This window comes from Sparus aurata, chromosome 24 (genome assembly GCF_900880675.1).
Source record: "Sparus aurata chromosome 24, fSpaAur1.1, whole genome shotgun sequence".
NCBI lineage: Eukaryota > Metazoa > Chordata > Actinopteri > Spariformes > Sparidae > Sparus > Sparus aurata.
Genome location: NC_044210.1, coordinates 21,053,253 through 21,194,312, shown reverse-complemented (window position 1 = coordinate 21,194,312; position 141,060 = coordinate 21,053,253). Strand labels below are relative to the sequence as shown.

Genomic DNA, 141,060 nt, shown 5'->3' with positions numbered 1-141,060 from the left:
GTCTGAGCCATTGGATTCTCTGATTGGTTGTGTGCCAGCTGAATGGCTGTTCTGATTGGCGGTGTGCTAGCAAATCAGCGCGGTGTGTGGGAGGGGCGGAATACTGTGTGCGCTTTGTTTTTCTATGCACTCCGTTCCATCATTCCCCGTTTTCATGTTTTGCTGTACTGGCACAAGACTATATATTATTATTAATTTGTGTTAGTTTGGTAATGCCTCGCTGCATGTTTAGTATGCAGCTGTTTTTATCTGAAATAGTTAAGTTTCGTTTTGGTCGAAAGTAAAGAGAGTTGCGTGCATAAGCCTCTCGTTTACAACTCACAACACTAGAGCCACCCGCTTATTGCATCTCGTGCAAGCGCAGAATGTACACGCTACTGTGGAGCAGGCAGCACGTCGAAGCGGATTCATTCAATGCAACTTTTCTGCCGAACGGGTCAGACAAGAGGCAACGGAGTGGTCGGAAAGTGGTCGGGTAAGGCAGTTGGACGTCTGGGCGGTGTGTGGGGGCCTTAAGGGTTCAATTCTTCAAGGACCCTTGGAACCCCAGGAACCTCTTGGAACCTCATCAGGGACCTCTGTAGACCCCCTAATGACTGATGGAAGTTCCTCAGACAATCATGATTTGAAGCTTATTTCTCTTGTTGTTGTTGTTTCCCTTGTTAGCTTCAGGAAAACGTTTCAGGACCTCAAAGACGAACTTGTGATCATGACTGAAGCTCCAACGTTGTTCAAATTGCTCCTGCTGTGGAGTAAAGTTTAGATTCATACAAACAGCAGCTTAAAACAAGTATATTCTGAATGGGATTCGGTGTGGAGGAGCCGTGACCTCTGACCCTCAACAGCTCTCTGTGAAGAAGCAGCTCTCTGGTGACCTTTGATCCTGCGTGAGGTCATGTTTACTGTCAGCACATTCCTCACATCCTGTCTCCATGGTTACCTGGAGTCCACATGTCTGATTGGCTGAGAGCAGAGTTCAGAGAAGAAGATATTTCTCCTTCCTGTTTTCAAAATAAGAGTATTATTGGATTATTTAGAGGCAAACAAAATACTTTCATCTGTAATGGATTACTTTTGTATTGTGTGCTATTAGTACTTCTAGAACATAATCAAGAACTCCTGGATCTCCTCGAGGATTCAGGAGTGGACCCACAAAACCTTCTGACTCCTACAACATCTTTAAAACACCCTTGAATACCCCTGGAAACAGTCCTGGAACATCCTCAAGGATCCATAGAGTGAATGTATCTGCTGAACTTTCTTCAAGGACTCCAGGCTGAGAGCAGGTGAAGTGTGACACCTGGTGGCTGAAGAGTGAAACATCGTTCCTCAGTCATGTGGTCACATCTCCAATTCAGAACTTCATCCATAAAAAGGCCGATTTATTGAGGCAACAGCAGTGGTCATGATCTCAAACGAAACAAAACAAAGAAGAAGAAGAAAGAAACTTCTGACAATCAGAAAGAAATGTTTTATTCACTTTGTGTTTATTGATTTAAACGACTCAGAGCCGTCAGAGTCTGTGTGAACTTTTTATTTAAGCTAAAAGAAAAGAAAAGAAAAAACATCTGTTTCTTCACACAAGCGTAAAGTGTGTTTGAGTCTCTGAGGGTCTGTCAGAGTTTGACTTTACGATGTTGTTGCTCCCGTCAGTCACGTGTGTGTGTGTGTGTGTGTGTGTGTGTGAGGCATGTTCTGGTTGAAGTGGTGTAAAAGCTGAAACCTGAAGCTGTGAACTTCCTGTCCATTAAAAACAAAGATTTTAAGCCAGAGTCTGGTGGAGAGCCTGTGAGGAGGCTGAGAGCAAATCAACCGAGATGTCATGAAGAATTTATTCTATGAAAATATGACAACAATAAATAACAGCATGAAACAATATGTAAACAATATCAAATAACAATAAACAACATGAAATAAGATAAAACATTGAACAAAATGCTTAATATTGTTTAATATTAACATTTGATTGTTTCATTGTTGCTCAGATGTTGTTGTCGTGTTGCTCAGATGTTTTGTTCCATGATGCTGCAGCTGTTTGTTGCACAAGCTGCTGCTGCTGCTCTCCACATGACCGACTGTTTACTGGACAGTGTGTTGTGTTAGTGTGTGGTCACACACACACACACACACACACACACACACACACACACAGAGGTCATGTTGTGTGTTTCTGTCTTGTATTTCTCAGTTGTGTTTGTGTTTGTCTGTAATATTTGTGTTGTTGTTGTGTTTGTTCTGATCGGAGGTTGTTGTCGGCAGTGTCGGGCTATGTGTGTGTGTGTGTGTGTGTGTGTGTGTGTGTGTGTGTGTGGGGGGGGGGGGGGGGGGGGGGGCATGAGGCATGTGCAGCAGCAGGAGGGGCTGCTGGGAGTCTATTTTCTCTGAATCAGTGTGACAAACAGCCGGCGGGGGGTCGGGTGTCCGTCCGCCGGGGGTATAAAGGCCGGAGGCTTCTGACGACAGCAGACTGAAATAAACCACAGCAGAACAGACACAACGTGAGTCAGAGACACTACAGGACAAGAAGAAGAAGAAGAAGAAGAAGATGGACATCCAGACGGGTCAGCTCGTGCGTCCTGTCAGCGCCATGGAGAGTCTGGAGAAGCAGCTCAGCTGCCCCATCTGCCTCGACATGTTCACCAAGCCGGTGGTGATCCTGCCCTGCCAACACAACCTTTGCCGCGGCTGCGCCAACGACCTCTACGAGTCCAAGAACCGATACCACTATTCCGGGGGAACCTTCCGCTGCCCCACCTGCCGCTTCGAGGTGGTTCTGGATCGGCACGGCGTGTACGGGCTGCAGAGGAACCTGCTGGTGGAGAACATCATCGACATCTACAAGCAGCAGCAGGAGAGCCAGGGGGGTGACGGCGAGGATGTGCCCCTGAAGGACAAAGACACCAAGGAGCCGAAGTGCAAGGAGCACGAGGACGAACGCATCAACATCTACTGCGTGAGCTGCCAGACGCCCACCTGCTCCATGTGCAAAGTGTTCGGGCAGCACAAAGACTGCGAGGTGACGCCGCTGCACGCCGTCTACCAGAGCCAGAAGAACGAGCTGCGCTCGGCCGTGGAGCTGCTCGCCACAGGAAACAGCTGCATCCAGGCCGTCATGGCGCAGATGGACGACACGTGCAAACTGATCCAGGAGAACGGAGAGCAGAAGAGGAGGCGGCTGGGCGAGAGCTTCGACCTGCTGTACGCCATCCTGGAGGAGCGTAAAGGTGAGCTGCTGGAGCAGATCAGCAGGGTGGAGCAGGACAAAGTGTCCACGCTCAGGAAGCTGGTGGAGCGCTACAAGCAGCAGCAGCAGCTCAGCAACCAGCTCCAGGAGAAACTGTCGCAGAGCATGCAATCCTGCAGCACCGCGCAGTTCCTCGTCACCGCCAAGCAGCTGCAGGACGAGGCCCAGCAGGCGGCCCGGTCAGCCCAGCTGGAGAGGCTTGAGCCGGGCTACGAGAGCATGGAGCACCTGAGGCTGGACACCCAGGAGGCCGAGGCTCTGCTCGTACGCCTCGACTTCAGACAGGCGGGCGAGGAGGAAGACCAAGGAGCTGAATGAGAGCAACAAGTAGGAAGAGACGGTTTGACTGTGTGATGATAGAGGACGAGCTGAAGCATCAGCAGGAGGACGAGCTGCTGTTTGAAACCTTCAGGGACGGAAAACGGAGGCGTGCAATTGTTTGGAAAAGTTTTTTACTTGTACAAAATGAAACATTTTGTGTTTGACTTTTTATACTTTTGTATTTTTGAACTCTTCTCGTTCGTCGTCCGAGTCGAGACGAAGTATATCTGTTGTGTTCAGGACATGTTTGTAAAACTGAAAACTTGAACTGCACTCGTTTTAAGACTGTAATTGTTGAAAGTGTGAATAAAGTTTTATTTCGGTGTGTGTGTTGTCCTCGTCGTCTGTCAGGGACTCTCCCAGCCTCACGCAGGCTGGATTTAGCGACACACGTTTTCCTATATTTACCAGAGTCAGTGAACGCCTCCGGGCCTTACTTAGTCGTCTGTAAACGGAGACTATTTTTACTGAGCGGTGAGAGGACGAGAATAACCGTCGGTGGTGTGACGGCTCGTGTTTCTGAGGGTGACCCAGCTGGACTGATGCATGCTGGGAAACAGACTGAGACACATCACACTCACAGTCTGATAAGAGAAGGAGGTGTGAACGTGGGTCAGCAGCACGACACCTTCAATCATCTGAACTTTATTCATAACAGAGTTCATTAACAGACAAGATGAGCTGATCCGAGTCTCATCACAACAATATTTATGATTTTATTCAGATAATCAACACGTGAGTTAAAACACGACTGAGTGGGATTCAGAGTGTGACAGCTGGACGTGAAGGTGCTGATCCAGAATCCTGTCTGAACAGAATCAACAGGTTCTGTCATGAGCAAACCTGCAGTGACTGAGAACAACCTGCCTGAGTGCTGAGTCACCTTCAGACGGATCTGAGATCACAGCCTTAAAGTGGATCAGTGAGCCGGGCCAGACCGAAACAGTCTTTAATTAGACTGAAACGAGACTGAGTGACAAAAGAAGACGAAACTGGATCCTGATGGAGAGAACGACCGCTGTGACCTGCAGAACAGCTGAAGTGTGTGTGTGTGTGTGTGTGTGTGTGTACATATGTGTGTGTACACATATACAGTTGAAACCAGAAGTTTACATACACTGTATAAAAAGACACATATGCTTTTTTTTCTCACTGTCTGACATGAAATCAGACAATCACTTTTCCTGTTTTAGGTCCGTTAGGATTACCAAAATTATTTCTATTTGCAAAATGCCAGAATAATGAAAGAAGGATTTTTTTAGACAATTTTTTATTACTTTCTTCAAAGTCAGAACTTTACATACAGTAAGATTACTATGCCTTTAAACAATTTGGGAAAGCCCAGATGATGATGTCATGTCTTTGGAAGATTCTGATTTTACTGTTTATTGACAACATTTGAGTTAATTAGAGACACACCTGTGGATTTTAAGGCACACCTGAAACACACTGCTTCTTTGTGTAACATCATGGGAAAGTCAAAAGAATCAGGCAGGTCCATCAGACCGGTCCATCAGACCGGTCCATCAGCCCGGTCCATCAAGCCAGCAGGTCCATCAGGCCGGTCCATCAGGCCAGCAGGTCCATCAGGCCAGCAGGTCCATCAGTTAGGTCCATCAGGCCAGCAGGTCCATCAGGCCGGTCCATCAGGCAGGTCCATTATGCCAGCAGGTCCATCAGGCAGGTCCATCAGGCCAGCAGGTCCATCAGGCAGGTCCATCAGGCCAGCAGGTCCATCAGGCCAGCAGGTCCATCAGGCCAGCAGGTCCATCAGGCCGGTCCATCAGGCAGGTCCATTAGGCTAGCAGGTCCATCAGGCCGGTCCATCAGGCCGGTCCATCAGGCCAGCAGGTCCATCAGGCAGGTCCATCAGGCAGGTCCATCAGGCCGGTCCATCAGGCCAGCAGGTCCATCAGGCAGGTCCATCAGGCCGGTCCATCAGGCCAGCAGGTCCATCAGGCCAGCAGGTCCATCAGTTAGGTCCATCAGGCCAGCAGGTCCATCAGGCCGGTCCATCAGGCAGGTCCATTATGCCAGCAGGTCCATCAGGCAGGTCCATCAGGCCAGCAGGTCCATCAGGCAGGTCCATCAGGCCAGCAGGTCCATCAGGCCAGCAGGTCCATCAGGCCGGTCCATCAGGCCAGCAGGTCCATCAGGCCGGTCCATCAGGCCAGCAGGTCCATCAGGCCAGCAGGTCCATCAGGCCAGCAGGTCCATCAGGCCGGTCCATCAGGCCAGCAGGTCCATCAGGCCAGCAGGTCCATCAGGCCGGTCCATCAGGCCAGCAGGTCCATCAGGCCAGCAGGTCCATCAGGCCGGTCCATCAGGCAGGTCCATCAGGCAGGTCCATCAGGCCAGCAGGTCCATCAGGCAGGTCCATCAGGCCAGCAGGTCCATCAGGCCAGCAGGTCCATCAGGCCAGCAGGTCCATCAGGCCGGTCCATCAGGCAGGTCCATCAGGCAGGTCCATCAGGCCAGCAGGTCCATCAGGCAGGTCCATCAGGCCGGTCCATCAGGCCAGCAGGTCCATCAGGCCGGTCCATCAGGCCAGCAGGTCCATCAGGCCGGTCCATCAGGCCAGCAGGTCCATCAGGCCAGCAGGTCCATCAGGCCGGTCCATCAGGCAGGTCCATCAGGCAGGTCCATCAGGCCGGTCCATCAGGTTTCCATCTTCATGTTATCTAACATCAGCTGCTGAGGCTCGGAGGCTCACTCCAACTGGACTCTGGCAGGACAGAACTAACAACTTTAAACTGTTGTTGTTTCAGGCGGAACATGAAGTTGACGGGCTGGACTTTTATCTCTCTGTGACCCACTTTCATTTCATGTCAGCTGCTTTTCTAATCAGGTCTATCTGACACCCTGACTTGTTGTTTCCTCTGGTTCTGATCTCATCATCAGAACCAAAACAATCTGTGTCATGGATCTAATGTAGATAAATATGAAAAAGGAATCCTATATTTAGGGCCCGAGCAGGTCTCGACCTGCCCTATTGTTTTTCAAATGACGATTTTTTTGTCCCAAATGATCTCATTTTTCACTGCCTGAACATGCCCCACAACTCACCAAACTTAGAATATAAGTCACACCTGCTGAAAAATGTATGGTTGTCCTCGATTTCCACCACTAGGTGGGGCTATAATCAAGGAAAGTGTGTTTTGGGTTATAACTCACATATACTTTGTCGCACATTCAAAAACCTTATATCCACACGTTCACTGGATTGTGCTAAATCTCGTCATATAGGCCACACCCATTTTCGCCTACCGGTTTTTCCGTAAATTCGTGAAATGTCGCAAACCTACTTTTTCAAATTCCTCCCTGGCAATTTCACCGATTTGCACCAAACTTTGCACACAGCATTGGTGAACCCTCCTGACAAAAAGTTATTAAAATAATTTTGATATTCCAAACAATACTCAAGTTATTAAATAGTAACTTCCTGTCAATTTTGCGCATATCTCCACATTGGTCTGTCCGAATGACATGAAACTCAGGTGACTACTTCCCCATGAGCCACTAAGGCTCTGTGAAAAAATGATAAACTTACTTATTCAAACTCCTCCGAGGACATTTGACTGATTTGCAACAAACTTTGCAAGTAGTATCTGTGGACAAAACTTATCAAAAGCTTTCACCTACGTCACACCTGGTGGCACGGTCTATTTTGATGCTTTGCCATAAAACCATCAACTCATCATAACTTCCACAGACAATTTGCCATCTACTCCTAATTGCTCAAACATGTAGAGGGTCTTGCCCTGAATACGTCTATGGCAGCATGCCGTTACACGCGTGGACTGCGAAGGCCCATTCATCGCTGCTTGCAGCTTTAATTTCTTTTAATATGTGATACATATAAAAGGTTTGCTGGTGAACGTATATCACAAACTTATATCTCGACATTATATATAATTAACACATATTATTAACATGATACGTTGTTAAAATTCAACATAGATGTCTTATATACGTACATCTGCACATTTGACTGTTTTATAAATCTTCATGTCCATAAACTCAGACAACACATGTTTGTAATAATCATAATTTGCCTTTAAATTAACAGATGACGTCATCACTCATGATTTACTGACTGTATAATTATAGATACATAAAACATGTATAAATGTTTAAATGTTACAAACCGCACGTTTGCACAAACATACTGTAAATATGAAACATTCATCAGAAATGTTTTTTTCAATACTTTTATTTGACTACAATTCTGAGGTACTTTTACCTACGATCTGTTGATCAGCTGACTCAGTTTATACATGTAGATCTATGGATCAGTTACTTTACGGATACTTTGCTACTCAAGTACATTTAACATCAGAGACTTTAAGACTTTTACTCAAGTACTTTTTACAACACTGTCAGTTTGTCACAAACACTCAGCAGGAAGGTAATCTGAAGAGTAACTAGTAACTAAAGCTGACAGACACAAGTAATGGAGTAGAAGGTGTTTAAAATGTAAAGACTCAGTAAATCACCATGAATGTGTTCATGCACTGTACTTGAGTAAATTAATTAGTTACTTTCCAGGTTTCCAGTGATACATGATGATAATATAGTGGAGTGTTTAGTAATCGTCTCGGTTACACAAAGAACTGTTTCCACTGATTTAACTGAGTACATTTACTCAAGTACTGTTCTTAATACAATTTTAAGGTACTGGTACTTGTCTTGAGTTGATGTTTAAGTTACTTTATACTTCCAGAGAGAAATGTGATGAACACTCAGAGACGGTCACAGATTACTTAAGTAAAGTACAACACTGTGAAAATACTCCACGGCAGGTAAAAGTACTGCATTCAACACGTGACTACAGCTGAGTGGGTAACGACCAGATTACAAAAGTCACAGCTCCCTCTGCTGGCAGCAACAGGAACTACAGCTGCTGAGAGAATCAACGAGAACCAGGAGACACACAGCTTCAGGTTCTGATGTAATGCTGAGTTTAGAAGAAGGAGACAGTGATTCAGAATCTGTCAGAGACAGAGTTTCACAACCTTACAAACTTTGTTTTAACTCAACCACTCTGAAAATCACTACATTTATTAAGAAGCATATAAAACAATCCATCAACATACAGGCGACATTTAGTTCACACACACACACACACACACACACACACACACACACACCTGTTCCCTTCCTCTTCTCTCCTGTTCTCTCTACTTCTTTTCTGTTCTCTCTAACTTCTCTCCTGTTCTCTCCCTCATCTTCTCCATGTTCTCCTTTGTCCTGACTCCTGGGGTCCGTTTCACAAAGCAGGTTCAACAAACTCTGAGTCTAACCCTGAACTCTGAGTTGATCTACTCTGAGATAGGAAACTCTGAGTTTTCGGTTCCAGAACAGCTGATTTGAGTTAGTTTGATCAACTCGGAGTAGTTTAACCTGGAGTTAAGCACGTGCACCACAAGTATAAAAGACAGCATCAATGGAGCTCCGATTTGACGAGTCACCATGGCAACAGGGAAGAGGAGGGCTACGTTTTTCACCCCACTGGAATTAGAAATATGAATGCGCTCATACGGTGAGTTTGAACACGTTTTTAGAAGGAAGTGTAACACCGCTGCAGCAGCAAAAGAGAGGGAGACGGCGTGAGAGAACATTGCTGCTCTGGTCAATGCGTAAGTTTAAATGTAGTCCTTTGCAATCACAATAATATTACAGGGGGAAATTTGAGTGGTAGCCTATTAATTTATTTAATTTAGATGCAACCCCGGCTGAGAAGTGCACCTGGCTGCAGTTTAAGATGAAACATAAAAACATTAGACCTCGGCATAATCTCATGGGGGTACCTCATTTTGATCATGTTTTACATTGTAAAGTAAATATTAAGTGGCTGTTTGACTGTACAGTTGTTTTATCCCCAACATAATGCTGTTTTCACACACATAAATGTCTTCTCATCTATATCATGTTCTGTTAAACAATTAAGCCTATTTAAACTAACACAGACTTCTACTCAGCCAACAGAAAGAAAGCAGATGCCCGTAAAACGGGTGGTGGCCCAGCACCGCCACCTCTAACGGAGGCAGAGGAGCTGAAAATGATAAAGATGGTAGTAGCCGTTTCAGGGCGAGGCACACTTTTCTGACCGCTCTGTATACAGTTGCCTTGCTCAAGTGCTCTGCATCTCCGACGTTGTATAAAAAACTCCCATTTGCAAAAAAAAAAAAACGCAGCGCAACACACAATATCTGCTGGGATGTGAGAGCATGACTTCGGTTGGTAATGTTAGAAATGTAAGGACGGATTAGGTTGTGTATGTAAATGATGGACTGTGACGTGAAACGGTACCACTCAAAAAGATAATTCTCTGGAAATGCAAGAACATCTATGTACGGTCTGATAATCATCTCCCGACGAATATTTAATTCTCTGCGCAGTAATGCTGCACCTTCATCCACGGGATCATTATCAAAAGGACATGTCATGGTAGGGAAAACAGTCGCCACCTAATATAACTTTTAATGTAGCCCTACTGACTGATTTTTGCAATGATTTTCTCAAAAAACAGACGGCAGAACTAGACTACGCCAAAACTCGCCTGCAGACTGAATGAATGAGGAAATCAAATACCGTGTGTGGCTGAAAGAGGGCGGAGACAGAGAGAAACTCAAGGTTTGTTGAGAAAAACCTGGTCCCGACCAGGTTATGTTCAGAGAGTATGCTACCATGGTAACTGACCGAGAGCTTAAGTTACCTCTCTCTGTGAAACAGGCTGGAGTTACCCCTCTTTCTCTGGTTTGAGTTACCTCCCTTTGTGAAACGGAAAACTCAGAGTTTCCCTCATTTCAGGGTTAACAGACTCAGAGTTTTCACTGAACCTGCTTTGTGAAACGGACCCCTGGACTTCCATTCCTCATAAACATCCTACATAAAGAACTCAGTGTTACAGTTTTTCTCAATTGCTAAAACACTAAAACCCCATTGGCTGAACAAAGTTTGCAGTTTCCTGAACTCATTTAGCTAATTGTGCAGTCTGTTGTCAATACCTTAAACCATTTCACATGGTTAAACACAATTTGCAGATCTCACTTCGACTTTTCAGCAGAACTCTAAACACATTCTCATTCTCAAAACACATTCTGCACTCTAATGCACATGTCATCCATACTGATAAACACAAGTGGCAACAATCAAATACAAATAGAGAACACATGTCATTGATTAAATACAAACACTCAAAACTGATTTCACTTGTTTCAAATCATGTGACACAACCAATATAAGCCAGTTCAGATTCCCTGTTGCCTCAGGAGGGAAAATATTGGTTGTGATGTGGACAAAGTGCTGTGGCCTGACCCAGCCCAAAGACAAGAAGAAGCACATTGATCACATGTTTACTCCTTTGATTTTTGTATTCTATACTGTAGTACAGTGCATTGTAGGCTGAATACTGTAAACTAACACATTGTATGGCCCTGAACATTGTGCTTTCCATTTGCTTACAGTACTGACTGCTCAATAGATTTTGACTGGTTGCAGGTGCATATCAACAAAGAACAAGTATTACAGTATCACAGAAACAAAGGACAAGTTTGTGAGATGCAGGATACAGTGCTGTAAAAATACGGGTACAAGGAGGAGGAGGAACAAAAAAACTTGCAAAGAGCAAAGCAGAGTATAATTTCTGATCAGTTTTGAGCTACTATGATAGAACATGTTGTCATTCATCAAAAGACAATGACGGAAAAATATGAAATTTGTTTTGAGATTAGAAATGTGCTTTCTTTCTGTGTTTTCTATATTTTGGTGTATTGTTTACTGACTGCTTGATAGTGTATATCATTTTGATCGCTTTGTTTATGATGTGAGAGCAGTGTTTGGTTTTGAGCACAGGTAAATCTGTTTTGAGGCGAAAGCTTCATTTTGCATGAGGAGTCAGACGTTTTGTAAATAGTGCTTGAAGCTGAGGTTTTGTGTTTAATGTTTTCAGAAAATGGAGCAAGGTTTCAGAAATTGTGTTTTAGCAATTGAGAAAAACTGTAATATTCCTGAACATGGAAGTTTTGAAATATTTAATGTAAACTTAGAACAAACCTCTGCAGCCTTGATTTTGATTAGGAAATATTCCTTTCCTTTGTTGCTCTTTTATCTGCTTTTTATCAATTAGTTTACATATATTTTGTTGTTCTAATTGGTTTTAACTAATCTTTCATCCTAGCCTTTACTGTACCCTATATTATCGTATTCCTCTTATTATTTAAGATTTTGATAGTTTTATTGCATTTCATTGTCTTCATTTCTATTCTGGAAGGGGATCTGGTTCGGGAGCCCCTGGATCTCATCTTTGCAGACGATGTTGTCTTGTTGGCTCCTTTGGGCCAGGACCTCTCCAGCATGTCCTGGGGCGGTTTGCAGCCGAGTGTGAAGCAGGTGGGATGAGAATCAGCACCTCCAAGTCTGAGGCCATGGTTCTCGATCAGAAAAAGGTGGCTTGCTCCCTCCGGGTTGGGGGAGAGTTCCTGCCTCAAGTGGAGGAGTTCAAGTATCTTGGGGTCTTGTTCACGAGTGAGGGAAGGATGGAGCGTGAGATTGACAGGCGGATCGGTGTAGCGGCATCAGTAATGCGGTCTTTGTATCGGTCTGTCGTGGTGAAGAGAGATTACCGGTCAATCTACGTTCCTACCCGCACATATGGTCATGAACTTTGAGTCGTGACCGAAAGTATAAGATCCCGGATACAAGCGGCCGAAAAGAGTTGACTTGAAAACGAAGTCAGTCTTCTGCTGCCTCTTCCTTTTTGGCATTCCTAACAAAAAGAATAATGATAATGTTGAATAATATCAAAATCTGCTCTGTTGTACTTTTTTCTGCGCTACATCTCAGAGGAGAGATTTGACTTTTTCCTGCATTTAGTTTAAAATAAATGAAATGTGAGTGTTGAACATTGAAGGAGCTCAGAGTGAAGAAACACTTCAGCTGACTCCAGATCAGTCGTACAGTCGTAGCACAGACAGAGAGGAGACGTTATCAACATGTTGCTGCCTCATCAGTTTGTCTCAAGTTAAAGTTTAACAGCCACGCAGCACTTAGCTCCTTATCAAGACTCAATGTTCAGCTTTATTGTCTTTATAAAATCGACAGAGTTTCAATTAACTGTTGCAACATGTCTGTGTAGCAGTTTTGGTGCAGTACATGTGGAAGACTCTAGAGGCACCAGAGAGCAGATAACCTACACACACCAATTTTTCCTAATTTTTTCTCATATTGCTACTTTTCTTAGGACCTCTCTGAAACTTTGACAGAAACATAAAAACAGCTTCTGGAGGCCATTACAGGCCATTTAATTAAAACAGAATAAAATAAAATAAAATACTGAAGTAGAAGACAAAAGGTAAGTGGAACATAAGTTGCAAGAAGACAAAGTGCAGTTTCGTCAGTAATGTTAATTTAAAGAGCATTATGTGTGTGTTGTTGTGTGAGCGTTGTAAAGTCTGATGACAGCAGTTTGAATGAGTCTGCTGCTGAAGCTGCTCTTTAGCTCGTCCACAGTTTTGTGGAGGCTGAGAGACTTTGTTCATGATCGTTTATCAAAGGAGTAAACATGTGATCAATGTGCTTCTTCTTGTCTTTGGGCTGGGTCAGGCCAGAGCACTTTGTCCACATCACAAGCAATATTTTCCCTCCTGAGGCAACGGGGGGAAGAAGCCTCTTGTGTGCCGTATCCAGCCCTGACATGGTTCCTCACCTGTATTACTACAGGCTAAATCCATGGCTTGCAGGAGGTTTGCTCTCTGAACTGGCTTATATTGGTTGTGTCACATGATTTCCATCCATCCATCCATTTTCATCCGCTTATCCGGGGCCGGGTCGCGGGGGCAGCTGCCTGAGCAGGGACACCCAGACTTCCCTCTCCCCGGATACTGCCTCCAGCTCTTCCGGGAGGACCCCAAGGCGTTCCCAGGCCAGCTGGGCGACATAGTCACACCAGCGTGTCCTGGGTCTTCCTCGGGGTCTCCTCCCGGAGGGACATGCCAGGAACACCTCCCGAGGGAGGCGTCCCGGGGGCATCCGAAACAGATGCCCGAGCCACCTCAGCTGGCTCCTCTCGATGTGGAGGAGCAGCGGCTCTACTCTGAGCTCCTCCCGGGTGACAGAGCTCTTCACCCTATCTCTAAGGGAGCGCCCTGCCACCCTGCGGAGGAAACTCATTTCGGCCGCTTGTATCCGGGATCTTATTCTTTCGGCCACATCATCCGCGAAAAGCAGAGATGAGATCCATTGGCTCCCGAACCAGATCCCCTCCGGCCCGTGGCTGCGCCTAGAAATTCTGTCCATAAAAGTAATGAACAGAACAGAGCCCTGCCGGAGTCCAACATGCACTGGGAACAGGTCTGACTTACTGCCGGCAATGCGAACCAAGCTCCTGCTCCGGTAGTACAGGGACCGTACGGCCCTTAACAGAGGGCCCCCGACCCCGTACTCCCGGAGCACCCCCCACAGTATGCCACGAGGGACACGGTCGAATGCCTTCTCCAAGTCCACAAAACACATGTGGACTGGTTGGGCAAACTCCCATGAACCCTCAAGCACCCTGCGGAGGGTATAGAGCTGGTCCAGTGTTCCACGGCCAGGACGAAAACCGCATTGTTCCTCCTGGATCCGAGGTTCGACTATCGGCCGAATTCTCCTCTCCAGTACCCTGGAATAGACTTTCCCGGGGAGGCTGAGGAGTGTGATCCCCTGATAGTTGGAACACACCCTCCGGTCCCCCTTTTTAAATGGGGGACCACCACCCCGGTCTGCTAGTCCAGAGGCACTGTCCCCGACTGCCACGCGATGCTGCAGAGACGTGTCAGCCAAGACAGCCCCACAACATCCAGAGACTTGAGGTACTCAGGGCGGATCTCACCCACCCCCGGTGCTTTGCCACTGAGGAGCTTACGGACTACCTCAGTGACTTCGGCTTGGGTGATGGATGGGTCAACCTCTGAGTCCCCAGCCTCTGCTTCCTCTATGGAAGGCGTGTCAGTGGGATTGAGGAGATCCTCGAAGTATTCCTTCCACCGCCCGACGATGTCCCCAGTTGAGGTCAACAGCTCCCCACCTCCACTGTAAACAGTGTTGGTGGAGGACTGCTTCCCCCTCCTGAGGCGCCGGATGGTTTGCCAGAATTTCTTCGAGGCCGACCGGTAGTCCTCCTCCATGGCCTCCCCGAACTCTTCCCAGACCCGAGTTTTTGCTTCCGAGACTGCCCGCGCTGCCGCACGCTTGGCCTGCCGGTACCCGTCAGCTGCCTCAGGAGTCCCCCGGGCCAGCCAGGCTCGGTAGGACTCCTTCTTCAGCTTGACAGCAACCCTTACTTCCGGGGTCCACCACCGGGTTCGGGGATTGCCGCCGCGACAGGCACCGGAGACCTTACGGCCACAGCTCCGGACAGCCGCGTCAACAATGGAAGTGGAGAACATGGTCCATTCGGACTCAATGTCCCCAGCCTCCCTCGGGATCTGGTCAAAGCTCTCCCGGAGGTGGGAGTTAAAGATCTCCCTGGCAGAGGGTTCTGCCAGACGTTCCCAGCAGACCCTCACGATACGTTTGGGTCTGCCAGGTCTGTCCAGCTTCCTCCCCCGCCAGCGGATCCAACTCACCACCAGGGTCACATGATTTGAAACAAGTGAAATCAGTGAGTGGTTGTGTTTAATCAATGACATGTGTTCTCTATTTGTATTTGATTGTTGCCACTTGTGTTTATCAGTATGGATGACATGTGCATTAGAGTGCAGAATGTGTTTTGAGAATGAGAATGTGTTTTGAGAATGAGAATGTGTTTAGAGTTCTGCTGAAAAGTCGAAGTGAGATCTGCAAATTGTGTTTAACCATGTGAAATGGTTTAAGGTATTGACAACAGACTGCACAATTAGCTAAATGAGTTCAGGAAACTGCAAACTTTGTTCAGCCAATGGGTTTTAGTGTTTTAGCAATTGAGAAAAACTGTAAATACCTTCAAATTGTTAAATAAACACTCAGGGGCGGTTCTGGGGGGGGCCAACTGGGGCCAGTGCCCCCGTAACTCTGAGGGCCGTCCACACGGGTGAAAACGATCTTTTTTTCTCCGTCTTCCTCGGCATCGTTTTGAGAATATTTGCTTCCACACGTCTCCACTGAAAACGACCGAAAACGCTGTAGTTCATATTCCAGGCCTCTAGGTGGCGCTTGACATTAACCACAAACGGAGAAGAAGACACGGAGCATGCGCATTAAGCTTGCGCGCTGTAAACAAACAGACAGTAGATGTAGAAACCGAACACAGCAAGAAGAAGATGAAAATGGCTAGTGCAAGGAAACCAGAATCGTTTGTGTGGACCGGTAATGAGGTCGAACTGCTGCTGCAACTCACACTCAACTACAAGGCATGTAAGTTGCAAGAAAGTCTCAATATCTTCTGCAGCACGAACACGAGCATGTAGGCTGCCATTTTTGTTGTTGTTGTTATGGGACGACGCGGGGTGGGGTGACGGCGTCATCGTTTTGGAAAGTATGCAGATTCGCCGTCTACATGAAAACGTGAGGGCTGCGTTTTCGGATTTCTCCACCCTGAGACCCGTTTTCAAAAAAGTGTGTTTTCAGGCGCTGCGTTTTCAGGATCCGTATGGACGGTCGGTTTTATAACACAAGTTGTTACCTGAATGTTTCTTCATGACAACTTGTGAGTTGTGTGTGAGCTGTTGTGTAGTGACCTCATAGAAACTAACATTTAGTTAAAGTGATGTTGCTCTTTAAAAGTCACTAAAGCTGCTTTGTTGAACCAAAGTAAAAACAACTGAACATGTATTTGACCTTCACACTCTCATTAAAAAAACAAGTCATCAAATTTCACTGATATGATTCATACGATGTGATTAATGTGTAACTCTTACAGCCTCTTCGGGCGGCGCCGGTCCAAAGTCTCATTCACTGTGATGGTTGTGGTGCAGACAGTCGTGTCCGTGTGAACCTCCAGCTGAAGGTAATGTAACACATTTAAAATGTCTGACTGGTTAACAAACATCATCCTCCATGTTGAGAGGAGAACGGTGGAGGAAGAGCAGAGGTGGAGTTAATTGATGGTCAGTAGTTGATGTGGAGACAGCAGGAAGCAGCATTCAGAGGACGGTGAGCAGATGAAAGCTTTTATTTTGTAATGAAAGAATCAAAATTTAAGTGTGTCACTAAATGAGCTGTCAGAGCTGTGAACACTCCTCCAACAGGAAGTGTCGCCTCTTTCTGTCTCTGTCCACTGAAATGTGATCAATAATCAGATCAAACACATTTCTACATCACTTTTACATCAAGTGACACACTTTGATTTTGAAAGTAACTAAGTACATTTACTCCAGTACTGTAGTTGAAGTATTTCTGCTCCGTTGTACTTTTCCTGCGCTTCATCTCAGAGGGGAGATTTGACTTTTTCCTGCATTTAGTTTAAAATAAATGAAATGTGAGTGTTGAACATTGAAGGAGCTCAGAGTGAAGAAACACTTCAGCTGACTCCAGATCAGTCGTACAGTCGTAGCACAGACAGAGAGGAGACGTTATCAACATTTTGCTGCCTCATCAGTTTGTCTCAAGTTAAAGTTTGACAGCCAAACTGCATTTAGCTTCTTATCAAGACTCAATGTTCAGCTTTATTGTCTTTATAAAATCGACAGAGTTTCAATTAACTGTTGCAACATGTCTGTGTAGCAGTTTTGGTGCAGTACATGTGGAAGACTCTAGAGGCACCAGAGAGCAGATAACCTACACACACCAATTTTTCCTAATTTTTTCTCATATTGCTACTTTTCTTAGGACCTCTCTGAAACTTTGACAGAAACATAAAAACAGCTTCTGGAGGCCATTACAGGCCATTTTAATAAAACAGAATAAAATAAAATAAAATACTGAAGTAGAAGACAAAAGGTAAGTGGAACATAAGTTGCAAGAAGACAAAGTGCAGTTTCGTCAGTAATGTTAATTTAAAGAGCATTATGTGTGTGTTGTTGTGTGAGCGTTGTAATGTCTGATGACAGCAGGTTGAATGAGTCTGCTGCTGAAGCTGCTCTTTAGCTCGTCCACAGTTTTGTGGAGGCTGAGAGACTTTGTTCATGATCGTCAGCAGTTTCACCAGCATCCTGTCCTCCACCAACTCCTCCACCTCCTCCACTTCCTCCAGGGCGACACACTCAGAGCCAACAACAGACTCGGCCAACTTGATGAGTTTATTCAGTCTGTTGCATACTTCACCTTGATGCCAGCACCCAAGGACACCACAGAAGAAGAAGATTGAGCTTGCAACAACAGACTGATAGAACATCTGGAGCATCTGTTTGCAGATATTAAAGGACTTGAGCCTCCTCAGGAAGTAAAGCCAGGTCAGGCCCTTCTTGTAGACTGCCTCCATGTATGTAGTCCACTCTAGTTTATTGTCCAGCACCACACCCAGGTATTTGTATGAATACACAATGTCAACGTCTGTCCCACCTATGCAGACTGGAGACTTGTTCCTCCTGAAGTCCACCACCATCTCTTTCTTCTTTGCCATGAATTTGCAGATGACCCGACTCAGTGCGGTAAATCTGCAGTGTAGCTGGTGAAGAGGAGACGGCACAGTTCCCTGGGGGGCGCCAGTGTTGCCAATGAGACGGTCAGACACACAGTTCTGTAATCTCACATACTGAGGTCTGCCTGTCATATAGTCATCGACCCATGTGACGAGGGGAGAGTCCACCTGCATGTTCTCCAGTTTGGCCTTCAGCAGCCTGGACTGGATGGTGCTGAAGGTGCTGGAGAAGTGGAAAGTGGTGTTGGGTCTATCAGGGAGGAGTAGGCCTCCTGCAGCAGGTAGATGATTGCATCATCGACCTCAACATGGGGCTGATATGTGAACTGTAGGTGTCCTGTGATGGACACACTGAGGTGTAATACGGAGCCCATATAAAGTTTTCAGCCTCTTGGAAGTTTTCCACTTTTATTTCTTTTATAAATGGAATGATGATCAATATACAAAAATATACAAAACATAATAAATGTTTAAATCTATAATGTAGAATAAGTGATTGCATAAGTTTTCTCCCTTCAAGTCTTTGGCCCGGATCACAGCACTGAGTCTGTGTGGATTCTCAATCAGGCTTCAACATCTGGACGCTGCAGTTTTACTCTTTCTTCTTTGTAAAACTGCTGCTGCTCTGTCAGGTAGATGGGGACCAGGTGTGAACAGCCCTTTTCGAGTCCAGCCACAAGTTCTCTATTGAACTGAGTTCTGGGCTTTGACTTGACTAGTCCAAAACATTCACCTTGTTGAAAACAACAAACTGAATCAGGTTGTCCTCCAGGATTAGGGTTAATCAGTTGAACCCTCTACCTTTACAAGCCTTCTGTGTTATGGTTTTAGGTTGTAATGGAGGACCCAAATGCAGATCAGACTCAGGAGGCAGGAAATGGTGGAACAAAAACTGAGTGGACAAATGAAAATGGGACCAAGGACCAAAAAACAAAGTAGCAAATAAAACAGTCAAACAAAGTGCAAACAAATAAGGCAAAGTACAAATCAACAGCAAAGTTTAAAACAGACATAGAAAAAAAACAGAAATCAAAATCCAAAACCGGAGACTGGAGACACAAGCGGAAACACAAGGAACTCGAGGGGGACACAAACACACAATCACACAAACACCAATAACGAACTGACAAGGAGTACATGGGGAACAAAGGCTTAAATACACAGAACACACTGACGAGGGGACGAGGAGCAAGTGAGGAGAGAGAGGAAGGCACAGAGCAGAGATAACACTGGCAGACAGAGGGAGACAAACATTCAACAAGGGGAAAACAGGAAGAGCACAAGGAAACACTGAAAGGACACAAGAGGGCATGGAAATCAAAACATAAGACAAAACAAGACACAGAACAAAGAAACCGAATCATGAACCATGACATTCTAAACCTGCTGCTGAGAAGTATCAATCAAGCCCTCAGGAGGCCGACGGTGAGGGCGACACAGGCTAGGACCCCCTGGAAGCCGGCGGCGAAGACGAAGGCTGGGACCCTCTGGAAGCTGGCGGCGAAGGCGGAAGCTCTCTGGAGGCCGGGGTGTATGCTGGGACCCACTGGGAGCCGGTAGCACAGACGAAGGCTGAGACCCTCTGGAAGCCGGCGGCGAAGACGGAAGCTCTCTTGAGGCCGGGGGTGTCGGCCTGGACCCACTAGGATCCAGCAGCGAAGACAAAGGCTGAGACCCTCTGGAAGCCGACAGCAAAGGCGGAAGCTCTCTCTTGACCAGGCCGAAGACTGAGAGACACTGGCAGGTGTCGGCCTAGGTGTCCACTGCTGGCATGGACGCCACCCAGCAAGCACCGGGTCGGCCACCAACCCTAGAGCTAGGTCTCCACAGCCAGACTTCAGGGAGCCAAGACGCAGCTGGGAACGTCGGTTTCTTGCTGGGGGCACTTTGTAGGCAAGGCGGGTTCCCCAAAAAGGGGAATCCCCTCCATTCCGAAACCCCCCCCACTCCGAACTAACCCTTACCTTAACCCACTTCAGAAATGTGTGGGCGGCTGGAAGTGGGGATGTCAGCACCATGGATAGCGGGGTTTAATTTCGGAACAGCTGTGTTTTGGGGGGAGGGTCGGAACAGCGGTGTGTCGGAGTGGGGGGGTTTCGGAATGGAGGGGTGTCGCAATGGAGGTGTGTCGGAATGTCACGGCGTCCCCGCTGAGAAGCACCAGTCAGCATCCCATGACAGGACAGACGGATCAGGAGCTGCAGTGTCTGGCTTAGCAGGATCGACTGACGAGAGAGTAGCTGCAGACTGAAACATGAACTAATGTTTAGGTTTTCCAATAAAACCTTTCTGACTCCGCAGGAACTTATGGCTGACGCGTGCTCTTCAAAAAGTGTGTCCTCCACAGTAGTTTCTATTTTATATTTATTCGACAAAAATGCAAAAGAAAAGACATACATATTCCACACGATCCGAACTCGTTTCCTACACTCGCCGAACACGGTCAGAAAAACCATGAGCTCCTCCGGCCTGTCCTGTCATCAACACAGCTTAGCTCCTAAAAAAAACCCACCATGCCTCACAACCACATGGCTAGCTCCTTAAAGCTACAGGCTCTTGTTTTTATCTGCCACAGAAATAAACAATGACATTCCAAAATAAAATAACAACATTTATCTGCAACAATCATAGTGCAAATATTAATAGCATAATAATCATAACTTAAATTAACATTTCTAAATGCAATTAAATCATGAAACTATTATCAAATCCAAAATGTACTAAACCATCAACTGAAATTACCATGAAATACTTAGTTACTCATATGGCACCTACATAATGTTTACTGCTCACTGTCATGGTGCTTCTTCCTCTTCTGGTGACCAGATGTTCCTAATGAGATCAGAGGACGAAGCAAAACCTCCATCAGAGTTTGAAACAGTCACACCTGCATTCACACGAGGGGAAGACGTGTTGCGTCATTTCTGGGGCCAATGCAACTTGAATAGTCAGAATGCAGCGTCGTTATATGATCCAAGATGTTTTCAGCACAGTACTGACTCGTGTCCTCCTCCATGGAACATTGGGCGCTTTATTGGTTAACATCTAAGAACAAGTTTTCTTCACTTTTACTTGTGTTAAAGTTAAAGTTGTGGTTTCATGTTTTCATCTTTCTTGTTCAGTGTTGTTTGCTGTCCTGAGACGACAGCTTCATTTCAAGAAGTAATAGCTGGTGGAACAGAAGCTGATGGAAAATGGAACAGACTGTCAGCTGTTCACATCTGGAGACAGAAGGACGTGTAAGCAGAGCATCACTTCAGTTACTTTCAGTCTGGCCCACGCAGCAGCAGCAGGAGTTCTAACTGGCCAGACTCTACTGCTGTGTCGACCAATCAGAACTCCTGCTGATGCTTTGATATGTTCCTGTCACAGTTTTCTGTCAGGTTGATAATACTGACTTTTATTAGCAGGGAGCCACACTGAAGAAAGTGGACCTCTTGAAAATTCTGGAAAAGTTAAAAAAAGATGAATTTGAGAAGTTCAAATTTTATCTGGAGGATCGTGACATCGCAGCTGCCGACCTGGAGGATGCAAATAGGTTGAAAACAGTGAACCTGATGGTGAAAAGCTTTACACTTCATGGAGCTGTGAAGGTGACCAAGGAGGTTCTGGAGGAGATACCCAGGATGGACCTGCTGCAGAACCTGTCAGCCAGCAGCTCAGAATCAGAAGGTCAGTCAGGTTTATATCTCTGTATTTCCAGAGAAAAGACAGCCGGTGGAAACTGGTGACACAATACTTGTGACGGAGCAGAGTCTCAGTAGAGAAGCTCATTGAATTCAACAGAGAATGAAATTAAAGGCCACAACTTGTTTTTATGAGAAAAGGTTGAAGTGATCAATCATTGTTGTTTACTAAGAGGACAGAGACATGATGGAGCTCCCTGATTTATTCTCTTTACGTTACTCTTTGGTTTAAGACTCTTCTGTCACTGACTCATGTGGATGGTTTTATTATTAGTGTGGTATTTTATCAATTCCTTAAACAACCAATGAGATGTTGTGATTTTAATCTGTTTGTTCAGGAGCAGTTAAACCAGTATGAGATGCTTCATGGACACAAAATAATCAAGCCGGTAAAGGTTAAGGTCAGTTGGGTCAGCACCAGGTTTTTTCAGGATGGGTCAGAGATGTTCACAAGTCTTTTTTTGCAAGTCCAAGTTAAGTCTGAAGTCTTCGGTCACGAGTCCAAGTCAAGTCTTAAGTCTCTAAAAAATAAAAATCTTTCGTCTCTTCTGGTTGTAAGGACTCAGCTTACATAGAGTAACTGTAGCTTACTAGTGGGAATGCAGTCAGGATGGGAATTTCGTCATTTTAGGGGCAAGTCCATTTGGCCTTCACTTTTGTTTTCAGGGGCACAAAGACCACTGAGTAAAATGTGTTGATTTACCTTTCAGACTGATACCATAACATCCTAATTTATAATAAGACATGGATTATGTATCAAAACATTTTCTAATACCAAAATCAAGTTAAATTTACATTAGAAAGTCGTTTTTGTTATTTAGGGTTAGGGAGAGGTGAGTTTTGTGACACCACACTGAATATTAGTGTTATTGAATATTTCTCCCAAATAGAAATTCCCCAAAATTATGGCAAAGCACATTTTTTCCAAACAAAAAAATTGTAGAAAAACCAGCAGGAGACCACTGATGTGTGGAGTGATTTTGGTGGCACTACACTCTGAATAATACTGAAGTTATTGAATTTTTTGTAGTTTCTCTTTTCAGTGTAGCACTTTGCAGACGGTCCCTGCGCCCTCGTCTCACAGACGGCTGATCATACAGACCAGAGTTAATGTCCAGACGCTCGTTTTGATGAAAATACGGTTGTAGCTCGTTGTCTGCCTTACTACGGTAGGAAAGAGCCGTCGTTTGTGTTTTAACAAGGTTTGTTTGTTTGTTTAGTGTGTTTATTTCGGTCTTATGAGTTATTGATCCGGGAAGTTTGAATCTGTGAATATATTTCCAACTTTACCGAACTAAATCCTACCACATAAGTCAGTTACGTATCATGTCAAAACCGGCTGCGCTCGCTCGCTGTGCTGTAAATTTCGTTCTTCAGTTTTGAGACGCTGCTGCTGTGTGAGAGGCTTTCACGTGAGATCATCGTGATGATGAGACTCCACCTGCACGAACCGCGGACTCACTGAAGTTACTGTGAGTGACTACTGTGCACTCAGGTGGCTGTAATTAAAGGCAAGCCCGCTACGCTGACCAGGCCAGGGGCACAGAGGCCACTGTAGCCTACGATTAGTTTTTTTTTCACGCTGCATCAAGGCCGCCGTGAAATTCCCACCCTGCATGCAGTCAATGCACTGTCTCTATATTGAAACTTCATCTAATCGGCCTGATTTGATCTATTTTGAGAACTCCGATCAAAACCCATAGGGGCATTATCGGCCGATTTCGATCGGTTGCCAATCGATCGGTGCATCTCTACATTAAAATACTGGTAATTCATGCAAGTGGCTGGTACTGTATGCTGCACTCACCAGCCAAAATAACTATGGTAATCTATTGAGTGGCTGGTAAAATTTCAACATTCACTTGTCTAGCCAAGTTTGCACTTTGCAACTGTATTGTTTAATTACACTGGGTCTCTAATGACTCATTCCTCTATACGCAAACACAGTGTAATGTTAACCTGGTAAACCTGTAACAGTAACGTTACGTGGTCAACAATTAACCTGTAACCTGCCTGTAAGCCGACAGTATAACTATGTATTTTTTTACGGTTAACGTTAGCCAGTAGATAGTGGCAGTGGAACATAGATGATTAACGTTATCCGGCCTTTTTTTTTAACGTCATGTCAACGCCACTCAATGCAAACAAGTGCGTTGAGTGCAAAATTCACTCATCTATTCAAATATTCGGTTACAAAGCTAGTAGCAAGCGTTACATAGCTGATGCTGAGCTAACTGTTCATATGCGCTAATGTGACTGACCTATCCGGGTGAGTTTTCAGGTGCCCGATAATATCTGATGTGGTGGATCCAGTATCCTTGATTCGGGTGCTTCAGACTTTGCAGTCAATGCTCCTTTTGTTGGTGCCGTTCTGTTATAAGTTTTTATAACCAAATGTAATCACAAATGGTACAGCAGCAGCTGCAGGTGTGCCACTGGTCGCCATAGTCGTCATCCGAGGTACTAGTGAGTGAAGCCGCAAGGCGCGCACCTGATGCGTAATATGGTTACCATGGTTACCATGAAAAAAAGGAAGGAATCACATTAAGCTCGTCAGACGTTTTAGAGTGTCCTCAATATTAATACACCTAAAAAAGAAAACATAATGATTGTTCACAAGTCCCAAAACAGGAGTCTAAGTCAAGTCTTAAAGTCTCTGTGTGTGCGACTTAAGTGTGACTCGAGTCTGAGTCACAGACTTGAGTCCCCATCTCTGGGATGGGTGTGATAGCAGCCAGTTTGAGAGTGGGGGGGGTACAGTGCCAGTGGTTAGGGAGGAATTAATTATGTTGGTGATCATCGGTGAAATGGATGGCAGACAGGATTTGACAAGGGAGGTGGGACGAGGATGAAGCTGACAGGTGGTGGTTTTGGCTTTGCGGATGAGTTCAGAGATGGTGTGTTCTGATACTGGGGTGAAGTCGGAGAGGGAGCTGATGAGAGGTTGGCTGGTGGTGATCATCCAGGTTGGTTCGTTTGAGGAGGTGCAGGATGAGGCCAGTTGTTGGTGAATGGTATTGATTTTACAGCTGAAGAAGTCCAGGAAAGCAGTGCACTGATCGGTGCATATATGTCTGAGGGTTTTAGGAGTCTGAATTAGGTGGCTGACCACTGCAAAGAGGACTCTGTTGTTGCCTGTACCAGTGTTGATGAGGTTGAAGTAGTAAGAAGATTTGTCAGTAATAAGGGTGTTCTTGTAGTGATGCAGGTGGTCCGAGTACATTTGGCTGCGTATGGTGAGTTTTTTTTGTACAGTCACTCCAGTCGACGGCCTGTGGCTTTGAGCTGGCGTAAGTCAAGGGTGAACCAGGGAGCAGTATGGGTAAATGAGACTGAGCGGGTTCTCAGAGAAGCCAGGGTCTTGAGGGCAGAGGAGAGACAGTTATTATAATGAGTCACCAGGTCAGCATGGGAGGATGCTCGGGGAGGGCTGGGGTAGGAGGTGATCAGGGTGGAGAGATCTGTGGTTATCTAATCTTATATGACTGTTATGAATTACATTCACCAAGAGATAGTGACAGTTTACCTCCATAAAAATAGCCCGAAATTTTTATTGCTAGCATAGATTGATTGATATGCTATAAACCTGAGCCAACTTATGAACACCAACTGGTCAATTAACCACAGAATCGAATGTATATGCAGTTAACAAGACATGCTAGATTACTCGTCTCTTTTTTTTTTCTCTCCTGCCTCGGGCTGACTTGGTGCTCTATGCGTGCCTCACGGCAGCGATGTGCATCCTTTGCACATTTGCAGAGAATGCGTCCCCTTGCGCAAAATGGGGCCCCCCATGGATCATGGGGCCCTACGCACCGCGCGTGTTCTGCTTGTAGGGAGGGGTGGCACTGAATAACATGATGGAATTAAGCCAAATTGAGCAGGGTTGTCCAGGCTTTGTCTGAGGGGAGGCCCAGAAACTGACACTGTAAAAACCTCTGAGTTACAGTTATTTAAAGGATCTACAGGTCGAAAATGTTCAGTAAAATAAACTGTAGTGTCTTTAAATGAATGAACTAATAATATAATGAGAGTAGAGATGCTCAACTCTTTGTTTACCTCACACTGTGATCCCAAACATACTAGTCAAGTTATAACAACTGATGACATCATACATTCTTTACAGTTGAGATGTGGAATTGTCACGTTTTTTACGGTAGTGAATAAAGACATGACTGCAGTGAGCTGAAGTTAACGTACTTTTCTGGTTGCTCAGTCAAAACATACTCCAACTCCCAATATACATTGCAGCCCAGGTAATCCTTATCTTAGAGCCCACTCTAGTGTTTAACATAAACAACTGTATATCCAGGTCACAGCACAGAATAGCCAAATGCTCAAACTAAAAGTCGTGAAAACAGAAAAAAGGATATTGGGGGAGTAGAACCCTTAGAGAAGAAATCATAAAACATTACCAATGAAACTTCACTACTATAACAATTAATGTATAATGTAAAGTTTATATAATTAATATAACACATAATCTCTTTGTTGATTGGTTGATAGTCTACAAACTCACAGTGCATTCAGTTGCATGTCTTAAACTCTGAAATTTGCAGCGCTTTGTATGGCAAAGATAATGTCATAAAAATATAAATAACAGCTGTCTGGGCAGACAAGTCTAAATCTGACAATATCATAGCCGTGAGTCCTGATAAAACGTTTAAATGGAAAATTGAAGTGTGGATTTTGGGAATGGTGACATCTTTTAAATTTTAATGCTGATAATATTTTTGGCTATATTGCCCAGCTCCATGGAGGTCAAGTCAATGCTTTTTGTAAGTCCCAGCTTATTCTGTATTTGATGCCTGCAACATGTTTCCTGTCGGGACAGGATCAACAAAACAGTTTGTTTACAAATGATTAAATACTGTTTTTATTTACACTTTTATCAGCATCCCAACCTTATAAATTATCTGATATTCTAAAGGTCTTAATTTGTGTTTTGTAATGAACGCTGCAGATACTCTGAGTATGTGTAGAATCAGAGGCAGCAGCCTTATCTGCTGTCACAAGTTTGTTCGGATAAAACAAAAATAAATACAAAACTGGCTCATCCCGACACAAACTGCCAACCCTGACGATCTTTGTTGTGTGTTCATTTAGGAAGTCATTCTGCAGTTTGTCAGCATAAACTTAAATCTAACCTTCAGAAGAAGTTCCAGAATGTGTTTGAAGGGATCGCTAAAGCAGGAAAACCAACCCTTCTGAATCAGATCTACACAGAGCTCTACATCACAGAGGGAGCGACTGCAGAGGTCAATGATGAACATGAGGTTAGACAGATTGAAGCAGCATCCAGGAAACCAGACAGACCAGAAACAACAATCAGACAAGTAGACATCTTTAAAGCCTCACCTGAAAGAGATGAACCAATTAGAACACTGATGACACAGGGAGTGGCTGGCATCGGGAAAACAGTCTTAACACAGAAGTTCACTCTGGACTGGGCTGAAGACAAAGCCAACCTGGACATACAGTTCACATTTCCATTCACTTTCAGGGAGCTGAATTTGGTGAAAGAGAAAAAGTTCAGCTTGGTGGAACTTGTTCATTACTTCTTCACTGAAACCAAAGAAATCTGCAGGTTTGAAGAGTTCCAGGTTGTGTTCATCTTTGACGGTCTGGATGAGTGTCGACCTCCTCTGGACTTCCACAACACTGAGATCCTGACTGATGTTACAGAGTCTACCTCAGTGGATGTGCTGCTGACAAACCTCATCAGGGGGAAACTGCTTCCCTCTGCTCGCCTCTGGATAACCACACGACCTGCAGCAGCCAATCAGATCCCTCCTGAGTGTGTTGACATGGTGACAGAGGTCAGAGGGTTCACTGACCCACAGAAGGAGGAGTACTTCAGAAAGAGATTCAGAGATGAGGAGCAGGCCAGCAGAATCATCTCCCACATCAAGACATCACAAAGCCTCCACATCATGTGCCACATCCCAGTCTTCTGCTGGATCACTGCTACAGTTCTGGAGGTTGCGTTGAAGACCAGAAAGAAGGGAGAGCTGCCCAAGACACTGACTGAGATGTACATCCACTTCCTGGTGGTTCAGGCCAAAGTAAAGAAGGTCAAGTATGATAGAGGAGCTGAGACAGATCCACACTGGAGTCCAGAGAGCAGGGAGATGATTGAGTCTCTGGGAAAACTGGCTTTTGATCAGCTGCAGAAAGGAAACCTGATCTTCTATCAATCAGACCTGACAGAGTGTGGCATCGATATCACAGCAGCTTCAAAGTACTCAGGAGTGTTCACAGAGATCTTTAAAGAGGAGAGTGGACTGTACCAGGACAAGGTGTTCTGCTTCATCCATCTGAGTGTTCAGGAGTTTCTGGCTGCTCTTCATGTCCATCTGACGTTCATCAACTCTGGAGTCAATCTGCTGGCAGACGAAAAAACCACAGACCATCAATCTGCAGAGACACATCTCTACCAGAGTGCTGTAGACCAGGCCTTACAGAGTCCAAATGGACACCTGGACTTGTTCCTCCGCTTCCTCCTGGGTCTTTCACTGCAGACTAATCAAAATCTCCTACGAGGTCTGCAGACACAGAGAGGAAGTAGCTCACAGACCAATCAGGAAACAGTCGAGTACATAAAAAAGAAGTTCAGTGAGAATCTGTCTCCAGAGAGAAGCATCAATCAGTTCCACTGTCTGAATGAACTGAACCATCGTTCTCTAGTTAAGGAGATCCAGTGGTACCTGACATCAGGACGTCTCTCCACAGAGAAACTGTCTCCTGCTCAGTGGTCAGCTCTTGTCTTCATCTTACTATCATCTGATAAAAATCTGAATGTGTTTGACCTGAAGAAATACTCTGCTTCAGAGGAGGCTCTTCTGAGGCTGCTGCCAGTGGTCAAAGCCTCCAACAAAGCTCTGTAAGTACAATTTATTCATCATTGAATACTTTTCTGTCTTTCAACTTGAGAACAGAAATATCTTACTAACTAACCCTCTTGTTGTCTCTCCAGACTGAGTTACTGTGGCATCTCAGAGAGAAGCTGTGAAGCTCTGTCCACAGTTCTCAGCTCCAAGTCCTCCAGTCTGAGAGAGCTGGACCTGAGTAACAACAACCTGCGGGATTCAGGGGTGAAGCTACTGTCTGCTGGACTAGAGAGTCGTCACTGTAAACTCCAAACTCTCAGGTAAGGATTCATTAAACTGGGTAAATTATTATTTTTTAATATAGTCAACCTGTACGTTGATTGTCTAGTGATTTTACTTGTCAAAAGACCTTTAACTAAACTTCAGTTTCTAAGGTAGAATAGATGATACACTAGATCATTTGATTTACATACAGTCAGGTTCCCACAGGTTGGTTTAATAAAGCTCTGGTTGAACGGATGACATCACATCAGCCTCAGCAGGACTCTGTTTACTGTTGATTAGTTAACACTAACATTATTGATTATCTTGCAGACAGATTCCTGTTCATCTGACTGACTCATCAGTCTCCTCAGCGGATCTGTGATGTGTGTTGTTTTGCGTGTCTGCAGGCTGTCAGGCTGTCTGATCACAGAGGAAGGATGTACTTCTCTGGCCTCAGCTCTGAACTCCAACCCCTCCCATCTGAGAGAGCTGGACCTGAGCTACAATCACCCAGGAGACTCAGGAGTGAAGCTGCTGTCTGCTCGACTGGAAAATCTCAGGTATGAACCACGGACCACTGCTGCAACCAAGGACAGTCAGTGTGAGACTCTGTATCTGGATTGTAGATGGATCAATGTCAGTAGGTCTGCTTTGTTTACTCCACCTCCAGTTGTTCAGTGCAGTTCAGGAGAAAAGGCAGCATGGCACTAAGCCAAGAGATACGTGTGAAGAGAGGAAAATAAGAAGAGGAGATTAAGATAAGCGATCGTGAGAGTCTCGTGTTAGGGATAGTTCGTGTTTTTTGAAGTGGGGTCATATAAAGTACATATCTATAGTCGGTCTGTACCCTACCGTAATCACTGATCAGCGCAGCCTCAGTTTGGAGGAGCAGAGAGCTGCTCCAGCCCAGACGCTTATCTTTGTCCTGCAGTGAACAGGTTCCAAAGAAAAAGTGAAATTTAACCACCTAAAACAAGGCTCACCTAAAAAGCCAAACCAAACAGTTCAAGTGTACGTTGTATAGAGAAAATTCACACCGCTTTACATTGCCATCAGACTGGCCTTTCTTTTGGCACTACATTTTCTCAATATCTTTCAATTCATCAATCTTTATTAGTTCATTTTATAATTGATACAAAAGTAATCTCATGTTGCACACACTAAACTGCCCTCTTAGGTGAAAATAAAACACTTAATTGCTCTCTTGGGTGGTTAAAACAAGTTTAAGCGCACTCCCGGTTGGCAAAACATGATAACCTGCCCTTTAGTCTTGGATGGTATAAAGTGTGCTTAAGTGCCCTCGTGGTTGGTAAAACACAAGTGCTCTCTTGGGTGGAAAAACACACTAAACTGCTGCCATTGGATGGAGAATATTGATTCCAATTAAGGCATGCAAGCTTTCCCAGAGTGATTTTATGGTATCAACAAGTTAAACCCTGTTTATGTTTAATACACTTTGTATGGCCATTAGCCCACATTTTCTGTTTTTTAAAATGTATTCATTTATTTATTTTTTGCAAACGGCCGATGGGCTAATAAACTTTCAAGATTTTATTTTTTAATTTACAATTTAGGCTAGGTCAGTTAGATTCATTGTATTTAGTAAATGATGGAATTAATTGATAGCAACTAGACAGATGGTAACTTAAGTTTTAAGAACACATTCCCATTGTTAAAATAAGTTAACATTTAAGTATTCAGTTTTAGACACACTCTCTCTCAAAAGGTCACATGTCAGTGGGGACTTAATACTGACTGAGGTGCAACCCGGCATCCTACTGCTGTGTGAGGTAGGTAGCTAATATAGCAAGCTGTATATTAAGTTACCAATTTTCATTACTAAACACTAGTTTATGCAGCCTGGAAGTGCTATTATTAGGTAGAGATGCCTATCGCATGTTTAAGCCTAGGCTGAGGAGCTAGCCTAGCTAAGTCTTGCGGGAATAGCTTTTTAAAGCTAGCTAGTAAAATTAAAAGTGGGGTTAGCATTGCATATCAGGGTTTCCGCCAGGTTTAAGTTGACCCCCCGTGGTGCCATCCTGTGATGAGGAAACTGCTGCTCCAGCTGAGTTTGGGCTCTTTGGAGTAGTTATCATTAGTTTCAACGTTTTACACTGTGAACAAAATAAAACCACTAAAGAAAAGAAAACACTGGGTGATCAGTCATCTTAACCACTGATGAACATGATTGTGGTGCTTTCTTGGGCCACCGACCTCTGGTTAAACACTACTGTATTTTACTTCAGACTGGCTCGTAGCTGCTCACTCAGTTTCACTTTCAGATGTTCAAGAAATTTCTGCTGGTGAAAAAAAAAGTTTTCTGATGTTGCTGCTTCAATATAAAAGCTTTGAAATATATCTACATAATGGGGAACTTTTATTGTGAATAGGAAGAAAGACAGGCAGGGACTCCTTCCTGTATAGTCTTTTCTCTTCTTACAGCTGGAGTCTTCATGTTAATTGGCAGATTTGTATGTGACAGAAGTTTTATCCAAACTGTCATTATATCTTTTAATTGGACGTGTTTTTCTCCTGACTGAGGTTGGGAACCAACGTCCAATGTTTTCTGATTGATTTATTAGGTATAAATTGTATTTGTTTCTTTGCACAGTAAAACAAAGCAGCAGAAACACAGCAAGAACAAAAAGCAGACTGTGCAGCTGAGATTCAGAAAAGCCCTCCAAGCTTCAAACAGGAATCGGACCTCAAAAGTTCTGACGTCCAAATCCAAAAGTCCTCTAATATAGAAACCTGGTCACAAGTTGACATTGGATCAAACAGCAAGCGTAAGGTGGCCCACAGGAAACAGCAACAACATCCAATAAAATAAAGATGAAGTGATAAATCCAACAAGAGGTTTGTGTGTGTTCTCAGATGTTGTGGTCCTCTTTCACACACACCAACATCCTGTGGCTCACTCTCAGTGTGTGAGGAGAGTGGCAGAGGTGAAGAGGTTCAGGGAGAACAGGGAGAAGCAGCCTGATGGACAGATTGTGTTTCTGTGTATGAGAGTCATGTCATGTCCATGTTTGCATGCTGAAAGAGGATGTGCTGCTCTGACCCCCCTCCTCCTTTCAGGGTGGAGCCTGCTGGAGTCCGATGGTTGACACCAGGTCTGAGGAAGTGTGAGTGTCTTTTTACTGTCATTCATCAAAACACTGTGACATCACTCATTCACATCTGTGATGTCATCATCACACTGATGATGACACATTAATAACTGCAGCTGTGTTGTGTCTTTTTCTCTCCATCAGATTCCTGTGAGCTCACAGTCGACACAAACACAGTCAGCAGAAACATCAAACTGTCCGACAACAACAGGAAGATGACAGGTGTGTTAATGAGTCAGTCATATCCTGATCATCCAGAGAGGTTTGAGTCCTATACTCAGCTGCTGTGTAGAACTGGTCTGACTGGTCGCTGTTACTGGGAGGTCGAGTGGAGAGGAACTGTTTCTATATCAGTGAGTTACAGAAGAATCAGAAGGAAAGGCGACAGTAAAGACTGCGTGTTTGGAAGGAATGATCAGTCCTGGAGTCTGAAGTGCTCTGATGATCCATGTGGTCGTTACTCTGCAAGGCATAATATTGAGGAAACAGACATCTCCTCCTCCTCCTCCTCCTCTTCCTCCTCCTCCTCCTCCTCCTCCTCCTCCTCCTCCTCCTCTTCCTCCTCCTCCTCCTCCTCCTCCTCTGGTAGAGTAGCAGTGTATGTGGACTGTCCTGCTGGCACTCTGTCCTTCTACAGAGTCTCCTCTGACTCACTGATCCACCTCCACACCTTCAACACCACATTCACTGAACCTCTCTATCCTGGATTTGGGTTTGGGTGGTCCAGTTCTGGTTCTGTTCCCTCAGTGAGTCTGTGTGGTGTTTAGTGTGCAGAGTCTCCTCCTGTCACAGAAACATTGTCAGTGCTGAACAGTTGAGTCTGTACAGGATCACAGTCACATCAATCTTTCAGCTTCTTGGAATAAATTCATCAGTCATCTTCGTACAAATCTTTCATCATAAATGATGTTATTTTAGATAACAACCTAGACAGCATTCTCCTTACAGAGAAATGGCTTGGCACTGATGCACCTGTTGTTCTCACTGAGGCTTCCCCACCAAATTTTAACTTTTTATTCTCTACAAGAGGGGGACAAAAAGGAGGTGGGACTGCATCAATCACTAAAGACACCATGTTGTTAACAAATATTTATCATTTGAATACCATGCCTTTGTTTTAGCAGCCACCCCATCCTCTGTATGACAGTCTACAGACCACCCCGCTATTCCACCTCTTTTAACAGTGAATTCTCAGAGCTACTGTCAATAACCCACAGCAATTATAATAGAATATTAATAACTGGTGATTTTAATTTACACATAGATAATTCCTCAGATCCTATGTCGAGGGAATTTTTAAACCTTCTACACTGCCTAGATTTTAACCAACATGTCACGCAGCCGACCCACAGCAGGGGGCGCACCCTGGACCTGGTCATAACCTGTGGCCTGTCCATTGGTGCGCCCTCTGTTGTGGACCTGGCTGTGTCTGACCACTTTTGTGTGTTTTTTACAATCACCAGTTTTAACCTGCAGGAGGCCCCAGTGAGAACAGTGAGGAAACGCTACCTAACTTCTGAAGTGGCTGATTTTACAGAGCACTCCTGCAGAAATTTTACCAGCACTATGGGATGTTATTGTTGACAGCTTTAAACATAAAATGAAATCAGTGCTGGATTCTGTGGCTCCACTTTTAATAAAAACAATTAATACAAGATCGACACCCTCGTGGAGGAATACAGAAATTAAAGAACTCAAGAGAAACTGCAGGAGTGCTGAGAGGAGATGGAGAAAAACAAAATTAACAGTTCACTATGAAATTTTACGTGGACATCTCAAAACATATAATAATGCAGTTAAACAGGCAAGAATCTCCCACTTCCATAAAATCATCAACGAACATAGAAACAGCCAAAAATTCCTCTTCTCCACAATTGACCTTTTAAGTAAGTAAGTAAGTAAGTAAGCTTTATTTGTACAGCGCCTTTCACAGACCAGGGTCACAAAGAGCTTTAACAACAAAACAATACACAGTTAAAAAGTACATACACATTTAAAACTTAAAAGGCTAAGACAACTCAGTGACAATCATAGCAGCCCCAAGACAATAAAGCAAAAGCCTGCACAAATAAATAAGTCTTAAGTTGCCTTTTGAAGGAGTCAGCAGACTCTATCGAACGCAGAGAGAGTGGAAGATCGTTCCAAACCCTGGGAGCAACAGCCTGGAAGGATCGGTCTCCTCTGGTCCGAAAAACGAGTGCGTGGAACCATCAGCAGATTCTGATGCACAGACCTCAGAGCCCGAGCTGGGGTGTAAGGCTGGATCAGATCACTAATGTAAGGTGGAGCCTGACCATGCAAAGCTCTGAAAGTTAAAACCAGAATTTTTAAATTGATCCTCAAGGAAACTGGCGGCCAATGAAGAGCTTTAAGAATAGGGGATATGTGTGTCCTCCTATTAGAGCGGGTCAGAATTCTCGCCGCAGAGTTTTGCACTAACTGCAGGCGAGACAGCTGCTCCTTGTTCAGGCATGAAAACAAACTATTACAATAGTCTAAACGCGAAGACACAAATGCATGAATGATCAGATCCAAATCATTTTGTGACACAATTTTCCTAAGTTTAGAGATTTTCCTCAGTTGAAAAAAAAAAGTTTTTAGTCAGTTGTTTGCAGTGTTGCACTAATGACATGTCTTTGTCCAATACAACACCCAGGTTTCTTAGGCTCGGTTTAACAGACTAGCCTAAGTCACCCAAGTACTGGCTCAACCCTGGAATTGAGTCATCAGGGGCAATAACCAGTGTTTCTGTTTTGTCCACATTTAGCTGCAAGGTGTTATCACTTAGCCATTGTTTAATCTCCATCAAGCAATGAACTAAGGAATTTAGCCTCTGGAGCTCAGTTGGCTTAAAAGAGCAGTAAAGCTGGATATCATCAGCAAATATGTGGTACGAAACATCAGAAAATCTCTGGATGATTTTACCCAAGGGGATCAAATACAACAAAAATAATACAGGACCCAAATCAGCACCTTGAGGAACTCCACACAACAGATCCACTGACTCAGACCTTATTTGATTAGCTGTGAACCTAAAGCTCCGCCCAGATAGGTATGACGAGAACCAATGTAAAACTGACCCTGACAGTCCTACTTCATCCCTCAGTCTTCTCAGCAGGATCTGGTGGTCGACTGTGTCAAATGCTGAGGACAGATCTAAGAGAACTAGAACAGTGCATTTTCCCGAATCAGCAGACATCATAATGTCACTGGACACTTTCAGTAAGGCTGTCTCCGTAGAGTGATGTTTGCGGAAACCAGACTGAAACTTCTCATGGATGTTACTCTGATCCAGGAATAATGACAGCTGTTCAGAGACCACCTTCTCTAAGATTTTGGACAAGAGTGGGAGCTTTGAAATAGGCCTGAAATTATTGAGGTCAGTCAGGTCTAAACCTGTCTTTTTGAGTAAAGGGTCCACTATGGCATGCTTAAATGTATTGGGAAAAACACCTGTAGAAAGAGAGAGGTTAACCATTTGGGTAACCCAGGGGCCAATTACATCAAACACTTTCACAAAGAGCCTACACGGAAGGACGTCGGATGAGCAAGAGGAGGGTTTCATCTTGGTCACCAGTGCCGAGATATCAGCCAGAGTCACAGACTTAAATGAGGACCACAAGCTGGAGACAGGCTCAATGACAGCAGGGGTTCCACACAGGAGGGGAGGGATTTGTTCCTTGATCATCTTAATTTTGTCAGTGAAAAATCTCAACAATGAATTGCTGTCAGCTTCACAAAAGACAGGGGTAATTGGAGCTGCAGAACAAACAAGAGAATTGATTGGTCAAACAACACTTTGGGGTTCTTCTTATTCACTGTTACCAGTTGGCGAATATAGTCAGATCGGGCATTTTCCACCATCTCATTGTATGAGGACACAAGATCCCTGAGATAAAGTCTGTGCACCTCAAGGTTAGTGGATTTCCACAGACGCTCAGCCTTTGGACATAGTCTCTTCAGACTCAGGGTATCTTCATTTGTCCAAGGGCACAGTTTTTTCTGTATTGACGAGTTCGATTTAACAGGTGCCACCTGATCCAGAATTTCAACACAATGACTGGTAAAACAGTGAATAAAATTGTCCACATCAAGGCAATCGATGAACAAAAGAGGGTCAAACATAGCAGAAAAACTGTCTGCAGTATTAGCAGAGATAACACGCCTCTGAGACCTAACTTCTAAGGGCTTAGGCTCAGGGCTGAAGTGCAGATTAAACAAAACAAGACAACGATCACTCAGATGGACGTCCTGCACAGACACAATTGAAATGTGTCTGTGCAGTGGCCTTTTTGGTGTGATGGCTCAGAAACATGTTGCTCAAAATTAAAAGCTTCAGTCAAAGTTAAAAGTTCCTTTGCGGAGCAAGATGAGCTGTCATCAACATGAAGGTTAAAGTCTCCAAGAATTCGAACAGATTCCAACTTTATTATGGAGGATAAAAAGTCTCTAAAATCTTTCAAAAACACAGCAGCAGGACCAGGAGGACGGTAGACTGACACACAATAGAATGGACTTGAAGAACCCACCATGACCATCTGGGACTCAAATGAAGTGAATTCCTGTGTCTGAATCACTTTGCATGTGCAACTGTCCCCCCAGTATCAGTCTGGTTTCAGGATGAACCACAGTACAGAGACAGCCCTTTTAAAAATCTTAACAGACATCAGGTGCAACTTAGATAACCATAAACTCACAGTCTTGGTACTACTGGATCTAACCGCCGCCTTCGATACAGTAGACCATCACAGTTTATTAAATAGACTGAAGAACCTGGTCGGCCTCTCTGGTACTGTTCTTAACTGGTTTGTCTCTTACCTCACAGATCGACATTTCTTTGTAAGTATGGATACATGTTCCTCTGAAACCCACAAAATAAAGTGTGGTGTTCCCCAAGGGTCAATTTTAGGTCCAGCTCTTTTTAATCTTTACATGCTTCCCCTTGGGGACGTCATCAGGAGGCACGGCATCAGCTTTCATAGTTATGCTGACGATACGCAACTGTACATCACCGTGTCTCCTGATGACACAGGGCCTATTGATGTCCTTTTTAACTGCATTTTAGATATCAAGACATGGATGGCAGCGAATTTCCTACAGCTCAACCAGGACAAAACAGAGGTTTTACTCATTGGTCCTGAGGGCCAGAAAGAGAAACTTTTACCAAAGTTAGAGAATCTTAAACCATCACAATCTGTAAAAAATTTGGGTGTGATTTTTGACTCTGAGCTCAGTTTTATTCCACACATCAAAAATATAACAAAGATAAGAATATAGCCAGAGTCCACCTGTTTCTCTCTCAGGCCAGCACGGAGGTGCTGATGCATGCTTTTATCTTTTGTCGTTTAGACTACTGTAATGCCCTGCACTCTGGCCTTCCCAAAAAAAGCATTTTGAATCTACAATTACTACAAAACTCAGCCGCATGAGTGCTGACAAGGACCAGAGAGCGGGAGCACATTACATCAGTTTTAAAGTCGCTGCATTGGCTCCCTGTGCGTTTCAGGATTGATTTTAAGGTTCTTTTACTAGTTTTTTAAGTGTCTTAACGGTCTTGGGCCTTCTTATTTATCTGACCTGCTTTTAGTCTATCAGCCCCCGAGGACCCTGAGGTCCTCCAGCACCGGCCTTTTGACCACAACAGGTTAGTTCAAAAAAGCACGAGGAGGCGGCTTTCATTTATTATGGGCCCCGACTGTGGAACAGCCTGCTGGAGAGCCTCAGGGTTGCAGTGACTGTTCAGGTTTTTTTTTTTTGGCCTTTTATGGCTTTATTGATAGAACAGCTGATATGACAGGAAACAGGGAGAGAGAGGGGGAGTGACACGCAGCAAAGGGACCCAGGCCGGGAGTCGAACCCGGGTCCGCTGCAGAGCCTCAGCACATGGGACGCGCTCTACCAACTGAGCTAAACGGCGCCCTGTTGAGGTTTTTAAAAAGAGGGTCAAGACCCACATTTTTAACCAGGCTTTTACTTAGTTTTTAGCCTCTTTGTTTTTATGTTTTAATGTTTTAGTCTCTCGTGTTTTTAGCCATTATGCTTTTAGGTTTTAGTCCTCTGTGTTGTTTTAGCATCTTTTTTTTTTTAATGTTCTTATGTTTTAGCCTGTTGTGTTTTTAGCTTTTATGCTTTTAGGTTTTGGTCCTCTGTGTTTTTAGCCGTTATGCTTTTTGCTTTATTTTACTGTTTGAGACTGTCAGTTTTAGTCTCCTGTGTTTCCTCATGGGGGCCTGCCGGGCTGGGAGTGGTCTCTGGTCTGGCCGGTGGGGGTGCTGTCTCGGGGGCTGTTTCAGCTCGGGCGGTTAGAGGGCTCCGCACCAGGTGTGGGGCCTCCTGTCTGCCCGGGTTGGGGTGGTCCCTGTGGCGGTTCTCTCTGTGGCCGTGGACCAGGATCGCTCTCAGTGTGGCTGGCCCCACAAAGTTGCTTCCTCCACGCCTTAAGATCTCGCTGCCCAGCCATGTCTCTTTAGTGACAACTAGTGTATGTGTGGGTATGAGTGTGTGAGTCTGTGTGTCTGCGTGCGTATGAGCGATTGTCTGTTTAAGTGTGTATGTCTCTGTGCATGTCTGTGGCGGTGGGAGGGTTGTGTTCTTTTAATTTTCTTCTCTTGATTTTATTTACAGTTTCTCTTTTCTGTTGTTGTTTTTAATCTATGTAAGGCACTTTGAGTTACTCCTCTGTATGAAAAGCTCCATACAAATAAAGATTGATTGATTGATTGATTGACTGATTGTTCAAAATGATTCTCCTGAGTGTGTTTATGTGTCTGTGTGTATTGTTATTTGACTGATGTCATGTTAAATTATCAGTCAGTGCGTTTACATGAAACTCAAGAAAACCGAATTACTGTGTTAGTCCGAATATGATCGGATCTTTAAGATGCATGTATACACCTAAGTCTGACTAAAATCGAACCGGATCAGATTTCTCATAGTCGAATTAAAATGCCTAGATTATTCGACTGATAGTCTTATTACTCCTGCATGTATACGTTTCATCAGATCAGATCGGATTTTGCATTATCCACAGGCGGGAGATTTCTTTCCTGGGGCCGTGAGCCGTAAGTAGAAGGACAGCGGCGGCGTTTTTCCTCCAAAATCACTGCAAAAGCAAGAGCGCCATTGTGCATCTAGTTTGTGTAGTTATCATGTACACCATATACGAAATGTACAAAGATGTAGCTTCGTCTCGCTCTTCGTACGCCATCTTTCTGGAATGCCGAGGCAGTTTGTTGTTGCTGGTGACGTAAAGAGGTCAGCCGGAGGTTAGGGTTAGGGTTACCACTAGTTAAAATGGGTACAGGGTAGTGCTGGGCGGTATGACCAAAAATGTATATCACGGTATCTTTCAAAATTCTACGGTTACGGTATTTTTTTTCATGCATAATCAGGTGTTCACAGCATTTTCTACTGGTTGAGAGAGGAATTACTAGCCCCTTTTAGATAGAAAAGGTGGCACATTAGCTGCAAGGTAAAGGCAGCACTCTATCTATAAGGGAGGTGTCATTTTCCTCTCTCAACCAGTTTCTCATTCCTTCTTCCCAAAAAGCGCCACTGAGGTAGGTGTAAACATGTGACATGATGTGAAGCACGAAATTGGGTGTGAACAGTGACATACAACATATGCATCGTAAGAAAGGTGGCGACACATGATTTACTTAATTATAGACCCGTGGCCCATATTCTCACCTACTCAGTCAAACACACGCCGATGTTAAATCCCCGCTATTACAGGAAGCATGCGGCGGAGCGCCTCGCCCCCTCCATTAGCTGCCTCGAGCAACAGATAGCTAACAGGAAGCAGGTCGAATTTGTCTTCGAAATAAGAGCTTTACATTGCTCCTCACTGAAGTTTAGAATGGGGTTCTTAGCAGTGGGCTTTTAATTTGAAAGTTGCGACCGTAAGTAGCTTGCCACTACAACAACAAGCTAACAGCTACAGAGACTGAGGAGGCGCCAGGATCTCCCGGATCTCAGCGGCTTTCCAGTTGCTCATCTTGACGTCCGTGGATGAAGTGATGAACTGAAATGTCTATCCTGTCCATCTTCACCGTAACATAACACCAGAGCACTACTGTTTAGCCCCACTACGCCTGGCCGTTGCACCATGCCTGTTTAGAAGCGCAACATTGAAAAGCGTCCGGTCTGAAACAGTGTCCCGCGGCGCAGCGTTCCGAACATTGTGTAATCGAATACAGCAGTATGGCGGTATATTGAAAATTCATATTATAACGAAAATATACACCAGTACCTGGTCTGAACCGGTATACGGCCCAGCACTAGTACAGCGCCACCTAGTGTACCGGGGTATGACATGCTTCAGCCAATAATTCTGAAAGTTGCGGTTTATTGTTCTGCTGTGTTGTCAGTGGTGTGTGCGTGTGTATCTGTGTGTGTGTGTGTGTGTGTGTGTGTGTGTGTGTGTGTGTGTCATCATGAAGACAAGTCACCATGTGATCAGCTGACTGTCTCAGTCAGAAGTTTCATCATTCAGCAGCCTGAACACACAGAAACAGGGTGAGTTGATTTTCTCTCTAATCACATTCATCACATCACTTTAAACTTTAATACTTTAATCTCATCTGATTTAATTAAATCTGAGGAATGAAGCTGCTGTACAAGTTTAACTCTGAGAAACACTGAGACGTTTGTTGGTGCTGGTTTATTGAACAGAGCTGCTTTTAAGTCTCATTTTTATTATTTGTTTTCAATAGTTTTATCCCTTAACTGGAGTCAAAATGTCAATGACTAATCAATAAATCAGAGTCTGATCGAACAGTAAATATCTGTTTAAATTAAGGACTGAATCTGAAGAGACAGCAGAAGGAAACTTGTCTGAAACGTCTTCATCTTGTTTTTAGTGTCACTGGATTTATTTGAAAGGTTCTGATCAAAGATGGATTTTATAAAGTTTAATGTAATAAATATCTGAGCACTTCTTTGATTTCTGTGAAATCATCAGTGGTATAACGTGTTTCTGGGTGTGGTGACAAACTTCTCCACCAGATGAGCAACGAGTCACCGCTTTATTTTACATGTAAATCAAATGAAATCAGTTCAACTTCTGAAAGATTGTCAGGTTTTCATGATTTTAAGTCTGAATTAATTTTTTTGTTATTAAAATTCAGTTTCAATAAAGTTTACTGAGTCTTAATCAACTGAAGCTTCTTCAAGTGTTTGAACTAAAGATTTAACAAAGTTTAACAACTTTTAAAAGTAAAAAACAACATTAATCCTTAAAGAGTTGTTGAAGTGAACCAGAGATGACGTCATACATGACATCACCTCAGACTACCTGGTGCAGGTCGACCTGCAGACTTCAAGTCTGCACCTTTAGGAAAAACAATCGAACCCTGAGGAGCTCCACACGTGATGATTAACTCTCAGACTGAGTTTCATCCTGCTTCATGTAAAACTATCACACAAACAAAATGACACAAACTCATTCTGAAACTTATGTTAAGTTAAATCATAAAGGAGGGAAACAACAATTACAGAGACAGTAACTGGCTGATCATGTTGTTGTGTGCAGCTGCATCCTAGTTTTATTATCAGGAACACTGACCCTAACCCACTAAAAAAAAACACAATAAAAGCAGTTTAACTTGAATGTTTTGGGTGTATTCTGTCATTTCAGCACCATGGAGCGTAAACTGGATTTGTCTCGTCTGACGGACGAAGAGGCCAAACACGTCTGGGAAGTGATTCAACGAGACTTCAACCTCCGAAAGAAAGAAGAGGAGAGACTCGGGTCGGTACTGAACATCCAGAACTAACACACTGTTGTTTCTGTTGATTACTTTACATCATTCAAGTTCACACATGTTTCTATATTATATGATGAGAGAAACAATGAGGAGTCAAACTACAGAAAGAGCTTTTGTTGACGTCACATTTACATTTCTGTAGTTGTTATTAAACGGAGCTGTGGATCTTCCTCAGCTCACCTGTGCAGGTGTTCCTCCTCGTCTGTTCAGTGTGACACTAAACTGAGTCTCATTTCTTCATCAGCAGCTTGTCTTTGGCTGTTCATGTGAGTTTTACAGGAATGTGATTGTGAAAGACGCTGTTGTTGTTTCAGTCGATCACGACTCGGTCACACGGACGAGCGTCTGCAGTAGAAAACAGGAAGCTAACAAAGTCGCTCTGTGTTCCCCACAAAAGACTGCGACTCCCATCAGCCCCGGGGGCAGACACGCTCAGACAGGAAACAGGCTTCTCTGGATCTATTTTATTGACTTTTCCTCGTACAGACTTCTTCAAATCCATCTGGACAAGTTTTCCTGTGAGAGAAGTCAGAACAAGTAATCACTAATAACTGATAATCACTAACGTCATGATTCAGGAACAAAAAGTAGCTTCTGTCTTCAGTCAGAGTGGAAGAATAAGTCCTCTGTGACGGCTGCATGCGGTTGATAATCTGATTATAACTGTGACAGTCACAATGAGACTTTTTAATCTAGTTCACACTGAAGTCATGTTTGTCCCACAGTCACTCAGAAAAGGTCAAAGGTTATTGAACCTGTCACCCTGTCACCTGGTCTATGTTTTAATAAGAAATACAGAATCACGGATGTGATCAGAACAGGCTAAGAGTCTGATTACTGCACACTTAAAAAGAGGGTTCAGATTGACCCAGTTTGGGTCCATGGAGCTCCAACATAACAGAACCGTATGGTATGAGTCAGCCCCGGTCTCTGCTGTGTTGTTAGAGTTTGTTTTTTAATTGTTCCTCAAGTTCCACAATGAATCAGGAATACTGTGAATCACAGATCTGCTGATACAAGAGATCACTTTAACTCCATGACTCCATCAGTCCACCTGTGTTTATACTGGACAGATCAATCAAGACAATCAATAACGAGGATAATCAGTCCTACAACGGGCAAGAAAAAGTCATTAAACAACTATTGTTTAACCAATGAGAATATAATAAATTATAATATTACATTAAATAACATTCAGTCACATTAAAGCCCTAAAACTTTTCAGTTGTATCAGATAATTTGATATGATAATTTAAGTAAAATAAAACACAGTTATTTAAAAAAGTAAAAATAGAATAATAATAATAATGATTATATTAATAATAATAATTAAAATAACTGGAGGTTCTGAGGTTTAAGATTACATTTCTGAAAAAGGTTTGTGAGGACTGATTTTAATGAGGTGGTCTGTTTTAAACAATAATGTACATTTTTGTTGAAATTATATGAATTTAGATAGTGTAAAGCATGTGGAGCTGCATGCTTTATGAATCTTATCATTATCATTATTATCACTGACGTGTTTGCACCCAAAGTGTGACTCATCATTCTGATGTTAACTTTATTGATTATTTAGAATCATGAGGATCTATCCTTCTTTAATGTTCTGTTCTTTACACACACAGTTCTGGTTCTTACAGGGAAGCAGTTTGGATCGAAGCCGCCGTCCTCCTGATGAATCCCGAGCTCCATCAGAGCCTGGAGAGTTTTCTCTGTCCTGTCTAGTTTATAACTACAGCTTTTAGTTTCACTGACTAAATGCATCATGTTTTGTGTGACATGTGTGACAGAGCTGCTGAGAGCTGCTCTCTGGTCATTAAAGTTTGTCTGAACCTACTTATCTATAATATATTGTCTGAACTTACAGTATCACAAGTAAACAGAAGTGAATTCACTGAGTGGAAGGTTAATCTCGGAGGAACTCCAGAAACTTTTTTAATGACATTTTGAAGAAAATCTGTTCTGCTCTCCCAGGGTGTGGTGATGTAATGGTGGTGTGGATGTATTTCACAGTCAGTAACAACAGATCCAGTGTGGTTGATGAGGTCACTGCTCCCTCGAGGTGGACCTTTAGGTTGAATGATTCCATCACATGAGACTTAGAGAACAAACTGTTCTTTCACAAGATGTTCAGCTGCTTCACCGTCTGTTCACTGTTAATCAGAGTCTGGATTGAAATACATTATAATGCTGGTCAGCATTGTTTCAACTGAGTCAGACATTCAGAGCTGTCAGCAGCTCCTGTTTGCACTGTAAACATGGATGTACAGACATCTGCATTACTTTGATACTGAAGGAAACTTAAAGACATGAAGATTGTGCTGCAGGTAGAGGACAGAATGATCTCAGTGTTTTTCACTCTGAGGAGAGTTTTAACCTCAATTATCACAATTATCACATCCCCTCGTTCTCTCTGTCCTTTCTTATTTGTGCAGTGAGTTGAAGACTAAAATCGAGAAGGAGGGTTCGAAGCGAGAGCTGCTGGGCTCTCAGAGTCAGCTGTCTGACTCGCTCTGCATCTGCTGCCTGCAGCCCTTCAAGTTCCTGGTCAACAGTAAGCGTCAGTGTCTGGACTGCCACATGTTCACCTGCAAGTCCTGCAGCCGCTACAACAAGAAAGAGCACGGCTGGGTGTGTGACAACTGCCGCATGACCAGGTGAGACACCTATAGGTGGGCGGGGCCTCTGACGGGCAGGTAAGGAACACCGTGGTGAGTAACTGATACAATGATGATGCAGCGTCGTCATCTGGTGTAAAATCTACACAACAAGGAGCCTGTAATCACATTTTTTCAGAGGAGTCAGCAGTCACACAGTCGGTCCTCCAGGAGAAGTTCACATACTAGTGTAAACATAGAAGTTCAGCTTCTGTACTCCAGTAAAGTAATAGATTACAGGCTCTGATATGTACTCAGAGTATCAGAGTAAAAAGTCTCCCTCTGAAGGACATTTGTGGTCAAAGCTAACTGAAGCTCACGTCATATTAATCTAATTCAAGGACTATTAAAGTTAAAGGTAGAATCAGTAGGATTTGTCCTAGCTGTTCCTGAACGCACCACAAAGACAGTTGATTGTTGAGTCTCATTCCCAGGAGTCAAATAGACACATGTTGGGTTGGTAAAGCGTCCCGAGCAGCAACAAAGAGAAAATTAGAAACTCTCTCATATATAAACACCTTTAATGTTAGCTCAAGCCTTCGTAAACACATTTCTGTCATCTGATGTGATGCAGTTTATGCTAAAGTATTAGCTTTGAGCTAACTCTGTTTTAGCTGTAACAGCTATAGATTTAGATTTGGCTATTGTAACGTTGTCTAAGGTGTTAGCTCACAGCCTGCTATGAATTGGCTCTAGTGCTCCACCTGTTCAGGTGAACAGTCCAGTAAAAGTATTTTGCTGGTTGTACATCTGCAGGGTGGTGAAGATCGGGACTGCAGGCTGGTACCACGACAACGTCCGAAACCGCTTCAAACGCTTCGGCAGCGCCAAGGTGATGAGGTCACTGTACAAGAGGCTGAACGGAGATGGTGAGTCTACTCTGACATCACTGTTACATGTGGGCGGGTCCTGACCTCAGCTCTGACATCACTGTTACATGTGGGCGGGTCCTGACCTCAGCTCTGACGTCACTGTTACATGTGGGCGGGTCCTGACCTCAGCTCTGACGTCACTGTTACATGTGGGCGGGTCCTGACCTCAGCTCTGACGTCACTGTTGTGGGCGGGTCCTGACCTCAGCTCTGACGTCACTGTTACATGTGGGCGGGTCCTGACCTCAGCTCTGACGTCACTGTTACATGTGGGAGGGTCCTGACCTCAGCTCTGACGTCACTGTTACATGTGGGCGGGTCCTGGCCTCAGCTCTGACGTCACTGTTGTGGGCGGGTCCTGACCTCAGCTCTGACGTCACTGTTACATGTGGGCGGGTCCTGGCCTCAGCTCTGACGTCACTGTTGTGGGCAGGTCCTGACCTCAGCTCTGACGTCACTGTTACATGTGGGCGGGTCCTGACCTCATCTCTGACATCACTGTTACATGTGGGCGGGTCCTGGCCTCAGCTCTAACGTCACTGTTACATGTAGGCGGGTCCTGACCTCAGCTCTGACGTCACTGTTACATGTGGGCGGGTCCTGGCCTCAGCTCTGACGTCACTGTTACATGTGGGCGGGTCCTGACCTCATCTCTGACATCACTGTTACATGTGGGCGGGTCCTGACCTCAGCTCTGACGTCACTGTTACATGTGGGAGGGTCCTGGCCTCAGCTCTAACGTCACTGTTACATGTAGGCGGGTCCTGGCCTCAGCTCTGACGTCACTGTTACATGTGGGCGGGTCCTGACCTCAGCTCTAACGTCACTGTTACATGTGGGCGGGTCCTGACCTCAGCTCTGACGTCACTGTTACATGTGGGCGGGTCCTGACCTCAGCTCTGACGTCACTGTTGTGGGCGGGTCCTGACCTCAGCTCTGACGTCACTGTTACATGTGGGCGGGTCCTGACCTCAGCTCTGACGTCACTGTTACATGTGGGAGGGTCCTGACCTCAGCTCTGACGTCACTGTTACATGTGGGAGGGTCCTGACCTCAGCTCTGACGTCACTGTTACATGTGGGCGGGTCCTGACCTCAGCTCTGACGTCATTGTTACATGTGGGCGGGTCCTGACCTCAGCTCTGACGTCACTGTTACATGTGGGCGGGTCCTGACCTCAGCTCTGACGTCACTGTTACATGTGGGCGGGTCCTGGCCTCAGCTCTGACGTCACTGTTGTGGGCGGGTCCTGACCTCAGCTCTGACGTCACTGTTACATGTGGGCGGGTCCTGGCCTCAGCTCTGACGTCACTGTTGTGGGCAGGTCCTGACCTCAGCTCTAACGTCACTGTTACATGTGGGCGGGTCCTGACCTCAGCTCTGACGTCACTGTTACATGTGGGCGGGTCCTGACCTCAGCTCTGACATCACTGTTACATGTGGGCGGGTCCTGACCTCAGCTCTGACGTCACTGTTACATGTGGGCGGGTCCTGACCTCAGCTCTGACGTCATTGTTACATGTGGGCGGGTCCTGACCTCAGCTCTGACGTCACTGTTACATGTGGGAGGGTCCTGACCTCAGCTCTGACGTCACTGTTACATGTGGGCGGGTCCTGACCTCAGCTCTGACGTCACTGTTACATGTGGGCGGGTCCTGGCCTCAGCTCTGACGTCACTGTTGTGGGCGGGTCCTGACCTCAGCTCTGACGTCACTGTTACATGTGGGCGGGTCCTGGCCTCAGCTCTGACGTCACTGTTGTGGGCAGGTCCTGACCTCAGCTCTGACGTCACTGTTACATGTGGGCGGGTCCTGACCTCAGCTCTGATGTCACTGTTACATGTGGGCGGGTCCTGACCTCAGCTCTGATGTCACTGTTACATGTGGGCGGGTCCTGACCTCAGCTCTGACGTCACTGTTACATGTGGGCGGGTCCTGACCTCAGCTCTGACGTCACTGTTACATGTGGGCGGGTCCTGGCCTCAGCTCTGACGTCACTGTTGTGGGCGGGTCCTGACCTCAGCTCTGACGTCACTGTTACATGTGGGCGGGTCCTGGCCTCAGCTCTGACGTCACTGTTGTGGGCAGGTCCTGACCTCAGCTCTGACGTCACTGTTACATGTGGGCGGGTCCTGACCTCAGCTCTGACGTCACTGTTACATGTGGGCGGGTCCTGACCTCAGCTCTAACGTCACTGTTACATGTAGGCGGGTCCTGGCCTCAGCTCTGACGTCACTGTTACATGTGGGAGGGTCCTGGCCTCAGCTCTAACGTCACTGTTACATGTAGGCGGGTCCTGGCCTCAGCTCTGACGTCACTGTTACATGTGGGCGGGTCCTGACCTCAGCTCTAACGTCACTGTTACATGTGGGCGGGTCCTGACCTCAGCTCTGACGTCACTGTTACATGTGGGCGGGTCCTGACCTCAGCTCTGACGTCACTGTTGTGGGCGGGTCCTGACCTCAGCTCTGACGTCACTGTTACATGTGGGCGGGTCCTGACCTCAGCTCTGACGTCACTGTTACATGTGGGAGGGTCCTGACCTCAGCTCTGACGTCACTGTTACATGTGGGCGGGTCCTGACCTCAGCTCTGACGTCACTGTTACATGTGGGCGGGTCCTGACCTCAGCTCTGACGTCATTGTTACATGTGGGCGGGTCCTGACCTCAGCTCTGACGTCACTGTTACATGTGGGAGGGTCCTGACCTCAGCTCTGACGTCACTGTTACATGTGGGCGGGTCCTGACCTCAGCTCTGACGTCACTGTTACATGTGGGCGGGTCCTGGCCTCAGCTCTGACGTCACTGTTGTGGGCGGGTCCTGACCTCAGCTCTGACGTCACTGTTACATGTGGGCGGGTCCTGGCCTCAGCTCTGACGTCACTGTTGTGGGCAGGTCCTGACCTCAGCTCTGACGTCACTGTTACATGTGGGCGGGTCCTGACCTCAGCTCTGATGTCACTGTTACATGTGGGCGGGTCCTGACCTCAGCTCTGATGTCACTGTTACATGTGGGCGGGTCCTGACCTCAGCTCTGACGTCACTGTTACATGTGGGCGGGTCCTGACCTCAGCTCTGACGTCACTGTTACATGTAGGCGGGTCCTGACCTCAGCTCTGACGTCACTGTTACATGTAGGCGGGTCCTGACCTCAGCTCTGACATCACTGTTACATGTGGGCGGGTCCTGACCTCAGCTCTGACGTCACTGTTACATGTAGGCGGGTCCTGACCTCAGCTCTGACGTCACTGTTACATGTGGGCGGGTCCTGACCTCAGCTCTGACGTCACTGTTACATGTGGGCGGGTCCTGACCTCAGCTCTAACGTCACTGTTACATGTAGGCGGGTCCTGACCTCAGCTCTGACGTCACTGTTACATGTGGGCGGGTCCTGACCTCAGCTCTGACGTCACTGTTACATGTGGGCGGGTCCTGACCTCAGCTCTGACGTCACTGTTACATGTAGGCGGGTCCTGACCTCAGCTCTGACGTCACTGTTACATGTAGGCGGGTCCTGACCTCAGCTCTGACGTCACTGTTACATGTGGGCGGGTCCTGACCTCAGCTCTGACGTCACTGTTACATGTGGGCGGGTCCTGGCCTCAGCTCTGACGTCACTGTTACATGTGGGAGGGTCCTGACCTCAGCTCTGACGTCACTGTTACATGTGGGCGGGTCCTGACCTCAGCTGTGACGTCACTGTTACATGTAGGCGGGTCCTGACCTCAGCTCTGACATCACTGTTACATGTGGGCGGGTCCTGACCTCAGCTCTGACGTCACTGTTACATGTGGGCGGTTCCTGACCTCAGCTGTGACGTCACTGTTACATGTGGGCGGGTCCTGACCTCAGCTCTGACGTCACTGTTACATGTGGGCGGGTCCTGACCTCAGCTCTGACGTCACTGTTATTAGTGGGTGGGTCCTGAACTCAGTTTTTTCTCAGAAGCTAAATGCTACATGCTAACGAGACTGTCCTGTGTTTCCTCCTCAGGTGGGCGTGACGACGACACTCAGAGTATGCCGGATGTTCACAGCCGTGAGTCACTGCTGACAAACATTTACATCCAGAGGTTTAACATGTAGAATAAACGATTAAAGATTAAATCAAAAATAAAGGTTAGACTTTAAACTTTATCTGAAATGTTTCAACTTTTCATATCTTTTCATATAAAATGCACACAGTCTTAATATTCTGCACATTTAGACCAGATCACTGAGTGTCAGCGTGTTTTAATCCCGCCTGCTGTTCTTTGTCCCTGTAGACGTGTTTAACGGCGGAGAGGACGACTATGGCGAGGGCGACGCTCAGCGCTACAAAACGGTGACGTGAGACTAGAACATGTTCTGAGTGTGAATCATGCGAGAAGCTGCAGCTTTAACTCTCGTTCTGTCTTCTTTTCTTTCAGATGAGAAAGAGCAAACGTCTGCTGTCGGTTCATCCAATGGACTTCGACCCAGAGGAGTATTTCCCTCATTCACGACGTCAATCTGTACAGGTGAGACCACACCTGAGGTCTCCTCCTCCTGATGATATAAAGTCATCAGATGTCTCCATCAGCTCGTCTGCTGTGATCACAGTCTGCAGGAGAGAACACATCATAACTGATCTCAGACCAGATTTACAGCCTTGATGTGCAGTTGAGTTTGAGCTAACACTGTTAGCTCAGCAGCTACTGTGAAGAGTTCAGCTTAAAATAAGGTTTAATATCAGAGAATGATAAACGTATTAATAATGTGTGTGTGTGTTTGTGTATGTGCCTGTGTGTGTGCATGTGTGTGTGTGTGTGTGTGTGTGTGCATGTGTGTGTGTGTGTGTGTGTGTGTGTGTGTGTGGTGCAGCAGCAGATGCAGGAGGATCGAGGATACAGGAACGATGTGGACTACGACATGTACAACCACCGAGCGAACCGCCGGAAGAGTCTGGACCGATACGCCATGAGACCTGGTACTCACACACACAAAGTACACACAGTACACACAGTTCACACCTGTGTATATTCACCTGTGCTGGCTCACCTGTGCGTTGTCAGAGGACTATGGAGAGAGCCGGATGGTTCGGACTCGCTCTCTGTCTAAGATCAGCTCCTCGGTGGCTCGTCAGCAGTACGTGGACACGTCTGACGAGGACGACTACCCCAGATACGCCCCCGTGTACCAGCAGCCGCCGCCGCCGCACCGCCGCCGCAACAGCAAGGCGTCCTCCCAGGAGAACCTGGGACAAGCCCCGCCCGTAAGACCAATCAGCCAATCACAGAGCACGTTTGTGCTCTGATACTAGTGTCCTGTTTGACTTCCAATCATCTGTTCTCATCAATAACAAAACTGGAACTTCATCATCATTCACCCTGATCATCCTGTGATCACACACATTGATCATGTTCTGATCACACACATTGATCATGTTCTGATCACACACATTGATCATGCTCTCCTGCTGTTCTCTCTGCAGATGAACGAGCTGAACAAGCGGATGTTTGCCATCGAGAGTCTTCTGAGCCGCCTGGAGGAGAAGATGACGCCTGCTGACGAGGTGAGACGAGACGAATCGGCCGATTTGATCTCGTCTTCTTTTAAATAAAAGTCAAAGTTTGTATTTCCTGCAGCTGAGCTGGGTTTTGGTGTCATAGCGGTGAAAAGCTGCTGTGACATCATCCATCAATATATTTATTGCCTTCCTGCAGGCGTCGACTCCGTCGGGTCAGAACGAGGAGGAGAAGCTGAGGAGGAAGTTGAGCGAGCTGGCGGGGAACCTGAGTGATAAGGGTCCATCGTCGGATGATGAAGCCGGGAAGAAGTTCTCTGTGGGTAAACGTCCGGCCGGCATCAGGAGCGGCCCGGCCCTCAATCTGGACTCTCTGAAGGACAAAGAACTGAGCTCATCCAGCGACGAGATGCGCAGCGAGGCTCAGAAGGTAGGAAGGAGGTCCGGATGGTAATCTGACTCGACTCGTTCGTGGGTTTAAATTCAGAGTGGAGCGACGGCACATGACAGGTTTCTAAACACCGTCAGGGTTTCTCACCTCAGAGACACAAGATGGACCGACGTCTGGTTCACATGACATCATAGTGTTCAGACGTTGTGGACTTAATAGAAGATCAATCTAATATTATAATATCTTATAATCAGTCAGACCGTTTGTTTGGTTTGTAGGATGTTTAGTGGTGGAAGTGTTAGAGACGATGTTCTGACAGCTCGGCTAAACATCAGATCCTCGTCCGTCACACGATGAAACTATTATTATACATTTACTACATTTTATATTTCACATGTTCTCTTCAGGTTTCTGTTTTTATGATCAGTTCCACTCCAGATTCAGATTCAGCAACACTTTATAATAATGATCAATGATATTAAATGGCACATTCGTAGTAAACAAACAATGAAATGTTTTATGAACCACTTATTAATCGTAAGGTTAATACATCATGAAGGCTGGAGACGGACGATTACATCCTGCTGATGATGCATTTATCCACAGATGTTTGGATTCTTCTGATTCTGTTCATGTAAACAAACAAACAAACAAACAAACAAATCAGTGTCTTCAAACTTTCACCAGCTCACGTATGAAGCGTCTGTGTGTTTCAGTTGAGCATCAAACTCCAACAGAAACTGTCTGCTCTTGTTCCTAAACGTCCTCTGGATCCATTTCAGTCTCATGTTTAGTCCAAACGGAGACAAACTGGACGATGTTTCATTCTCGTATCTGGAGGAATGACTCTCCGCCCGCCCTGGAGCCTACAACAGCCAATGAGTGCTGGTGTAGAGCAGTGAGCCAATCACACACCAGCCTCCAGGTGATTGGTGCATCATGCAGCCAATGAGAGTTCAGATCCAGTCATACCTAGTTTCTCAGTGTTTAAACTTGACGTAGTTTTCTATGTTCTGCTCTTTGAATCGTCAGTTTTTCCAGCTCAGCTCGTTTCTGGTGTTTTATCTGCGCACAGTTAGTGTGAAGAAGGAAATAAAGAACGATAATGAGGTTAATGCTGCTGTTGCTCTCAGGCAGCGACTCTGAGCTCAGGACATCACATTGTTTCTAACTGGACCACAAGATGTGGACCTGATGTGTTTCCAGCCAACAGGTTCAGTTAAAACTCATCTGCAGGATTATTTTGATATTAAAACATTCAGTTTAGATCCTTCCAGAAGAGCCCAAAGCCTTTAGTCTGACCTGACATGGTTCAAAAGCAGCTCTGACTTCACTCTACAATCGTTTTACAGACATTTCTCAGGGGTTGTATTAACATCAGTTTTAACTTTACAAGAAACAACATCTTAATCAATGTTTATAAAACATCTCATTGTTTGTTAACAGTCAAAATGAATATATCATTTAATAATAATGTCTTTTGTCCCCAAGAATATCCAACAATATCAGTGATGATGTCATTGTGACTTCTAATCTCTGAACATTTAAAACATGTAACGATGTTTAACGTCAGTTTAATGATGATCTGAAGCGTAAACTGAAGCTTGAAGGTGTTCTGAAGGTGTTCTGAAGAAGAACTCTTGTCTTGAGTGTTTATGATGTAAAGAAAGCGACTGCATGACGTCCTGCTCACTAACAGACCGACCAGCTGCCTCCTGTCTCAGTTAACAAACTTCACAGGTGTTTGCTGCTCGTACAGCCGGTTGTGTAAATGTGACATTAGCAGCGACCTGCCTGGATCCAGATCAGCCACAAGTCTTCATCAGACATGTATTCATCCACACAACGTCAGAACCCTGACCCAACAGAAAGTCCTGTTCATCAGTTACTTTTATTGGATCTTTGTCTGGAGTCTAATATCTGTAACCAGCAGGAACCAGATGGATCTGAACTCTTCATCCAGCTCAGTTCATGAAGTCAAGTCCATATTTCCTCTGCACGTTTCTGCAAACCACAGATATGTTTCATCTTGTCGTTATGTTTCATGGTGTCACATCTCTGAGCTCATGTTCACATTGAGGTTCGTGTTTGTCTTAAAACATCTGGATCGGTCTCAAAAACAGCTGGTTGTAACGTCTCGTTACAGATGTTGAGACACAGGTGTGAGCAGGTGTGAACAGGTATGAGCAGGTGTGAGCAGGTGTGAACAGGTATGAGCAGGTGCGAACAGGTGCGAGCAGGTGCGAGCAAGCGTGAGCAGGCGTGAACAGGCGTGAGCAGGTGTGAGCAGGTGTGAACAGGTGTGAACAGTTGTGAACAGGTGTGACCTGTGGTTTACAGAAGCGTTACCGTGCTGACACTGAGCTGGATGACTGTGTTCTTGTGAGATGGACCCGACATCTTTAAACCATCTTGTTGAGGCGGATCCATTCGTAGATTTCCAGACTGACGTATTTACAGATGATCTCTGACATTAAGCTCATGCTGTCGGTTCCTCTCATGCTGACATTGAACAGAGATGAAAACAAACACGTCAGACTGACACACAGATAAACCGGTTCAGGTGAACTGAACTGGATGTGGTGAGATCCGGACCTGCAGACCGACTGGTGTTTCTGAGTCCAGGCCGGTGGCTGCTGCACCATTAGATGTTGTTTTCCAGCTGCTAACATCTGTCCCTCTACATGGCTTTCAGAGATCCACCGCCGCCGCCCTCTGTGACCTCACCACTGAGGTCCTGAGAACCATTAATGCCACAGAAAACGCAATGGTCGAGTACGGCCTCTGTGAGCCGGTCGGCAGATCCCACTTAGTAGGGACTGACGTTAAGCAAGCAGATGATGCTTTCAGGGAACTTGAGGAAAATGTAAGCTTCAAACATGAACTGCACGCCTCGTCTCCCCCTAACCTCCCTCTGTGTGAAGGTCCAACTAATCTGAACCCTCCCGCCTCGTCTGAAGCATGACACCAGTCTGGACCGGCTGCTGCCTCCAACAGGGCTGAGTATCAGGACAACAAACTGGTCAGTGTGGCTCCAGCTGGGTCCAGCAGAACCAGACACCAAGGTTAAAAGGTTCAGAGGTTCAGACCCAGTTTATGTCCGGCTCATTAATCCGTCAGAAAAGCTCATGATTACAGAACCAACTGACAGAACCGAGGTCTTCTTTTCTGAAACTTTAATGATGAGAAACAGTCTGATTACTGTTTATTGATTATGAGCTGCACCCCGTCATACAACAGGTCCAATCTCTGTGACTCGGGCCATCAGCACTTCCTTCAGTTCTCACAGTCTTGATATAGGATGACGTCAGCGCTCAGAGAATTATGAGATTATTATATCCAGAGAAACAAACAAGAGTTGCTGTGTGATCAGCTGATGGTTGAACCAGTTTGTGTTTGGTACGCAGCCCTGTTCTCGTTGACTGTCAGCGTTGTGTCGGCGCCCCCCGGGTCACTCAGGTGTGTTTGTCCTGTCACCTGTCCAGGTGTACATCGCTGCCGGGCAGTCGTACGAGCTGGAGTCCAAGCTGCAGCGCCTCGAGCAGAGCGCCAAGAATCGTTTTGGAGGGACGACGGACTCGGAGCTGTCGGAGCTGGAGGACGTGGTGGCGCTGACCGCCGCCAGAGTCCAGAGCGCCGAGAGTGAGGTGGGTCCTGACACATCTGTACCACCTGATGACACGCTGAGTGATGATTGGTTCTTCAGTGATGAGTGATGATAACAAGGCGACGAGGACACTTTCTGTTGGACTAGAAGAGAAGATTCGTCTCTCGTCGTCTCAGGAAAAAAGACAAATCAATGAAATCTGCATGATAAAATTATTATAATTCATATAATCTTATAATTATTATTCGTTTATTTGTCATTATAAGACCCGAGCTCTTTTATCTCTGCAGGTTTCTGATATCGAGAGTAAGATCGCTGCTCTGAATGCTGTCGGCTCAAAGAAGAAGGTCAGAATCACAAGATGAATATTATTATTATTATTATTAAAACCTTTTGTCATAACATTTTAACGAGGTCGCTGTTCATTCCACACGTCTGCAGATGTTACACATTTTACATTCATTTTAAAAGACCTCAGAACTTTCTGGAAGACACGGATCAAAAACATTCTGCTATTGTCTTATAAATATCTTTAATTCTTTGATATGTTTCAAGAAACTTAACTGACAGAAACAACAGAACTGGAACAGAACCCAAGAAATTATCAGAACATTATTAGTGAACTCTGCCGACCTTTAACTGAACAATCACAGTTTTCTCAGAATCAATCGATTGTTATCGTTAGTGATGTTAATGAAGACGCGTTTGTCTCATCAGTCTCTGATTGTTTCACTTCCTGTACTTCTGTTTGGATGAAAACAGGTTTCTGGATCTCATCAGAGGAAAAAACCAACACAAGACTTCTCCAGTAAGAAACCTTTAATGTCACACACACACCAAATATATGTGATGAATATTTACACATTGATTCTCTCTGATGATACAACATGTAAAGTTTTTTAATTCCTCTTCCTGTGAGACGCGTGTAGGAAACATATTGAGCTGGACAACATAAACATATGTATGTTGTTGTTGTTTGTGTCAACAGGAAACACCAACGGCGCTCAGTGGAAGTCAAACAACATGTAGCTGACGAGACGTTGTCTTCTTTCTTCTCTTCCTGTTTCAATCTTCACATTCAACTAAACTCTGCTGTTCTCCAGAGAACCGGTGGAACCACAGCAGCACACTGTAAAAGATATGAAGAACCACAGCAGCACACTGTAAAAGATAAGATAAACTATTTCATTATTATTAGTGATGAATATTTAACATGTCAGTCAAAAGAAATGACAGAAAAAACTGCTGTGGATTTTGTTCCTGTTGACGAACCTGAAACATAACATCCAAATGAAGAATATAAAAATAAAACAGTAAATCTAAATGTTTAAGGATTAAAGATTTGTTGTTATGTAAACAATCGTACACAAACAAACAGAAGTTATCATTGGCAGAATGTGGGAGAGTGCAAAATATTTTTAAAGTAGTAAAAGACAGAAAAATAAAATTCAAAGATGAAAAAGTCGTCAAGAATCTAAAAATGTTTTCAAATTCAAAAATATTCAAAACAGTAACAATTTAATTTTGTGATTAAATAAAGATACAACACTTATGGAGGATTACAGTTACATTTTAGTTACAAAGAGTCACTGAGAAGATTTCCAACGGAAATAACATAAAGGTAAAATAACATAAAGATAAAATAACATAAAGGTAAAATAACATAAAGATAAAATAACATAAAGGTAAAATTACATAAAGATAAAATAACATGAAAGTAAAATAACATAAAGGTAAAATAACATAAAGATAAAATAACATAAAGGTAAAATAACATAAAGGTAAAATTACATAAAGATAAAATAACATAAAGGTAAAATAACATAAAGATAAAATAACATGAAAGTAAAATAACATAAAGGTAAAATAACATAAAGATAAAATAACATAAAGGTAAAATAACATAAAGGTAAAATAACATAAAGATAAAATAACATAAAGGTAAAATAACAAAGAATAAATAATGTTTTGATAAAATAAACAAACAGTGTGATGATGAATTTAGTCAATACTGAGTTAAAGATGGTTTGTTGTAATTAATAAACTCAATCAACATTTCATGATAAAAACAAACAAATATTCTCTTTAACTGTTTGAACCTTTTTGGCCCTGTTGAGCTTCTGTACTATATTTAATCAGCTGTTAGAAAAAAGATTGTGTGGTTTGTTTCATGTTTGCAGCATTTCTGATAACTTCTGATCACATCTGATCAATATTCGGTAGAAACACAAAGTGTCCTCATGTTGTCTGTATGAATGTATTGATTTATTGACTGCTGCTTGTAAACTGGATGTTATTGATCTGTATTGATAATATTTGATGTTTATCGGATTTAAATCTTCAGTTTGATTTATTGATTACTGGTGAAGAAAAATACTGTGTCTCTGATCAATAAAGGAAATGATGAACTTTAGGGTGTCGAGTTATTGATTCTGCCAAAATAAAAGGACCAACTTGGATGCTTTTATTTTTATTTTGAAAGGGCTAATCGGAAACAGTATTCAGCTCTGCGAGTTAAAAAAATAAAAGACTGACAAACTGTAGAAAATCCTTCTCCTGTAGAAACTTTCAGAATAAAAGCATTTCTGATGACCTGTAATTGTTTGTATTCTTTCTTTATTTTTTTTTTTAATGAATTTTATATATTTTAGAAGTGAATTTATATTATTTCATTTATATTTTAATTATATTTTGGAGCTTTCACATAAAACGTTTAATGAATTAATTAATATGTGTTTTTATTTGTAAAGGACAGTGTTCCTGTGTGTGTGTGTGTGTGTGTGTGTGTGTGTGTGTGTGTGTGTGCCTGTGTGTGTGTGTGCGTGTGTATGTTTGTGTGTGTGTGCCTGTGTGTGTGCCTGGTATGTTGTGTGTGTGTGCCTGTGTATGTTTGTGTGTGTGTGCGTGTGTGTGTGTAACTTGACGGAGGGAACATCCGCCCCACCACAATAAAAGTCTTCTCCCTCCGCTGTCACACTGCGGACAATGTTGTCAGGTTGCGTTCACGGTCCGGTTCCAGCCCACCTGCGGCTCACCTGACAGCGTCACCTGTGTGTACTTCAGGGTCCCGGAGGAACCGGAACCCGGCGGATTAACGAGCTCTCCGGCCGCGTTCCCGACGCTGCGGTGACGGGTTGTTCTCAGCGTGATGTCACCGGAGGCAACCAGCAACCACCGCATCCACCGCACCCCCCGCATCCACCGCACCCCCCGCACCCCGCGGTGACTGATCGTCCCTGTCCTTCCTCCGTCGTGTCGGTCGGCGGCCGGCTAACGTTAGCTAGCTGACGGGATGAACGGCAGCCCGGCCCGCAGCCGCTCTGGACCCGGTCCGGCCGCAGAGTAGCGCCAGAACACATCACGTTTTATCTCGGACGGTTTTATTTGGTCTGTTTTCGCTTGTGGACACTCGGAGTTCGGATGTTCCCGACCACAGGAAGTCTCTCTGGACTGTTCGCCCCCCGCTAATAACCTCCAGAACCACGGAGACGTGGGGATCTCGAACCTCATTAGAAAAACCACAGTTTTTAGCCTCAAGCGGGATAGTTGAGTGTTTCTCCTGGTTCTGAGGACCGGGTCTGAATGTTCCGGACTACAGAAGACCTTTGTGGATCTTTCGGCTCCCGGTGAAACCCTCCTGCACCATGGGCACTCATGGACCGGGCAGGAAGAGGATCCCGAACCGGGAGAAGCTGACTGCCGAGGACGATGCTCTCAACCAGATCGCACGGGAGGTGAGGCTGCTCATCGATACTGTTATCGATCAGATTATTGGTTTGACGTGAAGGCGGTGACATGACAGCAGCAGACGGTGAGACAATGCGGAGAGTTCGGCTGCTGCAGGGTTTCACTGGGTCACTAAATCAGCTGAAATGTTAATGCAGTCTGCACCAGAAACACCTGTGAGGAGGGGGGCCAGGTAAACCCGCAGATCAATAGCCTACATGAAATATACAAATCAATTAACAATCAATAATCAGTTAAATGAAATGTGAATATAAAAAATAAATAAAGTTCTGAATGAAATATGGAAGACGATAAAAACTAAGACTAAAATAATGTAGCTGACAGGTGATCAATCACTCAGGTAACAATCAATCACACAGCACCAATTAGCCTATTTCTGCTTACATCATCAGATCTATATTTTGCTCTGCTTGTTTTATTGTTTGAATACTTTTATTTTTTTATATAAAATAAGAAATTATTTTATTTGTTTTGTTTTTATCCATTTTCACTTTGGTTGATTTTAGTGTTTGTTTTCTTAATTGATGAATCAACAGAACCTAATCAGATAATCAATATATTGTATTATGACTCCAGCATTATTCCAGGATGATTCCAGAATTATTCCAGAATTATTCCAGGATGATTCTAGGATGACTCCAGGATTATTCCAGGATGACTCCAGGATGATTCCAGAATTATTCCAGGATGACTCCAGGATGATTCCAGGATGACTCCAGGATGATTCCAGGATGATGTCAGTGTGGTGTGACTCCGCCCTCACAGATCAGCTCACCACTTTGATGACTGATCGATTGTTTCAGGCTCTGTTCTGATTTCTCTGATTGAGTTCTGCTGATCAAACATCTAATCACTAGATGAATGAGTTTTAATGAAAGTTCTGAAGACATCGACCTTCTCCAGCTCTGCTCCTCTAGTTGTATTCATCCTTCAGTTCTCTACACGGAGGGCTGATTCGACTCGTCCCTTTAGTAACTGCTTTCGATCACATCACAAGATCTTCCAGAGTGTGTGTCTTCTGATTGGCCGGCTACTTGGTGGGAGGTTGACTGATCCATATTGATTATTTATTATGTTATTATTATAGAGTACCTTACTGAAGTTCAACTTTGAGGTACTTCAGAACTCTTCTGCTCCGTCATGTAAAAACTTTAGTTCTTTATTCAGATAATCAATAACTATGTTCATCACATTAACCAGCTTGCAGCTCCGATCAGGTTTCAGATGTCTCAGTATTGTTTTTCTACATCAGGATGTCTCTGACAGTTGATTGGTTTTATAACGATGACATGAAACGAGCTGCACACGTCGGGTCAGAACCTGTCGGGTCAGAACCTGTCGGGTCAGAACCTGTCGGGTCACGTGACTGAGCAGGTAAACAGACTGAGAGCTCCGACTGGTTCAGTCACATTCATGCAGACTGTACCACAGAGAACACACACACACACACACACACAAATGACTGAGAGATAAAGTTCAATAACCGGGATCAATAACTCCCTCATCACAAACTGTCTCCGTCCAGCAGTGACAGCCGGTCACACAGGACACACTGGAATGTTGTTGTTGCTTAAATCATCACATTTTTCAATGGAGTCTGGTGTGAGTGACGGGCAGCAGTGACCTACTGGGAGAGCTGGCAACAGGCCAGCGTCTGTGTGTGTGTGTCTGTGTGTGTGTGTGTGTGTCTTTGTGTGTGTGTGTGTGTGTGTGTGTGTGTGTGTGTGTGTCTTTGTGTGTGTGTGTCTGTGACCTCCATCTGTTAATCCTCTGCATTAATCCTCATCTCAGCGTGACGGACTGACACAGATCTGAATCAAAGCATCAGCCTGTCTTTAACTCCTCAGCGTGTTGTTGACCAGCAGATCTTTGTCCGTTTGAATCTAAACTTTATTCATAGACCTCACAGACAAACTTCACAACACGAACACAACCAGAGGAAAGACATGAACACTGTGACACTCTGGAGAACTTGTTCTGTCCTCGTATGGAGGGACGGGCTCAGGTGTGTCGTTGTCATGACAATGGAGGGTGTGTCTCCTGGTATGAAGACAGGTGGACGGTTGACATTCCTCCTGTGCAGACTCAGACAGACAGGTAGACAGACAGGTAGACAGACAGACACCCCCTGGTGGAGGAACAGCAGACTGCATGAAACCATTACTGACGCATATCTGAATTTATATGACTAAATATACCGTATTGACCCGAATATAGGACGACCCCGATTATAAGACGACCCCTCTTTTCAAGACTAATCTTCAGAAAAAGACTCTGATAACCAAAATTCGTTGCTCAGTAACAAACTCACATACCCTCCTGTCAGTCTCTTGGAAGCGGCCGCTTAGAGGACCACGATAAGCTTTTCTCTTACTGTTAGCGTTTTCAGACGGTCTTTTTGGACCCGCCATCTTCGGACGTTACACTCCGTAACTCCATATTTCTTGGCTGGCTGACAGTTGTTTGGCGCCTCCGCTGCATTGATCACCATTATCTTAAAATCAGCATCATAGCTCCGCCTCAGATGTCTGTTAACTTGCCACACTTGATCCACTTTGCTCCGTAAAATCACCGCGTCTCTCCATTTTTCATCTCCTGTCACTTCTTCTCCGCTGTGATTGACAGATAACCGCAGCCACAGTGTCAGTGACGTCACTACAATAAGCTGGCGCCCTCTGCTGTTGAGGTCATGTAGCGACCCAGACAACTATCAGCATGTGTCAACGGTTAGACCCCGATTATAAGACGACCCCACTTTTTTATATAATTTTCATCGAAAAAAACCTCGTCCTATATTCGGGTCAATACAGTATATATATCTATATATATATACATATGACTAAATATATATATATATATATTTAGTCATATGTGTATGTATATATATATATATATATATATATATATATATATATATATATATATATATATATATATATATATTTAGTCATATATATCTTCAGATGGTTGATTTTGTATTGATTTGTGTGTGCTGATGATTATTGATCATCAATAATAATACTGATGTGTGTGACAGGCGGAGGCGAGGCTGGCAGCGAAGCGAGCAGCGAGAGCCGAGGCCCGAGAGATCAGAATGAAGGAGCTGGAGAAGCAACAGAAAGAGGTACGGAGGCTTTTATTCTGAAATCAACACACATCACACCCTGTCACCTGATTGGTCCACGGGGCTGAGCAGGCTTCATGATTGGCTCTTTACATTTCACACAGGGAAGCTGAGGAGTCACATGATGCTGTTGTTTTATTTAAATAGATCTCTGGTTTGTGTTTGTGGAACTAAAGCTCTGATTGGTCCTTTGAACCTGATGAGCTCCAGGTGAGTTCACCTGAGAGGTCAAAGGTCAGGCTGAGAGTGTGAATGTGCTTCAATCATCAGCGGGTCAGTCAGATGGTTGGGTGGTGTCTGGGTGGTGTTGGTCCTCAGCTCTCTCTGGTGAGTAACTTCATTATTGATATCAATACGACAACTGATGTTATTGATCGATGTGTTAGAATATGACGTCACGAGTTAATGAGATAAATCAGTCGACGCCTGCGATCAGAGCAGCTTCACCTCTGAGTTCAATCTCAGCAAACTTCTGTCACTGTAACACAGAGAGAAACCCGACCGAAGCTTTAAACTCTTTAAGCTGCTGTGACAAAGTTTAACAGAATAAAGGTTTAGATACATGTTTGAGTTTAAACTCAGCAGAGAGAGATAGAGAGATATTTGATATTATCGGTTATTATTAAAACTGTGAATCGATACAAACGTGTAAAATAAACAGACGATGTGTTTGAATCTGAGACCAGAGGAGCAGTTTAATGGGCTCTGACACGTCATATGATCACTGAAAGAAGAGAAAAGACGCTGATGGTTCTGATGGCTCTGATGGTTCTAATGGTTGTAGAACAGGCAGATTATTATCATGTGGGTGATTTTTCTGTCAGATTTATAAATGTGTGACTCTGATGTAACTTCTGACACACCATGATTGATGATTGATTACTATTATCTGATTAACAGCCTATAAACAATCAATAATGTGAAGTAATGAGACGACTGTGAGCGATGGCAGTGACGGCAGGACAGAACAGTGTTGACACAAATCGTCTTATTGATTATTGGCCACAGTTCAGCTGCAGTCAGTCTGAGTAGAGACACATCCTGCCTCGTCTCATCAGACGCTCTGTTGTCTCCACAACATGTTAACGAGTCTTCATCCTGACCAGCAATACAACTCTGTGGATGTGTTGATCACTGCTGATGAGGTCTGATGAGGTGTGATGAGGTCTGGGTCACATCTCAGTTCAGTGATTTAATACCTTCACTCTTCTTCTTCCTCCTCAATCAGTCCCGAGAGATTCATTGATCCTAACTGATATGTGAAGCATCCATTCAGTTTACTGTGGTTTCAGTCTGACCTCTGACCTCTGACCTCTGGTTTCTAAAGTCCCGTCTCTCCTCTTGTTTCTCCTCCCGCCTGCTGTAGCTGTTTCACAGCCACAAGGTACGACTGACTCCTCACTCCACCTTCAATCTTCACTGCTGTGTTTGTTTTCCTCCTCTGGGAGCTCCAGCCGGGCGGAGTTTACTGCGCAGAAGTCACGCTGAGCTCGTGGCCACAGGAAATGGTCATCTTACCTCTGCGCAGTACGCTCCGCCCACCTGCCACACCAAGGGGTTTAAAACAAACTCACCTGTTGTTCTCTTTGGTAATGTTTTCATCCTGTTCTAACGTGTCTCCTCCTCCTCCTGCAGAAGTATTATGGTCTGGATAATAAGTGGGGTCACATTGAACAGTGGATGGTAGGACTGCTCTTACACCTGTTAGCACTCTTCTAGACCCTAGAGGACTGTTCTAGACCCTAAAGGACTCTTCTAGACCCTAGAGGACTGTTCTAGACCCTAAATGACTCTTCTAGACCCTAGAGGACTGTTCTAGACCCTAAATGACTCTTCTAGACCCTAGAGGACTGTTCTAGACCCTAAAGGACTCTTCTAGACCCTAGAGGACTGTTCTAGACCCTAAATGACTCTTCTAGACCCTAGAGGACTGTTCTAGACCCTAAATGACTCTTCTAGACCCTAGAGGACTGTTCTAGACCCTAAATGACTCTTCTAGACCCTATAGGACTGTTCTAGACCCTAGAGAACTCTTCTAGACCCTAGAGGCCTCTTCTAGACCCAAGAGAACTCTTTTAGACCCCAGAGGCCTCTTCTAGACCCAAGAGAACTCTTCTAGACCCTAGAGGCCTCTTCTAGACCCTAGAGGACTGTTCTAGACCCAAGAGAACTCTTCTAGACCCTAGAGGCCTCTTCTAGACCCTAGAGAACTCTTCTATACCCTAGAGGACTGTTCTAGACCCAAGAGAACTCTTCTAGACCCAAAAGAACTCTTCTAGACCCTAGAGAACTCTTCTAGACCCTAGAGGACTGTTCTAGACCTTAGAGGCCTCTTCTAGACCCAAGAGAACTCTTCTAGACCCTAGAGAACTCTTCTAGACCCTAGAGGACTGTTCTAGACCCTAGAGGCCTCTTCTAGACCCTAGAGAACTTATCTAGACCCTAGAGAACTTTTCTAGACCCTAGAGGACTGTTCTAGACCCTAGAGAACTCTTCTAGACCCTAGAGGCCTCTTCTAGACCCTAGAGAACTTATCTAGACCCTAGAGAACTCTTCTAGACCCTAGAGGACTCTTTTATGCTCTATAGGACTTTATAAGTCTCTATAGGACTCTCCTGGACTCTTGTGGTCTGTGTACGAGCTGCTCTCTGACTCATGAAGACCTTGTATCTGTTAAATGATTTGATGATTTGTGTGGTCAGCTGTGACCTTTGACCTTCGTGCTTGAGGTCAGAGGTCAGACCAAGTCCTGCTGACCCAGCTCCTCCCTGGGACGGGTCCAGTTCCAGCTGTTGAAGAGGTTTTCATGTGTCGGTCTGCAGACGTGCATGAAGCAGCATGTTGTTGTTGTTGTTGTTGTTGTGTTTCACTGCTGATGTTTGTTTGTTCTGCACGAGCTCAGACAGACTCACACCTGGATTAACTGTGTGTAATCCACGCCTCCCGCTCCTCCTGCTCCTTGTCCTCCTGCTCCTCCACCTGCATGTTTAATGTTGTTTACAGTTAATCTTTATAAATTCATCTTCTCTCTTGTTTTTGTCTGATTATTTAGTTTAATTAAAGCAGATTTTATTGTCATCATTTTCTGATTGAATGAAGAACTTAATTTTTTTTATTGATATTTAATTTAACTTTTGGATTTATTTTGAACACATTTCACGCTGACATCTTTTATTTTGAAGGTGTGTGTTTTGGGGCTCACTGATGACATGATCTGCACCCTTTGCACACACTGACGCCCTCAGTCATGTCTGACAGGAGCGTCAGCTGCATGTGTGTTATGTCCCTGAGCGTGTCTGTCAGGAGTGTGTGTTGATGACAGAGCTGTCAGTCAGCTGCTCTTCTTCTTCTACAGTTTCAGCTCTTTGACTTGTCTGTTGTCTTTCTTCTTCGTGGCCTTTCAGGAGGACAGTGAGCGGTACTCTCGCCACTCACGGAGACACACTTCGGTCTGTATCTGTCACTCTTCACTCTTCTACTTCTTCCTGCGTAGTCTCTGTTACTTCCTGTTCAGTCTCTGTTACTTCCTGCTCAGTCTCTGTTACTTCCTGTCCAGTCTCTGTTACTTCCCGCTCAGTCTTTGTTGCTTCCTGCTCAGTCTCTGTTACTTCCCGCTCAGTCTTTGTTACTTCTTGCTCAGTCTCTGTTACTTCCTGCTCAGTCTTTGTTACTTCCTGTTCAGTCTCTGTTACTTCCTGCTCAGTCTTTGTTACTTCCTGCTCAGTATTTGTTACTTCCTGTTCAGTCTTTGTTACTTCCTGTTCAGTCTCTGTTACTTCCTGCTCAGTCTTTGTTACTTCCTGTTCAGTCTTTGTTACTTCCTGTTCAGTCTCTGTTACTTCCTATCCAGTCTCTGTTACTTCCCGCTCAGTCTTTGTTGCTTCCTGCTCAGTCTCTGTTACTTCCCGCTCAGTCTTTGTTACTTCCTGCTCAGTCTCTGTTACTTCCTGCTCAGTCTTTGTTACTTCCTGTTCAGTCTCTGTTACTTCCTGCTCAGTCTTTGTTACTTCCTGCTCAGTATTTGTTACTTCCTGTTCAGTCTTTGTTACTTCCTGTTCAGTCTCTGTTACTTCCTGCTCAGTCTTTGTTACTTCCTGTTCAGTCTTTGTTACTTCCTGTTCAGTCTCTGTTACTTCCTATCCAGTCTCTGTTACTTCCTGTTCCCGTGCTGATCAGATATAAAAAAATGACTGCGTGCAACATGGTTCAGCATGTGACAGCACACTGATAAAAGTTATGGTGTTGGACCTCAGAGGTTCTGATAAAGAGTTTACAAGTGTTATGAAGTGACAGGAAGAAACTCCTGCAGATCCAGGACCAGGAGCAGAGTGGTGGATGTGGTGTCAGTGTGTGTGTGTGTGTGTGTGTTAAACTGTCTGTGTGTTTGCAGATGTCAGATGACGAGGAGAAGATGTCTGTGGGCAGCCGGGGAAGCTTCAGGGTGAGTCTGAACACCTGACACAGCTTCTCTCTCGTGTCCATCTGTGATCTATAACTCATCAATAACACAAATCAATAAAGTAAAAGAAGACAAAGACTTTCAGCGGGATCAGAGTGACACACACCACCTGATCTATAATCAATAACAGCTGAGTCTGGTCTGTTACTCTCATCTGCAGACCTCAGTGCTGTTTACTGACGCTCCTCGCTTTCTCAGCTACAGGGTCGGTGTCTGACATCACTTCCTGTCTGTAGAATGTGCTGTCAGTAGGTGTCACACAGGTGGAGGTAGATCAGTAGCAGGTGGTGACGTGATGTAGACGTGTAGCTGAAGACAACTTCACTTTTTACTGACCTGTAAGAAAATCAGTCCTAAATCTAAACAATCATTTCAGCTGTAGAATGAAATCATTCAACATGAAACACACAAAATATATTTTGTGTGTTAAATGTTTATCTCTTTAAGAAGTCCCGCCCACAGAGCAGCTCTGATTGGCTGGCTACTATCAGCCTGACCAGTCAGAGCTCTCTCTGTTCCATCTTTAGTTTTAGTGGTTTGGATGAACTGATATAAAAGCTGCAGATGATCATTAATTTCATTATTGATTAACATGACGCGAAAATAAGTTTAACTTTCATCAATAATTTAAACTCACTAACACTAGCCCTTCTGCTCTTGTCCTGTTCTTTTCTCTTTATCTACTCTTTTCCTTCCTCCTTCCTCCTTCCTGCTCCTCCTCCCTCCCCCCTCCTCCTCCCCCAGCCTTCAGACTACAGTGGGTTTTTGGGCTCCAGCTCTCGGGCCTCCTCCAGGGCCAGTTCAGCTCGTGCAAGCCCAGTGGTGAGCTCTTGTCTCTGTGTGTGTGTGTGTGTGTGACCGTGCCCTCCTCTCTCTCCTTGTTCTCCTCTTCCTGTCATGTTTCTATTAACACTTGATGGATCAATAAGTTCCACATTGGCCAAGTGTCTGTTTCAAACTGCAGCATCAGTCAGTCAGTGTGTAAGACGCAGTCTGTGAGTCAGGTGTGTGTGTGTGTGTGTGTGTGTGTGTGACCGTGCCCTCCTCTCTCTCCTTGTTCTCCTCTTCCTGTCATGTTTCTATTAACACTTGATGGATCAATAAGTTCCACATTGGCCAAGTGTCTGTTTCAAACTGCAGCATCAGTCAGTCAGTGTGTAAGACGCAGTTTGTGAGTCAGGTGTGTGTGTGTGTGTGACCGTGCCCTCCTCTCTCTCCTTGTTCTCCTCTTCCTGTCATGTTTCTATTAACACTTGATGGATCAATAAGTTCCACATTGGCCAAGTGTCTGTTTCAAACTGCAGCATCAGTCAGTCAGTGTGTAAGACGCAGTCTGTGAGTCAGGTGTGTGTGTGTGTGTGTGTGTGTGTGACCGTGCCCTCCTCTCTCTCCTTGTTCTCCTCTTCCTGTCATGTTTCTATTAACACTTGATGGATCAATAAGTTCCACATTGGCCAAGTGTCTGTTTCAAACTGCAGCATCAGTCAGTCAGTGTGTAAGACGCAGTTTGTGAGTCAGGTGTGTGTGTGTGTGTGTGTGTGTGTGTGTGTGTGTGTGTGTGTGCAGGTGGAGGAGCGGCCTGACAGAGACTTCCTGGATAAAGTGAGTAACCTTCTTCTCTTTGTTCTCTGCTTCCAGGTCAAAAACATCAAAGCTCTTTATGCTGTTGTAATAAAGTTACGTAGGTTTGAACAAGTGTGCTGAGGAACATTAGATGAAGATGTTTCTGCTCCTCCTCTTCCTCCTCCTCAGGGTTCGAGGACGGCCTCCACTCTCTCCGCCGCCACACTTGCTTCTCTGGGCGGAGCTTCGTCTCGCAGAGGCAGCTGTGACACGTCGTTCTCCGTGGAGACGGAGGCATCAATCAGAGACATGAAGGTAATCTATTACTTTACAGAAAAAGAATACAGTTGTTATTCTCATGATTCCGTCAGAATAACGACATCGGTTTATTTTTAAGGATGATGATGACGACGATGACGATGGTGTGTGTGTGTGTGTGTGTGTGTGTGTGTGTTGAGGACTCTCTGGCCGAGGTGGAGGAGAAGTACCGTAAGTCGATGGTTTCTAACGCTCAGCTGCACAACGAGAAGTCGACTCTGATGTATCAGGTGGAAACTCTGAGGGAGGAGCTGAGTGACATGGAGGAGCTGCTGTGGGAGTCACGGCGACACTGTGACAACACCAGCAAGGTCAGAGGTCACACAGAAAACACCACTGGTGGGAGTCAAAGACAGCCGGTGCTGAGAAGTTCTGGTTGTGGGTTCGCTTTGTAGCAGAATCTGGTGTGAAGAAGTTTGGTGGGGTTATGTGTAGAAGATATCTGGTGCTGAGAAAGTTTTGGTTGTGGGTTCTGTTGTAGAAGAAGTCTGGTGCTGAGAAGCTCTGGTTGTGGGTTCTGTTGTAGAGAATCTGGTGCTTGAATTCTGGTGTGGGGTCTGTGAGAAGAATTGGTGTGAGAAGTGGGTTGTGGGGTTCTGTTGTAGAAGAATCTGGTGCTGAGAAGTTCTGGTTGTGGGTTCTGTTGTAGAAGAATCTGGTGCTGAGAAGTTCTGGTTGTGGGTTCTGTTTCAGGAGTTGGAGCGCGAGCGTCAGGCTCACAGTGTTCTTCAGTTCCAGTTCACAGAGATGAGAGAGACTCTGAGACAAACGGACGAGCTTCTGACGGTCAGTTCAGCACTCATCTATTGATCAATTGGTTTATTGATTTAGTTCTGTAGTATCTCACAAAGTGGAAAACGGAAACAATAGAGATGTGAATACACCCGATAAATGTTGGAGTAATGCATATATACATAAATACATATGTTCCATTTTATAAACTTATAAGTGGAAACATTTATGTTCAATATCATTTTGGGGCATTTGATTAGTTAATTAATTAGATTATTAAGTTACTGATCAAACATTTTAATTTTATAAGAATACATAGTTTTTTACATGATGATCTTCACATCTCACATGAAGATCAAAATTAACCCTGTCAGTGTGAATCACAGCTGATGGATCACAGGTAATATTTGATCTATCTCAGCTTACATCTTCTAACAGGCGTTCAGATTACAGGTTGTTGACCAGTGTGTGACTGCAGCAGCTGCTCCATCATCAGACTGCCAGAGACTTGGAGATGAATCATCATCCTCTGAGTGTCCACATGTGAACGTTTCCACCACAGAAGAAGAGGAACACTCTACTCAGTGTCTCTGTCCTTCTCAGTTTAGTTGGTGAACTGAGCCTTTAATGCAGTTTATACTAACCTTCTTCTTCTTCTTCTTCTTCTTCTTCCTTCCTCCTGCTCCCTCTCTGGTTCACCTCCCTCCTCAGGAGGTGTCTGATCTGCGGCTGAAGAGCAGCTCGTACTGTCAGGAGGTCTCTGACCTGCAGGAGGTCCTGCAGTGGAAAGAGAAGAAGATGGCGGTATGACCAGAGTCAGAGAGAGTCAGAGAGAGTCACAGAGAGTCACAGAGAGTCACAGAGAGTCACAGAGAGAGTCAGAGAGAGTCACAGAGAGAGTCAGAGAGAGTCACAGAGAGTCACAGAGAGTCACAGAGAGTCACAGAGAGAGTCAGAGAGAGTCACAGAGAGTCAGAGAGAGTCACAGAGAGAGTCAGAGAGAGTCAGAGAGAGTCACAGAGAGAGTCACAGAGAGAGTCACAGAGAGTCACAGAGAGAGTCACAGAGAGTCAGAGAGAGTCAGAGAGAGTCAGAGAGAGTCAGAGAGAGAGTCAGAGAGAGTCACAGAGAGTCACAGAGAGAGTCACAGAGAGTCACAGAGAGTCACAGAGAGAGTCACAGAGAGTCACAGAGAGTCAGAGAGAGTCAGAGAGAGTCACAGAGAGAGTCAGAGAGAGTCAGAGAGAGTCACAGAGAGAGTCACAGAGAGTCACAGAGAGTCACAGAGAGTCACAGAGAGAGTCACAGAGAGTCACAGAGAGAGTCACAGAGAGTCACAGAGAGTCACAGAGAGAGTCAGAGAGAGTCAGAGAGAGTCACAGAGAGAGTCACAGAGAGTCACAGAGAGAGTCAGAGAGAGTCACAGAGAGAGTCACAGAGAGAGTCACAGAGAGTCACAGAGAGTCACAGAGAGTCAGAGAGAGTCACAGAGAGAGTCAGAGAGAGTCACAGAGAGAGTCAGAGAGAGTCACAGAGAGTCACAGAGAGAGTCACAGAGAGTCACAGAGAGTCACAGAGAGAGTCACAGAGAGTCACAGAGAGTCACAGAGAGAGTCAGAGAGAGTCACAGAGAGAGTCAGAGAGAGTCACAGAGAGAGTCAGAGAGAGTCACAGAGAGAGTCACAGAGAGAGTCACAGAGAGAGTCAGAGAGAGTCACAGAGAGAGTCACAGAGAGTCAGAGAGAGAGTCACAGAGAGAGTCAGAGAGAGTCACAGAGAGTCACAGAGAGTCAGAGAGAGTCACAGAGAGAGTCAGAGAGAGTCACAGAGAGAGTCAGAGAGAGTCACAGAGAGAGTCACAGAGAGAGTCAGAGAGAGTCACAGAGAGAGTCACAGAGAGTCAGAGAGAGAGTCACAGAGAGAGTCACAGAGAGAGTCTCAGAGAGAGTCACAGAGAGAGTCACAGAGAGAGTCACAGAGAGTCACAGAGAGTCAGAGAGAGTCAGAGAGAGTCACAGAGAGTCAGAGAGAGTCAGAGAGAGTCACAGAGAGAGTCACAGAGAGTCACAGAGAGTCACAGAGAGTCACAGAGACTCAGAGAGACTCAGAGAGTCAGAGAGAGTCACAGAGAGAGTCAGAGAGAGTCAGAGAGAGAGTCACAGAGAGTCAGAGAGAGAGTCAGAGAGAGAGTCACAGAGAGAGTCACAGAGAGAGTCAGAGAGAGTCACAGAGAGAGTCACAGAGAGTCACAGAGAGTCAGAGAGAGTCACAGAGAGAGTCAGAGAGAGTCAGAGAGAGTCACAGAGAGTCACAGAGAGAGTCAGAGAGAGTCACAGAGAGTCACAGAGAGTCACAGAGACTCAGAGAGTCAGACAGTCCAAGTGTCACAGAGTCAGAGTCATATATGAATATAGATGTCTGCTACAGGGTTAGCATTATAACTGTGTCTGTAAATATTTCTATATATTTCACTTTTCTTCTGTATCTGCTCCTCCTCCTCCTCCTCTTCCTCCTGCTCCTCCTCCTGCTGCTCCTCCTGCTCTTCCTGCTGCTCCTCCTGCTCCTCCTCCTGGTCCTTTCAGGCGTTAGAGAGACAGAAAGAAATCTCCGACATGGTTCTGGTCGAGCGTGACGGGCTCAGAGGCGAGGTGGTCCGACTCAGAGATTTATTGAAGGTACTCAGAGGAGGAATTTGTGACGTCACTTCCTGTACCTGTGTGATGTCACAAACATCATCAGCATCACTCACCTGAATACTCATGAACACTCAGGAGAGAAACTTCACCAGAATCATCTGTTAGTTCTGATCCGCAGTTGATAATAAACCTTCTTCTAAAGTTTTAACTAACTTTGACTCAGTGAGGCGAACAAGGTCGCTGCCTCCACCTGTGTGATGTCACCACACGTCAGAACCCACTGACCGGACTTTATTGACCACTGACGGCTTCCTGGTTTTCTTTCAAACAGAAACATGGAGTGGAAGTCCCTCTTGAGGTCTCAACCAATGGGGAGCCGGGACGGGGCGAGGATGATGTCAGCACAGAATCTGTCGCCCGATTGGCTCAGGAGCCAACTCATGGAGGCAGAGAGAGCATGCTTGGTAAGAGCATATCAAAGCTCCTTTAGATTCACTGAATGAATGATCAGAAATCATTGATTAATGTATCATCATATAAAAACTGTGACACCAGATGGAAGCTGACTGTCAGCAGAGGAACACAAAACTTCACACAAGACTTTTTCATCTTTAAATTGTGATTTCTTGTCAAGTTATTGAATTTAATTGATTTGTTTGAGTCAAAGTGATCAAACATCCATCAAACCTGAAATTTAAAATCAACGTGAGGATCAATGTTTATTAGATTAAATCCGGATTATGAGCCAGATGATCAGTTTTCATACATGAATTATGAATTAAAGGAACGTTAAATTGGGATTAAAAATTAAAAGTCGGTCAGTAAAGTAAGTTTACAAGCTGAATCTTTTATTTAGTCGTTTCTATCACGATCTATTTTTTCTTTTTGAATTCAGAAACACTTACAAACGTGTGTGTGTTGCTGTGTGTGTTTGAATGTTTGAGTCTTTGATAATAATAATTTTATTAACGATTCTTAATCAATAAGTTACTTCGATCATCCGAGTGTCTAACACCTGCACGTCCTCCTGCTGAAGCCTCCCAGTGATCAGGATGTTGATTCTTCTCTCCTCCGGTCCGTTCGGGTTCATTCACACCTTCTTTTACGTCTTTAACGAGTCGACTGCTCTTCCACCTTTCAGGGAAAGTTGGCGAGCAGCAGCCAGCAGAGGGCAGCAAACCTCCAGCGGACGACGTGAGGCGCGATCGCTGTTGGATTTATAAACGTCTCCGGTCACCAAACAGAACTTCCAGCAGCAAAACCAAACCGGACACTTTGAGGTCAGAGAAACAGGTCGGAGAGACACGAGACAGAACCCAGAACCGTCCGGGCAGAACCAAGGGCACAAGAAAACTACCAAGAAACAACAGAGGAGAAAAGGAGCCGAACAAGAACTTCCAGATCAGACAGGAAATGAATCCTTCGTTTAGAAATGACGCCATTAAAAAACAGCCAGGAGCTGCGAGAAAAGCTGCCATCGCCCGATCGGCTGCTGGTGATCCGGACTTCGAAGGCAGAACAGAACCTGAAGCCTCGAACCGGGACGAGCTCCTGACTCACGACTCTTCTGACAGCCACATATCTATAACGCAGCTGCATCCAACTGAAAATCAGTTAGTAGATTCAGTTTCAGCTGCTCGCAGAACTTCTGCTGAAAAGGTCAACAGATCCAGACTTGTTCCACCTCGACCCGCAAAAGACATGATCCTGGACAACAAGGCGGTGGTGTCCAGTCTCATGGCTGCTGCCGCGAGCTGCTGCAGGGATGGAGATTCAGCCAGCAGTGTGAGCTGTCAGCAGAGAGAAGCAGCGTCTCCCTCGTCTGTGGACCGTCTGAGAGATCATGAACGTGTTGACACAATCACTGGAGGAACGTCGGATCTACCTGAGAAGATTCAGAACGGGAGGATCGATGAAGCTGACCCAGTTGGAGAAGCTGTTCAGGTTGAAGACAAATCTCCTGAACGTGTCGAACGTTACGACCAGACAGAAACCTCGGTGTCATCGAGTCCGTCCCTGCTTGTCCCGGTGCCGGTGCTGAAGGACTGGAGCGGTTTGGAACAGACGATTCAAAGCCTTCTGAGAGGGTTTGTTGAAAATCAACGTTTTGCTGATGAAATCTTGAGAGTTTTTCCAGCAGTACCAGAATCTCTCAGCCAGTGGATTTCAGAGTTGGAGGAGAAGCTGAAGATCATCACAGAAAACGTGTCAGATCAGCCTGATGCAGTTAACCAAGAACCAACCGGTCCGAGCAGAACACCAGAAGATCCAGAACGTGTTGAACAGAGTCCTGCTGGACCTCCTGCAGCCATCAGAGACCGTCCAGTGTCAGGGAGGAGTGAAGCGGAGGAGGTACCGCCTCAGACTAACCTCTCCACGAACTCAGGAAACGTTTGTGTAGATGTTCAAGATCCTCCAAACGTGGACCAGGGAGCAACAGGAAGTACCTCAGACTCCATGTTTTGTATTTCTGACCTTCAGGTGGAGGTCACCGAATCCTCTGGGGACGGTACAGTTGACGTCAAAGAGGAAAGGCGAAGTGACCCGATGGTGCCGGGCTGCTCTGAGGATTTCATCGTGGTTGAATCTAACTTCTCCGAGTCTGAGTGTGACTTGAAGGGTTTGGTGGACTCGAGGAGTCCGGAGGAAAAGGAGGACAGACAGATTGTTCAAGGCTGCCATGTTGTTTCGGCCGAAGAAGATGTCGAGGAGCAACAAAAAATCCATCGAACGTTATCAACCAACTCTCACGCGGCCCAAATTTCAAAGATCAGACGACTCATAGAAACAACAGCAGATGAAATCAAGGCGATGGCTGTTCCAGAGTTAGTGCTGCTGCGTTTACAACGAGGGAGAACTGTCGACAAGTCCACGTGGTGGACGAGCGAGGACCTGGAGGAGCCGTCGGCTGAAGACGTGGACAGCTGTGAGGAGGTGGACGAGGAGGCAACACAACAACATGGCCGACCTGCAACCGAGGTCGTCGTCGAAGATGTCGAAGTCATTCCGGTGGCGAGCGGCGTCAAATTCCAGAGAGGACGCACGAGAGTCAGTCCAGACGGCAGGAAAGACAAACACGACTCTGACTGCAAGATTTCATGATTCAGCGAGACGTCGTCAGTGACGTTAATGGAACTGAAGTCGTTAACTTATCCTGTCAGAACCTCTGAAGCTCCGGACCAACACTTACAGCTTGTGTGTAAAGGTGAAGTTAAAGTTTTACAGGCTTTTTCCTGTTGAACGTTCAAACAGGACGAACGTGGATTCATGTCAGATCAGCAGAAACTGTTTCTTAGAATCATTTTATAAACATAAAGTCTTTAAACAAACCTGCAGAAGAAGTTCTGAATCCTTCCTGAGCCGACGTCTTCTGTTTGAGCTGAGCCGGGAAATGAAATCATTTTCTATCACTGATGTGTCTGTTTTCTCCTGGCAGCCATGTTGATTCATTCACCGTGTGGTTTATTGTTTCATATCACTGTCAGCATGTGTCCAGTCACTGAGACGTTCTTCAGTGAAATCAGCCTTTACAGACATTAGAAACTGTGTTGAGTTTTACATTTCAACAATAAAATCTTTTATATTGACTCTGTGTGTAATTGACAGTGTGAAGCTGTCCAGCATTGTACAGGTCCAGTCTGTAAGGGACTGAGGAGGTGGTGTTGGTGCTCAGAGGGAGTCGGATGCTTCAGTGGTTCACTTGTTTGTTCTGAGACACATCAGAACTTTTGTTTGGTGTTCAGTGAATAAACACACGTCACAGTCTGTCTGCCTTGTGTTGATCACTGCATCACTGCCGCTCTTCATATTTGAATATTCTCATGTTTCATCAGTTCATACTGTAAACACTGAACATGTCAGAATTTATTTACAATTTCAGAAGAAACCATTTAAAAATAGTAGAACCTGTAATTTTATATTTATCATTTTAATTGTAAGAAACTTGAACCAACAAGAGGAAAGAATCAGTAAAAGCCGTTCAGTGAAGGAACCAGCTGTGAGTCCACATGTGACCCGCTGGTTCGGTTCTGACCAACACTGCAGCCAACAGCTGCTGACGTCACATCCAGACTCAGAACAGCCGGATCGTCACGTTGACAGTCATCACATGTTCTGATCGGTCCAGTTCTTTCATTGTTGATCAATCTGTTGATTACTCTCTTGATTGATCAGTTAGTTGTTCGTACAGAAGAGGATCAGTGCAGCTGTAAAACATTAGGAAAAAAATTCAAACAAGAAATGTTGAGAAAAAAAGTGTAAAGTTAGAGTTATCATACCGTAAAATACCAAATAATAGTCGGGGCGTGTATTGGTTTCAATCACTGAACAGACCAGGCGGCAATTTGGGACAGACGTTAATTCCTTCATCTCAAAAATCCGGGATGAAAATGTCCCAAACTTCTCCAGCTTCTCTGTGAATTCTCCGGCATCCTGCTGGGCAATAGTTGTCTTCTGCAGGTGAAGTTGTTGTGGCGGAGGAAACGATTCAGCCAACCAGCACTCGCTGCAAACTCCTCATCTCTGCTGTCACTCATGGTGGTGTACATTTGTTTCTCCATCGCCCTGATCATTTTGTGGGACACTCTCTCGTGGTGTGTCCGTTTGCTGATAACTCATCCCCGCATGTTTATCTCAGGCTCCTCGCTCGCCGTCTTCCTCCCTCCAGCAGGCAGCCTGGCCCTGTTGCTGTCCTCCTCAGACAGACGCTCAAGCTCCGTTTCTCTCACTCTCTTGTGGTCGACAGAGAAACATCTAGCGGCTGCTTCTCCCGAGTTTTCCTCTGCATATTTTATGACAGAAAGTTTGAATTTCAAGTCATACTTTTTATTGTTTTGCTGCACCGGAGCCATGGCGATCATTAATGTGATACTGACTGACAGAAAGCAGCATAACACGTAAAAAGGCGAAGAAGAAAAACATGCAGTGTCAGTGGTCATGTTTTCTTCCTTGATTAAAAAATATTAAAAATAAAAATCACACCCGGCATTTATTTGGAACCTGGCGATTATTTATCCAAATATACACCTGCACCCGGTGTTTAAAGGGACCCTGCGGTTAATTGAAACCCGGCTATTATTTGGTAATATACGGTACATTTACACCCGCTCTGTACGCCAGATTCATCTGCAGCCTGGACGCGGAGTGCTGTGTGTCTCCTCTCTGCTCTGACTGCAGGCTGGACTGCTGCGCGAGGTACTGAGAGACTGACCGCCTGTCAGTGCTTTTGGACGGGGGAGGGACTCACGGCAGCACCCGCTGCTCGTTGAGCACAGTAACTGCAGAGTGATACGTGCTTTCAAGTCAGAGTCTCCAAACACCACAAAAGTCTCTAGATTCGTCGGTAGTCACTTTTGACAAAAAAAGTCGCAAGAAGGATGATTTGTTTGTGTGGTGTAATAGTCCAACCACTTGCATTTTGACATGGGGGGAATTTTCGTGATTTCTTTTTTTCCCTCCCATCTTGTAGCCTACCCGGCCCCCCAGGGGGGCGGGCCCCACCGGTTGAGAACCACTGCTCTAGAGAAACGTCCTCAGTAAAGTTTAATCAGTATCACGATGATCGATCGGCTCGTCAGATGAAGCTGTGCTGCTGTGTTTCTGTTCCTCATCGATACGTCCTGCTGACAAAGTGATTATTGAATATTGTATTGTATTGTATTGTATTGTGTATCATCATGTTTAACGTTGTGTTTCAGAGCTGCGGCTGAAGAAGCTGTTTGAGGAAAGAGAGAGTTTACAGGATCAGGTGAGTCCAGACTCAAACTGAGGATTCAAACCAGCCGTCTGAACCAAACACTGATTTAACTTTAACCCGTCACATGAACGTTTGTGAGCAGGTGAGGCTGCTCAGGTCTCAGCTGGACCAGAGGCAGAAGACCGGGACAGACGGAGTCCACAATCCAGAGGGGGGCGGGCTGGAGAACGGGATGGACTCTCATCTTCTGGACCTGCAGAGTGAGTTCTGCCTCGTCTTCATCCTCCCTATTTATGATCTCTCTCTTCGTTCTCATCTCGTCTGTTCCTCCTTTTTGTCTTTGACTTGTTGGTTGCCGTCTTCACGTCTTTACGTCTTTGTTTTCTTTGTTTTCATCCTCAGCTTCATTGTTCACTTTTGTAACTTGTCATCCCCTTCGTCTTTTTGCCTTCTTTTTCAACTTTGCTTCCTTTTTCAGCGCTTCCTCTTCCTCGCTGTCGTCTTTTCTTTGTCTGTTCTCCACCTTCGTCTTCTAGTTTTCACCTGACGTCATGTTTGTCTCGTCTACATCGTCATCCTGAATTTGTCCTCATCTCCTCTCACATCGTTTTCTTTTTCTCATCTTGATCTCTGAAACTTTTCTCATGTCGTCTTTTTCCCTCGTGAAATTTGGAATCAACACGTAAACAATAAAGTTCCTCATGACACAGATGTTTCTGTCATATGTAAACAACTTTCATATTTTCAATGTGTTTTATTCCCTCCAGGAGACGCCAACAGACAAATGAGCGAGCTGAAGTTCAAACTGGTGAAGTCTGAACAGGAAGTCACCACTCTGGAACAGAATGTGAGTCACTGCTTCACCTTCACAGAGAAAACAGCGTCATCAGCATATATATTATGTATTTCATCAAACTGTGGGAAGAAATGATGTTAGCAGTAAAAGCAGCTTCATGAAAGTAGTCGTACTTTCAAACTTCATTCAGAGACGGATTTGTTCTTAATGTATCGATGAAACATGATTTTATTTTTTCTTCAACGTTCCACGAAGGTTTTATTTCCTAATGAAACTCTAAAAGTCACATCCTCAATGACCGATTGTGATTGTTGACAGAGTTCAGGGTCGGCGGAGGTAAAGACGCCTCGTCAGTCTCACGGCTGTAATTTAACAGTGAATGTTAGAAAGCACTGTGAGAATAAATGAGACGGTCGAACACAAACAGCCGCTCTGTTGAGCAAACAGGAAGTAGAGCGACAGCACTTTCATGAAGAAGAAGACGCTCTCTGACGCCGCGTCGCTGTTGTGTTTCTACCTCAGGTGATCCGACTGGAAGGTCAGGTGACTCGGTACAAGTCGGCAGCAGAAAATGCCGAGAAGATCGAAGACGAGCTGAAAGTGGAGAAGAGGAAACTTCAGAGAGAGGTTTGAGTTTCACTTCATGTTTTTAAATCTGTGTCTGATTCAATCTAACAGATTTTATTGTTTGGCAAAAATAAGTTTGTCCGCAACCGACAGAATGAAGCAGTTACAGGATCGGACCTCTTCCTCTTTTGTCCTACAGCTCCGCTCGGCTCTGGACCGGATCGACGAGCTGGAGGCGAGTAACAGCCACCTGTCCAAACGTCTGGACAAGATGAAGGCCAACCGCAACGCCCTGCTGGCCCAGCAGTGACGCTGCGTCCTTGGACGACCGACGGACGGACAGACAATCAGCGCTTGTTTTTACTCTGCATGCAGCACCAGACGGGTGGAGCTAGCTGAGCTGGAAACAAACCAAAAACTCAATCAATCAATCAATCAATCACTCACTCATGGACACGTGGAATGTAGCTCTGTGATCCGGTGCCGTGGAGACAGACGGGTGGAGTTTAGCGATCGTCCGTCCTTAACTGAGAAGACAAGACTCTTTACAGACAGACAAAGTGCTCGACGGGCCAAAATAAACAGAATTTAAATCTTCAAGATTTAATGAACTGAATAAATCTGACCCGCCTCCACCTTTAAAGTCCTGATGTGTTAAACTCCACCCGCCGGGCCCTCCTGGTGTCTGAAACAAACTCTACATCTGCAGTCAGCTGCTCCGTTGGTGTGAACTGTGGCACTACCTCTCCTCCAACACACGGGGGCGCCGCCTCCCTCACAGACTCCACTACAGCAGAGAGACCGGACCGGACCGGACCGGACCAGACTGGACCAGACCAGATCAGTCTGGATCAGACTAGCAGCTGATTTTTGAACTTTATTTTTGCCGTTCGTGCGGGTTTTTGTTGACTTGTTTTTATTTTTGAAGTTTGTGTTGGTTCTTATGGTCTTGTTTTGGTTCTCGGGGGTTCTGTCTGTTCTGGTTCTGGGCGTTCAGGTCTGTTTTGGTTCTGAGGTTCTTGTCTGTTTTGGTTCTGGGGTTCAGTTATGTTCTGCGTTCTGGGGTTCAGTCGTTCTGGTTCTGGGTTCAGTCTTGTTTGGTTCTAGGGGTTCAGTCTGTTTTGTTTCTTGAGGTTCTGTCTGTTTTGGTTCTGAGGTTCTGTCTGTTTTGGTTATGGGGTTCTGTCTGTTCTGGTTCTGGGGTTTCAGTCTGTTCTGGTTTCTGGGGTTCGTCTGTTCTGGTTCTGGGTTCAGTCTGTTTTGGTTCTGCGGTTCTGTTCGTTTTTGGTTTGGGTGTGGTGGCTGGATGTTGCCTCCTGTCAACTGTAGATCTGTTTAAATCATTTACAGGCATCAGATCCTTCAGGTGTGACAGTAAAGACCAGAACAGACCAGCGTCCAGCCCGGCCCACCTCGCTCACTGAGGGGGCGTGGCCTCGTGTGCTCATGTACATATAGAGCAGGTGGAGACTCACCGGGTTCACCTGGTTCAGACACTCGGGATGTAAAATCACCAGCTTGTAAATGTCTGTCAGGACTCATCGCTCAGTGAATGAACACATGAGGAGGCTGTTTCCAAGACAACCAGCCCCTCCTTAAAGGCGTCAGTTTGTCTCCATGACAACCGGCTCCTCGCACATTTAAAACATCGATGACACAATAAAACTTCTGTTCCTGAATGTAAGAAGAGCAGTAAACATTCCCAAGTTCTTCACCTGCAGGAGAACAGGACCGGGCCTGGATCGCCATGGATGGTGTCACCATGGTGATGGGGATCTGACCGGTGTCACCATGGTGACGGTGAGTAAGTTTAGGTCAGAGTCATTTGATCAACGCGGTGTAAAATTTGAGCTGTGTGAACTGTGATTTGATTGGAGGAGAACTTTAAATGTATTTAATTGTGTCCTATTGATTAGGATGTGGGTTATCAATACATCAGTCTATCAACATGATCAGGGGTTATTGATCAGTGTGATGGGTGTGAAAGGTGTTTGAGAAGCACGACAATAAAGTGATGCAACATCTCAGTCCGACTGTTTGTGACCACAACTTCCAGCTCACAACCACCTGAACACCGTCAGACAGGTGAGACACCTGAACACTGTCAGACACCTGAACACCGTCAGACAGGTGAGACACCTGAACACCGTCAGACAGGTGAGACACCTGAACACTGTCAGACACCTGAACACCGTCAGACAGGTGAGACACCTGAACACCGTCAGACAGGTGAGACACCTGAACACTGTCAGACACCTGAACACCATCAGACAGGTGAGACACCTGAACACTGTCAGACACCTGAACACTGTCAGACACCTGAACACCATCAGACAGGTGAGACACCTGAACACTGTCAGACACCTGAACACCGTCAGACAGGTGAGACACCTGAACACTGTCAGACACCTGAACACCGTCAGACAGGTGAGACACCTGAACACTGTCAGACACCTGAACACCGTCAGACAGGTGAGACACCTGAACACCGTCAGACAGGTGACACACCTGAACACCGTCAGACACCTGAACACCGTCAGACGGGTGAGAGAGTCGTCATAACGTTCGGTGTGTTCGGTGCACCTGAGCGTGACGTGATTAAAGTGAACAGGAACAGGAAGTGACATAACATAAAGGATCTGAGGCATAAAGTAGTTTCAAGATTAGCACTCTGTGGTTAATATATGCCGGTCAGGTCCGGGTCTCCTCGGGTCCACCATGTGTCAGCCCTCTCTGGTTAATGTATGCCGGTCAGGTCCGGGTCTGGTTTCCCACGAGTCCGCCTGGGATCAGGTCCAACCTTCAGACCCCCAGTTAACCCCTCGCTGGCTGAATGTTCTGTCTCAGCAGCGTCTCTCTTACTCTGATACTCATTTTCACCGTCGGACCTGAACGCAGCATTAATGTGGTCGTCATGGTTACAGGCCTGCCTGTTGTGTCACTGAAAGGGACCGAGGCAGCCAATCAGAGCACTCGTAGCCCCCCAACATCCACAGTGAAACCAGTCCAGCAGAGGATTCTGGGAGACTGATCCCGCGGGACACCGAAGGAAACTCAGCTGGTGTCAGCACGAGCCTGCAGTGTCTCTGCAGGACCTCCTCCTCACCTGACAGGTAACAGGAAGGCAGCTGTCAATCAAACATGACTCAATCTGTCTTTCCTTAAAACAGTAAAATTGTACATGAAGTTTGGTCGAACGATCGAAAAGTCTTTTATTTTAAATAATTCAACTTTTCAACTATTAGATAAATATAATACGTTTTTAACTCTGATGATAGAGGTTGATCCTGCACCTTTTACTATCTTATAACTTTCATTTAAAATGTTACAGAAACAAATCAGCTGGTGTGAAGATCGGATCAGACCTGGAAATATTAAGCTAACATTTCCAGTAGGTGAGTAAGATGTGACATCAAATGTTTATTAATAGGTGTATAATATTTAATAGTGATAATAGTGATAGGGAGGGCTAAACTATCAGTCAGCAGGACATTGATTATAACTTTGATGATAAACGAATAGTCTCAGTCATATCAAACATGTGCCTGTTGTACTAACGATTTGCTTTATAACATCTATTACATTAAATGATTAATCAGCCCTTGTCAGCTCTTTTTGACGAAGTCGCGTCACCTCTCGCGATAGCAGCCTTGCGAACGGATCGCGTGGCTGCTATCGCGAGAAGTGACGAGCACAGTCTCACCTGACTGTCACAAGTTGCAGTCAGTGGAACAAAAACAAGAAACAAACGCAGAGAACGAATATTTATCCAGTCGACACGCCTTCATCATTATTATATTAATTATAGACGCTGCAGAAATGATGGCTGGTGAGTAACTGTAACTTTAACTTTATAAGTCTGCTAGCAGTTTATTCTTCTGTCGCCGAGCTAGCTTGATGGATTTTGTTTTTTTGAAAACTTTATTAGTGAAGAGAAAGGAAACAAACAAACAAAAGCGACAGTTGTAGTTGACATTTCCTGAGAGAACTTGAGGATATTTTGAAAAAGAACAAAACCATTTTGAATATTTGTTAACATCCCCTCTCTATTTCTCAAATCATGGAAACAGTCATTCCTCAATATTTGACTTCATGTTGGTTTAAACATAATAATTTGTAAAGACCTTTTTAAGGAATAAAGTTGTTGATGATTCTCTAAAGCAGTAACATTTTGTACATTAACCAGCGTGAGAACGCATGAAGTTTGACCTCTGACCTCTGACGCAGGATGAAGCCGTACAGGAAGTGGCTGCTAGTCCTCCTGCTGGCCTGGCTCCTCCTCTTCCTGTCCCTGCTCTGTCACTTCCTGGACCTCAGGTCTTCCCGGCTGCCTCGGTCTAGACTCAGCAGGACCGAAACCCGCCTCCTGGCCTCTTCAGAGAAGGACTGGAGGAGGAGGAGGAGGACTGACTTCAGGTCCAGATCTGAGGACTACTACAGGTCCAGGTCTTTGGAAATCCTTCAGAGACTCTGGACCGGGAACCTGACGGTGGAGATGCTAAGTCCTCGTCTGCAGAAGGTCCTGAAGGTCCAGCTGAGCTCCAACAGGCACCAGGTGACGTACCAGGGCCCGCGGGGGGACTGCAGGTCTGGTCTGCAACTGTACTGTGAGCTGAAGAGGAGGACCAGGATCCGGACTGTGGATGGGACTCAGGAGCCGTTCTCCGGTCTGGGCTGGGCCCGGCTGGTGCCTTCACTGCCCCTGCAGCAGCTCCGGACGTCTCAGTATCAGAGCTGTGCCGTGGTGACGTCGGCCGGAGCCGTCCTCAACTCATCACTGGGGAGGGAGATAGGTGAGTCCACATACAGGACCGGGAGGAGAGGTCCGGGACCCCTAGACGGGTCAGATGTTCTCTACAGTCAGAGCCCACAACCTCACTGGTTCTGTCTTTCTTTGTGTTAAAACATCACCTTTTTAAAATATGATCTCTCTGCTGCCCCCTGCTGGTGAATTATTTTGACTCTGTTAATCTTGACTCTTTATTGATTGATCGTGAAACACACCTGTTCTTCTCCTCCTGGACTCAGATTCCCATGATGCAGTTCTTCGCTTCAACGCCGCCCCTACCAAAGGCTTCGAGAGGGACGTGGGAACCAAGACCACAATCCGCATCATCAACTCACAGGTACAGACTCCACCTGTAACTGTGAACTAACGACAGCCTCCTGCTCCACAGGAAGTGTTTTATGTCTTTCTGTGTTTACAGCTGCTAATGTTTGTTACTGTGATGATACATGACAGTTAAATATTGATATCTGTCCACTTGTTTCATTTAATTAGATAATAATTTAATTATCGATCACAGCGTTTTGGTACCCGCAACATGTTTCGTCTTGTTCTCTGACTCTATACAGAACAACAGTTGGGCCAGAGTCCGGTACTGCTGGTTGTTTGTTCTCTCCTCTGTCACCAGGTGCTGCTCATGATCTCTGCAGATGAAGTCAGACCTGCTCAATGATGAGATGACTTTTGTGTCAGTTATAAAATGAACCAATAAAGATTGATGAATTGAAGTGGATATTCTTTAGAATGTAATAAAGCAACATCGATAAACAAACTCTGTCACGTCCTCACGCTGTGATAAAAGTTCAGCTGCTGATGGCTCGGCGCTCGATAACCCCCTGCTTCCACCTCTGAGAAACCTCGGGAGGGGACACGGCCCCCTCCGTCGGCTCCGGGTCTGGACGGGCCGGCCGGAGTCGAACCTGTGGTAGCATCTTTGCAAGCCAGGATGACAACCCACCGCACTGCCGAGCCCCCGGGCGCAGGAAGCTTTTCTCTGGGCGCTTTTCATTCCATACTTCAAACTTCACAGAGTTTTATAAGAATCAAACCCAAACAAGACTTGAACCCACAACCTCAGGACTGCTGACCGGGCCTCTATCAGCCTGAGCTAACAGATCTGACTGCTGCTCTTTGTTTCTGTCACATTTCACTGTTTTAAACCTCAACGCTCAAAAATCAATCAGGAATCAAACCCTCGACCTCCAAACTTCCAGCGCTGGTTTCTCCTGCTGAGCTAACAGGAGGATGAGAGCAAAGAGTCTCTCAGAGGTTTTCACTCCTTCTTCTGAGCAGCAGCTTTATAAAGAGTCAGGATTCAAACCCACAACCTCCAGAGCAGCTCATCAGAGAGCTGAACGTCCTGCTTTGAGCTTCTGCCTCTTTTATTTGAAGAGCTGTGTTCAAAGCTCAGACTGACTCCAGGACTGAAGTCACAGTGTCACAACTTCCTGCCAGTCCTCCAGCACACTGAGCTACCTGCTGCAGGTGTGTCAAGCTCAACTTTAGTTTGTGTTCAGGCCGTCTCAGTTTGTCCGTCTGTGTCTCCATCAGATCGTTGCCCGGCCCAAACACCAGTTCAACAGCAGCTCGTTGTATCAGGACGTCACCCTGCTGCTCTGGGATCCGGCTCCGTACTCCTCCAACCTCACCGAGGTCTGAACGCAACCACAAGACTTTACTGTTTCTCTAACGTGTGCTAACTCATCGTGTCCTGGTTTCTCTGCAGTGGTTCGAGAAGCCGGACTTTGATCTGTTCTCGGCGTACGTTGAACGCCGTCGCCTCCGACCTGAGCAGCCATTTTACATCCTCCATCCGGAGTTCATCTGGAGCCTGTGGGACCTGATCCAGGACAACACCGGGGTCCAGATCCAGCCCAACCCGCCCTCGTCAGGCTTCACAGGTACCAGGACTACAGAACTACTGATTCACACTATACTATACAAATCATTTAATGAAAGTGTCAATATTATTAAATCACATGAATTTATGAATATTCACTTGTTGTGAAATAAACAGTTTGAATAGTTAAAGTGCAAAACGTACTTAAAATGTTAGGAACATGTTAATTTAACTCCAACATCTGATGTCTTTGATTTTTATCATAAGATTAAATTTGAATGGAAATTTAAGAAACTGATTAAATTAAATAACATTTGATTGACTTGTTTGAAGTGACGGTAGTAATAATAATAATAATAATAATAATAACTTAATTGATGTGGCACATTTTAAAAACAAGCAACATAAAAGTCAACAGTAAATATGATACACAGTGTTTTGTGTGATGACCGTCGCGGCCTGAAGGGGGCGACAACGTCTCACTGCAGCATTCAGTCAGCACGTGATCATAATCTTCAACAAGATGATTGTTTTATATTAGAATAAATATATAAACGGCGATTTAAAGATGAGCTCAACAAGAGGAAACACATTCACAACATAAATACACACAAAAGACGACGAGTGAGTTTACAGAACTTTATTCCAAACTTTCCTCAACAACATTTTTACAGCACAGACATTCAACAGACCAGCATCATGACGCCCACACAGGAAATACTCACTTTAATGTTCATCCTCTTTTATTATTCGATTAGCCGCCGTCACAGTCGTTTGATTCTGTGATAAGTGACCAACGATCTCACACTGTCAGACACTTGAGTCATCAGAACCATCAGAACCATGTTGTTGTGACTCGTTACTGTTAATAACGCGTTTCAAAGATTTAGTAATCTCATTAAAGACGTGACGGTCTGTCAGTGAGAAGAACTGATGACATCATGGAGTGAACAAACAGACAACATGACTCACAGTGGAAGTTTACATCAGTTCTGATTAATAAATATCTTGATGAAGTCGCCTGATGAAGACCATGATGTGAGACTGAAAGCTCCTCCATTAAAGCTCCTTTGAGTTCAGGATCAATAATTATAATAACGTTTGTTATTATTTGTTTGATTTTTGTTGTTTGCCTCCAAATGGTTTTAATGTTCTAATGCTTCTAATACAAACGTCAGAAGGACTCGATGTTTATTGTAAATCTAAATTTAATGGAACATAATAATAACAATAATAATAATAATAATAATTTAGTTTAAATTCTTCTCTTTGATAAAGAAGAGAAATGAACCTGGCGCTCGATACATTAGTCTTTACAGGTGTGAACAGGTGATGAACGCTGTGATCACAGCAGATTTATTGATTGATGATCTGTAAAAAACGGAAAAATGTTAATTTAATTCTCTAAGTTTCATAAACGTCTCCAGACGTGTTCCTGTGACTCTGATGTACATGTCCACATCACGTCGTTACGGCCACACACACCTCTGTCATCGATTGCTGACCTCCAGACCTCCAGTCAGCTGATTGAGGTTTCAGGTGAAGGGTCAGAGGTCAGAAGTTTCACGAGGAGACCTCCCGTGGCCCAACAGCATCGGCTCTGTCGGACACGGCGCTGCTTATTTCCATGTCTGCAGTATCAGGTCTGGTCAGCAGCGTGGAGCCGGCAGCAGCGGTGTGTTCGGTGGCGGCCGGGCTGATGTGGCACACTCGGCGGTTCAGATGGACCACGGTGGTCTTTGAGGGCATGGAGGAGTGAACATCCTCTGTCAGCTGGTGTTCACAGTGGAACAGGATCAGGAAGCAGCGGTAGAACTGAGGAACAGACATTAATAATCAATCACAGACATTCATAATCAATCACAGACATTCATAATCAATCACAGACATTCATAATCAAATCAGACGGATGATCAATCACAGACTGATAATCAATCACAGACATTCATAATCAATCACAGACATTCATAATCAAATCAGACGGATGATCAATCACAGACTGATAATCAATCACAGACATTCATAATCAATCACAGACATTCATAATCAAATCAGACTGATGATCAATCACAGACATTCATAATCAATCACAGACATTCATAATCAAATCAGACTGATGATCAATCACAGACTGATAATCAATCACAGACATTCATAATCAATCACAGACATTCATAATCAAATCAGACTGATGATCAATCACAGACTGATAATCAATCACAGACATTAATAATCAATCACAGACTGATAATCAGTAAACAGTCAGCTGGAGACGTGACACTTCATATTCCGTGTTGACACATGGGGCTCTATCTTGCACTAAGCGCTTGTATAATTCCAATTTTGCATTCGGCGCACATTGGAATTTTCCCTCCGCAGACGCACGTCCTTAAATCAGGGAATGAATTTGCGCTCCCGGGGCGGTTCAGCAGAAAGAGGAGGTGTGTTCCGGCGCAAACGTTCACTGGTGCTATTTTGCTGTTTCAGAAAACAATTCCGCAACAGAGCAGGAAAAACCTGGTCTAAAGTCAGTGGCGCTTATTCAGATGCCATTTTAAGGGCGCATGCTTGGCCATAATGTAGCGTGTGCTCAACGTGCATACACTTTGCTTCTCTCAGCAGTTCCCGTTTTTGCAAACCATACAAAAAAAAGGTGAAAAGATTTAAACAGAAGAACTAATTCTTTTTCCCTCTGATATGCGAAGCGCCCGCCGTAGCCGCGAGGGTCCGGGAGTGGCAATGCGCGATGTGCTCCTAGTGGAGCGGGTGGACGGAGATAAGTGGGAGGAGGAGGAGGAAGAAGGAGGAAGGGGCACAACAGGAGCAGGTGGTGCGTTTGGAGACTTGAGGCGATGCGCCTGAGAGGCAGCAGCAACATCGCCACCCGGTCAAGACGGGCATTAATACCTTGCCGCATCCCGGACAGTGCGGTCCGGTCTGACAATGCTGCCACGGCGTGTAGTGGGTCTGGATCCTCTGCACCTTGGTGTTTGCGCTGCTCCCTCATGAGCTGGCCGTTGCGCGCTGCTCGGCCCGTGCGCACTGCTCCCGAGGCCCGGTGCGATGTCCTGGGGATGCCAGCCGTAGAAACAAATGTGGCAATTTCCTCCCACGCCCGTTTAACCAAAGCTAATTTGGATGGATTCCTCCCATCCCCATACAAGGCCACTTCTCTGTCTTTTACAGCCCTGACGAGAACATTGGTCTCCTCGGCTGTGAACCGCTCCTGGCGTGCGCCTGGCAAATTCGCCATTATAATAGCAATCTGCCATGGAACAAGCGCACCTGCTTTTAAAGGGAATGTGAGATGACACTCTGATTGGTTTATTTCACGTTACGCCCAAACCACACCTATGAGTAATGTAGCTACTTCAGACCAACACATTTTAGATTTGCGTCGGGCGCACGAGTCATTTATCCCACCAGCATCAAAGCAACAGCGCCTGAGATCCGCCCACAAAGCTACTTGCGTTTTGCGTTTGATACTTGCGTTTCAGATCGTTAAGATAGAGCCCATGATGTCATTAAATCTTTGTTTTGTTCGATTGTGACTCAAACTGGATTTAGATTGTTTTTATTGTGAAGATTATTTTTGTCATTGCATGATAGGTTGATGATGTCACGTGTTTCAGGGATCCTGTTGATGATGTCACTGTGTGGTGAGGTCAGCGTGTACGAGTTCATCCCGTCAGTCCGTCGGACCGACCGCTGTCATTACTACGAGCGGTACCACGACGCCGCCTGCACGCTGGGAGCGTACCACCCTCTGCTGTACGAGAAGCTGCTGATCCAGAGGATCAATGTGGGCCCCCAGGACCAGCTGAGGACCAAGGGCAAGGTCACTCTGAGGGGGTTCAGCACGGTCCGGTGCGGGTCGTGATCCAGGCTTAAGACTCTGAGGGGTTCAGGATAATGAAGACACCTTTTTTCAGTTTCCTTAAAAAATGTTAAATGTTTTTTAGATTATTTTAATATATTTTTGTAATAAATGTTAGTTTTGTTTTGTTTTTAACGCTCATGTGAGCTAGTTTAGATTTTGATGTCATGATTCTGACGTTTCATTATTTTCACTGTTAATCAAAAATAATTTTAATGCGAGAAAGTTTTACTGGTTCATCAGTTTTGAGTTTAGATTTATTCTGTTGTTATTCTAATTTGTTGATCCAGAAACGTCAGCAGAGTTTTGATAAATGAAGTCGATGAAATGATGTCTTTATTTTTTTGTAGTTTTAATAAACACACTTTTTCAAAACACGCTTTTGAAACAACAGTTTATGAGATCATGTTTCCAAGTTCTGTATCGTGGTCAACTGGACCGGTTTCAGTTTGTTGAACACGGCTCACCTCTGATCCAAGAAAGTCCAGTGGACCACGATACAGAACTTTCTTTGACCCGGATGACTGAGAACCTTCAGCAACATATTTATGTCATAACTTTTTGCAGAACTTTTCCCTGAAGACTTATTTTTAATGTTTGGTCTGTTGGTAAGTCGTCATGTGATCGTTATAATAATAATAATCTGAACGCTGTTTTAGAGAAAGTGTCTCAAAATTTGATTGTCGACAGAACCACCGGGTCGTCACTCAGGTAACTTTCATGTAGTTTGAAAATCAAGTCAAACTTTTCGCCTCCTGAATCATTTGTTTCTTCAGATTTAGATCTGCTGGAAACTCAAAGTCATAAAACATCTCAGACTTTGTTCTTCAGATTCAAACTGTGATAAAAGTATAGTAGTAACAGATGATGCGTTCACTGTCCTCAGCTGCTCTCGGAGGAAACAACAGAATTCTGCTTCTTATGTCTTTGTGAAAGCGCTCAGCTGTGACAGAGCCCGGCTGCAGACCGACCCGCGGGCCACCTTGACGCTGCTGTGTGTTCTGGACGAGAAGACAAAAGGTTTCAGGTTTGAGACTCTGCAAAGCTCGAAGGCGTCAAAATGACTCTGGGCCAAACGTTCGTGTAGCCCGAAGCAGACGCACCGGTTCTGACAGATCAGCAACAACAGAGATGTTACAGTCGGCTGTCTGCATCACATCATGGTTAGCTGTTGCCGTGGTGATTCAGAACCGACACGCAGAACCTGGACCTGTCGCTGCCGGTTGGATAAAAAATAAAACTCAATAAAATGATTTGGTTGGAAAATCTGTGTCTGATTTCATCCGTCTGAAATGTGTTGATGTTAGCCTCTATGTTAGCTAGCCAGGCTAATTCATTAGCTTAGCACCAGAACCTGAGACAATCTGACAAATGAGTTTAATTTATTTTTCTCTCTTTATCAAAAAAAGACAAAAAAATAAATATAAAAAATAAAATGAAAACTTAAATAATAAAAAACATTTAATCAAAATGTTCTCATTCAGTTTATTTTATATTCTTTTATTTGTTTGTCTTTAGATGTTCTAGTTTTTATATTTCTAAATTATATGAGAAGGTAAAACGTAGCACAGTTCTGATTTATTGAAACGTTCTGCGTAGAATTTAAATCAACCAAACAAACGCGTCGGCCAGCTGACGTCACTGTGAAGACTCACCTGTTTGTTCATGAGGATGTAGATGACCGGGTTGATGACGGTGCTGCTCTTGGCGAGGATCGATGGGACAACGCTGGCGACCGGGCTGACGACTCCCGGCCGACCGAAGGTGGCCATCATGGCGACGACGCCGTACGGCATCCAGCAGAGCAGGTAGCAAACCACCGTGGTCACCACCATGAACAGGATGTGGAACTCTCTGCGACGGGCCGCCGTCCGCCTGATACGACCCACCTGACAGAACCAAACACAGGCGATACACCGTCAGAACCACCTGACAGAACCAAACACAGGCGATACACCGTCAGAACCACCTGACAGAACCAAACACAGGCGATACACCGTCAGAACCACCTGACAGAACCAAACACAGGCGATACACCGTCAGAACCACCTGACAGAACCAAACACAGGCGATACACCGTCAGAACCACCTGACAGAACCAAACCACAGGCGATACACCGTCAGAACCACCTGACAGAACCAAACACAGACGATACACCGTCAGAACCACCTGACAGAACCAAACACAGACGATACACCGTCAGAACCACCTGACAGAACCAAACACAGGCGATACACCGTCAGAACCACCTGACAGAACCAACACAGACGATACACCGTCAGAACCACCTGACAGAACCAAACACAGGCGATACACCGTCAGAACCACCTGACAGAACCAAACACAGGCGATACACCGTCAGAACCACCTGACAGAACCAAACACAGACGATACACCGTCAGAACCACATGACAGTACCAAACACAGACGATACACCGTCAGAACCACCTGACAGAACCAAACAGGCAATACACCGTCAGAACCACCTGACAGAACCAAACACAGGCGTTACACCGTCAGAACCACCTGACAGTACCAAACACAGGCGATACACCGTCAGAACCACCTGACAGTACCAAACACAGGCGATACACCGTCAGAACCACCTGACAGAACCAAACACAGGCGATACACCGTCAGAACCACCTGACAGTACCAAACACAGGCGTTACACCGTCAGAACCACCTGACAGAACCAAACAGGCAATACACCGTCAGAACCACTTGACAGAACCAAACACAGACGATACACCGTCAGAACCAAACAGGCAATACACCGTCAGAACCACTTGACAGAACCAAACACAGACGATACACCAGTCACCGTCAGAACCACCTGACAGAACCAAACAGGCAATACACCGTCAGAACCACTTGACAGAACCAAACACAGACGATACACCAGTCACCGTCAGAACCACCTGACGTACAGAAAACAGGTGATAAACTCTCACCTTTCAACTGCTGTGTGGTTCTGATTGGTTGTGGCGACCCACCTGTTTGACGGCATACAGCAGGCGTCCATAGCAGTAGACCATGACCAGGACCGGGATCCCGAGACAGAAGATGAACAGACAGATGATGTACGAGTGAGAACTGGACGAGTTCTCGGTCCAGCTGACCGAGCAGCTGGTCCCGGCCCCCTCCAGACCGTAGCTGCTCCAGCCCAGCAGGGGGGGTACCGTCCAGAACAGGGAGTACAGCCAGGACCCCCCCACGGCCAGCAGGGGCTTCCTGAAGTCCGGGGACCGCTTGTTGCACACCATCAGGGTGCTGTAGCGGTCGTAGGACAGGACGGCCAGTGAGACAAGAGACACGATCCCTGACGGAGACAGAAACAGGGAGAGGTTCAGATCCACAGAACCACCTGGAACCTGGATTTAGTCAAAGCTTCAGATAAGGTCCAAAACTGAATGTTTTAAATGGGATGATCAGAACACGTATCTGGATCTGAACTGATCTGTGAAATGTCAGAACTTTAATGTTCGTCTGGATCTGTTCAGTCACTTTAGGGTCGAAGGTTAATGTAACATTTAAAACGTAAAATATGAATATAGACTCTGACATGTATAAGAAGCCCGGAGTGACGTCACTCAGTATAAATATAAAGTTTAACATGTGAATGTAAATATAAAGTTTAACATGTGAATATAAATATAAAGTTTAACATGTGAATATAACTGTAAAGTTTAACATGTGAATATAACTGTAAAGTTTAACATGTGAATATAACTGTAAAGTTTAACATGTGAATATAAATGTAAAGTTTAACATGTGAATGTAACTGTAAAGTTTAACATGTGAATGTAACTGTAAAGTTTAACATGTGAATGGAAATATAAAGTTTAACATGTGAATGGAAATATAAAGTTTAACATGTGAATATAAATATAAAGTTTAACATGTGAATATAACTGTAAAGTTTAACATGTGAATGTAAATCTAAAGTTTAACATGTGAATATAAATATAAAGTTTAACATGTGAATATAACTGTAAAGTTTAACATGTGAATGTAAATCTAAAGTTTAACATGTGAATATAAATATAAAGTTTAACATGTGAATATAACTGTAAAGTTTAACATGTGAATGTAAATCTAAAGTTTAACATGTGAATGGAAATATAAAGTTTAACATGTGAATATAAATATAAAGTTTAACATGTGAATGGAAATATAAAGTTTAACATGTGAATATAAATATAAAGTTTAACATGTGAATATAACTGTAAAGTTTAACATGTGAATGTAAATCTAAAGTTTAACATGTGAATATAAATATAAAGTTTAACATGTGAATGTAAATCTAAAGTTTAACATGTGAATATAACAATAAAGTTTAACATGTGAATATAACAATAAAGTTTAACATGTGAATATAACAATAAAGTTTAACATGTGAATATAAATATAAAGTTTAACATGTGAATATAAATATAAAGTTTAACATGTGAATATAACTATATTCACTCCAGCATGTACTCTGCGCCCCGCGGCAGCGGCAGCAGCAGCAGCAGCAGCAGCAGCAGAACCGGCACCACTGACCGAAGCAGGAGTTGATGAAGCCGTACCACATGCAGCCGTGGCGGCCGTACAACCAGCGGCTCCGCAGGCTGGAGGCGAAGCTGAGCGTGGTGCCGCACGCGCAGACCAGCATGTCGCTGACGCTGATGTTGAGCAGCAGCATGTTGACGGGGGTCCGCAGCGTCTTGAAGCGGCAGAACAGCACCAGAACCAGCAGGTTGTTGAGGAGGCCGAGCACCATGATGGAGCCCAGGAACACCGACACCACGCGGTGCCCGCCGCGCGACAGCCGCGCGTGCGGCGTGTCGCTCCAGTCCTGCTCCAGCGGAGCGCTCGCGTTGGACGTCAGGTTGACGTCGCTCACCTCCGAGAACATGACGTGCTGCCGCTCACGCAGACGTGCCCTATGTAGAGAGTAAACCTCCGCCGCTGCACCAGGCATCACATGATGAAAAGTGATGAAGAATCAGGCAGCCACCGCGCCGCCGCATCTTCCGCACGAGCGGCACCGCGTCGCGCCGCGCGCACACAAGTGAACAATACTGTGAGCCAATACAGGATCGATAATCCGGCTCGTGCCTCTGACGCTCCTCACACTGCAGGAAGTGTCTGCTGTCGGTGCAGCTCAGTGAAGCTCTGCCCCGCGCGCACTCTTTAAATACACTGGATACGTGACGTCACCGCAGAGCACGTGACTTTATCCACACGCGGGACACACTGCACATACACACTGCATATATACACTATATACACACTGCATATACACACTGATACATAGTATTTGTACACAGTGATACACAGTATTTGTACACTGTACTGGTACTTTGGCTCTGGTGCAGCATGTAATCTGCAAAGTAACTAGTAACTAAAGTAATCAAATGAAAAGTAGTGAAGTGAACTAAAGTACATCAATCTGCAGTTCTACAGAACATGAAGAGGTTCTAACTAGAACTACATGGTTCTGGTGCCTGAACCCGACCAGGCCACGAGCACAGCTCATCTATCATCTGAAGTTTCAGCGAACACACAACATTTTTCTGCCGACTGGGTTGAAGGTAAAAAAACTGTGAACTCCCAGCATGCATCCTGTTGGTGAGCAGCAGTGAGGCTGCAGGCGAGCGTGACTCCTGCTGCAGCTCATCGCCTGCAAGGCATCATGGGAGGCGGAGGGAGGGAGGGAGGCGACAGGCAGCTGGCCTCAGCCACAGGAGGACGTGATGTGTGAGGAAACTGTCCGTGTTTCAGTGATTATTAATAAAGAAAGCTGATTATTGATTATTGACAGGCTGTAAACTGCTCAAGACTTCACACCAAACTCCACCTGACAAACACTCGATTTCCACGGCACATTTCATCTGGATCCAAACTCTGGACTCTTGTTGATCCTGTTTCAAGAACTATTCTGCTATAAACTGTCTTCCAACACAAACAAACCTCCTTAAATCTAACGTTTTCTCTGTGGGTTTGGTCTGGAGTGGAGATCTGTGTTCTTTGTGAGTTATTACAATATGTTTATGTTTATAAGTGCTCCATGAATCACCTGTTTAATGTCCTGAAACATTTACACAATTAATATGATACCTGAGATCTCCCACCTGTCCACTGGAGGCGGAGTCAGTCACCAGGTGACCACACCTGTGTGAGTCTGAGAGGACACCTGATCTGTGTGAGCTCAGAAACATTATCGGATTCGACTCAACTCCGCGGGGCTTTTACTCTGATAGGTTACAGGAAGCGTTGATTTCTCACCTGGGGACAGAGAGACACACCTGTTGGCTTCCTGATGACCTCACTGACTCCTGCTCACACACTCAGTTAACACAGAGGCTGTTCAGACCCGTATCAGCGACCATCCACTGAACCTCAACCTCACCAGACTCCATTAGCAAATGTAGTGATTCTAAGAGTTGCTTCTGTGTCTAAAGTGCTAAAGTCTTACCTGCCAACATTGATCAGCTGTTTGAACACACTGTTTACACTGATTTCACCATTTACACTCCATTTATGAAAGAAGTAACATGTTATTGATCTAAACATGTCACATGTTACAAAGACACTAAACAGGAACAATATAGGCTCCTTCTTTGTCCCCGTGGAGAAAGTCCCCAGACTCCCTTAACAAATGTGTCAGTTTAGTGAGTTGTTGAGTTGGAGACACTTTATAAACTCTGTGAAACTCTGTCTCTGACTCATTCTGCATTATTTGGACCTTCTTGTTCATTCAGCAAATGTTCTACATGAACTTATTTCTGGCTCTGAGTAGAAACATGGAGTCTGTTTGTCTCAGTGATGGACGAGTTTGTTTCATATAGAGCAGGAAGTGACATCACAGGAGGTCACTCAGACGTTAATGTAGCTGTGAACTGACTGATGATGTCTGACTTGTTTCTTACTTTAAATAATATCCCATGTTTGAGTGCAGGATATGTTGCGTTCATTAATGTGGGAATATGTTTCAGAACAGAATCCCGTCGATGTGGGTTTGTAAGATGGAGGTTGGTCCCCTTCAGACCCGACTTCAGGCCCGGCTGAAGGAAACATGAAGTTTTCTGGGGCACGTTGAGAAAGAAGCTCAACACTATGAAGACAACGCTGAGACGTCCGACCCTGCGTGTGTTCCCTGAAGTGTCCGTGGACTCAGTGAAGGAGAAGACAGTCAACATGGAGCTGCATCTGGAGCGCACAGCTGTCAGCACCTCCAGCCTCAGACCTGGAGCCAGCTGACCCCCCTCAGTCCTCAGACCTGGAGCCAGCTGACCCCCCTCAGTCCTCAGACCTGGAGTCAGCTGACCCCCCTCAGTCCTCAGACCTGGAGTCAGCTGACCCCCCTCAGTCTTCAGACCTGGAGTCAGCTGACCCCCCTCAGTCTTCAGACCTGGAGCCAGCTGACCCCCCTCAGTCCTCAGACCTTCAGTCCTCAGACCTGGAGCCAGCTGACCCCCCTCAGTCCTCAGACCTGGAGCCAGCTGACCCCCCTCAGTCCTCAGACCTGGAGCCAGCTGACCCCCCTCAGTCCTCAGACCTGGAGTCAGCTGACCCCCCTCAGTCTTCAGACCTGGAGCCAGCTGACCCCCCTCAGTCCTCAGACCTTCAGTCCTCAGACCTGGAGCCAGCTGACCCCCCTCAGTCCTCAGACCTGGAGCCAGCTGACCCCCCTCAGTCCTCAGACCTGGAGTCAGCTGACCCCCCTCAGTCCTCAGACCTGGAGTCAGCTGACCCCCCTCAGTCCTCAGACCTGGAGTCAGCTGACCCCCCTCAGTCCTCAGACCTGGAGCCAGCAGCGCTCTGGAGCACAAGTACAAAGGTATTCCTCTGTACTGTGTACAAAGATCAGACAGTCTGACATGACGACGAAAAGCCCAAAATTTAAAATCAGTGTGTTTGTTTGTGTGTGTACGTGTGTACGTGTGTGTGTGCGTGTGTGTTTGTGTGTGAGTGTGTGTGTGTGTGTCTGCAGGCTATAAGACGCTGTCATCTATTTTCACACTAACTCAATCAGATTATTTTAGTTTCAGCCTCCAGAGCAGCACAGCAGGAGCTAACACACACACACACACACACGTATACACATGCACACACACGTATACACATGCACACACACGTATACACACACACACACACGTATACACATGCACACACACACGTATACACACACACACACACGTATACACATGCACACACACACGTATACACACACACACACACACGTATACACATGCACACACACGTATACACATGCACACACACGTATACACACACACACACGTATACACATGCACACACACACACGTATACACATGCACACACACGTATACACATGCACACACACGTATACATCACACACGTATACACATGCACACACACACGTATACACACACACACACACGTATACACATGCACACACACGTATACACATGCACACACACACCTCCTGCTGCTGCTGCTCTCTGATTGGATGGAAGGATGATTGACAGACACTTCTCTGAGCCAGAACTCAGATCCGAACACCTGATTTAAGATCCAGTTTCAGTCACATGTGAACAAACTTCCCATTCACCAGCTCAGATCGGTTCTGACAACTCAAGACAAGAAAGAATTGATCTGAAATGGATCCAAAAAACACCAAGGAGGAGTTCTACACTGACCCACTTCAGTGAGGGGGAGCAGTTCCCGCCCACTGTCTGAGCTCCTCACCAGAGATGGTGGAACCGAAACGGACCCAAGGACACCAGCTCACGGTCTGAAATGGACTTGAGGTGATTGGACGTTGATTGAAGATTTGGACCCAGTTCATGGACCTGGTCAGAGTTGGACCCAGTTCGTGGACCTGGTCAGAGTTGGACCCAGTTCGTGGACCTGGTCAGAGTTGGACCCAGTTCGTGGACCTGGTCAGAGTTGGACCCAGCTCGTGGACCTGGTCAGAGTTGGACCCAGTTCGTGGACCTGGTCAGAGTTGGACCCAGTTCGTGGACCTGGTCAGAGTTGGACCCAGCTCGTGGACCTGGTCAGAGTTGGACCCAGCTCGTGGACCCAGTTCGTGGACCTGGTCAGAGTTGGACCCAGTTCGTGGACCTGGTCAGAGTTGGACCCAGCTCGTGGACCTGGTCAGAGTTGGACCCAGCTCGTGGACCTGGTCAGAGTTGGACCCAGTTCATGGACCTGGTCAGAGTTGGACCCAGCTCGTGGACCTGGTCAGAGTTGGACCCAGTTCATGGACCTGGTCAGAGTTGGACCCAGCTCGTGGACCTGGTCAGAGTTGGACCCAGTTCATGGACCTGGTCAGAGTTGGACCCAGTTCATGGACCTGGTCAGAGTTGGACCCAGCTCGTGGACCTGGTCAGAGTTGGACCCAGTTCGTGGACCTGGTCAGAGTTGGACCCAGCTCGTGGACCTGGTCAGAGTTGGACCCAGCTCGTGGACCTGGTCAGAGTTGGACCCAGCTCGTGGACCTGGTCAGAGTTGGACCCAGTTCGTGGACCTGGTCAGAGTTGGACCCAGCTCGTGGACCTGGTCAGAGTTGGACCCAGCTCGTGGACCTGGTCAGAGTTGGACCCAGCTCGTGGACCTGGTCAGAGTTGGACCCAGCTCGTGGACCTGGTCAGAGTTGGACCCAGTTCGTGGACCTGGTCAGAGTTGGACCCAGCTCGTGGACCTGGTCAGAGTTGGACCCAGTTCGTGGACCTGGTCAGAGTTGGACCCAGCTCGTGGACCTGGTCAGAGTTGGACCCAGTTCATGGACCTGGTCAGAGTTGGACCCAGCTCGTGGACCTGGTCAGAGTTGGACCCAGTTCATGGACCTGGTCAGAGTTGGACCCAGCTTGTGGACCTGGTCAGAGTTGGACCCAGTTCGTGGACCTGGTCAGAGTTGGACCCAGTTCATGGACCTGGTCAGAGTTGGACCCAGCTCGTGGACCTGGTCAGAGTTGGACCCAGTTCGTGGACCTGGTCAGAGTTGGACCCAGCTCGTGGACCTGGTCAGAGTTGGACCCAGTTCGTGGACCTGGTCAGAGTTGGACCCAGTTCGTGGACCTGGTCAGAGTTGGACCCAGCTTGTGGACCTGGTCAGAGTTGGACCCAGCTCGTGGACCTGGTCAGAGTTGGACCCAGCTCGTGGACCTGGTCAGAGTTGGACCCAGCTCGTGGACCTGGTCAGAGTTGGACCCAGTTCGTGGACCTGGTCAGAGTTGGACCCAGTTCGTGGACCTGGTCAGAGTTGGACCCAGCTCGTGGACCTGGTCAGAGTTGGACCCAGTTCGTGGACCTGGTCAGAGTTGGACCCAGCTCGTGGACCTGGTCAGAGTTTGGAGTTGTGCTGGTTCCTTCCTGTCTCTGTGTTTGTGGCTCATAATGACAGGATTGGGTTTCAGTGTGTTATTGGATCTTTGGACCTCGGTGACTTCACCCCGGCAGAAACATCCTGAGGATCACGTTTCCTGTGACATCACCTCCTGACAGTCAGAGCCGAGGCTTCAGACCCTGAAGCAGATTTTCCAGCTGTGGTGTGATCCAGATGTTTGGGCCTCAGGACGAGTCCATGAATCCGGTTCTGTCTCTGTCGGCGGTTTGATCTTGTTTTCTTCGTTCAGTTGAAATAAGACTGAAGCTGGTTCACAGAATCTCGTCCTGTTGAGTTCTGACACTTCTGAATAAAAACATCTTAAAGAAACTGAAGTTTCAGAACCATGAACAGAATCATGTTGATGTTCTGTTTGTTATGTTCCACTTTACTGTTACCGTAACAATGTTGATCACAACGACTTCATTCTTAAATCATCTGAGAAATAAACAGAAATATTATTAAGAAGAGAAAAAAAAGTCTTGTTTTAGTTTTTGTTGATCGTTTTACGTCATCACTGTTTCAAAATAAAAGAAGTTCTTCTGAACATTATATTATCATGTATATTTATCTGATATCACACTTTTCTGGACCTGGTCTGAGTTTGACCCAGTTCTTTGGTCATATAAAAACCTTTTTAAAGTATCAGAACTGTGCTTGGGAAGACTTTGATTGACAGATGGGTTCTTCTGGATGTGTTCTGACTCAAACTGCTCCTGGGTCGGTGCAGATGAAATTAAATGATCTGATCCAGAGTTCATGACCTGAACATCTGGTCTGCCGCGCTCCAGATGTTCCTCCTGGGCCTCCGTAGTCTGCTCAGGCCCGGGGGCCCATCTGTCAGCTCTGACAGCACAACAAGCATTAGTGAGGATTTTCACAATAAAAGCTGAAGTCAGAGTGAGTGTGAAGGTCAGGAGGACTGCAGCGTCCCTCAGGCTTCATCATCATCATCATCATTATCATCATCATCATCATCGTTGTCTAAATACAGATGTTCTGTTTGTCGCCAGCTGAGGCGCCGCTCGTCACCGTCAGTCTCAACAGGAAGTGTGAAAACCTCAAGTGTGATCTTCCTGCAGGCCAATCAGAGAGCAGCGCCGTCCTTCACTGACTCTGACCTCCTTTTTAACAGCTGCCATCAGGAGCTATTAAACAGGAGGAGGAGGAAGATATAGCTATAATAAAGATAATAATAATACCTTCAGATTATTAATCTTTGATACACATTTGGAGCAGCAGAATGAAACTTGATGACTTTTTGACAAACTGTTTATTTACACTGATGTGTCAGTCAGAACATCAGCTGTTCCCCAGCAGGAACCTTTAATTGGATCAGTGGTGTGAAAGTTCTCCCTGCAGCCAGACGGACTCACTTCCTGTCTCCACACGTCCTCTGTGATTAAATACCCTGCTGTGATTGGACGATGAGCGGTTTAGTTTGAACATCACAAACTTGTCTGTCAGAGCTGATGCAGCTGTGAGATGCACCTGAACAGGTGATCATCTGAGTGTGTCAGGTACCAGTTATCAGGTAGAAACAGAGGAGAACAGAGCCAGCACCGACTCGGACTCATTCTTCTTGTACAGTCAGCAAATGTTCTGTCTTTGTGTGGAGACATGGAGGCTGTTTGTCTCAGTGATGGACGGGTTTGTTTCATACAGAGCAGGAAGTGACATCACAGGTGGTCACTCACGTTAATGTAGCTGAACACTGATTGGTCATCTCTCAGGAATGATCAGCCTCACTGTGAGGCTCGCCCATGTGAACTGGATCCAGAATCAAAGTTCATGAGGTGGATTCTGGACCCGGAGACGTCCTCCGGCCACGTTTGGTGGAAATCTCTTCAGTTTTATTTAGAAATCAAAGACAGAACTTGAGACTTTAAAGCAAAATGTGACTTTATTAAAACAGTTGTCACAATATTTGGATGAAAGATTGTAATTTTGCAAAAGAGTTGTTTTAAAGACACAGTGAACATTCAACACAACAACAGTCACATAACACACAAACAGACACACAGTGAACACACAGTGAACACACACATCGACTGGACTTGTGAGTTACAGCATTATTCTGCTGGAATTGGAGGACGTTGCCGCCCTCTGCTGGTGAATAGAAGCCACAGCTGTTGTGCATCCAGTGAGCTCGTATCAGTGTTCAGTCTGTTTATATCTCATCTGTTACACTTCACTGCACAGATTTCAGTTTGTCATCCTGGAATCACATGCAGGAAATATTCCGTGTTGTTCTGAGGCGGCACGATCACTGACATCTTTAACTCAGTAGGATCTTTTATTAATGCTGCCTGTTTTATTTCTACGTCTCGTCTGTTTTATCATCTGCAGGATTATTTTAACATACAAACATTCAGTTTGTATCCCGTCAGAGCTCAAACCTTTAGTCTATGCTGACATGGTTCAACAGCAGCTCTGACTTCAGTCCGGGCCGAACCGGGAGACGTTCAGGATCATGGACAGATGTTTCAGGACATCTGTCCACAGAGCGCTGGCGACTTCAAGGACTACCTGATGTATTCAGACTGTAAACCTCATAGATCACAGATTTATCATTAACGGTATAAAGAACTTGAAAATCTGAGCTGGCTTCGATCCTTGAGGACATTAACTCAAGCACTTTCAAGGATTTCCACCACCTGTAAGGACCCAAATAAAATCTAACAGATAAATTAACGTTTGAATAAATTAAATAAGGAAATGAAACAACTGGAGGCTGTTCAGTGTTTTAATTTGGTTCCAATAAGCTCAAACATTCACAATAAAATATAAGTTAATAATCTAATGAGACATATTTACAGCTCGTCTGTCAGACGCTCAGGTTTCCCAGCAGCACACAAACGCATCATCTTGGGAAAACATAATTTCACTGAAATCGATTAAAAAAACAGACCTGATGCATTCTTATAGTTCAGACTGAAACAAAGACAAAAGTTTGTTTCTGCTAAAAGAGTTAAAAACCACAGAAAAAGATGACGACGAAGAAGAAGAAGCAGCAGAAGAAGCAGAAGAAAGAAGAAGAAGAAGAAGCAGAAGAAGAAGCAGTAGCAGAAGATGATGCAGCAGAAGAAGATGCAGCAGCAGAAGAAGAAGAAGAAGAAGCAGAAGAAGAAGCAGAAGCAGCAGAAGAAGAAGAAGAAGAAGAAGCAGAAGCAGCAGAAGAAGAAGAAGAAGAAGAAGAAGCAGAAGCAGCAGAAGAAGAAGAAGAAGAAGAAGAAGCAGAAGCAGCAGAAGAAGCAGCAGCAGCAGTCAAACTGAACAGTGCGTCTGAAGCGGGTTTAAAGGAGCAGTCCGTGCTGCAGGCTAGGACTGAAGCAGCTCCACTTTGGTTTCTGATGACGGAGCTTCGATGATTTCTCCACACATGAACGACTCCTGAAACACACAACAACACTTCCTGTTGTTAAACCTGAGCTGGAGGGTCAGAGGTGGACTGAGACGGGCCTTCACCTCACCAAGGTGCAGGTGGTGTAACGGACCGGTACATCAGTCACAACCCCAGATCAATATGATACTGAAGAGATGACTGCTGGTACGATTTGTGATCAGTAATCACCAGTCATGTGGACATAATGATCAATAATCAATAATCATCATGTCTTCTCACCTTATCATAGACGACTTTAACGATGAGCGAGCAGCTCGGACACGTCGCCACCTCCTCGCCGTTCTCCAGATCCTCCTGAAAACACCATCAGACACCATCAGCACAGGCAGGGGGACACCAGAGTCATCTAAAGTAACCTAGAGTAATCTGAAGTAATCTAGAGTAATCTTAAATAAACTCAAGTAATGTAAAGCAATCTAGAGTAATCTAAAATAAAGTTGAGTAATCTGAAGTAATCTAGAGTAGATTAATCTACTAATCTAATCTCATTGATCACTGTGTTCGATTAAAAACATCTCCTGGTCACTGTTAATACACCACAGAACAAGGAGAACGTACAATGACATCTATCTATAAAAGCACAGAATCTCTGTCTGTGTGTGTGTATGTGTATGTGTGTGTGTGTGTGTTCCTCAAATATCTCTGCAGATCAGGATCAGACAGACCTGAGAGTTTCAACATGGCTGCTGCGTGGTTCAGTGGTGTGCTATTTCGCATTTGTTTGGACTGCAATGATACCGTTAATAAATTATTTCATAAATGCTTTACAAATTCCACGAGCATAGTCCACCGGAGCCACCACAGTCACGCGCGCACCAGAGCCAATCACTGCAGAGCCCACCGCGACCCCCCACCTTAAAAAACAAGCAGATTTATACCTGCAGCAGCGCGAGCTGGACCGGGATTTTGCCGGCGGTTCGGTCCCGTTCTGTTCTGTTCTGTGCATCTAAACTGACTGTTGTGGATTAATGAGACTAAAAGAGTCTGGGCCGAGTCTGTTCGGGTCTGAGGAGATCCGGAGACACGCAGACAACGAAGTGGAATCGGAATCTGTGGATGTTCGTGTGTAGCTAGCTGCTAGCCACACGGCCCACCTCCCGAGGCGACGGACCGGAAGCATCGGCACGTCCAAAACCGGACCTAGGGTAAATAATGTCCACCACGCTTTTTCGCGAACATCGCCGTCACGTTTGCTTTGTGTCTGGTGCAGGAAGAAACGGTGAAAACAGGCTTTTGTCACGAAAGTGTCCAAGCAGCAAGTTTGGTTGTTGAGGAACAGGAAGTTGTGGGAGGGACCTAGGCAAATGATTGACAGGCAACGACGGTCGGTGTGTGTGAGAGTTGAGAGATTTGTGACATTTAGCGTGTTTGGAGTGTGTAGTTAGTGTGTTATGTAGTGTTTGGTGTAGTGTGTTTAGTGAGTAGTGGAGTCGGTTTTTTGTTTAATGAGTCAGAATAATGAGGAGAAGCTGAATGTGGAGCAGGCAGTGCAGCTCTTCATTCAGCTGGAAGGAGCTCAGGCAGACCTGAGCATTGCCTGCATTTAAATGTAAATAGTTACATATAACTTTGTACATTTTTTAAATGTATGCACAAATTTAGATATAATGCAAATATAAATTGTTGTTTAAGTAAAAAAAAAAAAAAAAAAATGGTTTGTTAAACATATTTGTGGTTTTCACAGTAAAAAAAATCTAACTTTTTCTACTCGGATTTCATGTTTTTTTGTGATTTTAGGTCCATTGTGTTAATACAGTATGTCAAAATAAAAAAAATAACTGTACAGTCACACATGTGAGGTTAGGAAGGAGAATAGGAAGACAAGAGGGTTGACAACAATGTTCACTTTGGACGACTTGAGGCTTGAACTCACAACTTCTGGAACCAAAGGCTGTCATCTTTCGCTCTGAGCTAATTGGCAAGTGGCATTATAACAGTGGCTTGACAAATTGATTAAGCCATTCACTGTTGTGCAGGCAGATTTGAAACCACTGTAAAAAATTCAGTTATCAAGACAAAAATCTGAAAATACACATATTGCAGCATGGAGATGTTGGTAATTTGTTTTTAGAAATGATTAATTTGCTCCATAAGTGAATAACTAATGTTTAAAAATGCTGCTTGCATTGACTGCAATTATTCACATGAGAGTAGAATTCAAAATGTTCTCAAAAATTCAGTTTTTTAGGTAAAATTCTGATATTTGCCAAACTTCATCAACCATGACTCCAAAATATTCTCAATTATTTTCAGGAAGATTGAAAATGTATTTAGCAAGAATTTGATAGTATATGTTTACAGTTTACATGTTTACAACAAAACATTTTGATGCACTGTAGGCTTAATTTTTGATAAATCAAAAATCCGAGAAACAAGTTTTGTGGATGACGGTCTGAAGATGCTCTCTAGCAAGTTTGGTGACAATTGAGCAAAAATTGTGGGAGGAGATAGTTTTTTTCAAAACCTGTAAGACTTATAAAAACTGAGTGATTGACTTCATAATTTGTAATGAGTTTAAGTGGACTAAAGTTTCAGCAGTATTGGGGCTACAGTTTGGTGAAAGTTTCAAAACTGTAGCATGTACTGTTGATTTTGTAGGTATTTTTTTTATTTAAACGCCCCCCCCCCAGGAGGAATATTTCCATGTCCTTGGAATTAAGTAAATCTGGCATGGGGCCGGACATTTCTGTCAAGTTTGGTGAGTTTTCGCCCATGGGAAGTATGACTTCCTCGGAAGAAAGAAAGAAAGACAGAAATAAAGAATTCCTAGGAAAATCAGCTGATTCACGTCTGCTGTTCTGACACAAGTGACGCTGTTCTGTAATTCATATCAGGTAAATGAGGTAATCCTCCGGCACACGACAGGAGTCAGCTAGCTGTTAGCTGTTAGCCGTTAGCCTGCAGTCACTTACTTTAGTTATGGCGAACTTGTCTCCGCAGGGACACGGGAAGTAATACGTCTCCGTGTCCTCGTCATATTCAAAGTCTTCGATCTCTATTTCGTCGTGAAACACCGACATCTTCTCCAAAAACCCAAACAAACACAAATCAGCTCAACATCTGTGAAAACGTGTCTGTGGCGCGTAGTGATGACGCGTACGCTGTGGTCTCAGGGATGTGACGTAACTCATGTGTTCGGCTTGTAAGTCGCGCTGTTGTCCAGCAGATGGCGCCATTTGGTCGCGATCTAACACGTCACTGTAAAGACAGGACGCCTTAAATTCAGTGGTTTTTGAAAGGAGTTTGGTTTGAGCCCATTACAACAGTTTAACCAGAGTTAATCAAATACACCAGGAACAAAACTCCATTTAAAAATGTAGAAGTTAAACGTTGTCATTCTCTGGAGACGTCGACAGAAGTCTTCACATACACAGACACCAAACTTCATTCTTTATCAACCATCCAGTGCTGTTTGATAATTGATCCAAACACTTTCCTCCATCACATGTCAGGCTGCAGGTTAAAGCCTCTGATGGGTGAATGAACAGGATTTTAATCTTGAATTAAATATATAGATATTTGTAGATAATAAAGTTGTGTTGAATCAGAAACAGATATTGTCGTTGTGACACCTGAACAATAAAGTTGTGTTGACTGTGTGTTGCCTGGATGTAAAGGTTAAACTCTTCCTGTTTGTCCAGAACAAAGCCCAGCAGACGTGGTGTAAACCCGTCTGTGTTTATTGGGTTTGCCCGGTGACACGGCGGGTGGCGGGGCCCCTGTGGGGCGAGGGGGCGGGGCCTCTGCGGGGGCCGGGGGCCACACAAAGCAGGGAAGCAGCGCGAGTGATGCCATTAACTTCAAACAGAGAGATGTGTGCATTGATAACATCCTGTCTGCGTTTCAACGACATCCTGCGTGCAGGCGACCTCGCTGAATGATGCTGTTGTCTCAGCGCCGGCCAATCACTGGCTCCGGTTGAGTGCGGGGGGGGGCGGGCCGAGGCCTGGCAGGGACACAGGTCTCCTCTCAAAGCGCTGGATGTATGAAGGGTTTCCTCTGGTGCTGCCAGCCCGCTCAGGATATTCCCTGGAAGGAGTCATGTCCCGGTGAGGAGCCCTCCCCCCGTTAGGGAGGCAGGGAGGTAAAGAGTGGGAGCACCAGGAGACCCGTGGATCCAGAGACTGTGAGCGGCGCCATCATGGACCCAAGTACCCACGCTCTGGAGCTGTCGGGGGTGTTTTTGGCGGTGGCGGCCTGGCTCTGCTCGCTGTCCACCACCCTGATGTCCACCTGGCTGACCCTGTCCACCGACCTGCTGCCCACAGAGAGCTACGAGCTGGGCCTGTGGGAGACCTGCGTGGTCCAGGACCACGGGGCGCTCGAGTGCCGGCCCTACGACAGCCTCCTGGGCCTGCCGCCGGACATCAAGCTGGCCCGGATCCTCATGTGCGTGACAGTGGCCACCGGGCTGCTGGGACTCCTGCTGGCCATCCCCGGCATGCACATGGTCAACAGCTGCCAGGACCAGCGCTGCAAGAGGGCCATGAAGACAGCAGGGGGGGCGCTGAGCCTGGCAGCCGGGGTCCTGGGGCTCATCCCGGTCTCCTACATCGCCCACCTGACGGTGCTGCGCTTCTTCGACGAGTCGTTGCCGGAGGTGGTGCCGCGCTGGGAGTTCGGGGACGCTCTGTTCTGCGGCTGGACGGCCGGAGTTCTTCACCTGACGGCCGGAAGTCTGCTGCTGACTTCCTGTTTGTGTGTGCAGACGGAAAACTGTCAGGCACCTGTCGCCCCCATCCCGCTGGTGAGGGTGCACCCTGGACCGGCCCCCTTCAGGACCAGGTCTGAGTACGTCTGAGACGGGGGGCTGACTCAGAGCCTGTTTCCACATGTTGTTTAATTCTGTCCAGTGAGTCGGTCGGTCGGTCTGGTGAGTTCTGCTGCTCCCAAGTCCAAAAGTTACAAAAGACAGTGTGTTTGCAATGAAACAGGCTTTTTTCTGTGTGAAGTTCTGAATCAGAGTTTTACTTCAGACTTTGTGTCTCCCATTCAGAACCACATGAAGACACTGAGCCTTTTTAATAAGCTGTATACTCGTTTCCTAAAACTCAGACTTTTCAGGATTTGTGTTTCTGAACAGTTTCACCTGAAATAAATCGGCTTGTTTTCTGTATGAAGTTCTGAATCAGAGTTTTAAATAGAAATTAGAAAATATAACAAAACTGGATTTGAAGATCCTTATTTAATAAACTCTAAATCTTGTTGATCTGGATGAAGAGAAAAAGAATGTGAAGCTGAATCGTTGGTTTGTTTTCTCAGAAGATTTAAAGAACATTTCCTCTGGTTCAGAACTTCACTGAGAAAAGAACATTTTCACTGAAGTTCTCTCGCTGACTGTTACTTTTAGACTCTGGAGCAGTAAAACAAATAAAAACATCATTTCCCAGAATCCATCTTGACAGTTTATTGTCGTTGGACACTTGGAGACTTTCAGCCTCCTGACGTCACTTTCAATCATTCAGCTTTTCAGTGTTTAAATCCAAAGAGACAAACGTGCTGCTGCTTCCTGTTCTGTCTGCAGGAGACGACCCGACTGTAATCCACTTCTGGTTCTGGACACAAACCAGCATCACTCTTGTTTTGTACTAAGTTGATGTTTGAGCAGCTTTACAACAGACATGATGTGTTTAATGTTCAGAGAGATGATGTGAAACCACTTTGTGTTCAATCAGACGCAGCAGAGCGATGATGTAACGTTTGAGATTCTCCTCAGCAGGTGATTGTAAAGACAAGCAGAATAAAAATGCATGAAAACAAAGTGAAGTCTGGTTGTTTTTTGGTGATTGATCCTCATTATTAATGATGCTTCAAACGTCGCTCTGCTCGCCGGTCGTATGTTAACAGCGTGGAACAGGATTGTCGTGCAGGCGACTCACCTCCACCGCTCACATCTGCACCCTACGTCCCGTCTGATTGGCTGCTCGGAGCTCTTCCCTGGATAAATAAAGGCTGAGAGCTTCCTTTGTTCTGCTCCACAATACACTCATTATAACCCCCCCACACCACCACCAGCACCACCATAATCTGACTATCTGCCTCCATCCAGCAGCTGGAGCCACATCAGTCCACCATGGTAACCACGGAGATGGAGCTCCGCCCCCTCTGACGGCTTATAAATAAGAACTGAACTTGAATCAGTAAGAATTGATATAAAAGAGTAGTTACAGTAAAAATCTACGAGCTGTAACTGAACAGAATCACAGTAACAATAAAGATGATGATCCACATTGACCCTGCAGGCTGGTGCTGATTCTGAAGCGGTCCTGTAATGTCTGCTTTTCTGACGGATCATAACTATTTGTCTTCTTCTGTGGTTCTGCCAACAGGAAATGTTTCCTTGTGCTGTCAATGCGGCTGTACATAAAATCTAATCAGGTCCTGGCAGCGATGCATTAACTTACCGTACCACAAACAGAACCGCCCACCAGCTTCTCCCTAATCGCTCTTTTCCTTCTTGGGACAATAGAGCGGACCCATTCAGAACAGACAGGAAGCGGACCACCTCAGCTCGCCGTGCCAACACTGACAGACCTGCAGAGAACATCAACCGCCTGCAGCTGTACTCAGAAATATTCCTCCTGCTTGTCGATCACCAATCAGAGGACAGATAACCCGACTTCACCCAGTTCAGAGGGTCGTTGTTCTCACAACACTTCGGTTCCCTTTGATGGGACTAAATGTGTTCCTGCTTCGTAATGACGAGTAATAACATGAAGCTCACAGTCGATGGCCCTGGAGTCGCCATCTTGGCAGCGCCAACACCAACACAGTCGCTCGTTAGTCCAAAACACCGGAGTCCGTCCCTCCCCTCCCGTCTGTCAGTCCAGTTTACCACACAGAGACAAAGACTCAGAATCTCCACAGACACCAAGACAGGTGAAGATCAGTGATGACAGCTACCTGTCACTCAAAGAGGCCACGCCCCTAATGATGCATAACATTAAGCCTTGATGTAATTTAGAGCAGTATGTTGTATAAAAGTTCTGGTGAAGTTCTGATGGGGGCTGGATGGAGTAAAGTGGTACGTTACAGTGAAACACTGTAGTTCGGACCCAGAAACATACATTCAATTACAGTTTTTCTCGATTGTTTACACACATTTTCTGAAAGCATGCCTCATGCTCTCAGAACTCTACACACAAATCAAAAATCACACACACACAACGGGCAAAACCCTCAATTCTCCTGCAAAATTAAACTTTACATTCAAAACAATGTTATTTCTTCTCAAAATGGTATTTTGTTTTCAAATGACACACAAACCATCAAATGAATAGACAGTTATAAGAACCAGCTGAACACTGATGTGCTCAGTGTAAAACACTATGATGAATGGAAAACACTTCTTCTTCATTCATCATAATGACTTAGGCCTTTTTTGTTCAGTTACACTTACTACAGTCAGTACATACAGAAGTGTGATGTAAAATATTTGAGAATATTGTTTTTATACTCAGAACACACAAATACACGGTAACAGATATATTTTATTTTTCCCACAAAAACAATGTACACAGTGTACATCTCAACCAACACAAAGTGCATATACAACAATATACGGTCTACCTACAAAACAACAGAAGAATTTACTGTACACAGTTACAGTAAAAAACAAACAAACAAACAAACAAACAAACTGTGCAGCATGCTCTCCTCTGTTTCTGTCTGGCCACAGCACCTCATCCACATCACACGCAATGTTTTCCCGGCCAAGCAGCAAGAGAAACATCACCTAGCACGGTGAATCCAGCCATGAAAAGCACCAACTGCTATATATCCACAGGCATCTTCCATAGCTTGGAGAAGGGGTATACACATTTGTGGATTTGTGGATTTCGGTCATACACTTTACAAAAAATTCTCAATAGGATTGAGGAATGGAGAATATGGAGGGAGGTAAAGCGTGGTTGGGCAGTGAACCAGTTACCAACCAGAGCAGCCCAGTGGAAACTTACGTTGTCCCAAATGACAACGTACCTGAGCTGCTCTGGTGGAATGAGTGTGTTGTGAAGGTGTCCAGGTGTTTGCCCATGTGATGAGTCAGTGTGCATAGTAGGACAATTCACTTTAGAATTTTGAATGACAGAGTTTTCTTTGTGAAAGCAAGAGATTTTCTTTATGAAAATTGTGCCAAATGCAGAGAATTGTGTGTAGTGTTTTGAAAAAAGTGTGTTTTAGAACTGCAGTTTGAGTGTAAAGCAGGAATTGTGCTTGTAGTTTAGCAGAACTGGTTCAGGATGCTGCTGCATCAGTTACATGTTGTGGTCATTGTGTCTCAAGTACCAGTTTCTGTGTGTAAACAATTGAGAAAAACTGTAACATGTTGCTAATAGGCTGAAAACAGGCTAACAGGCTAACAGGCTAACAGGTTGGGTTATCATGAAAACACAAACATTGCTGTGATATTACAGTAAGTTACTGTACATGTGTTCATTTACAGTAACTCCAGATTATCTTACAGTATCAACATGATAGTTCACATCATAACACCGTATTTTCACAGCAATGTGTCTGAGTTTATTGTGATTTTAATCTTTATCAGCGTTTAATAATGACGGTAGTAATTTGACGGTGATGTTGTTGTACAGCGAACATCAGTGAGACAGTGAACTGAAGAGACGGACTCGAGACCTTAACGAGCTTCATTAACTGAAGTCAGGTTCTGTGTTCTGTCTAAATGTTCCCACACTGGGTCACAACAGGCCGCTCCGCGTGGAACAGCTCATTAAAACCGCTGCCAGTGAAACAGGAAGGAAATAAATCAAAGCTGATCTCCAGCAGAGCCTCGCCATCCAAGAGAAACAGCTCCGAGAACAAAAATAAAGTCGTTAATTACACCAAGTCAGAAAACGTTTTATCTTCACGGCTCAGGAGCCACGAAGGCGAGTCGCCATCACAGCAGGTCGAACGCTGTGGACGATCAGTAATCACATCAGGACACACTGATGAGTTACTGAACATCGACGATTCGACGATGAAGATTCAGTCAACACACACTCAGAAAATCACTTTGGACGAGTGTGTGTGTGTGTGTGTGTGTGTGTGTGTGCGTGTGTGTGACATTGTTCCCTGGGAAGCAGCGTGTGGACCAGAGCTCCCAGTATTGTAACAGTCGGGAACAAAAGAGGCTGTTTTCATCTGAGTCCAACAGCAGCAGAAGACAGGAAGTCATTGAGCAGATCACATGGGACCAGTGTGTGTGTGTGTGTGTGTGTGTGTGTGTGTGTGTGTGAGTGTGTGTGTGTGAGTGTGAGTGTGTGTGTGTGTGAGTGTGTGTGAGTGTGAGTGTGTGTGTGTGTGTGTGTGTATGTGTGTGAGTGTGAGTGTGTGTGTGTGTGTGTATGTGTGTGTGTATGTGTGAGTGTGAGTGTGAGTGCGTGTGTGTGTGTGTGTGTGTGTGTGAGTGCGTGTGTGAGTGCGTGTGTGTGTGTGTGTGTGAATGGGTGTGTGTGTGTGTGTGTGTGTGAATGGGTGTGTGTATGTGTGGGTGTGAGTGTGAGTGGGTGTGAGTGTGAGTGTGTGTGAGTGTGAGTGTGTGTGTACGTGTGTGTGAGTGTGAGTGTGTGTGAGTGCGTGTGTGTGTGTGTGTGTGTGTGTGTGTGTGTGTGAGTGTGTGTGCGTGTGTGTGTGTGTGTGTGTGTGTGAGTGCGTGTGTGTGTGTGTGTGTGTGTGTGTGTGTGTGTGAATGGGTGTGTGTATGTGTGGGTGTGTGAGTGTGTGTGTGAGTGTGAGTGTGTGTGAGTGTGTGTTGTGTGTATGTGTGTGTGTGTGTGTGTGTGGGTGTGTGAGTGTGTGTATGTGTGTGTATGTGTGTGTGAGGAGAACAGAGGAACGTCTCAGTCTGATGTTGTCAGCTGACAGAAAAGTAAGAACTTAAAGTTTTAAAATCAATGTGACGTCATCAAAACCTGAATTTTGATTCAAAGGAAAAACATTCTTCAGACGTTCTTTAGACGTTCTTTAGCTGGGTTAGGGTCGACTGTTTGGTGGGTCGTTAAATATTAAAATCCTTGTTGTTTGGTCGTCATGAGATTTATCGATCGTAGTAAAACCACAGCGTCGAACATATCGGTTTGTCAGAGATCCTTTAACGTTGTGTTTGTGACGAGGGCTCACTCCGGACAGATCAGAGAAACTGAAGTCCTCTTTCCTGTTACTTGTTGAATCACTGACAGAGTTTTTTAAATGTGTGCTGAATATTATTTGAATTTGAAATAAAGTCCAGAGGCTGGTGGTAAATATATTATTAAAGAAGTTTATCAGGACAGAAACCAGTCTGTCATGTTTCCTGATCCACAGAGAGTCTGACCAGCCGTCACAGCTGACAGAGAAACATTTCTTCAAACTGTCTCTTTAATCAGCTGCAGACTTCTTGTTTAGCCTCTGATAGCTTTAGATTCTGAGGAACTTAAAGAACTTAAACTCACCTCATGTTTCTGTGAAACATCTGGAGAAGATGTGATGTGAAGTCCTCACAGCAGCTGGAGTGTTTGACAGAGAAGTAATCAGAGTACTTACTGCCCTCCGGTGGTCACGCTCGGTCACCACACGTCCTCCAGATCAACAGGAAGCTGAGTGTTCGTCTCCGACAGAGCTCAGGACGTCTGAAGATGATGAGAGCGAGGTGAAGCTGCAGGTGGATCCAGACCTCCAGTACCTGAGTCAACAGAACAGATGAAACGTGAAAACTAACCAAAGTGTTAAACAACAAAATAAAAAGTTATTATAAAACGTTGTCATTTTTTACAGTGTATGTCCTGGTTGTCTCTGCTCATTTTCTTGTGTGTCCATGAATCATATTTTTACAGTGTGCCCCTTGTTACAATTCTTACAGTATAAACATAATTTACATTTCTGGTAGTGTATCTATTCTTTTAATTTTTTACGGTGTATTTCTTGGTGATGCAAAGTTACAGTTGTTATTTTTACAGTGTGTCTCCTGGTCATCACTGATTGGTTTAGATACAGTGAGTCATGTGTCATGTGACTCCCTGACAGCACAGCAACTTATTTTAACTGTGTCAGTTGTTGTAATAAATGAACCTTTGACCTTTGTAACCTTTATTTCTTACAGTGGGTCTTCTGTCGGTTATGTCAGTTCTGCAGGTTCTGACCGTGACCACTAGAGGGCAGCACACACACACACACACACACACACACACACACACACACAGTCATGGGACCCTGTTTGCTCGTCCTGAACATGTGAGTCATATGAGAGAGAGACGAGGAGGAAGAAGAAGAGTAAAGAAGAAGAAAAGATGGAGGACTTATCCCGGTGGCTGAGGGAGGCCGGGTGGTGGGTAAGGAGGTGCTGCTGTGGTGAGGAAGAGGAGGAGGAGGAGAAGGGGAGGAGGGAGGAAGAAGAAGAAGCAGAAGATGAGGAGGAGGTGAAGATGGAGGAGTTCAGCTTCAGAAAGAGCCGGAGTTCAACTTCCCTCCCGCCTGCTGAGGTATTTAACCAACAACCACCAGTACTGATGGAGTAACTGTACTCCTGTCAGAGTAACTGTACTCCTGTCTGAGTAACTGTACTCCTGTCAGACTAACTGTACTCCTGTCAGACTAACTGTACTCCTGTCAGACTAACTGTACTCCTGTCAGAGTAACTGTACTCCTGTCTGAGTAACTGTACTCCTGTCAGACTAACTGTACTCCTGTCAGAGTAACTGTACTCCTGTCAGACTAACTGTACTCCTGTCTGAGTAACTGTACTCCTGTCAGACTAACTGTACTCCTGTCAGACTAACTGTACTCCTGTCAGAGTAACTGTACTCCTGTCTGAGTAACTGTACTCCTGTCTGACTAACTGTACTCCTGTCTGAGTAACTGTACTCCTGTCAGACTAACTGTACTCCTGTCTGAGTAACTGTACTCCTGTCTGAGTAACTGTACTCCTGTCAGAGTAACTGTACTCCTGTCAGACTAACTGTACTCCTGTCAGAGTAACTGTACTCCTGTCTGAGTAACTGTACTCCTGTCTGAGTAACTGTACTCCTGTCTGACTAACTGTACTCCTGTCTTAGTAACTGTACTCCTGTCAGACTAACTGTACTCCTGTCTGAGTAACTGTACTCCTGTCTGAGTAACTGTACTCCTGTCAGAGTAACTGTACTCCTGTCAGACTAACTGTACTCCTGTCTGAGTAACTGTACTCCTGTCAGACTAACTGTACTCCTGTCAGAGTAACTGTACTCCTGTCAGAGTAACTGTCCTCCTGTCAGACTAACTGTACTCCTGTCAGAGTAACTGTACTCCTGTCTGAGTAACTGTACTCCTGTCAGACTAACTGTACTCCTGTCTGAGTAACTGTACTCCTGTCTGAGTAACTGTACTCCTGTCAGAGTAACTGTACTCCTGTCTGAGTAAATGTACTCCTGTCTGAGTAACTGTACTCCTGTCAGAGTAACTGTACTCCTGTCAGACTAACTGTACTCCTGTCTGAGTAACTGTACTCCTGTCAGAGTAACTGTACTCCTGTCTGAGTAACTGTACTCCTGTCAGAGTAACTGTACTCCTGTCAGACTAACTGTACTCCTGTCTGAGTAACTGTACTCCTGTCAGAGTAACTGTACTCCTGTCAGACTAACTGTACTCCTGTCAGAGTAACTGTACTCCTGTCTGAGTAACTGTACTCCTGTCAGACTAACTGTACTCCTGTCTGAGTAACTGTACTCCTGTCTGAGTAACTGTACTCCTGTCTGAGTAACTGTACTCCTGTCAGACTAACTGTACTCCTGTCTGAGTAACTGTACTCCTGTCTGAGTAACTGTACTCCTGTCTGAGTAAATGTACTCCTGTCTGAGTAAATGTACTCCTGTCAGAGTAACTGTACTCCTGTCAGACTAACTGTACTCCTGTCTGAGTAACTGTACTCCTGTCAGAGTAACTGTACTCCTGTCAGACTAACTGTACTCCTGTCAGAGTAACTGTACTCCTGTCAGAGTAACTGTCCTCCTGTCAGACTAACTGTACTCCTGTCAGAGTAACTGTACTCCTGTCTGAGTAACTGTACTCCTGTCAGACTAACTGTACTCCTGTCTGAGTAACTGTACTCCTGTCTGAGTAACTGTACTCCTGTCTGAGTAACTGTACTCCTGTCTGAGTAACTGTACTCCTGTCAGAGTAACTGTACTCCTGTCAGAGTAACTGTACTCCTGTCTGAGTAACTGTACTCCTGTCTGAGTAACTGTACTCCTGTCAGAGTAACTGTACTCCTGTCAGAGTAACTGTACTCCTGTCTGAGTAACTGTACTCCTGTCAGAGTAACTGTACTCCTGTCTGAGTAACTGTAACTGTTGCTACTTTTAGCAGTGTTGGGTTGACATTGTCATCATGTTCCCTGTTTTTCAGACAATGGTGTTGTTATTTTTTTACAGTGTGTTAACAGGTTATAAATGTGCTGCTGGGACATGTTTTACAAAGGTGTACCTGTTGATGGTAACTTTTTACAGTGTATTTGTAGTCGTCACTTTTTACAGTGTATTTGTAGTCGTCACTTTTTACAGTGTATTTGTAGTCGTCACTTTTTACAGTGTATTTGTAGTCGTCACTTTTTACAGTGTATCCATGATTGTAATTTTTTACAGTGTCCGGGCTCGCCCCCCTCCGGACCCCCGCCTCACTGGTTCCACACCCTGCAGGTCCGGAGGACTCGAGGGCAGCGAGGACGCAGCAACAGCGACCCGCTGGGAGGAAACAACTGCCAGGACCAGAACCAAGACCACCTCACCTGGGTCAGAGAAAGTCATTTTACAGTCTGTTTGTTCTAAACCTGAACCTGGACTAAACCTGAACCGGAACCTGGACTAAACCTGAACTTTACCTGGTCCTGAACTAAACCTGAACCTGAACTAAACATGGTCCTGAACTAAACCTGAACCTGAACTAAACCTGAACCTGAACCTGGACTAAACCTGAACTTTACCTGGTCCTGAACTAAACCTGAACAAAACCTGGTCCTGAACTTTACCTGGTCCTGAACTAAACCTGAACCTGAACTAAACCTGAACCTGAACTAAACCTGAACTAAACCTGAACCTGAACTAAACCTGAACCTGAACTAAACCTGAACTAAACCTGGTCCTGAACTAAACCTGAACCTGAACTAAACCTGGTCCTGAGCTAAACCTGAACTAAACCTGGTCCTGAACTAAACCTGAACCTGAACTAAACCTGGTCCTGAGCTAAACCTGAACCTGAACTAAACCTGGTCCTGAGCTAAACCTGAACCTGAACTAAACCTGAACTAAACCTGAACCTGAACTAAACCTGAACCTGAACTAAACCTGAACCTGAACTAAACCTGAACCTGAACTAAACCTGGTCCTGAACTAAACCTGAACTAAACCTGGTCCTGAACTTTACCTGGTCCTGAACTAAACCTGGTCCTGAACTAAACCTGAACTAAACCTGGTCCTGAACTTTACCTGGTCCTGAACTAAACCTGAACCTGAACTAAACCTGGTCCTGAACTTTACCTGGTCCTGAACTAAACCTGAACCTGAACTAAACCTGGTCCTGAACTAAACCTGAACTAAACCTGGTCCTGAACTAAACCTGAACTTGAACTAAACCTGAACCTGAACTAAACCTGAACCTGAACTAAACCTGGTCCTGAACTAAACCTGAACTAAACCTGAACATGAACTAAACCTGGTCCTGAACTAAACCTGAACATGAACTAAACCTGGTCCTGAACTAGACCTGAACATGAACTAAACCTGGTCCTGAACTAAACCTGAACATGAACTAAACCTGGTCCTGAACTAAACCTGAACATGAACTAAACCTGGTCCTGAACTAAACCTGAACATGAACTAAACCTGAACCTGAACTAAACCTGGTCCTGAACTAAACCTGAACATGAACTAAACCTGAACCTGAACTAAACCTGGTCCTGAACTAAACCTGAACCTGAATTAAACCTGGTCCTGACATAAACCTTAACTAAACCTGAACTAAACTTAAACCTGAACTAAACCTGATCCTGGTCCTGAACTAAACCTGATCCTGGTCCTGAACTAAACCTGGTCCTGAACTAAACCTGATCCTGAATATGTGTGACCTGTTGTGTGTCCTCTGCTCAGAAACCAGGTCTTCAGTTCGGAGCGGCCCACTCGTACGTCAGTCTGGAGAAACTTGGCGAGGGAGCGTACGCGTCCGTCTACAAAGGCATCAGCAGGTCAGTGAGACTCCGCCCACTTCAACAGGCTAACGTCGTTAGCATGCTAACTTTAGCTCCTCCCTCTGCTGTCGAGGATCAACGGGCAGCTGGTGGCGCTGAAGGTGATTCGGATGAAGACGGAGGAGGGCGTCCCGTTCACCGCCATCAGAGAGGGTGACCTCACACACACACACACACACAGACACACACACAGAGAAACACACACACACACACACACAGACACACACACAGAGAAACACACACACACACACTATTATTATTAATATTATTTTGTATCTCTTAAAGTTAAAAACATGTTATATGCTGTAAAAATGAAGAACATTTAATATGTAGTAAAAACATTAACAACTGTGTGTGTGTTTGTGTGTTTCTGTGTGTGTGTATGTGTGTGTTTGTGTGTTTCTGTGTGTGCGTGCGTGTGTGTGTTTGTGTGTTTCTGTGTGTGTGTGTTTCTGTGTGTGTGTATGTGTATGTGTGTGTGTGTGTGTTTGTGTGTGTGTATGTGTGTGTGTACTTGTTTTCATGACAAATCAGGACAATTTTATGATAACACACCTTCACTATCAGGACACTTGGAAAAATGAGGACATTTTTGACGTCCTCATTTTTCTGAGCTCTCTACAGTGTTCTAGACCCCCCTAACATGCTCCCAGACCAAAAATCTCCAATGTACTGAAACATCACAATTTTAAGAAATGAAGTGTGTAAGTGTGTTTAGCATTTTTGCTCATCTTTGAGTACGCCAACTAGGGGCCAGTTTTGGAAGTTAACACACTTTTAACACACTTTCAGTGACGTCACTCTGCGGGTCCTTATATGTCACTTTGTTCAGACACACTAACACATTTGAAGCACTACTGCAATACACATATTCCATACAATAAGAGTCAAATAATAATAATAATAATAATAATAATAATTATCATCAACATCTGGGTCTTAGGTGCAATAAGTAATATCACCAACAGTAGCCTAAGGCATGTTAAGTGGGTGCAATGTATTGTGAAGGAACAACACTATTTAAAGCACTGGCAATAATCATATATGCAATATTTATTAGAATTATTACATTTTTAATAATTATAATCAATACTCTTCAACACTGTAGTAAACAAGTGTTACGCACAGTAAGCAGTAGGGTTGCAAAGGGGTGGAAACATTTCTGGGAACTTTCCATAGGAAGTTAAACTGGGGAATTTGGAAACTTACCATGTGAATAAATGGGAATTAATGGGAAATGTGGGGTAATTCATACAAACTCTGTCATAAGCAAGCATAAATATAACACTCAGACTTTTTGAATTATTTTCTTTTCGGCGTAACATTTTTGAAGCTGAAATAAGTAAATCCCACGGGAACCGTGGCAAAAGCCAGCCTCAGCTGACTCAACACTTCAGCCCGCACTATAAAGACGCTAGCAAGGTAGATGGTAGCAGTGTAGCAACAGGTGGAGCCCAACCGTTAACACTGGACATGGTCATCGGTGAACTCGAGAAAATACGCAACGATGTAACAGCTCACCACCTCCCTGAATACTGCCATGTCTCCTATCAAAGCATCTCTCCAAAAGATCGCTGATACCATAGCCTCACACACAGCTACCATCTCCGCAATGGAAACAACCCTCACTTCCCACTCAGGTGACCTGACGACTCTGCAGCGCGAAGTGGCCACACTAAAATCCAAGGTGGAGACCACCACTCAGATGAATGAAAAGCTACAGCTGGCAGCTTGGTTTCATGATCCAAACGGCAGAATCTCCTTGTGATTGGCATCCCAGAGGGAGCGGAAGGGACTGATGCTTGACTCTTCATGACTACGCTGTTCAGGGAGGTGACCGGAGATGCTTTACTGGATACTAGCTTTGAACTGGACCGAGCTCACCGCAGTCTGGGGCCGAAGCCAGCACAGGGTTCCCAGCCCATTGTTGTACGCTTTCACAGACACATCCAGAAAGAGCGAGTGCTGCTATGGGTGAAGAAAACACGGAGCATCTCCTACCAGGGTTATCCCATAAGGATCTTTGAGGATTTCAGCACCTCACTCACCAAGAAACAGGCATCATTCAACAAATTTAAGTCTCTCCTTTATAAGGATGGGATACGCTTCGGGTTGATATACCCGGCGCGGTTACGGGTCACCGTCGCATATTTGACTACTGTTTCTACTGTAATCTCAGCAGTAAGTGAAAACATAACGTCTCTTTACACATCTCCTTTAACTTTTTTGGTGCTCTATGAAAACTGGACTGAAGTTATAGGCAGACTGGTCTGCCTGGTAGGATTTGACTGTGCTGTTAAACATTAGTCCAAAGATTACCTATGAAGAGCACAATTGGTTTTTGTTAAGTACGGAAAACTGGTACACTAAGGTTTTTACGCTGTCAAATGGTAAATCAGAGGTGTACACATTTTCACAGCTGAAAAGGAAGCAAACTCCTATCAACTCAATCGGTTGTGTAAAGCAGTAGTTCCTGCATGCTCATCAGTGTTCAAGATGAGGTTAGGACAAATATGTCAGTTTCTTTTGAACTTGAAGGTGTCACTAAGGACATCTGCCTTTTCTCTTTTTTTGAATATCTTTGGTAGAGGAGTGTTCTTTTTTTCCTTAGACTCTCACGATGGCACTGTATATGTTGTTGCTACTTTGCTTAAAAGTACTGAAATGACTCAGCTAAGGCACCATATCATCAGAGCACTTGGAGGATTGATATTTTGGCACTGATTCCATGACTGACATAAGCCAGAAAGACATGTTACAAACCATCAGGCTCATGAGCTGGAACGTCAGGGGACTTGGTGGACCTATTAAAAGGACAATAGTACTTTCACACCTTAAGAGTGTGAAAACAGTCATTGCGTTTCTACAAGAAACCCATCTTCGTCTATGCAACCACACCAGACTACGAAAACCCTGGGTTGGACAGGTTTTCCACTCCAACTTCAATAGTTGCTCAAGAGGCACAGCTATTTTTCTGCACAAGCAAGTACAGTTCTCATCAGAACAGGTCATATCTGATCCCAATGGCCGTTATATTATTGTCGTTGGTGTGCTGTTCCAAACTCCTGTTATTATGGTTTGTGTTTATGCCCCCCATCTGGGACTGCCCTAATTTTATGACTTCCCTATTCTTATCCATTCCAAGCCTAGATACACATCAACTCATCTTTGGAGGGGATCTTAACTTATCTGTCAATCCCACACTTGACAGATTGTGTTCAAGAAAACTAACTCAATCCAAAGCAGCTAAATGTGTATCTGTATTCACAGATCAAATTGGCAGTGTGGACGTGCAGCGTTTTTTCCACCCAACAGCGAAAGAGTTTTCATTTCATTCCCAGGTTCATCAAACATACCCTTGAATAGACTACTTTTTTCTTGATAAGATTTTATTACCCTCAGTGAAACAATGTGAATAATTATTTCAGGCCATGCCCCCCTCTTATTAGATTTAGAACTAGTCCCTAAAACCAAAAGCCACTCAACCTGGAGATTAAACACTGGGCTATTATCATCCGACAAATTTTGTGGATTTATTTCTGACAGGATTTCACGCTTTCTCGAAAATAACAAATCTGACTCTACATCACCTTCTCTCCTGTGGGAAACCTTCGGTAATATGTGGAGAGATTATCTTATATAAAGCGAGGATACGAAAGGGTGAAAAACAAAGACAACTTGAACTGATGGAAACAACTCTTCAAATTGACAGACAACACTCCACTTCAGCCAATCCCACTCTGTAGATGGAGAGACTTAAATTACAGACTGAATTTGACCCCATTTCCACAAACAAAGTGGAGTTTCTTTTAAGGGGTACAAAGGGCACTTATTATGAATATGGAAACACGGCTAGCCGGTTACTGGCAAGGCAACTAAAACATCAATCCTCTTCCCAATTCATTGCACAAATTCGTAAGAACCCCCAAACTTCAGTTACAGACCCAACCGAGATAAATATTTTCACTTCATATTATTCTGATTTATATAAATCAGAAGCCTCTTCAGACACTACCTCAATGAACAAATTCTTAGATAACTTAGTCCATTGCCGCTTCTAGGTAGAATCAATTCTATCAGAATGAATGTCCTACCAAAATGTTTATTTCTTTTTCAGTGTCTACCTATATACCTGCCCAAAACTTTTTTTAAAGAATTGGATAAGATCATTTCACATTTCATTTGGTCGGGAAAGACTTCAAGGGCAAAGTACTCAATTTTGCAAAGAACCAAGGATGAGGGTGGCCTTGCTCTGCCGGATTTCAGGGCATACTATTGGGCAGCCAATATTCCAAAAATCTATACCTGGTACAACTCCCCCAGCACAGACTGGTGTCAGATGGAAGTCTACTCATGCAACTCCATCTCTTTATCAGCTTTAATATGTTCCCCTCTAAATGCACACCCTACTAAAGTCACCTCCAACCCAATTGTCTTGACTACTATAAAAATCCTGAAACAGTTTAAACGGCACTTCAAAATCACCTCTCTTTCCCCACTGATGCCCTTCTGTGAAAACCATTTATTTCCACCCACGGCCTTGATTCAACTTACACTCTGTGGAAAGAGAAAGGGCTGGTGAATTTTGATCAACTTTTCGACAAGGACATTTTGATCTCCTTTGAGAACTAAATTCGCCCTTCCATTTTTTTTTAGATATTTTCAAGCCAGAGATTTTGTTCGTTGCAATTCCCCGACTTCCCCCACAAACCATCTCGTACTCTCATTGATATAATTCTTTCTCTCCCTGCAGTCTGTGGGTTCATTTCAATTGTGGTGAAAATAATCTTGTCATCATTGTCATCCCCACTGGCAACTAGGAATTCATGGGAAAAGGAACTAGGTGGTAACCTTGTCAGGCGAATGGTGGCAAAGGGCCCTTGACAGGGTTAACTCCACCTCATCTTGTGCCAGTCTGACATTAATTCAGTTCAAGGTCCTACATAGAATACATTTTTCCAAAGCTAAACTTGAATAAAACTTTTTAATACAAGTGATACATGTGACAGATGCTCCCTGTCTTCAGCCAGTCATACACACATGTTTTTTTCCTGTCCGAGATTAAGCTCATTCTGGTCCTCTTTCTACAATACTCTTTCAAAAGCTCTAAACAGCTTTGGAGTCCTTTAACCTCCAACTTTGGTGTGCCTGAAGAATTCACACACTTAACCAATAGGGAAAGCAACTCTATCACTTTAGCATCTCTGGTAGCCCGCCGACGTATTTTACTTCTTTGGAAGGATAAGAATCCTCCCACCCCTAACTCTTAGCTAAAGGATCTAACGTAATTTCTACACTTAGAAAAAACCAAGTACAGTATTAGGGGGTGCTCCGACAAATTTGATAAAACTTGGAATCCCATTCTTTACTTACTCAATTCCATTCCATCATTTGATGATTAAGATAGATGGTTCCAATTAAGATACACTGATGTAACTTTTTTCCTTTTTTTTCCCAGTCAGGATCTGAAAGACACCAGTAATAGTCTTGGTGTGATGATATGGTGGTCGAACACCAGGCACAACATACACAAACTGTTATAGTTAATTTTTGTTTTTTTCCCCAAGCATTGTGGGTCCCTCCTCTAATTGCCCCTTTTTACTTTTTGTTGGTTTGGCTACTGTTCACCCCTCCTGTTTTTGTTTTTTGTATCCTTACTGATTGAACATACATTGTGTCTAGATAACCCAATAAAGATATGAAAAAAAATGCTGTATAAATGAATAGAAAGGCTAGATGAATAGATGAACACTCAATCAGTATGCTAAATCAAACTATAACCTACATTCTTGTATGAAAAAAGGCCAGCTGAAGGCAGAAGAAACACATCACAGTTGAGCTAGCTAGCACCATGATAGCTAGGCTCTTAAATTGTCAATGAAATGATGTTAGCTAGCTTACATTAGCATATCTGATTTACTTTTATTTGCTTGTTAAACTTGCATGCAGTAATGTAGCTTCAATAGTCCTGCTGTAGTGTGCAGGATACTAGAAATTAGTTGTGCTTGTGATTGAGGAATGCACAGAGCAGGGTAGCAATTCAACTGAATTTGAATTAGTTCAACTGATTTAATACAAATTCAGTTGAATTGAATTTGTATTAAATCAGTTGAATTAAACTGAATTTGTATTAAATCAGTTGAATTAATACAAATTCAGTTGAATTATTTCCCTGCTCTGTGCATTCAACTGAATTTGTATTAAATCTTGTTGTTTTAACTAAGATATAAGCAGGATATTTTTTAACTACATTTAAATTCCTTGTTAAAGGCTAACCAGCAATTTTGCAAATTTCCCATTATTCATGTTAATTCCTATAAATTCCCATATATTCCCTTTGATTCACATGGAAGGTTTCCAATTTTGAACATTCAAGGAATTTTGCAACCCTAATAAGCAGCACCATAAATTCTCACAGTGAACAACAATATCATATACTCTCATTCAATAGTTAGTGCTTAGCTCTGTACAGTAAAGATCTCAGTGTTCTGTATAGTAATCAGTCTTACGTGAATAAGCACCACTCAAATTCTCACAGTGCAATTGAGAACAATAACAACAACATTTTATATTCTTAATAAGAATCTAGGATATTGTTGTTACTGTTCTCAATTTCACAGTGAGAATGTATAAGCTGAATACGCTGACCATGCTGAGTGCGAGGGAAGGTCTTCAGGATCTGTTGTGCAGGGCCGGCAGCTCTTGTTTGAGAAATGTCTGGAAATGTAAAAAGTTTCAAAATGAGTCTGTGGAAGTTAATCCTCATGATCAATGCTGAAATCAAAATTGTGTTTTTCCTCTTGTTCCCACAACTGTACGTTTGAGCTTGTGTATGTACTTGTGTATAAATGTAAACAGTCCTCTAGGGTCAAAATCTGCACATACATCTTTCTGCATGGTACTTCTGTTACTTGATTTTGAATGTGTTTACATGTACATGTATTTACATTACATTGCAGTATTTTGTAATTGTATTTGACAGGGCTAATCAAGTTCAACCTGTGTGAGCACATGCTTTCTGCCTTAACCAGTGCAGTGGACTGTCCCTTCATGGTAAACATATAGACATTTTTGGACTGCAATAACCACATAAAATATATCTTACTTTTTAGAATGTAAACATTTGAACGCCATAGGAGAAGGCTAAGGAGATAAACAACTCATACATGCTTATTTGTTCATGGTCATTTACTGGAAGGTGAGGTAATTACTAGTGGTTCTGTTCAGTAAAGATATCTAAAGTGCTAATTTACCCTCAATATATTGTTCATGTACATGATATGATGATTGATTAATTTAGTTAATATTAGTTAGATGTTTGTGGAACTCTCTGTTGTCGTCCACATGGAACAAAAGTACTGACAGAGGATTTCATATTTTGCATCAAAGTAATGATGATTTCTGATTGTATGTTGCAATTGAAAGCTGGCTGAACATGGCCACCAGTGAACAAGTAGTCTAAGTAACAGCCCACCACCACAGCAACCACAAATGGAGTGCATCATCCACTGCTCTGATGATAGAGATAAGCTGGTTTCACCTCAGAGTGTTGACTAATGACCAGGAATCTGAAGCTGAGTTGTCAACGCGAACTTGCACAGCAATTTACATTGCTGTTTACTGACAAATATCCCACTTTTCATGCAGTGTGGAGAACTCTGCTCAGGGCAGCTCGGATACAAAATCACGCTCGAGTATTGCAAGTGACAGAAGACATTCCTGAGGGACAGATTCCAGCAATTAACACAGAAAATGCTGCAGTATCTTCTCTATGAAGAAAGTTCATTGGTTGGAAAAGAAAAGCAAAGTGCTGATGGCTCTGCTCAAAGAAAGAATATAACGGTAGGGGAACACTGGGAGCAGAGCGCCACAATCGGTTTATGAGATTGGCAAATCATTGCATCCTGTTTTTATTCACATTTTACACAGCGTCCCAACTGGACTGGAATTGGGGTTGTGCATGAACAATATATTGAAGGTAAAGTTAGCACTTTAGATATCTTAACTGAACAGATATACAGAACCACTAGTACTTAACAACGCCTGCCAGTAAATGACCATGAGCAAACAAGCATGTACCAGTTGTTTATATCTATAGCCTTTTCCTATTGCATTCAAATGTTTACATTCTGAAAATCAAGATACATTTTATATAGTTATTGCAGTCCAGAAAATATGTTTACCAGGAAGGACAGTCCACTGCACTGGTTGAGGCAGGAAGCATGAGCTCACACAGATTGAACTTGATTACAGACATCCTGTGAGTAGTGTGGCCTTCCCTTTGAGTATGTCAAAATCTATTGCTCTTCAGCCCTGTCAAATACATTTATAAAATACTCACCCAAAGTAATGTAAATTTAGTATATGTGTTTTGATCTTTAAGCATTGACAACTGTGAAATAACATACTGAGGTGGTCAAGCTTTACTTGTTGTCACCCAAAATGTTCTAAGAGACAACAACATTCCAGCAGGCAAGCAATATAAAAGAGCAATTCACATATTGCTATATGGTGGGTTAGTAACATTTTTAGTTAATTAGTATTCTACCTTAGGAACCTTTAGGTACAGCAAAAGTAGGTTGAACTGGGAGGTTCCTGTTGCTGCTGCTCTCATCCAGTTCAATATGGTCATCATCAGGGTCAGTCTCTCCTCCCTTTGTGTACCTATAAGTATTGATTGACATAGCCAACACTTCATTAATCATATTTTAAATTAAAATTTCCTTATACTTTTAACAATATAGCCTTGTGTAAAGTGCAGATGTTTAACAACTATTAAAACACTATTAAAAACCGACCAGTACACAATGCCAGCTTCATTTAGTAATTAATTTAGTCATTAAAAGTGGGTAATTAAGTTACTTCATTCACTGAGCAACTGTAAAATCCTTCAGAACAACACATTATACTACTTTCTTTTCTGGAGGTCCAGAAGTGCTGCTCTTGTTTTCATGACAAATTAGGACATTTTTAAAACACCACACTATATAACACACCACAATCAGGACAGTGGGAAAAACATTTTCACATGCCTATGAAGTGTTGTTTAAGAACAGTTTCCCATACAACCGGAACCAGATTGACTGTAACAGTAGTTTGCAAAACATGACAACGTGACAACTCTCAACAACTTAGAAGCATTGTTCTTACCTGAACTCCGGTGTGTGCTGCTGAGCTTCGGCTGTAAACACGACGAGGAAAGTCCGTGACTGGTGAAGTTCCTGCATTAACAATTTCCTGTATCTCTTCCTTTCAAAATAAAAGCCCTCTAGCGTTATATACACAGTTCAGTCTTATACTAGGTTTCAGTTTTGTTTCCGTTTGATCATACAACTGCAGCTGGCAACTAGCTTTACACAATGATTGCGTTTGAGATCAGCGTTGGATGGTTAGTCAGTCAGTCAGTCAGTGATGCGGCATCTGATTGGGCGATAGACTGAACCTAATTGCAAAGCCCCGGATACGACTGCAGCGGAGCTCTCGTGAACGGCACATCCGGGACCTTCAGCGCTCAGAAGACATTTAATCCTTTGACGTCGATGCACCAACCTCATGAGGTAAAGTTGGCTCATTAGCTAGCTAATAGCTAGCAAACTGGATGGGATATATAATAAATGGTAATTAATTACTGAAGTTGTTGCTAAATATAACTGTTCATAACAATGCAAACCTGAGTTAAAGGGACGATTCTCCAAACAAACTTTTTCATCTTCAACTGCAGAGACAGTTAATAAGATAATTAGCAGGCTAATTAGCAAAACGGAATTCACACACGCAGTGGACCTAAACAAACTGGAAGGGATGTATCATAAATGGTAATTAATTACTTTTGTTTAATCTTCAAAAGCAGATAGTAGAGGTTGTTGCTGAATATAACTGTTCATAACAATGCAAAACTGAGTTAAAGGGACAATTCTCCAAACAAACTTTTTTATCTTCAACTGCAGAGACAGTCAAAGTTGTTTTTAACTGTTTTTTTTTTCTTTCTGGAATTTAGATGATGTTTTCCTATTTAACACAAATTGATGATACTAGTAATTCAGTACAAGTAGAGTACAGTTTTATGATGATTTAAAATCAGTATTTATCTTTTAAGTTGGTGCTTTGGTAGATTAATATTATTTGTTAAAGTGTTTTAATGTTTAATGACATTTGCACAGAGTTTACACTGATCTATTAGCATGATCAGCAAATGAGTTATGAATAATACCATTTAAAAGTCCTCTATGATTCAAATAAGTACTGGTCTCGTTGACTTTTTGTCATCTTCTCATCTACATGTTTGCAGGTTGAGGAGTACATGAAGGAAAGAGCATGTCAAAAAGAAGAGCCAGACAGGTAATTACACATTAATTTATTCTATTTGGAATTAAGTAGATGTCTCAGTTGGGCCCAGTGCATATATGAAATGCCCTTTCACTGTATCAAAACAATCAGTTTGTGTGAAATGTTCACAATATCAATGTTAGTCTTACTTGTTTTTGAATGGCTTAGCAGAAAGAAATTAGCTATACCATTTGTTAGCTCTAACCTCCCCTTAAAGCATCAAATTGATCTTTATTCTCACAAAATTCTTCATTTGTAGTCCTTTTTGCTAACGTTTTTGTGCATGTTACATCTGCTGATCAGTTTACATAATTGGATTTTGGGGTGTGTAGATCATTTCACAACAGTGTGGGGTTTAGAGCTTTCTTTGACAAAAACAGAAGAAGCTAGAAGTCAGGAACATGGACTCTATATGTGTTCAGTCGTCATGTCCTCATATTGTTTTAGGCTGTGAAAGACTTGAGTGTGTTTCAGTTGATGTCCTCATGGTCTGACCCATCGACTGTAGAGCGTGTGTTACATGTCCTCATATTGTTTTAGGCTGTGACAGACTTGAGAGTGTTTCAGGTGATGTCCCCATATTGTCTGACCCAACGACTGTAGAGTGTGTGTTACGTGTCCTCATAATGTTGGGTAGCAGATGCTGTACAGTGTTAGCAGTTTCTATAGAGTTTGGCATAATGAGCCTAGATCCTCCTGTGAATTATGTTTACTGAAACAAGTATGATCATTTGTTCATTAATTAGTCAGGATTTATAGTAGAGAATATGTCTGACACTGTATTGTTGTGTTTTGTTGCAGACACCAAGTGTTCAGATCCTGACTCAACCTTCTACAGACCAAGAAGCAAGCAAGAGATCCACTTCATCCTTCCAACAGGTAATTACACATTAATTTGTTCTATTTGGAATTAAGTAGATGTCTCAGTTGGCTCCATTGCATACATGAAATGCCCTTTCACTGTATTAAAACAATCAGTTTGTGTGAAATGTTCACAATATCAATGTTAGCATTACTTGTTTGTGAATAGCTGAGCAGAGAGAAATTGGCTATACCATTTGTTAGCTCTAACTTCCCCTTAAAGCATCTAATTAATCTTTATTGTCACAAAATTCTTCATTTTTAGTCCTTTTTGCTAATGTTTTTGTCCATGTTAGATCTGCTGATCAGTTTGCATGATTGGAGTTCTGGGGATGCAGATCATTTCACATCAGTGTAGGGTTTAGATCTTTCTTTGACAACAACAGAAGATGTTTGAAGTCAGGAACATGGACTCTATGTGTTCAGTCGTCATGTCCTCATATTGTTTTAGGCTGTGAAAGACTTGAGTGTGTTTCAGTTGATGTCCTCATGGTCTGACCCATCGAATGTAGAGCGTGTGCTACATGTCCTCATATTGTTTTAGGCTGTGAAAGACTGAGTGTGTTTCAGGTGATGTCTCCATATTGTCTGACCCAACGACTGTAGAGTGTGTGTTGCATGTCCACATATTGTTGGGTAGCAGATGATGTACAGTGTTAGCAGTTTCTATGGAGTTTGGCATGATGCGCCTAGATCCTCCTGTGAATTACGTTCACCGAAACAAGTATGATCATTTGTTCATTAATTAGTCAGGATTTATAGTACAGAATATGTCTGACACTGTATTGTTGTGTTTTGTTGCAGACACCAAGTGTTCAGATCCTGACTCAACCTTCTACAGACCAAGAAGCAAGCGAGAGATCCACTTCATCCTTCCAACAGGTAATTACACATTCATTTATTCTATTTGGAATTAAGTAGATGTCTCAGTTGGCTCCAGTGCATACATGAAATGCCCTTTCACTGTATTAAAACAATCAGTTTGTGTGAAATGTTCACAATATCAATATTAGCATCACCTGTTTTTGAATAGCGTAGCAGAAAGAAATTGGCTATACCATTTGTTAGCGCTGACTTCCCCTTAAAGCATCAAATTAATCTTTATTCTCACAAAATTCTTCATTTTTAGTCCTTTTTGCTAATGTTTTTGTCCATGTTAGATCTGCTGATCAGTTTACATGATTGGATTTCTGGGGATGCAGATCATTTCACATCAGTGTAGGGTTTAGAGCTTTCTTTGACAACAACAGAAGAAGTTTGAAGTCAGGAACATGGACTCTATATGTGTTCAGTCGTCATGTCCCCATATTGTTTTAGGCTGTGAAAGACTTGAGTGTGTTTCAGGTGATGTCCCCATATTGTCTGACCCAACGTCTGTAGAGAGTGTGTACCATGTCCCCATATTGTTATAGGCTGTGAAAGACTGAGTGTGTTTCAGGTGATGTCCCCATATTGTCTGACCCAACGACTGTAGAGAGTGTGTACCATGTCCTCATATTGTTATAGGCTCTGAAAGACTGAGTGTGTTTCAGGTGATGTCCCCATATTGTCTGACCCAACGACTGTAGAGTGTGTGTTACATGTCCTCATATTGTTGGGTAGCAGATGATGTACAGTGTTAGCAGTTTCTATAGAGTTTGGCATAATGCGCCTAGATCCTCCTGTGAATTACGTTCACCGAAACGAGTATGATCATTTGTTCATTAATTTGTCAGGATTTATAGTACAGAATATGTCTGACACTGTATTTTTGTGTTTTATTGCAGACACCAAGTGTTCAGATCCTGACTCAACTTTCTGCAGACCAAGAAGTGAGCATGAGATCCACTTCATCCTTCCAACAGGTAATTACACATTAATTTATTCTATTTGGAATTAAGTAGATGTCTCATTTGGCTCCATTGTATATATGAAATGCCCTTTCACTGTATTAAAACAATCAGTTTGTGTGAAATGTTCACGATATCGATGTTAGCATTACTTGTTTGTGAATAGCTGAGCAGAGAGAAATTGGCTATACCATTTGTTAGCTCTAACTTCCCCTTAAAGCATCTAATTAATCTTTATTCTCACAAAATTCTTCATTTTTAGTCCTTTTTGCTAATGTTTTTGTCCATGTTAGATCTGCTGATCAGTTTACATGATTGGATTTCTGGGGATGCAGATCATTTCACATCAGTGTAGGGTTTAGAGCTTTCTTTGACAACAACAGAAGAAGTTTGAAGTCAGGAACATGGACTCTATATGTGTTCAGTCGTCATGTCCCCATATTGTTTTAGGCTGTGAAAGACTTGAGTGTGTTTCAGGTGATGTCCCCATATTGTCTGACCCAACGACTGTAGAGAGTGTGTACCATGTCCCCATATTGTTATAGGCTGTGAAAGACATAAGTGTGTTTCAGGTGATGTCCCCATATTGTCTGACCCATCGACTGTAGAGTGTGTGTTACGTGTCCTCATAATGTTGGGTAGCAGATGCTGTACAGTGTTAGCAGTTTCTATAGAGTTTGGCATAATGAGCCTAGATCCTCCTGTGAATTATGTTTACTGAAACAAGTATGATAATTTGTTTATTAGTTAGTCAGGATTTATAGTAGAGAATATGTCTGACACTGTATTGTTGTGTTTTGTTGCAGACACCAAGTGTTCCGATCCTGACTCAACTTTCTGCAGACCAAGAAGTGAGCATGAGATCCACTTCATCCTTCCAACAGGTAATTACACATTAATTTATTCTATTTGGAATTAAGTCTATGTCTCTGTTGGCTCCAATGTATATATGAAATGCCCTTTCACTGTATTAAAACAATCAGTTTGTGTGAAATGTTCACAATATCAATATTAGCATCACCTGTTTTTGAATAGCGTAGCAGAAAGAAATTGGCTATACCATTTGTTAGCTCTGACTTCCCCTTAAAGCATCTAATTAATCTTTATTCTCACAAAATTCTTCATTTTTAGTCCTTTTTGCTAATGTTTTTGTCCATCTTAGATCTGCTGATCAGTTTACATGATTGGATTTCTGGGGATGCAGATCATTTCACATCAGTGTAGGGTTTAGAGCTTTCTTTGACAACAACAGAAGAAGTTTGAAGTCAGGAACATGGACTCTATATGTGTTCAGTCGTCATGTCCCCATATTGTTTTAGGCTGTGAAAGACTTGAGTGTGTTTCAGGTGATGTCCCCATATTGTCTGACCCAACGTCTGTAGAGAGTGTGTACCATGTCCCCATATTGTTATAGGCTGTGAAAGACTGAGTGTGTTTCAGGTGATGTCCCCATATTGTCTGACCCAACGACTGTAGAGAGTGTGTACCATGTCCTCATATTGTTATAGGCTCTGAAAGACTGAGTGTGTTTCAGGTGATGTCCCCATATTGTCTGACCCAACGACTGTAGAGTGTGTGTTACATGTCCTCATATTGTTGGGTAGCAGATGATGTACAGTGTTAGCAGTTTCTATAGAGTTTGGCATAATGCGCCTAGATCCTCCTGTGAATTACGTTCACCGAAACGAGTATGATCATTTGTTCATTAATTTGTCAGGATTTATAGTACAGAATATGTCTGACACTGTATTTTTGTGTTTTATTGCAGACACCAAGTGTTCAGATCCTGACTCAACTTTCTGCAGACCAAGAAGTGAGCATGAGATCCACTTCATCCTTCCAACAGGTAATTACACATTAATTTATTCTATTTGGAATTAAGTAGATGTCTCATTTGGCTCCATTGTATATATGAAATGCCCTTTCACTGTATTAAAACAATCAGTTTGTGTGAAATGTTCACGATATCGATGTTAGCATTACTTGTTTGTGAATAGCTGAGCAGAGAGAAATTGGCTATACCATTTGTTAGCTCTAACTTCCCCTAAAAGCATCTAATTAATCTTTATTCTCACAAAATTCTTCATTTTTAGTCCTTTTTGCTAATGTTTTTGTCCATGTTAGATCTGCTGATCAGTTTACATGATTGGATTTCTGGGGATGCAGATCATTTCACATCAGTGTAGGGTTTAGAGCTTTCTTTGACAACAACAGAAGAAGTTTGAAGTCAGGAACATGGACTCTATATGTGTTCAGTCGTCATGTCCCCATATTGTTTTAGGCTGTGAAAGACTTGAGTGTGTTTCAGGTGATGTCCCCATATTGTCTGACCCAACGACTGTAGAGAGTGTGTACCATGTCCCCATATTGTTATAGGCTGTGAAAGACTGAGTGTGTTTCAGGTGATGTCCCCATATTGTCTGACCCAACGACTGTAGAGAGTGTGTACCAAGTCCTCATATTGTTATAGGCTCTGAAAGACTGAGTGTGTTTCAGGTGATGTCCCCATATTGTCTGACCCAACGACTGTAGAGTGTGTGTTACATGTCCTCATATTGTTGGGTAGCAGATGATGTACAGTGTTAGCAGTTTCTATAGAGTTTGGCATAATGCGCCTAGATCCTCCTGTGAATTACGTTCACCGAAACGAGTATGATCATTTGTTCATTAATTTGTCAGGATTTATAGTACAGAATATGTCTGACACTGTATTTTTGTGTTTTGTTGCAGACACCAAGTGTTCAGATCCTGACTCAACCTTCTGTAGACCAAGAAGGGAGCGAGAGATCCACTTCATCCTTCCAACAGGTAATTACACATTAATTTGTTCCATTTGGAATTAAGTAGATGTCTCATTTGGCTCCATTGCATACATGAAATGCCCTTTCACTGTATTAAAACAATCAGTTTGTGTGAAATGTTCACAATATCAATATTAGCATCACCTGTTTTTGAATAGCGTAGCAGAAAGAAATTGGCTATACCATTTGTTAGCTCTGACTTCCCCTTAAAGCATCAAATTAATCTTTATTCTCACAAAATTCTTTATTTTTAGTCCTTTTTGGTAATATTTTTGTCCATGTTACAACTGTTGATCAGTTTACATGATTGGATTTCTGGGGATGCAGATCATTTCACATCAGTGTAGGGTTTAGAGCTTTCTTTGACAACAACAGAATAAGTTTGAAGTCAGGAACTTGGACTCTATATGTGTTCAGTCGTCATGTCCTCATATTGTTTTAGGCTGTGAAAGACTTGAGTGTGTTTCAGTTGATGTCCTCATGGTCTGACCCAACGACTGTAGAGCGTGTGCTACATGTCCTCATATTGTTTTAGGCTGTGAAAGACTGAGTGTGTTTCAGGTGATGTCCCCATATTGTCTGACCCATCGACTGTAGAGTGTGTGTTACATGTCCTCATATTGTTGGGTAGCAGATGCTGTACAGTGTTAGCAGTTTCTATAGAGTTTGGTATGATGCACCTAGATCGTCCTGTGAATTACGTTTACTGAAACAAGAATGATCATTTGTCTATTAATTAGTCAGGATTTATAGTATAGAATCTGTCTGACACTGTATTGTTGTGTTTTGTTGCAGACACCAAGTGTTCAGATCCTGCCTCGACTTTCTGCAAACCAAGATATGAGCGAGAGATCCACTTCATCCTTCCAACAGGTAATTACACATTAATTTATTCTATTTGGAATTAAGTAGATGTCTTATTTGGCTCCATTGCATACATGAAATGCCCTTTCACTGTATTAAAACAATCAGTTTGTGTGAAATGTTCACACTATCAATATTAACATCACCTGTTTTTGAATAGCGTAGCAGAAAGAAATAGGCTATACCATTTGTTAGCGCTGACTTCCCCTTAAAGCATCAAATTCATCTTTATTCTCACAAAATTCTTTATTTTTAGTCCTTTTTGCTGATATTTTTGTCCATCTTACATCTGCTGATTAGTTTGCATGATTGGATTTCTTGGGATGCAGATCATTTCACATCAGTGTAGGGTTTAGATCTTTCTTTGACAACAACAGAAGATGTTTGAAGTCAGGAACATGGACTCTATATGTGTTCATTCGTCATGTCCTCATATCGTTTTAGGCTGTGAAAGACTTGAGTGTGTTTCAGTTGATGTTCCCATATTGTCTGACCCAACGACTGTAGAGCGTGTGTACCATGTCCTCATATTGTTTTAGGCTGTGAAAGACTGAGTGTGTTTCAGGTGATGTCCCCATATTGTCTGACCCAACGACTGTAGAGTGTGTGTTACATGTCCTCATATTGTTGGGTAGCAGATGATGTACAGTGTTAGCAGTTTCTATAGAGTTGGGCATAATGCGCCTAGATCCTCCTGTGAATTACGTTCACCGAAACGAGTATGATCATTTGTTCATTAATTTGTCAGGATTTATAGTACAGAATATGTCTGACACTGTATTGTTGTGTTTTGTTGCAGACACCAAGTGTTCAGATCCTGACTCAACCTTCTGTAGACCAAGAAGCAAGCAAGAGATCCACTTCATCCTTCCAACAGGTAATTACACATTAATTTGTTCTATTTGGAATTAAGTAGATGTCTCATTTGGCTCCATTGCATACATGAAATGCCCTTTCACTGTATTAAAACAATCAGTTTGTGTGAAATGTTCACAATATCAATATTAGCATCACCTGTTTTTGAATAGCGTAGCAGAAAGAAATTGGCTATACCATTTGTTAGCTCCGACTTCCCCTTAAAGCATCAAATTAATCTTTATTCTCACAAAATTCTTTATTTTTAGTCCTTTTTGGTAATATTTTTGTCCATGTTACATCTGTTGATCAGTTTACATGATTGGATTTCTGGGGATGCAGATCATTTCACATCAGTGTAGGGTTTAGAGCTTTCTTTGACAACAACAGAAGAAGTTAGAAGTCAGGAACATGGACTCTATATGTGTTCAGTCGTCATGTCCTCATATTGTTTCAGGCTGTGAAAGACTTGAGTGTGTTTCAGGTGATGTCTCATATTGCCTGACCAACGACTGTAGAGTGTGTGTTACATGTCCTCATATTGTTTTAGGATGTGACAGACTTGAGTGTGTTTCAGGTGATGTCCCCATATTGTCTGACCCAACGACTGTACAGTGTGTGTTACATGTCCTCATATTTTTGGGTAGCAGATGATGAACAGTGTTAGCAGTTTCTATAGAGTTTGGCATAATGCGCATAGATCATACTGTGAATTATGTTCACTGAAGCAAGTATGATCATTTGTCTATTAATTAGTCAGGATTTATAGTGGAGAATATGTCTGACACTGTATTGTTGTGTTTTGTTGCAGACATCAAGCGTTCAGATCCTTATTGAACTTTCTGCAGACCAAGATATGAGCAAGAGATCCACTTCATCTTTCCAACAGGTAATTACACATTAATTTATTCTATTTGGAATTAAGTAGATATCTCAGTTGGCCCCCGTGCATACATGAAATGCCCTTTCACTGTATCAAAACAATCAGTTTTTTTTTTAAATGTTCACAATATCATCGATATCACCATTGGATTTCTGGGGAAGTAGATCAATTTACATCAGTGTAGGGTTTAGAGCTTTCTTTGACAACAACAGAAGAAGTTAGAACCACTATTATTTCTATTTTTGCTATAATTAATTGCATCATAATTTTTAGTTACAGTTCTGTGTAATCTCAAACAAATAATGAATCTCTGTCATTTCAATTAAGGTCAGCCAGACCACTGGAGGTGTCTCCTTCCACCAGACAGCTACTGCAAGGCAAGTAAGACAGCTGCCTTCTTCTCCTTCATTCAAAAATGTTATGTTCTTTTACTGAGGATATTCACTATTTGAGGAAATATTGTATAATCTTAACTAGGACTAAGGTTTTTTACATTTAATTCTTGATATGGACAGTCAAGAGCAAGCCGCCATCTGCAAAATCTAAAGCGGCATCATGCTCGGTGTGAGGAACGTTACGATGAGGCCAAGAAAAAGATATTTGAGAGAGAGAGGCAGATGATTTTGAGTCTGTTAACCAGAATGAATAATTCTGTGAGTACGCAAATAGGTCATACGGTCATATGCAAATTAATTCTTTTCAAGGTATTTATTTTACAAGAACCTCCATGGGCCTAGCAGATTTTTTCTCATTCACTTGTTGTTTCCAGTTCATGCACCATGTTTGAAAGACAAAGTTGCAACAGATTTTTTCTCTCAAAATATTAGTTATACTTCTATGCGATAGGTGAGTCATAGTAACGAAAATTTTCATGCTATGCATTGTTCTCCTTTATATCATACACCATCAACATCAAATCGCACACTGAGATGTGTTGTGGTTTAGGGATTATTGTCTTAATAGTATGTCATCATAGGTAGGTATGTGAGGCAAAATATTTTCAAAGTGTTATTTAAATCATTTAAACATTTCCACTTTAATATAACTGGGGTGAAAATGTCTATTCAGTCAATTGTATTTACAGTATTAATAATGGTTTTAAAGGTTGAACATCCCTTGGTCGATGATGGTGGATTTCATGATGGAAACTCTGCAAGCTTAAGTGACCAGGTAATGTATACGACACAGTAGTGAATGTATTAGGAATCCAATGCAATTCAATTTCATGTTTTTAATGACTCATCTCTTACAAGTCATCACTTACAATATGTGATGGTACTGTATGGGGAATGATAACCTGGCTTTTTTCTCCTTTTTCCTTCAGATCTCTACTGATGAATCTTCAGATTGTACAGATTATGAAGATATTGACTATGTTCCAGACTCAGGTGGCAATTCCTCAGACACAAGTCTCTGTAGTAACGAACTGAGAATCACAGAATCTCTTGCTCCCAAAAATTGTTCAAGGACATGCCAGTGGGGATAGCTACAGTACACAGTGGGGAGAGAAACCTACAAGTTTAAGTTTGTCACTGAGAAGCAGCAGTCATAGCACTTCAGTGATGAGTTGCAGTAACAATTCCCTGGAGGCAAGATTTCTGTATTTTCTGTTCTGTTTCAATTGACATATTTTGCCAGCAATTAAAAAAGAAAAAATGGCAGAAAGTGTTCCATGTCTTTATTCACATGAACATGTACTACAAAATTTATAAATGCAATACAATAAGACTTAAAAAGTAGACTGACCACATTTTTTAGCTATGTCTCATTTTAAGTCTCTACAAAGCTTAGTTTTACTGTGTTGTATTAACATGTGAATATCTGACATTTCTGTCAGAGGTTACCTGACTGATGAGCATGACTATTGTACACCTGTGTCTATTATATAGGTATTTCAAGCATATCCAACAGGAGCCAAGGTAATAATACAGACCCTACCCTTTCCTAGTCTTTATAAGTCATGTATACATGAAAATTTTGTGTGTATCCATGGGTTTCACAATTCACCTAAACATGAAATATCAGTGTGTGATTTTATTGCACCTATAAGTCACATAAACCTGACAGTGTCCTCACAAGTAGCATTAAAATCAGGTTTGACCAAAAGTTTGCCCTAGCCAAAATCTCAACAGATGGGCATATTCCTGGAAGCATGGGGAAGAAACACTTTGATTCCCCAGCCTCTAGGACCTTGGGAAAGGCATGTTCCCATTTTTCACATTTTTGTCTTATGTACCGATATGTCCCGAAAACACGTATGTGTGTGTATGCGTGTGTGTGTGTGTTTATAAATGCACCAGAAATACACAGACAGTGCAACTACTTCAGTCCTCCCTGATGCTTGAAAGCCAGTGCCAGACTAACATTAGTGCTTAAACAACACTTGAAGGACAATGTATTTAATGTGCCTGTAGTTTGAAGTATGTGGAGTGACTATAAATGCCACAGAAATCAGTACCAGATGTATGGAAGTCTTACAGCATATTATAGTCTGCCCAATGACAATTCCTCACACAGAAAGGCCAACCAGGACAGATTTTGATTCAGTCAAGTCCAATGCATTCTAGTGAGCTTATTAACCACGTCGCCCTTTTCCCAGCTTGATTGCTGTAAATTAAGAAAGGAACAATCAATGGTCAAATGACAGACTGCATTGCAGCATGATGTGCTGACAAAAGTTTAAGCTTAAAATTATGTGACCACTCTCTCCACACAATGCACACTCTCCCTGCAGGCCAGTACAAGGTCAAGGTTAGTGGCAGAAGACACTGTACAAGCATATCTATTCATTTTGTATCTGTAGGAAGCCGGTCAGTCGGTGGCTCATACGAAACATCCCCAGGGCCTCACACGGTCTTGATATAATGTTATCTGTCCGCGGATGGAGATTGCAGGTTCAGATAGTGATTTAAATGGTTTTAATACAAAGATTTTTTAAGGTGATAAAGAGTGTTGAAAGTCGCCCAATATCTGGCTTGTTTTTTAATGGACTTTAGAAGAATTCATATGCATTCTGATGCGGAAAAAGGTAATTAGGTTAATGTCTTTATATCTGATGTTGTACGTCAGAAGATTTGCCATAGTTTTGGTCCACGTGAATTTGCGGTTTCCCACCTGATCAACAGCGCGAGATTATTCACACATGTCGACCCTCAAACAGAAGCTACTACCCACGCCACGACCCCTCTCACATTTCTCAGACGCAGAGAAGAAGACAGAAACAGTATCTGTGTTGTGTGGGGGTACTTCCTTACACCTCACTCTCTGCTGTCAGATGTTGACTGAATCAGGTTAAAGATGGGGAGGTGCAGAAACAGAAGCATCACTGATGAAAATGACAGTACATCTACCCAGTTTGGGTATTGCGATGCAAACTTGCCTCCTTCCCCAGGAAAACATGTGCTTGTGTAATCTGTAAAGAAAAAATAAAATGGAGGGACCTTTAAATGCCTGACACAGGTGTGTGCAAGAGTAATTGGACAGGAAAACTGATTAAAATAGGGATTAACAACGTAAAAGAGGCGACTATCAAAATATACACGAGTCAGAGAGATTTTGAATCTCTAACAGTTACAAAACGATGTTGCAATACAGATGTTTTCTGATTCATAGGCAGCATGGAGACAAAAACAATAATGCACTTTACAGATAGTGGTGTGGTGACAGACCACTCTACAGGTTTTTACTTGATGTCACTGCGACATTTACGGATTTGTTATTCAAATAAAGTCTGACACAATGAGCGCAGACTGACATTTAAAGCTCTCTGTCTGTCTGCCTGTTCTCTGTAGTTTCCCCCATAACACGTTTTCTCCTCCTGTGCTCATCTTACACTTGGAGCAGACTTTAACACTTCCAGAATAACATGATAATTATGTGCAGTGCATGCACATGATGTGAAAAACAACTTGAGCGCATGTTAGTGTTAAATATTAGTGGAACAATTAGCTGTAATTTGTTTTCTTCTGAAGACTGCACTCATGGCTTTTGAAGTTAATTTACCACCCACGGTCCAATGGCCTTGTGTTCATCCATTTGTATCTCATTCAGGATCATAGTGAGGTTTGCAGTACGTCTAAACTCCACATCGCAGTCAGCCAAGGTCTTTGGCACTTTTAGCTGTCAGGTGAGTACTGACTAGTGGTGGGACGATACGGGTTACTCACGATTCGATACTGTGACGATATTTGGCCCACGATAATGATAATATCACGATACACGATATCTGCAATATTCGATATATTGCAAGAAATTTCATCAATGATATATCACGATATGTGACTGAAAAAGAAAAAATACCCATAAACAGGAAAACGTCTAATGCATTTATTCCATTTATTTTATTTTATTTCCTATAAATTTAATATGCCTTGATGTGTCCAGGTTGACCCAAAGCAATTTAATGTTCCCACTTCCCAGGCACTGGATGGGTGAACATAACTCTGCACATAATTGGTTGCATACTGAAATGTGCCCAATATTTCATTTAATTTTTATGTTATTCTTATCTTGTTTAGCTATTGTTAAACTAAAACGTGCCCAAGTTTACATAAAACAAGTTGCTACTGACTTTTCAGTATCAGAAAGCACTGTCCTGTTTTACATAAGACATGGCAGGGTTCTCCCCAGACGGTGGAACAGCGGCGCTGCGCCGCTATACTGCCAGCTCAGTGCCACTATACTAATTTTCAATGTTAGCTGCTTTTTAGCGGGTGTTTGTGGGCTGCCGCGTTCTTCTCGTTAAAGAAGCGCCCCCCAGCTGACGGTGACAAGCG

At 44.1% G+C, this 141,060-nt stretch overlaps 9 protein-coding genes, 1 long non-coding RNA gene and 1 pseudogene across 32 annotated transcripts; 8 read left to right on the top strand and 3 right to left on the bottom strand.

Annotated features, from left to right (window-relative positions):
* The first annotated feature begins 2,458 nt into the window (after positions 1–2,458).
* On the top strand, positions 2,459–3,890 carry LOC115576669 (E3 ubiquitin-protein ligase TRIM63 pseudogene; annotated as a pseudogene).
* A 23,125-nt stretch (positions 3,891–27,015) lies between these two features.
* Positions 27,016–32,698, top strand: LOC115576549 (NLR family CARD domain-containing protein 3-like; the record flags this gene model as incomplete). The annotated part of the gene is made up of 2 exons (XM_030409078.1): positions 27,016–28,620; positions 32,159–32,698. Coding segments are annotated over 2 exons (2,145 nt in total), but the record flags the coding sequence as incomplete, so codon positions are not given.
* Positions 32,699–40,391: 7,693 nt separating this feature from the next.
* Positions 40,392–56,186, top strand: mlpha (melanophilin a). Of its 5 annotated transcripts, XR_003982899.1 has the most exons (17): positions 40,392–40,511; positions 41,632–41,745; positions 44,197–44,418; positions 45,175–45,287; positions 49,281–49,325; positions 49,552–49,610; positions 49,696–49,785; positions 50,129–50,234; positions 50,320–50,519; positions 50,739–50,819; positions 50,971–51,201; positions 53,858–54,028; positions 54,648–54,809; positions 55,060–55,116; positions 55,532–55,577; positions 55,758–55,907; positions 55,940–56,186. XR_003982899.1 is itself a non-coding variant. In XM_030409198.1 (16 exons), the coding sequence occupies exons 2-16, from the start codon at positions 41,636–41,638 to the stop codon at positions 55,796–55,798; spliced, it is 1,731 nt and encodes a 576-aa protein (XP_030265058.1). In that variant the 5' UTR covers positions 40,392–40,511; positions 41,632–41,635; the 3' UTR covers positions 55,799–56,186. The 5 variants fall into 5 exon arrangements, 4 of the variants coding, with proteins under 4 accessions (XP_030265058.1, XP_030265057.1, XP_030265060.1 ...); XM_030409198.1 differs by having other exon boundaries at positions 50,132–50,234; positions 55,758–56,186; XM_030409197.1 differs by having other exon boundaries at positions 55,758–56,186.
* A 1,503-nt stretch (positions 56,187–57,689) lies between these two features.
* lrrfip1b (leucine rich repeat (in FLII) interacting protein 1b) lies at positions 57,690–78,903 on the top strand. 6 transcript variants are annotated; one of them, XM_030409148.1, is made up of 19 exons: positions 57,711–58,503; positions 61,554–61,640; positions 63,007–63,024; positions 63,276–63,323; positions 65,045–65,089; positions 66,031–66,081; positions 66,844–66,921; positions 67,666–67,701; positions 67,852–67,977; positions 68,121–68,291; positions 68,674–68,766; positions 69,424–69,516; positions 71,295–71,387; positions 71,680–71,812; positions 77,045–77,094; positions 77,186–77,303; positions 77,811–77,890; positions 78,362–78,466; positions 78,606–78,903. In XM_030409148.1, the coding sequence occupies exons 1-19, from the start codon at positions 58,414–58,416 to the stop codon at positions 78,714–78,716; spliced, it is 1,626 nt and encodes a 541-aa protein (XP_030265008.1). In that variant the 5' UTR covers positions 57,711–58,413; the 3' UTR covers positions 78,717–78,903. The 6 variants fall into 6 exon arrangements, with proteins under 6 accessions (XP_030265006.1, XP_030265007.1, XP_030265003.1 ...); XM_030409143.1 differs by lacking the exons at positions 77,045–77,094; positions 77,186–77,303; positions 77,811–77,890; positions 78,362–78,466; positions 78,606–78,903 and adding an exon at positions 72,490–74,935 and having other exon boundaries at positions 57,691–58,503; XM_030409144.1 differs by lacking the exons at positions 66,844–66,921; positions 77,045–77,094; positions 77,186–77,303; ... (1 more) ...; positions 78,362–78,466; positions 78,606–78,903 and adding an exon at positions 72,490–74,935 and having other exon boundaries at positions 57,691–58,503.
* A 716-nt stretch (positions 78,904–79,619) lies between these two features.
* Positions 79,620–89,286, top strand: LOC115576661 (beta-galactoside alpha-2,6-sialyltransferase 2-like). Of its 3 annotated transcripts, none has more exons than XM_030409235.1 (7): positions 79,620–81,519; positions 81,738–81,797; positions 82,634–83,199; positions 83,435–83,532; positions 84,744–84,845; positions 84,919–85,093; positions 88,665–89,286. In XM_030409235.1, the coding sequence occupies exons 3-7, from the start codon at positions 82,635–82,637 to the stop codon at positions 88,910–88,912; spliced, it is 1,188 nt and encodes a 395-aa protein (XP_030265095.1). In that variant the 5' UTR covers positions 79,620–81,519; positions 81,738–81,797; position 82,634; the 3' UTR covers positions 88,913–89,286. The 3 variants fall into 3 exon arrangements, with proteins under 3 accessions (XP_030265095.1, XP_030265094.1, XP_030265096.1); XM_030409234.1 differs by having other exon boundaries at positions 81,738–81,801; XM_030409236.1 differs by lacking the exon at positions 84,744–84,845 and having other exon boundaries at positions 81,738–81,801.
* On the bottom strand, positions 85,658–94,081 carry LOC115576658 (pinopsin-like). Its single transcript, XM_030409226.1, has 4 exons — positions 93,456–94,081; positions 91,907–92,232; positions 90,565–90,798; positions 85,658–86,847 (listed from the first exon to the last, which is right to left on the bottom strand). Exons 1-4 carry the CDS (start codon positions 93,874–93,876, stop codon positions 86,596–86,598), a joined length of 1,233 nt encoding a protein of 410 aa, XP_030265086.1. The 5' UTR covers positions 93,877–94,081; the 3' UTR covers positions 85,658–86,595.
* Positions 94,082–101,998: 7,917 nt separating this feature from the next.
* Positions 101,999–105,805, bottom strand: dph3 (diphthamide biosynthesis 3). The gene is made up of 3 exons (XM_030409282.1): positions 105,589–105,805; positions 102,896–102,970; positions 101,999–102,663 (listed from the first exon to the last, which is right to left on the bottom strand). Exons 1-3 carry the CDS (start codon positions 105,694–105,696, stop codon positions 102,592–102,594), a joined length of 255 nt encoding a protein of 84 aa, XP_030265142.1. The 5' UTR covers positions 105,697–105,805; the 3' UTR covers positions 101,999–102,591.
* Positions 105,806–106,493: 688 nt separating this feature from the next.
* Positions 106,494–108,423, top strand: LOC115576684 (putative claudin-24). Its single transcript, XM_030409272.1, has one exon. The coding sequence runs from the start codon at positions 106,818–106,820 to the stop codon at positions 107,475–107,477; it is 660 nt and encodes a 219-aa protein (XP_030265132.1). The 5' UTR covers positions 106,494–106,817; the 3' UTR covers positions 107,478–108,423.
* Positions 108,424–113,864: 5,441 nt separating this feature from the next.
* On the top strand, positions 113,865–118,498 carry LOC115576548 (cyclin-dependent kinase 15-like). The gene is made up of 5 exons (XM_030409077.1): positions 113,865–114,132; positions 116,269–116,415; positions 117,769–117,863; positions 117,940–118,019; positions 118,491–118,498. The coding sequence occupies exons 1-5, from the start codon at positions 113,941–113,943 to the stop codon at positions 118,496–118,498; spliced, it is 522 nt and encodes a 173-aa protein (XP_030264937.1). The 5' UTR covers positions 113,865–113,940.
* Positions 118,499–118,899: 401 nt separating this feature from the next.
* On the bottom strand, positions 118,900–127,128 carry LOC115576706 (uncharacterized). Its single transcript, XR_003982915.1, has 3 exons — positions 127,017–127,128; positions 126,415–126,530; positions 118,900–124,583 (listed from the first exon to the last, which is right to left on the bottom strand). It is a non-coding gene; the product is annotated as an uncharacterized LOC115576706 (long non-coding RNA).
* A 183-nt stretch (positions 127,129–127,311) lies between these two features.
* On the top strand, positions 127,312–138,541 carry LOC115576670 (uncharacterized). Of its 12 annotated transcripts, none has more exons than XM_030409247.1 (14): positions 127,312–127,423; positions 128,155–128,204; positions 128,994–129,071; positions 129,858–129,935; positions 130,820–130,897; positions 131,689–131,766; positions 132,651–132,728; positions 133,613–133,690; positions 134,479–134,556; positions 135,347–135,424; positions 136,214–136,291; positions 136,613–136,666; positions 137,390–137,455; positions 137,610–138,541. In XM_030409247.1, the coding sequence occupies exons 2-14, from the start codon at positions 128,181–128,183 to the stop codon at positions 137,769–137,771; spliced, it is 1,008 nt and encodes a 335-aa protein (XP_030265107.1). In that variant the 5' UTR covers positions 127,312–127,423; positions 128,155–128,180; the 3' UTR covers positions 137,772–138,541. The 12 variants fall into 12 exon arrangements, with proteins under 12 accessions (XP_030265107.1, XP_030265117.1, XP_030265110.1 ...); XM_030409257.1 differs by having other exon boundaries at positions 136,613–136,662; positions 137,610–137,855; XM_030409248.1 differs by having other exon boundaries at positions 127,396–127,483.
* Positions 138,542–141,060: the final 2,519 nt, after the last annotated feature.

What these genes read in the sequence shown, in the direction of transcription:
- mlpha (XM_030409197.1), top strand. Translation starts at nt 41,636, where the DNA reads ATGGAGCGTAAACTGGATTTGTCTCGTCTGACGGACGAAGAGGCCAAA. An exon ending in CAAGAGGCTGAACGGAGATG is followed by an intron (nt 45,288 to 49,280) that starts GTGAGTCTACTC and finishes TTTCCTCCTCAG; the next exon opens with GTGGGCGTGACGACGACACT. An exon ending in CCGATACGCCATGAGACCTG is followed by an intron (nt 50,235 to 50,319) that starts GTACTCACACAC and finishes GTGCGTTGTCAG; the next exon opens with AGGACTATGGAGAGAGCCGG.
- lrrfip1b (XM_030409143.1), top strand. Translation starts at nt 58,414, where the DNA reads ATGGGCACTCATGGACCGGGCAGGAAGAGGATCCCGAACCGGGAGAAG. An exon ending in TCAACCAGATCGCACGGGAG is followed by an intron (nt 58,504 to 61,553) that starts GTGAGGCTGCTC and finishes TGTGTGTGACAG; the next exon opens with GCGGAGGCGAGGCTGGCAGC. An exon ending in CAGCTCGTGCAAGCCCAGTG is followed by an intron (nt 66,922 to 67,665) that starts GTGAGCTCTTGT and finishes GTGTGTGTGCAG; the next exon opens with GTGGAGGAGCGGCCTGACAG.
- LOC115576661 (XM_030409235.1), top strand. Translation starts at nt 82,635, where the DNA reads ATGAAGCCGTACAGGAAGTGGCTGCTAGTCCTCCTGCTGGCCTGGCTC. An exon ending in ATCACTGGGGAGGGAGATAG is followed by an intron (nt 83,200 to 83,434) that starts GTGAGTCCACAT and finishes TCCTGGACTCAG; the next exon opens with ATTCCCATGATGCAGTTCTT. An exon ending in GCCCTCGTCAGGCTTCACAG is followed by an intron (nt 85,094 to 88,664) that starts GTACCAGGACTA and finishes CACGTGTTTCAG; the next exon opens with GGATCCTGTTGATGATGTCA.
- LOC115576658 (XM_030409226.1), bottom strand. Translation starts at nt 93,876, where the DNA reads ATGCCTGGTGCAGCGGCGGAGGTTTACTCTCTACATAGGGCACGTCTG. An exon ending in TGCTGTATGCCGTCAAACAG is followed by an intron (nt 90,799 to 91,906) that starts GTGGGTCGCCAC and finishes TGGTTCTGTCAG; the next exon opens with GTGGGTCGTATCAGGCGGAC. An exon ending in ACATCCTCATGAACAAACAG is followed by an intron (nt 86,848 to 90,564) that starts GTGAGTCTTCAC and finishes TCTGTTCCTCAG; the next exon opens with TTCTACCGCTGCTTCCTGAT.
- dph3 (XM_030409282.1), bottom strand. Translation starts at nt 105,696, where the DNA reads ATGTCGGTGTTTCACGACGAAATAGAGATCGAAGACTTTGAATATGAC. An exon ending in ACAAGTTCGCCATAACTAAA is followed by an intron (nt 102,971 to 105,588) that starts GTAAGTGACTGC and finishes TGGTGTTTTCAG; the next exon opens with GAGGATCTGGAGAACGGCGA. An exon ending in TTAAAGTCGTCTATGATAAG is followed by an intron (nt 102,664 to 102,895) that starts GTGAGAAGACAT and finishes TGTGTGTTTCAG; the next exon opens with GAGTCGTTCATGTGTGGAGA.
- LOC115576684 (XM_030409272.1), top strand. Translation starts at nt 106,818, where the DNA reads ATGGACCCAAGTACCCACGCTCTGGAGCTGTCGGGGGTGTTTTTGGCG.
- LOC115576548 (XM_030409077.1), top strand. Translation starts at nt 113,941, where the DNA reads ATGGAGGACTTATCCCGGTGGCTGAGGGAGGCCGGGTGGTGGGTAAGG. An exon ending in ACCAAGACCACCTCACCTGG is followed by an intron (nt 116,416 to 117,768) that starts GTCAGAGAAAGT and finishes TCCTCTGCTCAG; the next exon opens with AAACCAGGTCTTCAGTTCGG. An exon ending in GTCTACAAAGGCATCAGCAG is followed by an intron (nt 117,864 to 117,939) that starts GTCAGTGAGACT and finishes TCTGCTGTCGAG; the next exon opens with GATCAACGGGCAGCTGGTGG.
- LOC115576670 (XM_030409247.1), top strand. Translation starts at nt 128,181, where the DNA reads ATGTCAAAAAGAAGAGCCAGACAG. An exon ending in CCACTTCATCCTTCCAACAG is followed by an intron (nt 130,898 to 131,688) that starts GTAATTACACAT and finishes GTTTTGTTGCAG; the next exon opens with ACACCAAGTGTTCCGATCCT. An exon ending in CCACTTCATCCTTCCAACAG is followed by an intron (nt 132,729 to 133,612) that starts GTAATTACACAT and finishes GTTTTGTTGCAG; the next exon opens with ACACCAAGTGTTCAGATCCT.